This window comes from Pelophylax lessonae (genome assembly GCF_965119305.1).
Source record: "Pelophylax lessonae genome assembly, chromosome: 4".
NCBI classification, from domain to species: Eukaryota; Metazoa; Chordata; class Amphibia; order Anura; family Ranidae; genus Pelophylax; species Pelophylax lessonae.
The window spans coordinates 13,242,357-13,381,636 of record NC_138771.1 but is presented as its reverse complement, the minus strand read 5'-3'; the positions used below and the strand labels follow the sequence as shown (position 1 = coordinate 13,381,636).

Here is a 139,280-nt window from a genome sequence, read left to right as displayed (position 1 = left end):
CCTGATCATGGGAAATGTAGTTCCATAACATCTGGGGGTGCCGATGTTTCCCATCACTGTCATAGAACGTCACAATCCCACCACACAGTACAATAATGAAAAGCAGCAACAATATAACAGAGTAAGAAACGTCCAATCCAGGATCCTCATCTCTCACCTCTGCGATGCCTTTAATTCACACCGGAGAGGCGTGGCAATGCGCAATTCCCGCTCACTTTTTTTTCTCACGCGTTTAACCTATGGCCGCCCTAAGCGGAACAAACACCCCGAATCCGCCCCGGAACCTCTCAGACGCGGTTTTGTTTTCAGTGGAGGTTTCGGCAAACTTGTAGCATCTTCTGTACAGCGGCAAAAACACCTCCGCTACTACACCGGGGGAGGGGGGGGCAATAAAGTATAAAAGGCAAAACTTTTATGTAGATTTGGATGGAGTGGAGATGGATTAGAGCCCCTGTCAGTTATTGCTGCCCCATTAGGGAGATTCACCCTCTGTATTTCTCTCCATTTCTTTACTTTTATTGAAAGTGAAAAGAAAATCCCTCATGTTGGGAGGTCGCCAGAAGAGTAACAGAGGGGAAATCTTCCAATGGGGACGCTGGATCTGGTGATCTGGTGACCCTGGGGGGAGTCCTCAAGGAATACCTTTAATTTTTTGGGATTTGCTCTCACTTCCTGATTGGTTACAGGACAGGAAGTGAGGGGAAATCTTACAATGGGGGCACAGTGAGAGGAGATCTGATTGGGGTTCTCCCTGCTCTGTACAAAATCACAGAGAGAGAGAAAACGAATTTTTCATTCTATTTCTAATATAATAATCAGAGAGCAACACTGACATTCTTCTGTGATTTGATCCACAACTTAGGAAACGCACAGCTGTGACTGCAACCTAACTGTGACACATGGAGGGTGCATGGAAGGACAGACACATGGAGGGTGTAGGGGAGGGGGGGAGGGCAGACACATGGAGGGTGTAGGGGGGGACAGACACATGGAGGGTGTAGGGGGGGGGGGGAGGGGACAGGCACATGGATGGTGTAGGGGTGGTGAGGTTACAGACACATGGAGGGTGTAGGGGGGAGGGGACAGACACATGGAGGGTGTAGGGGACAGACACATGGAGGGTGTAGGGGGGAGGGGACAGACACATGGAGGGTGTAGGGGGGGGGAGGGGACAGACACATGGAGGGTGTAGGGGGGGGAGGAGACAGACACATGGAGGGTGTAGGGGGGGGGGGAGGGGACACATGGAGGGTGTAGGGGGGGGAGGGGACACATGGAGGGTGTAGGGGGAGGGGAGGGGACAGACACATGGAGGGTGTAGGGGGGGAGGGGACAGACACATGGAGGGTGTAGGGGGGGGGGGAGGGGACAGACACATGGAGGGTGTAGGGGGGGGGGGAGGGGACAGACACATGGAGGGTGTAGGGGGGGGAGGGGACAGACACATGGAGGGTGTAGTGTAGTGAAGTCTCCCCTCCCCCCCGGTACTCACAGTGATGGTGATTTCATGTTTCTTCAGCCGGGATTTCAGACTCTTCATGGCCGCTCCGCTCCTCTCACATCTCCTCCTCTCTCCTCTCGGTCTCTCCGTCTCTTTTCCTCTCACACTTTCTCTGTCTGCTCCCTCTGGTTGCCGTAAACCGCTCCTCTCCTTCCCTCCAATAGGATTTCTGGAATGACAAGGACTGACTGACTTCCGGCCAATCACAGCCATGGAAAAGTTTTGGGGGCGGAATTTCCTCTCAGAACTTTTTTTTCCCCCCTGGCTGAGGGACAGACACACCTTTCGGCGGGACGGTGACGTCACTCAGGTGTGAGGTGGGCGGGGCGGAGGGTGACACCGGGGTCCGGCTGCGGGTCACTGAGGTGGTTTAACCATTTCTCACCCGGGACATTTCTCTCCTACAGGTAACAATCAGGATTTTTTGCCAGAAAATTACTTAGAACCCCCAAATATAATATAATACATATATATATATCAGAGCCCCCAGAGAATAAAATGGCGGTCGTTGCAATTTGTTACGTGTCACGCGGTATTTGCACAGCAATTTTTGTAAAACGCTATTTTTTGCGGGGAAATAATACACTTTAATGAATTAAAAAAAAATCTTTACTGTAAAAAATAAAAATATGATTTTACCTGATAAATAAATACCAAATGTCGCGCTTTAACCTCTTCAGCCTCAAATAGAGATTTCTTTTGGTGGTATTTGATCACCTCTGCGATTTTTATTTTTTGCGCTATAAACAAAAAAAAGAGCGACAATTCTGAAAAAAAAAAAAAAAACAATATTTTTGGGGGGAAAAAATACACTTTAACCACTTTACCCCCAGCCCTATTTCGGACACTTTTTGTTCACGCGTTAAAACCAGTATTTTTTCCTAGAAAACTACTTAGAACCCCAAACATTATATATATTTTTTTTAGCAAAGACTCTGGAGAATAAAATGGCGGTCATTGCAATATTTGTTGTCACGCTGTATTTGCGCAGCGGTCTTTAAAACGCCATTTTTTTGGAAAAATTTAGAAAAATCACATTTCACTGCATTTAAAAAATACTAAACAGTAAAGTTAGCCCATTTTTTTTGTATATTGTGAAAGATGATGTCACGCCGAGTAAATAGATACCCAACATGTTACGGTTTAAAATTGCGCCCCCCCCCCCCCCCCGTGGGATGGCGACAAACTACGGTCAATAGAAATCTCAATAGGCGACTCTTTAAATTTATTTAACGGTTACCAGTTTAGAGTTAGAGTGTAGCTCTTTCTTTTTTTAATTATTGCCCACGCTCTGGCGATCGCGGCAATACCTCACATGTGTGGTTTGAACAGCGATTTAATTTGCGGCTCGACTTCTGTATACGTTTTTTATTGTGCGCGAGCTAACGGTGACGGGGGCGGCTACATTTTTTTTTTCCCATTTATTTTATTTATTTTTTTAACTATTACAGTTTAAAAAAAAAAAAAAAATCAGATCACTTTTATTGCTGTAACAAGCAATGTAAACATCCCTTGTGACACCAATATGTAGTGACAGGTACACTTTATGGAGGGATCGAGGGTCTAAAAGACCCCAAACCCCTCCACTACACTTCCATGTATGCAAAACGCCGAAAAAGGCGTTTTTTAATACAGCCATTTTTCAAATTTGCCGCCTTTTGCAGCAGAGTGACCCGGAAGTGACGTCATGGACGCCGCCTCCGGGTTACGTCATCGGAGACCCGATCGATGCCGTTTCCGGCTTTGATCGGGACTCCATCCAGCCGGCGGACGTGGCGGCTGGGTGCTCGGGGCTCCCAGTGGGACGGGAGCCCCGGTAAAAGCCACGGAAGGCGGCGGGAGGGGGGGGACGTCCCCTCCCGCTCACCCGGGTAACGATCGAGCAGCATCGGTCGGTACCGACGAAAAGCCAACCGTCGGCTCTAAACAACGGTACCGGGATGATGCCTCTAGCTAGAGACATCATCCCGGTACACTACCGCAAAGTTACCGCCGTCATATGACGTCCGCCCAGGGATAAGTGGTTAATTAATAAAAAAAAAAACAATACTGTAAAATATGAAATATGATGTTACCTGAGTTATCAAATGTCACACTTTAACCTCTTCAGCCCCAAGATTTTCCCCCTTAATTACCAGGTGTTTTTTTGCGATTCGGCACTGCGTTACTTTAACTGACGATTGCGCGGTCGTGCGACACTGCACCCAAATAATTGACGTCTTTTTTTCCCCACAAATAGAGCTTTCTTTTGGTGGTATTTGATCACCTGTGCGATTTTTATTTTTTGCGCTATAAATAAAAAAAGCGACAATTTTGAAAAAAAAAAACAATATTTTTCACATTCTGATATATAACATTCAATAAAAAAAAATGTGAAAAATCACATTTTTTTAACATTTTAGGCCAATTTGTTTTCTGCTACATATTTTTGGTAAAAAAAAAATCGCAATAAGCGTATTTTGATTGGTTTGCGCAAAAGTTATCGCGTTTACTAACTACGGGAAAGATTTATGTCATTTTTATTTATTTTATTTTTTTTACTAGTAATGGCGGCGATCTGCGATTTTTAGCGGGACTGCAACATTGCGGCGGACAGATTGGACCCCTAACTGACATTTTTGACACTTTTGGGGGGACCAGTGACATCACTACAGTAATCAGTGCTAAAAATATGCACTGTTTCTGTAATAATGACACTGGCAGGGAAGGTGTTAACCCTGTTGGTGATCAATGGGTTAATGTATGCCTCATGCTTACTGACGTGTGTGGGGGGAGGGGATTGAGTGACACAGACACAGATCGCAGGTTCAGCCATCCTCAATCCTGCCTGTCACAGAGGAGATCCGCCTGCTTTGTTTACACAAGTGAGCGGATTTCCTCACTCGATCCCCGACGATCGGGGAAGAGCGACGGTGATGACCTCCACTCCTCCCCTGGCCCAACTCCCTCTGTGGGTGATCAAGGAGTTAAATGTGACCCTAGGGGAGTGATTTTAACTGTCAGGGGGCGTGGCTTGTGAAGTCATCATAGAGACCTGTGTTCCTATATAGCAGGATCACATGAGCTCTGTGATCATTGCAGGGAGAAGGACGGACGGCTGTGTTTCATATCAGCGGTCTGTCCTTCTCTGTCACTGGGAAGAAATCGCCGGTGTCAGGCAGCTATCAGAGCCGCCTGACACCCGCACTGGCATTCCCGCTGACGAGCGGGGACGGGAGTGCACCGCCCCCTAGTGCCTCCCAGGCGAGCGCCTTACATGTACGGGACTTTGCCTGGGAGAGCGACCTGCCGCCGTACATCTGCCGCCACTGGTTGGAAAGTGGTTAAAGCACAAAAAATAAAAACCACAGAGGTGATCAAACCTCTGAACATGACTGTGCAATTGTCAGTTAAAACAACGCAGTGCCGTATTGCAAAAAAAGGGGGTCTAGTCAGGAAGAGGGGGTAAATCTTCCGGAGCGGAAGTGATAAAAAAAAAACCTGTGTTTTGGAAGCTGACACTTTATCTTTGTAGCTATTTTCTTCTCTTTCTCTAATCCCGGTGAATCCTATCTGTAGCCCAGAACATGAATCCCCCATACTTTGCTTTTAATGCTCAAAGGTAAAATGTCTTCCAATACGCGTTCTTAAATTTCCTGCTTTTATATCTGAGCGGTGTTCATATATCAGCTTTTAAAGGATCCTTCATAACACCGGCCACAGGGACAGAATATCAAATAGACCGACCATATATTTCCTTTCACAGTCTTCATAGTGCTCGGCGTATAATGTTACCCGCTACTTACATAACTCTTCTATATACTCCTAATACTCACATCGAGCGTATTTATTTCTTATCGTGAGAAGATCCCTTGGACCTACAAGACTGGAATGGCTTCTGGTAACTCAATCATGAATTAATCTACCCCCTTAGGGTATCTTAGGGTAATTTGTGGGAAGGGGAGGCTTCCCCCCCCCCCCCAATTTGACACCCTGATTTATAAAATACCAACTCTGCTGATCTATCATTGCTCGTCCACCAGGCTTTTTCTGGCACTTTTTGTTTATGAGTTTAAATCAGTATTTTTTGCTAGAAAATTACTCTTAACCCCCAAACATTATACATTTTTTTTTAGCAGATACCCTCAGAGCCGGTTCACACTGGGGCGACTTGTCAGGCGACTTGGTCACCTGACAAGTCGCCGTGGGTCGCCTGCCATAGATTAGCACAGGACCCGTTCTAATAGGAGCGACACAAGTCGCTCCGACTTAGAAAAAGGGTCCTGTACTACTTTGGGGCGACCTGCATTGACTTCAATGATATGAAGTCCGTGCATGTCGCTCCGAGGTCGCGGTGCGCGCTGCACACCGCGACTTCACAGGTCGCCCCAGCACGTCGGGTCATCTGTATGTGAACCGGCTCTCAGGAATAAAATGGCAATTGTTGCAATTTTTTATGTCACACTGTATTTGTGCGGCAGTGTTTCAAAAATGAATAAAAAAAAAAAAAAAAACACAATCTACTGTAAACCCTATTTTTTTGGGGGAAATTGTGAAAGAAGAAGTTACACCGAGTAAATAGTTATCCAACATGTCATGTTTTATTTTTGAGTTTAAGTCAGTATTTGTTTCTAGAAAATTAATCTAAACCCCCAAACATTATACATTTTTAGTTTTTTAGCAGAGACCCTCAGAAATAAAATGGCAATTGTTGCAATTTTTTATGTCACACTGTATTTGCGCAACAGTGTTTCAAAAATTAATTAAAAAAAAAACAATATACTGTAAACCCTATATTTTTTTTTTGGAAATTGTGAAAGAAGGTATTACGCTGAGTAAATAGATAACCAACATGTCATGCTTTATTTACGAGTTTAAGTCAGTATTTGTTTCTAGAAAATTAATCTAAACCCCCAAACATTATACATTTTTTGTTTTTTTAGCAGAGACCCTCAGGAATAAAATGGCAATTGTTGCAATTTTTTATGTCACACTGTATTTGCGCGGCAGTGTTTCAAAAAATTAATAAAAAAAAAAAAAACAATATACTGTAAACCCTATTTTTATTTTTTATTTTTTTAAATTGTGAAAGAAGATATTACGCCGAGTAAATAGTTACCCAACATGTCATTCTTTAATTACGAGTTTAAGTCAGTATTTTGTTCTAGAAAATTACTCTAAACCCCCAAACATTATACATTTTTTTTTTTTTTTTTTTTTTAAGCAGAGACCCTATGGCAGTGATGGTGAACCTTGGCACCCCAGATGTTTTGGAACTACATTTCCCATCATGCTCATGCACTCTGCAGTGTAGCTGAGCGTCATGGGAAATGTAGTTCCAAAACATCTGGGGTGCCAAGGTTTGCCCGCCCTGCTCTATGGAATAAAATGGCAATTGTTACAATTTTTTTTTTTTTTTTGTCACATGATATTTGCACAACACAATATACTGTAAACCCCATTTTGTTTTTTGGAAATTGCAAAAGAGGAAATTATGCTGAGTAAATAGATGCCCAACATGTCATGTTTTAAAATTTTGCACACTCGTGGAATGGGGACAAAACTATGGTAGTTAAAAATTTCCATAGGCAATGCTTTAAAAAATGTTAACGGTTACCAGTTTAGAGTTACAGAGGACGTCCTGTGATAGAATCTTTATTGCTCTCGCTCTAACGATCGCGGTGATACCTCACATGTGTCATTTAAAAACTGTAGGAAGCAGAAAAGTGGAACTTGCCTTTTTGGGTGAAGTTCTGCTTTAAGCTTCAAAGGCAGCCATACCAGAGTATATACATGCCATGGAAGCAATGCTTTGCACCAAGGCAGTGTGGCAATAGCGAATATTCATTCACTATTGTCTCAGAACTGGGTGGGCTCAGGGCGCAGTGCTTTGCGCCCCGAGCCCACCCATTTTTGAAGCCTATTAGAGCCTCTGGCTCTAATCACGTGCTTCAAAATAAAAAAACCCCCATTGTAATCCATGCGCCCGGCGCCCTGCATGTAGATTAGGGGGCCGGACGCATGGATGGGGGGGGGGGGGCGGCGCCCTTGCGCTCCCAATGGACGGGCCGGCACTGCTATGTAAGTGAATGAGGCCGTGCTACAACTGTGAGCCAAACGTTAGGCTTGTGGTTGCAGATCGGTATTCCCATTGACAGAGCCCATTCAGCTGTCAAAAAAAAAAAGGCATTTAGTAGGTGGCTACTGCCTCCTGATTGGCTGTCAGCTTCCCCCTTGCTGCTCTGTGAAAAGCGATCTGCCACAGATTGCTTTTCACAAATAAAGCAAATGTCAACAGGCGCTTTAACAGTTGTCACAAGAACAATGGGCCGGGGGGCCCACTGGAAAATTCCCCCTCTATTCCTGTTCTAGTGGCAACTCAAAATTATGGATTTACCCTCAATTTCATTATCAGCGATAATGCTGATCAGGACGATTAGAAACAGACATTTTGTTCATGATAAAACATAGCTTAACGTGTGAATGAACCTGCAATAAAAACCTGACAGTGGTTCTAACCCTGCACCAGTCTATTACAATCTAAAAAAAAATCAGTTTCTTCTTGTATGTAGTTGTAAAAAATCTGATGAACGATGAACAAGTACACTTATTATTATTATTATACAGGATTTATATAGCACCAACAGTTTGCACAGAGATTAACAAAATGAAGGCGGACATTACAGTTACAATACAATTTGGTACAGTAGGAATCAGAGGGCCCTGCTCGTTAGAGCTTACAATCTAAAAGAGAGGGTCAATTGATACAAAAGGTAATAGCTGTGGGGCATGAGCTGATGGGGAAAGTGAAACACTTAATCTCTTTAGGATCGAGTCTTGACTATGAAGGTCTAAAGGTCCCCATAGACAGCTTCAATTTAATCCGATTCCTGCTGGATCGTCAAACTGTGGGTGACCTTACCAGCGAGCAAGTTGTGTGGAAAATTATCTTCCAAGCAGTGGCTGCACCCTATCATATAATGCAATAGCCGGCAGTAGAAATTTCTCCATCCATGCTGTTAGTGAGGATGGGGGAATCCATTGAGAGTCCCCCTTATATCAGGTGTCCCCATCAGAGTGCCCCCCTTACAGCAGGTGTCCCCATCAGAGTACTCTCTTACATCTGGTGTCCCCTTCAGAGTGCCCCCCTTACAGCAGGTGTCCCCAACACAGTTCCCCCTTACATCAGATGTCCCCATCAAAGTGCCCTTCTTACATCAGGGGTCCCCATGAAAGTGCCCCTCTTACATCAGGTGTCCCCATCAGAGTGCCCTTCTTCTATCAGGTGTCCCCATCAGAGTGCCCCCTTACATCAGGTGTCCCCATCAGAGTGTCACCATCAAAGTGCTCCTCTTACATCGTGTTCCCATCAGAGTGTCCCCTTACATCTGGTGTCCCCATCAAAGTGCTCCTCTTACATTGTGTCCCCATCAGAGTGTCCCCTTACATCTGGTGTCCCCTTCAGAGTGCCCCTTACATCAGGTGTCCCCAAAACAGTTCCCTCTTACATCAGGTGTCCCCAACACAGTTCCCCTTACATCAGGTGTCCCCATCAGGTGTCCCCCATCAGAGTGCCCCCTTACATCAGGTGTTCCCATCAGAGTGTTCCCATCAAAGTGCCCCTTTTACATCAGGTGTCCCCATCAGAGTGCCCCCCTTACAGCAGGTGTCCCCATCAGAGTACTCTCTTACATCTGGTGTCCCCTTCAGAGTGCCCCCCTTACAGCAGGTGTCCCCAACACAGTTCCCCCTTACATCAGATGTCCCCACCAAAGTGCCCTTCTTACATCAGGGGTCCCCATGAAAGTGCCCCTCTTACATCAGGTGTCCCCATCAGAGTGCCCTTCTTATATCAGGTGTCCCCATCAGAGTGCCACTCTTACATCTGGTGTCCCCTTCAGAGTGCCCCCTTACATCAGGTGTCCCCATCAGAGTGTCACCATCAAAGTGCTCCTCTTACATCGTGTTCCCATCAGAGTGTCCCCTTACATCTGGTGTCCCCATCAAAGTGCTCCTCTTACATTGTGTCCCCATCAGAGTGTCCCCTTACATCTGGTGTCCCCTTTAGAGTGCCCCCTTACATCAGGTGTCCCCAAAACAGTTCCCCCTTACATCAGGTGTTCCCATCAGAGTGTTCCCATCAAAGTGCCCCTTTTACATCAGGTGTCCCCATCAGAGTGCCCCCCTACAAAAGGTGTCCCCATCAGAGTGCCCCCTTACATCAGGTGTCCCCATCAGCGTGCCACTCTTACATCTGGCGTCCCCTTCAGAGTGCCCCCTACATCAGGTGTCCCCATCAGAGTGCCCCTCTTACATCAGGTGTCCCCTTACATCAGGTGTCCCCATCAGAGTGCCCCCTCTTATATCAGGTGTCCCCTTCAGAGTGCCCCCCTTATATCAAGTGTCCCCAACACAGTTCCCCCTTACATCAGGTGTCCCCATCAGAGTGCCCCTCTTAAATAAGGTGTACCCATCAGAGTGCCCCTCTTAAATAAGGTGTACCCATCAGAGTACCCCTCCTATATCAGGTGTACCCATCAGAGTGCCCCCTTACATCAGGTGTCCCCATCAGAGTGCCCCCTTACATCAGGTGTTCCCATCAGAGAGTCCCCTTACATCATATGTTCCCATCAGAGTACACTTTTACATCTGGTGTCCCCTTCAGAGTGCCCCTTACATCAGGTGTCCCCAAAACAGTTCCCTCTTACATCAGGTGTCCCCAACACAGTTCCCCTTACATCAGGTGTCCCCATCAGAGTGCCCCATTACATCATGTGTCCCCATCAGAGTGCCCCCTTACATCAGGTGTTCCCACCAGAGTGCCCCCTTATATCAGGTGTGGTATGCCCATCAGAGTGCCCCCCCATTCCTTTTAGCGCCAGGCAGGCAGGGGGCCAGAGGCTGCAGGTCTGGATAGAGGAAGTTCCACCCCTCTCTGGTGATGTTGTGCGAGGGGCACACATGTGACATCATTGATTGTTAGGATGCAGACAGTCCTAGAAACCAATGACTGCAGAGGAGGAGGGGAACCTGTGCTGAGGACTGGCTGGCTGGTGGTCCAGTAACAGACCGCGGTCCACCATTTAGTGATACCTGGTATAGATTGTTCTACCCAATGGAGCCGGTCACATTGGAGTGTCTGTGGAGTAGAAAACGATGAACAATGAGGCAAGTCTGAGCAAATCTGAACATACAGCACACAAATATTTAACGAAGAATGTTTTTACTGATCTTTTCTGGGAAATAGATAAAAGAAGGTTGCACGTTATTGTTGTAGAGGCGGAGGGAGCGCGGCTGAACAGGAGCAGTAAGGTAACAAAAACACAAAGAAATGGAGCCCTCCGAAAACCACAACTATACCATGGAATGAATGGAATGTCTCTCATTGTCATGCTAATGAGGCTGAGTAACTTGGCTGGGTCACAAGAAGATAAAAGTTCCATTTGCTCTGTTCAGGGTGACCCATGTTGCCATTTAGGAAAAGCTAAACGTGTGATAAAACCTGGGAAACCACTAAGCCAGCCCATCATTTCCTTTAGTAATATTTACTAGAATGTTTTTGCTTTTTCATTTATCTGCCTATTGTGTAGTTTGTCTCAAGCATATGTTTTTTTTTTTTTATTTCAATAAATTTTTATTGGAGTTTTTTAAAAATAAGCGAAGGTAACAAATACCTAACAAAAGGACATCAATAACAGGATGTACATAACAGGTAAGAAAAAACGACTGTTGTAGAGAATGCAATAAACAAATAGTCTATAAACAACCAGATATGAGAAAACTTGTCCCCGAGATCTTTAATGTCTGCAGGCAGGAAAAGGTTCACAGCACCAGTATCATATATATATATATATATATAAAAGGGCAAGCGTATGTTTTTTTGTATTCCTTAAAGTGGAGTTCCACCCTAAATTTATACTTACCTCCATCTTCTCGCTCCGGGTCACCTGAAAAACAAATGGATAATCGCAATTTTTTTTTTTTTACTTACCTCGTATAGAAGAAAATATACTTACCTTACTTCCTTCTTCCTCCCTCTGCGGCCACGGCCCGTCGTCACTTCCTGGCTTTGCAATGATTCCTGGGAGCTGAACGTCATCGCTCCCAGGAATCAATGCGCCAACACCGGCCCCGACGTCAGTTCCGGGGCGCGCGCGTCATTCCCTTCTAAACAGCTTCTGGGCATGACCAGAAGCTGTGCAGGGATGACGCGCGCGCACCGGAAGTGACGGCGGGGCCGGTGCAGTGCTTCGTGGGACCGAAGAAGACGGAAGAGGACACAGAAGAGGATCGCGCTGGCTTCAAGCTGCCCACACCTGAGATGGCAGCGCTGGACAATACATTTTCAAGGTAAGTATTTCTTCTAAAAGGTAAGTGCAACCCGGGACAGATCAGAGGCTAGCCATTGTGAAATGCACTAACCCTGACTGTCCCGGGGGTATTTTTATTAAATAAAAGTATTCCCAGGGTGGAACTCCGCTTTAACCACTTCAATACCGTGCACTTTCAACCCCTTCCTGCCCAGGCCAATTTTCAGCTTTCACCGCTGTCACACTTTGAATGACAATTGAGCGGTCATGCAAAACTGTACCCATATGACATTTTTATCATTTTTTTCACACAAATAGAGATTTATTTTGGTATTATTTAATCACCTCTGGGTTTTTTATTTCTTACAAAAAAAAAAAAAAAAGAAAAAAGACAAGTTTTGAACTAAAAAAAAACATTTTTTCTATTTTCTGTGAGTAAATTTTGAAAATAAGTAATTTTTCTCCTTCACTGATGTGCGCTGATGAGGTGGCACTTATGGTCACTGTTGAGGTGGCACTGATGAGGAAGTACTAATATGCCGCACTGATGGGCACTAATAGGATGCACCGACAGACAGCACAGATCAGCAGGCACTGACTGGCAGCACTATGGGCACTGATTGGCACTGTTTTTTTACTTTACTGCAATTAAGGCACTGATGATCAGTGCCCTGATTACCTGTCCTAGTCTCCCTTTGAGGAGGAGCCGCTAATCGGCTCTCCTCGCCACACACTCTGTCAGTGTGAGGCGAGGAGAGCCGATAAACGGCACTTCCTCATTTACATGTGACCGGCTGCGATTAGACACAGCCGATCACATGGGTAAGGAGCCATGTCATTGGCTCTTTACCAAGATCGGAGTCATGCCCTGTCCTAGCAACACGGCGCGGCCAGGTTCGCCGCAGGCTGTTCTGGTGTGCCGTCATATGACGGCGTCCCAGAACGAGAGGTGCACCGCTCCGCCGTCTATTTGGCAAGTACAGAATCACAGTATATGTATAAAATAACATACAAAGTGGTTGGAGGGAAGCTTCAGAATGACAAATGTGTTTTTATTACAAATTATGTGAGCAGACTGCAGTTCTTCTTCAACCACTTGACCTCCAGAAGTATTTGCCTCCTTCGTGACCAGGCCATTTTTGCGATTCGGCACTGCATTACTTTAACTGGCAAATGCGCGGTCGTGCGACGCTGTACCCAAATAAAATTGATGTCCATTTTTTCCCACATACAGAGATTTCTTTTGGTGGTATTTGATCACCTGTGCGGGTTTTTTTTTTTTTTTTTGCGCTATAAACAAAAAAAAAAAATCGACAATTTAAAAAAATAAAAATATTTTTTATTTACTTTCTGCTATAAAACACATTCAATAAAAACAAATGTAAAAAAAATGAATTTTTGTAAAATCTTACCTGTAAAATTCCTTTCTCTGAGTCCTTCGACAGTCGCCGCCTCTCCATATTCGTCACTATGGGGTAATTGACCTTTGCTCCGTAGGAGTAGCTAGGCAGCAGAATATGTCAATATTAAAGCTTTTAGCATATCCCACCCCCAGGGGGTGATCCCCTCAGTCAATACCCTCCTACTTCCTGTATCCATACCTCAGTTTCAGTGGAATAGCAGTAGAGTATACAGCCAACCCCAAAAGAGGGGCGGGGGCGGCGACTGTCGGAGGACTCAGAGAAAGGAATTTTACAGGTAAGATTTTACAAAAATTCCGTTTTCTCTTACGTCCTCCGACAGTCGCCGCCTCTCCATATTCATCACTATGGGGACGTCCCAAAGCAGTGCATACATGAGGGGTGGGAAACGCAGGACCCACATCAGAGAAAGGAACCTTACCAAAGGAAGGAAACCAACTGGGCAGCATGAAAAAAACTTTGCTCAACAGGAGCAACAACCCAGGAAGAACAAATAACCTAGGGATAAAAACATCCCAAACAGCCAAGGGCCCAAAAATAAGGGACCCTAAGGTACTGCCGCACTAAGAACCTTCCGGCCAAAGGAAGCATCTGCCGATGCCTGAACATCCTGAATGGCGTGGGGAGCCCGCCCAAGCGATCAAGCCGCTGTACAGAGGACAGGGAGAGTCGCAGCCAGGACGCAGCAGAACTGCGGTGCGAAACCGCATGGCGTCCAGTGAGGTAGCCACCTCACCGCAGCATCCCTGCAGCGAACAGGGATGGGTCGTTCACACATGCCAGGAAAAAAACCTGACTGAACGCTCGATGGCAGGCTGGGAAGCCACTGACCCACAACCTGTGACCAGGGGGGCCAGCCCGAGACCCAGCCCGCACGATCCTCTTCATCAGAAGAACTAACTAAAGCTGAAGAAATAAACAGCTAAGTAAAGATAGAGAAAAAAACACTCAAATAAAACCAAAAAGAAGATAGAGGCTGAGACAAAAAGCCCCAGCACAGAAACAGCCTGCTACTCCTGATAGCTAGACAATGAAACTGAGGTATGGATACAGGAAGCAGGAGGGTATTGACTGAGGGGACCACCCCCTGGGGGTGGGATATGCTAAAAGCTTTAATATTGACATATTCTGTTGCCTAGCTACTCCTACGGAGCAAAGGTCAATTACCCCATAGTGACGAATATGGAGAGGCGGCGACTGTCGGAGGACGTAAGAGAAAATCTAATTTCTTCATCAATTTAGGTCAATATATATCCTGCTACATATTTTTTGGTAAAAAAAAAATCCCAATAGGCATATAGCCATCAGCAGTCATCACATGAAAAAAAATCTGAGTGGCATTTCCCTGCTGAACCAGCCGAGATTCGATCCATCTACAGTGCATCCGGAAAGTATTCACAGCGCTTCACTTTTTGCACATTTTGTTATGTTACAGCCTTTTTCCAAAATTAATTATTTTCCTCAAAATTCTACAAACAATACCCCATAATGACAACGTGAAAGAAGTTTGTTAAGTCTTTGAAAATGTATTAAAAATAAAAAACAAAAAACAATCCCATGTACATAAGTATTCACACCCTTTGCTCAGTACTTTGGTGAAACTCCTTTGGCACCAATTACAGCCTCCAGTCTTTCTGAGTATGATGCTACAAGCTTGGCACTCCTATTTTTGGGCAGTTTCTCCCATTCTTCTTTGCAGGACCTCCCAAGCTCCATCAGGTTGGATGGGGAGCGTCGGTGCTCAGCCATTTTCAGATCTCTCCAGAGATGTTCAAGTCTGGGCTCTGGCTGGGCCACTCAGGGACATTCACAGAGTTGTCCCGTAGCCACTCCTTTGTTATCTTGGCTGTGTGCTTAGGGTCATTGTCCTGTTGGAAGATGAAACCTTGCCCCAGTCTGAGGTCCAGAGCGCTCTGCAGCAGGTTTTCATCAAGGATGTCTCTGTACATTGCTGCATTCTTCTTTCCCTCAATCCTGACTAGTCTCCCAGTTCTTGCCACTGAAAAACATCCCCACAGTATGATGCTGCCACCACCATGCTTCACTGTAGGGATGGTATTGGCCGGGTGATGAGCATTGCCTGGTTTCCTCCAGACATGATGCTTACCATTAAGGCCAAAGAGTTCAAACTTTGTTTTATCAGATCGGAGAATTGTGTTTCTCATGGTCTGAGAGTCCTTCAGGTGCCTTTTGGCAAACTCCAGACGGGCTGTCATGTGCCTTTTACTGAGGAGTGGCTTCCGTCTGCCCACTCTACCATACAGGCCTGATTGGTGGAGTGCTGCAGAGATGGTTGTTCTTCTGGAAGGTTCTCCTCTCTCCACAGAGAAATGCTGGAGCTCTGTCAGAGTGACCATCGGGTTCTTGGTCACCTCTCTGTCTCAGTATGGCCGGGCGGCCCGCTCTAGAAAGAGTTCAGGTGGTTCCAAACTTCTTCCATTTATGGATGATGGAGGCCACTGTGCTCATTTGGACCTTCAATGCTGCAGGAATTTTTCTGTACCCTTCCCCAGATCTGTGCCTCCATACAATCCTGTCTCAGGGGTCTACAGACAATTCCTTCATGGCTTGATTTGTGCTCTGACATGCACTGTTACCTGTGGGACCTTATATAGACAGGTGTGTGCCTTTCCATGTCATGTCCAAACAACTGAATTTATCACAGGTGGACTCCAATCAAGTTGTAGAAACTTCTCAAGGATGATTAGTGGAAACAGGATGCACCTGAGCTCAATTTCGAGTGTGATGGCAAAGGCTGTGAATACTTATGTACATGGGAATTTTTTCATTTTTAAAAATAAATTTGTAAAGACAAACGTCTTTCACGTTGTCATTATGGGGTATTTTTTGTAGAATTTTGAGGAAAATAATGAATTTAATCCATTTTGGAATAAGGTTGTAACATAACAAAACGTGGAAAAAGTGAAGCGCTGTGAATACTTTCCGGATGCACTGTATGGTGAGTTTTATTTTCTTCACCTAAAGCTTCACTTTAGGCCAGTGATTTTTAACCTTGTTGGAGGTACTGAACCCCACCAGTTTCATATGCGCATTCACGAACCCTTCTTAAAGAGGTTGTAAACTCGTATAATGTTTTTTTTTTTTTTTTACACCCTGCAAAAGAAAGACATAATGAGCTAGTATGCATCGCATATTAGCTCATTATGCAATACTTACCTCAGAACGAGCCCCCGCCGTGCCGCTCACTTACCTCTATGACGGGCGACATGTCTAGTCGCCCGTCTTCCGGGATCGCGGCATCCGGCCATCTGATTGGCCGGAGCCGCGGTGATGTCACTCCCGCGCACGCGCACGGGAGCCGACAGTCACGGCACGGGGCTCTGAAGGAACGGCACGATCGGCCGTTCCTTCAGAGCGCATGCGCCAGTGACGTCACTGGCGACATGTAAGGTAAATATCTCCTAAACGGTACATGTTTAGGAGATATTTACAGTACCTATAGGTAAGCCTTATCATAGGCCCACCTATAGGTACAAGTTGTAGAGGAGGGTTTACTTCCTCTTTAATTGAAAAAATAAAATATGATTTTTTCAAATTCAAAACATAGGTATATATTTAGGTATATATTTATACATAGGTGCACAAAATGAACAAAACCATTAAAAAACAAAACCATAAAAAAAAAAAAAAAAAAAAAAAAAAAAAAAGGCTCCATAGCTCAGGGGTTAGAGCACTGGTCTTGTAAACCAGGGGTCGCGAGTTCAAATCTCGCTGGGGCCTCCCTGCAAGTGTTGGCGACTGTATCTCAAAAAACAAAACCATTAGGAACAAAACCATTAAAACATGGGGTGTCAGGAGGGCACACACTGGGGTGGGGGGGGTTGGGAGGGCATGCTATGGGGTATCAGGAGGGCACACACTGGGGTGGGGGGGTTGGGAGGGCATACCATGGGGTGTCAGGAGGGAACACACTGGTGGGAGGGCATTCCATGGGGTATCAGGACATACAATGGGGGGGGGGGGGTTTGGGAGGGCATACCATGGGGTATCAGGAGGGCACACACTGGGGGGGTTGGGAGGACATAGCATGAGGTGTCAAGAGGGAACACACTTTGTGGAGGTGTTTGGAGGGCATACCATGGGGTGTTAGGAGGGCACACATTGGGGGGAGATGTTGGGAGGGCATTCCATGGGGTATCAGGAGGGCACACACCAGGGGGTATTCACAATGCTTTATTGAGCTAAATGAAAAGGACATGCATTTCCATCTGTCAGCTAACAGCACCTCTATGCTAAGCTGCAGTAACTCAGCAGACGTAGCATAGAGGTCCTTGTCCACCATGTACAGCTAGTTGAGCCTACCTCCAGGAACATTCACTCGGCTCCCTCTGCTCAGCTGCTCACACTTCCCTCTTCCAGGCGGGCGCGATCTCCGTGGTCAGGTACATCCCCATCCCGCCCACTCATGCAGCAAGCAGCCTGCAGGAGATAGGCTGGAAACCTGCTGGGGGAGGTACAGGGGGCGGAGTGTCAAGTGTCTATGTGTAATGGCTGTGAGTTGTCCCGACCGAAGCTCTGATTTCCCGGGGTGCGCTCGGCCTCACAATCAGTAATATTTTCTCGGGGGGAGCAATTGCTCCTTTGTCCCCCCGCCGAACCCCGGAGACTGACTCACCGAACCCCTGGGGTTCGATCTAACCCAGGTTAAGAACCACTGCTTTAGGCTTTATGCATGCAAGGCATTGGAATTTCTCGTCTGAACACCTTTTACTTCTGGCAGGAAAAAGCTCTAAAATGCACCTAAAGCTGTATGTTAGCGTTTGAGCAATTATGGATTCCATTGGCCAAAATAATTATTTATTCTGGCCACTGGAATGAATAAACACTCAAGCGCTAAACGCGTGTAGCGTTCAGGCACATTTACATGCGCTTATGCAAGCCAAGCTTTTTTTTTTTTTTTATTGGTTGCCCAAATCCTCCTCTCCTGAATGCGATCTTGATGTTTTTTTTTTTCAGCCTGTAAATGCTCCTCTTCTAATATGCCTGTAAACGCCTAGGGGTGCATTGACATACAGGCTTGCAAAGAGGTGCTTTTACAGGCTGAAAAAAAAAGCCAAATGCCTGTGAAAGGCATTTAACCACTTAAGGACCGGAAGGTTTTACCCCCTTAATGAGCAGGCCATTTTTTGCAATACGGCACTACGTGAATTTAACTGGTAATTGCGCAGTCATGCAATGCTGTACCCAAACAAAATTTATGTAATTTTTTTCCCCACAAATAGAGCTTTCTTTTAATGGTATTTGATCACTACTGGGATTTTTATTTTTTGCGATATTAACGAAAAAATACTAAAAACTTTGAGGAAAAAATGAAATTTTCTACTTTTTCTTATAAAAAAAAAAACATTCAATAAACTCAATTTTTGTCATACATTTAGTCCAAAATGTATTTAGCTACATGTCTGATTAAAAAAAAAAAAAATCCTAATACGGTAAGCGTATATTTATTGGTTTGTGCAAAAGTTATAGCGTCTACAAACGATGGTGTATATACTGGAATTTACGCTTTTACTTTCTTACTGCCCATCTGATTTCTTGAAATGCTAAAATGGCAGGACAGTTCAACCCCCCCAAAATTATTCCTTTTTGGAAAGTAGAAACCCCAAGGAATTTCCTGAGAGGCATGTTGAGCCTATTATTTAAATGATTATAATTTTTTTTTTAACACAAAGTTGTCATTGAAATGATATATTGCTCATACATGCCATGGGTATATATGGAATTACACCCCAAAATACATCCTGCTTCTTCTCCTGAGTACAGGGATACCCCATGTGTGAGACTTTTTGGCAGTCTAGCCGCATACAGGACCCCGAAAACCAATCACCACCAAATTGTTGATTTCACTCCTCACTACCTATCACAGTTTCGGAGGCCATGAAATGCCAAGACAGCACAAACCCCCCCTCCCAAATTAACCTTTTTCAGAAAGTAGACACCCCAAGCTATTTGCAGAGAGGCATGTTGAGTGTTTTGCAGATCTCACTTTGGGTCACAAAGTTTTAAAAATTGGGAGAGAAAAAAAAATTCATTTTCCTTTACTTTCTTAATTTTCCAAAACAAATGAGAGCTGCAAAATAATCACCATGCCTCTCAGCAAATACATTGGGGTGTCTACTTTCCGAAAAGGGGTCATTTGGGGGGGGGGGGGTTTGTGCTATCTTGGCATTTCATGGCCTTCGAAACTGTGATAGGTAGTGAGGAGTGAAATCAACAATTTACACCCTTAAAAAGCCTGAAGGCGGTGATTGGTTTTCAGGGTCCTGTATGCGGCTAAACTGCCATAAAGTCTCACACATGTGGTATCTCTGTACTCAGGAGAAGCAGCAGAATGTATTTTGGGGTGTCATTTTACATATACCCATGTCATGTGTGAGCAATATATAATTTAGAGACTACTTTGTGTTAAAAAAAAAAAAAAAGTAATTTTCCCGAAATTTGTGGCAAAATATAAAATATTCCATGGATTTACCATGCCTCTCAGCAAATAGCATTGGGGTGTCTACTTTCCAAAAAGGGGTCATTTGGGGGGGGGGTGGGGTTATGCAATCTTGGTATTTCATGGCCTCCGAAACTATGATAGGTAGTGAGGAGTGAAATCAACAATTTACGCCCTTCGAAAGCCTGAAGGTGGTGATTGGTTTTCGGGGTCCTGTACGCGGCTAAACTGCCAAAAAGTCTCAAACATGGGGTATCCCTGTACTGAGGAGAAGCAGCAGAATGTATTTTGGGGTTTCATTTCACATAATCCCATGGCATGTGTGAGCAATATATCATTTAGTGACAACTTTGTGTGAAAAAGAAAATAATTTTCCCAAATTTGTGGCAAAATATAAAATGTTCCATGAACTCGCCATGCCTCTCAGCAAAGATCTTGGGGGTGTCTATTTCCAACAATGGGTCATTTAGGGGTTGTTTGAACTGTCCTGGCATTTTATGCCCAATATTGGAAGCTTATGCCACGTATCACCCACTCTTCTAACCACTTGAAGACCAAGCCTTTTCTGACACTTTTTATTTACATGAAAAAATTATTTTTTTTACTAGAAAATACTTTGAACCCCCAAACATTATATATATATATATATATATATATATATATATATTTTTAAAGAAGAGGCCCTACACTGTAAAATGGTGGGTGTTGCAGTTTTTTTGGTCACACAGTGTTTGCGCAAGGATTTTCCAAACGCAAATTTTTTGGGGAAAAAAAATCTTTTTGGAAATCTAATACATAAAAAAACCCACTATATATTGCCCAATTGTTTGGTAAAATATAAAAGATGATCTTATGCCGAGTACATAGATACCAAATATGACATGGTTTAAAATTGCACACGCCCGTGCAGCGGCGACAAACTACGTACATTTTTAAAAGCCTTTACAGCACATGTGTCAAACACGGGGCCCTCGCACCTCTCCTGCAGCTGCAACACCCCCTCCTCTCTACCTCCCCTGGTCTCAGCCTTCAGCATACTCCAGCCCTCCTCCAGACCCTGCACTTTCTTCTTCCCAGCTCCATACAAGGTAAAGGAGGTGTACTGTGATGTAAGGGAAGGTGAGGGACTTTTGTCCTCTGATAGAGGGGGGAGGCTGTTGACATGTGTTGTAAGGGGGAGTAGGGTGTTCTGGACATCTAGTCTTACAGACACAACCGGCCCTTTGAGGGCAACCATAATGCTGATGTTTTACAGATTACCACTTTAGATTTACAGAAGAGGTCTAGTGCTAGAATTACTGCCCTTGATCTGACGTTCGCGGCGATACCTCACAAGCATGGTGCAATTGCTGTCTACATATGACACAAAACCGATGCTTGCGTTCGCCTTTGCTCGTAAACAGGGGGAGATAGGGGTGCTTTAATTTTAAATGTATTTTTATTGTTATCACAGGGAATGTAAATATCCCCTATGATAGCAATAAGTAGTGACAGGTACTCTTTTTTTTTTTTTTTTTTTTTTTTTTTTTTTAAAATTGGAGTCTATTAGACTTTAGATCTCTCCTCTGCCCTTAAAGCATCTGACCACACCAAGATTGGTGTGATAAGATGCTTTCCCAATGGTGCTGTTTTTTTCCATGGGAAACGGAAGTCAGGAAATGCTCGTAGCTTCCACGTATCGTCTTTAGTCATAGAGATGATTGGAGCCACTCTGGTCTCCAATCAGCTCTATGGGCAGTTGATGGAACCACCGGAGAGCCAGAGGAGGGGGGTGGTGGGGGCGGGGGGAGTCCCCTCCCACTTGTAAAAACAGTCTAGCGGATAAGCCACTAGGATTGCTTTTTCATGAAAGCCAACCACCTGCTGTAAAAAGCGATACCAAGGTGATGCCTAAACCCGCAGGCATCATCCCAGGATGACCACTCAAAGTCCATCGGCGTACCAGTACGTTGCAGGTCCTTGTTGGGCATATATTGTAGGGTTCTTTTTTTTCATGCAGCCTGTGGGCTAAACAAAAAAAAAAAAAGAGAGCCTAAGAGATTCCTCCACTCACATGGATGAAGAAATCGCTGTCAGAAAGTAAGTGGTATGCCCACCATTGGACCTCCCAGCATCCACCCCCTTCTAATGATGGGCATACATGCAATGTTTTTTTTTTTTTTTGTTTAGCCCATGGGTTGAACACAAAAAAAAGAACATAACAGATTCCTCCATTCACATTGATCGATGTGGATGAAGAAATCTCTGCCAAGAAAAGGGTTAAAAAATATATGGCAAAGCATAGGGAAGATCTTCCCTCTGTTTCCACTCCATCCCCTATGCTTCGCTATATATGCTCTTTTTTTTTTAACTGCGGTGGTGAAATCACCTTCTACAGCGCTGCAATCACTGATTTATGTATATTCTGAGAGCAAACGCTGTTGCTGTCAGGATAAACAATTCAGTGCTGCAGCTGATGGGTGTACCTGCAAAATGGTTAACAATAAAACACAATAACAATAAAACATTACAGTAAAACAGTAGAATGATGGTATCTGCAAAACAAACTATGGTTAACAATGAAAAACAGTAACAATAAAATGACGAATATTTTGCGTTTTTATTTTTTGTAACTGTAAAAAAACTTTAAAATGTTCCAGGTTAGGGTCTCTCAAAAAGCGATAGCCATCTAACATCTTTCAAGACTCTGCGTGAAAGTGTGCCCTAGACTGTGCCGGGCTGTACCCTATAGTGAAAGTCTACTAGTGTGTGGTAGCGACGGAAGCAGTCCCCGATGCAGAGACCAGGTTGGCCAGGACAGGAGGGACAAAAATAGCGGGTGTCACGCTTATATCAGCATTTCCTACAGACACAATATCTTCTTTGGGATGCTCTTTGAGTAGGGGTACCAGGGAGCACATCTGGAAAATGCCTCTCATGCAGCCAGCTCACTGCATCTTAATTGGGAAATTTGGCCACAGCACCTTCTGGATACAGAAAGGCTGTGCTGATCTCTTCCTGGAATTTTAGGAAGGATCCACTTCATCCTGACGCTTTGTATAGCACATAAGCGTAAAGCAAAAACAATTGGAATAAGTATACAGACACTTTTTTGTACCAGCGTCTGGTCTTACGGCCAATTAAGTATGGCACCATCATCTGGTCGTTGAAGTCCACCCCTCCCATGTTAAGGTTGAATTTGTGAACACAGAGGGGCTTCTCAACAACACCAGTCGCCGTTGCAATTAGGACTGTCGTATCTCTGTGAATGGAGGACAGAATGAAAACATTCTGTGTGTCCCTCTACTTCACTGTGAGCAATTTATCAGACTTCAAGCAGGCTCTCTCCACCCCACCCCCCCCCCCCCCGTCTAAGTCGGGAATCTACAAGTCATTGTGGGGAAGCCCCGGCGATTAGGTCGCATGGTGCCACATGCACCAATTCCAGAATCAAAAAGGTGTCTAAAAAGTGGCACGCTCAAAAAACAGGTACACCCCCCCCCCCCCCCCCCAAGAATGCAAGATGTGGAAGCGAAAGGGGGGGAGAAAGCAAACAAGCAGAGCTTCCCCTTTTGGGTGGAGCTTCGCTTTAAACTCCCAGCATCCTAAACCTCTTAAAGGGATGGGAGGTGCCGGCTTGAAGAGGTTAACCCCTTCACGCTGACCATATGCAAATATGCAGCCTCGGCTTGAAGGGGTTTGTACCAGGGTGATGCCTGCAGCTGCCCTCCTCCTCCTCTCATGTTCCCCTGGGGGGGTCCAAGCAACCAGCCAGCAGGCCAGAGACCCCAACAAAGCCGAATTCGGCTTAGATCAGGGCTCGGATCTAGTAACCCAGAAGTTAAAGGCGCCAAGTTTTAAAAAAGACAGTATTCAAAACAGCCAAACTTGGCATTTTGAATGCTTTCAAGTGCAGAGGAGAAATTTGGTGTCTTATGGATCCAAGATTCCTCCATAAAGAGTACCTGTCACTGCCAATTACTATCACAAGGGATGTTTGGATTCCTTTTGAAAGCAATAAAAGTGACCAGAATTTTTTTTTTTTTCAAAAAGGACAGTGTAAAAAAAATAAGAAAAGAAAAAATGTAAACTGTCCCGTCTTCTCCATGCTTGCACGCAGAAGCAAACGCATACGCAAGTCACGACTGCAAATGTAAACAGTGTTCAAAGCACACATTGGAGGTATCGCCGCAATCGTTCGTTAGAGTAATCATTCTAGCCAAGATCTCCTCTGTAACTCTAAACCGGTAACCTGAAGAAATTTTTAAAATGTCGCCTATGGAGATTTTTTAGGTACCGTACTTTGTCGCCATTCCATGAGTGTGCGCAATTTGAAAGCGTGACATGTTGGGTATCTATTTACTCAGTGTGACATCTTTCGCATTACAGTGGGTACGGAAAGTATTCAGACCCCCTTAAATTTTTCACTCTTTGTTATATTGCAGCCATTTGCTAAAATCATTTAAGTTCATTCTTCTTCCTCATGAATGTACACATAGCACCCCATACTGACAGAAAAACACAGAATTGTTGACATTGTTGCAGATTTATTAAAAAAGAAAAACTGAAATATCACATGGTCCTAAGTATTCAGACCCTTTGCTGTGACACTCATATTTAACTCAGGTGCTTTCCATTTCTTCTGATCATCCTTGAGATGGTTCTACACCTTCATTTGAGTCCAGCTGTGTTTGATTATACTGATTGGACTTGATTAGGAAAGCCACACACCTGTCTATATAAGACCTTCCAGATCACAATGCATGTCAAAGCAAATGAGAATCATGAGGTCAAAGGAACTGCCTGAAGAGCTCAGAGACAGAATTGTGGCAAGGCACAGATCTGGCCAAGGTTACAAAAAGATTTCTGCTGCACTTAAGGTTCCTAAGAGCACAGTGGCCTCCATAATCCTCAAATGGAAGACGTTTGGGACGACCAGAACCCTTCCTAGAGCTGGCCGTCCGGCCAAACTGAGCTATCGGGGGAGAAGAGCCTTGGTGAGAGAGGTAAAGAAGAACCCAAAGATCACTGTGGCTGAGCTCCAGAGATGCAGTCAGGAGATGGGAGAAAGTTGTAGAAAGTCAACCATCACTGCAGCCCTCCACCAGTCGGGGCTTTATGGCAGAGTGGCCCGACGGAAGCCTCTCCTCAGTGTAAGACACATGAAAGCCCGCATGGAGTTTGCTAAAAAACACCTGAAGGACTCCAAGATGGTGAGAAATAAGATTCTCTGGTCTGATGAGACCAAAATAGAACTTTTTGGCCTTAATTCTAAGCGGTATGTGTGGAGAAAACCAGGCACTGCTCATCACCTGTCCAATACAGTCCCAACAGTGAAGCGTGGTGGTGGCAGCATCATGCTGTGGGGGTGTTTTTCAGCTGCAGGGACAGGACAACTGGTTGCAATCGAGGGAAAGATGAATGCTGTATTAGATCAAAAGGGGGCTTCTACTAAATACTGAGCAAAGGGTCTGAATACTTAGGACCATGTGATATTTCAGTTTTTCTTTTTTAATAAATCTGCAACAATGTCAACAATTCTGTGTTTTTCTGTCAGTATGGGGTGCTATGTGTACATTCATGAGGAAGAAGAATGAACCTAAATGATTTTAGCAAATGGCTGCAATATAACAAAGAGTGAAAAATTGAAGGGGATCTGAATACTTTCCGTACCCACTGTATACCCAAAAATAAATTGGGCTAACTTTACTGTTTTTTTTTTTTATATATGAAAGTGTATTTTTTTTCCAATTTGCATTTGAAAGACTGCTGCACAAATCCTGTGTGACATAAAATACTGCAACCACCACCGCCATTTTATTCTCTAGAGTCTCTGCTAAAAATGAAATATAATGTTTGGGGGTTCCAAGTAATTTTCCAGCAAAAAATAGATTTGAGCTTGTAGGCAACTGTCAGAAAAAGGCTTAGGCATGAAGGTGTTAAACATGTAATTCAATGTATGTTAGGTAAAACAAAAAAAAATCAGTTTCTACGCAAAGTTTGCGAGAAAGCGTGTATAGCCAGCCGTGTGCAGAGGGTTCATCCAGAATTTTTAACGTGGTCACACCCTTTAGCATCTGATGGGTTATATACTAGATATGTGTAAGCTATTGGGTTGTGAGCACAGAAATATCTTATTTCTTTTGCATAGTCCACGTCAGTGACCAGACCTGCACCTTTCCTACAACTTGTGCATGTCTGCCCCATATTCTCACTATATCCACTGGAGCATTTGCAGAGCAGAGTAGGGACTGGCCAAAGATGAATTACATTGACACAGCTGGCAGCCTTTGTATGTCAATGTATGTGAACATAAAATCCCTATTTTTACACAAAAGGTGTATAGCAGTGCAGAAGGTTCATCCAGAATATTTGGGTTAGAGACTGACAAGGATCGGGATTTGGATCTACCCTACCACCCTTGGAAGGAAGTGCACTGATTTGATGAAGTCATAGCCCATCTGGAGCATTCGGTTGTTTTTTTCCGTTAAAGTGGAACTTTACTCATAACAATTAAAAAAAATAGAATGTTTTGTCTTTAGCAAGGAACATACTTTCCACAATTATGCTACCAAAATTAGTGTGTGCTGTAAATTGCCTCTAGCTCTGTGACAGCCAATCACGGCAGTCACATGATCATGAACCCCCGCCCAGCCTCCTGGCATCATAAACTTCTTGCAAGGGCCGGGCTAGAGGTTAATATTTTTAGGGAAGAACTTATTCATAAGAAATAATGAAATGAGAAAAGATTTAGATATTGGTCTTTGAATTTGGGGATTTACCTCAAAATTTTGCTCCAAGCACATTTTTGGGGTGTATGACTTTTTGAAAGTGCTGGGTTACTTATAGTTACTGTGTTATTGCTTCTTGGCCTATTGGCTAAGATCAAGTGTAATATCAACATTAGCTGGGATGTTGAGAGCTACTTCAATCTACCCAAGCCTTTGTTCTTATGGGGTACCCTCTGCTCTGCCTTGTGGGATCATCGATTAAATTTGGCTTCACCTACTTTCTGATATTGGGCTGAAGCTGGGGTCTCCAAACTGCAGCCCTTTGCTTGCCTTCAGCTGGTCCTTGGGACAATATTCATCCCACTGATAGGATGCTGTCCACTGACACCAACAGGGCACAATTCCTCCCACTAACAATGGGGAGTCATTTCTCCCACTGACACTGACAATGGGGCACTATTCCTCCCCCTAGTATCAAAGATAGGGCACTGTTTACTCCCACTGCTGTCAGAAAATGTTTCTTTTTTTCCTCGCTGGTCAGTCTGAAGCCCCGTACACACGAGTCGAAATTCGGCTGGGAATTTTCGTCCAACGACCGATCTGCCGATTTTGAGCTTGTTAGTATGGTGCTTCCAAACAACCGACTCCGACTTTTCGGCCGAAAAAATCCTGGTGTGCAGGCTATATAATTTTTGTCGACCATCAAAACACGTCCGATTTTCGTCTCATTAGTACAGATTTTGATGGGGAAAAATCTTATGAGCATGACTAGGCATGCTCAGAGATGAAAGAACACATACAAAGAAATTCAACACATGACATCACTTCTGAAGTAGAATTCTGTCGTACGGGAAAATTCGTGTGCAGTCTAGAGCACATTCCAACCAACAGACACCACTCTGGACAAAAGACGAACGACCGGTCGGCGGAAATTCGTTGCGTGTGTACGAGGTTTGAAGGACAATAAACTGGCCCTTTGTTTATAAAGTTTGAAGACCCCTGATCTAGGAGGTTAGAGCTGGAGTCTGCAAACGTTCTAAGCAAAGGGCCAGTTTGCTGTCCTTCAGGCTTTAAGGGGGCTGCACTGTGGCCAGTGGAAGTAGAAAATGCCCCGGCATCTGTGCCCCCAACAATGGGAGGAATGGCACCCCACTGATCGCGTCAGCAGGGGGGACAGCACCCCACTGATCGCGTCAGCCGGGGGGACGGCACCCCACTGATCGCGTCAGCAAGGGGGGACGGCACCCCACTGATCGCGTCAGCAAGGGGGGACGGCACCCCACTGATCGCGTCAGCAAGGGGGGACGGCACCCCACTGATCGCGTCAGCAAGGGGGGACGGCACTCCACTGAGTCAGTAGGGGGGGAAGGGTTTCTAATTGTGTCAGTAGGGGGAATAGTAGAATAGTGCCCCATCATTGGCGTCAGCCGGTGGAATAGTGCCCCATCATTGGCGTCAGCCGGTGGAATAGTGCCCCATCATTGGCGTCAGCCGGTGGAATAGTGCCCCATCATTGGCGTCAGCCGGTGGAATAGTGCCCCATCATTGGCGTCAGCCGGTGGAATAGTGCGCCATCATTGGCGTCAGCCGGTGGAATAGTGCGCCATCATTGGCGTCAGCCGGTGGAATAGTGCCCCATCATTGGCGTCAGTCGGTAGAATAGTGCCCCATCATTGGCATCAGCCGGTGGAATAGTGCCCCAAGGCTCAGATAAAAGCAAGCAAAGGGCCACAGTTTGGTGACCGCTGGGTTAGAGCAACCTTACTATCCTGGTAATCTTTGTCAGCCTTACAATGCACAAGAAACAGAAGTCTCAGTTTAATGGAATGCAATCTACCGCACATTCCTGTCTGCAGTAGCACCCTCTGCTGGCTTTTATGAAGACAAAAAAAAACAAAAACACACACACAAGTCAAATTAGTAATGCACACCATGGCATTAACAGCACCTTTATTTTATAGAACATCTTTTGTACATTTAAAGCAAAACATAAAACAAGGTCATGCATTAAAAGACATTTCTGAACATCGAGGACCATGCTCAGCAAAAGTGCTGCTCAAATTTTTTAACGATAGAGAGAATTTCAAACCCCGTGGAATGGCCAACGTAGCAGAACTGCAGCCTGACAATCCAGGAGCAACTGCTTGTTAATCGGGGCGAACATTCTCCCCATCGTGTCACACACATTTCAGTATTAAATGTAGAAGCCACCAGAACACTCAAAAAACAGAGCTCTGTGCTCAACCACTGCTTTTATTTCATACTTACGTGGGTATGCTGTGAACGCCCCCCACCGTCCTGCCCAACAAATCAACACAGATATGCAGAACTAACATTTTAGGTCTCTTAAAAACAGCTACACGACAAATTTTTTTGAATGGACACCAGTTACAAGATTTTTGACACACCCAGATGCAGAAATGCTAACAGGACAAGCAGTTACTGTTATAAAACAAGAAAATAACAGGAAATGAGTCAAAAAGCACTTCTAGAAAAAGGCGGGTGCATAACACTGCCGGCCACCCCCATCTGCCAGCATTTACCTCCAAAGCCCTTCAGCTCAGAACGGGGAAAAAAATAAAAATAAAATATGTATAGAATTGTTATGTCCTCTTGACCGGGTTGGTGAATCAATGTCTACACAATAGGTCACAAACTGTTTTGCATGAGACATCGCTCGTGCTGACCCCGCGCTAAGCGAGGTGTGGCTCCAGCCACGCTCCTATGACGTGTTTTTCGCCCCACCCAATGGGGGTTTGGTCACAGAGGTGGGAGATATGAGCACAACAGACTTGTATTCACATCATCGGTCATGAAAGGGGTGTTGAAAATAATACATGAGACACAAAATTTAAGGGAAAACAATATTGAGGAAAAAAAATTAGTAAAAATAAAAACTGAATACAATTGGTGAAAATCATGAATAGAAAACATTTCCAAGGTATAAAAGAGTGAAATAAATATAGGAAAGTATATATAATTTTTTTTATAAAATTAAATAAAATTTTTTTTTTTTTCCCCCATTTTTCACACTTTATTTTCACTCTGATACCTTTGAATAAAATTGGTGAAAATCATGAAGAGAGGTATAAAAGAGTAAAAGAAAAAACAAAAAGTGGAAAAGTAATTTTTTTTATGTTTCTATAAATTTTAGTATAAAAATATACATTTTTATTTTTCCTCCCTTTTTTTCACTTTTTCCACACTTTTATATCTTGCAATTTTTTTCTCTTCATTCACGATTCACCAATTTTTTTTTTTTTTTTCCCACCTCTTTTATAAATAGTTTTTCACTTTAGTTTGTCCCTCCTCATTTTTAACACACCTTTCTGGTCAATACATATCACACACACATTTTCACTTCCCCCTTCACAGGGGATGATGCAAATACAAGTCTCTGTCCTGTTCACATCTCTCACCTCTGACCAAGCCTCGAGGGGTGGGGCAAAACACATCAGCAGGTGGCTGGAGCAGTGCTGGCTGAGGCCTCATAACTCGTTACCACCGGGTCGGTTTGAGCGGTATTCGCTGGAGTGGCCCCAGCTGAGGCCTCACATCTCATTATTACTGGGTCGGTTTTAGGGCTAGTCGCTTTAGCGGCCCCAGCTAAGGCCACACATCTCATTAGCACCGGGTTGGCTGGAGCGGTGCTGGCTGGGGCCTCGCATCTCGTTACCACCGGGTCGGTTTGAGCGGTATTCGCTGGAGTGGCTTCGGCTGAGGCCTCACATCTCATTATTACTGGGTCGGTTTTAGCGGGGTTTCGCTGGAGCGGCCCAGCTGAGGCCACACATCTCATTAGCACCGGGTAGGCTGGAGTGGTGCTGGCTGGGGCCTCGCATCTCCTTAGTGCCGGGTCAGTTTGAGTGGTATTTGCTGGAGCGGCGCTGGCTGAGGCCACTCATCTCGTTCTCATGAGGTTGGCTGGAGCAGTGCTGGCTGAGGCCTCACATCTCGTTAGCACAGGGTCAGTGAGTCGTATTCGCTGAAGCAGCACTGGCTGGGGCCTCACATCTCGTTAGCACCAGGTTGGTTTGAGCGGTATTCGCTGAAGGGGCGCTAGCTGAGGCCACACATCTCGTTAGCACCGGGTGAGTTTGAGTGGTATCCACTGGAGTGCCGCTGGCTGAGGCCTCACGTCATTAGCGCCAGGTTGGTTTGAGCGGTATTTGCTGGAGCGGCACTGGTTGAGGCCTCACAACTCGTTAGCGCCAGTCGGTTTGAGCAGTATTCGGTGGTGCACCGCTGGCTTAGGCATCACATCTCATTAGCACTTGGTCGGTTTGAGTGGTATTCGCTGGAGCGGTGCTGGCTGAGGCCACACATCTCATTAGCACCGGGTCGGTTTGAGTGGTATTCGATAGAGCGGTGCTGGCTGAGGCCACACATCTCATTAGCAGCGGGTTGTTTGAGCAGTATTCGCTAGAGCATTGCCGGCTGGGGCCTCACATCTCGTTAACAACGGGTCGGTTTGATGGGTATTCGCTGGAGCGGTGCTGGCTGGGGCCTCACATCTCTTTAGCACTGGGTCGCTTTGAGAGCTTTTTGCCGAAGCGGCGCTGGATGAGGCCACACATCTCATTCTCACCAGGTTGGCTGGAGCGGCGCTGGCTGAGGCCTCACATCTCATTAGCACCGGGTCGGTTTGAGCGGTAATTTGCTGGAGCGGCAAAGACTGAGGCCTCACATCTTATTAGCACTGGGTCGGTTTGAGCGGCGTCTCATGCAAAACAGTTCTGGATGAGTGAACCTGATGCCTGCTCCCTTTTTTTTTTTTGGGCACCGGCAGGGAGATAGTCAAGCCTCGGCTTTGAGTGGCACTTCAAGTTTCTTCATCCACACAATAGGTCGAGTGAAAAAAAAAAAACAAAAAAGTTTACACACCTACAGAGCGATCTTTTTTAAAATAAAAATTGCACTGAAGATAAAAATTAAGACATTGTGACGGGCTTCAAGTGAGGTTAGGGTGTACTTTTGGTCCCAGGGCCCAATACAAAATCCCACTAAAATTGTGAACAAACGAAGTTCGGAATACATTAACAAAATACAAGGCATCCGATAGGTCATTTTTTTTTTTTTTTTTTGTAAAGAAGTTCATGATGTTAACAGCAGCCTTGTTGTTCCAGAACACCTTAGGAAACATTTTCAGCGCAAGATCTTCCAGATGGGAGTGGCCCAATGCCAGGGCGTGAGAGTACATATCACGTGAACAAATACCAAGGCTGCAAACCACACAATCACCATGAAAGCAGTACTAGAAAGCTGGGGAGACTGTCTGATTTCAGTTTAGAAATAGTCTTCAGCCACGCACCCAATGCGTCTAGAATACTGGACAAAAGTTCAGATGTCTCCAGTCACTGATAAACATGGCTATCTCGGGTCTGAAGGCTGGGCCGGTGGTCTGAAGCCTCCCCCCTTACAATCCACAAGATCATTCACAATGAAGAAAACACGCATTCTTCTCATCTGCCAGTCACTTGCAAGGTCACACTAGAATGATGGCAAGCAAGCCTTGGACACTCGCTGCTACATCTTGAGCAGAAATGGTCGATATGGAGACTATACAGCCTTCCTGTGGTATTCAGGGGGTGCAACCTCATAGTCGCTGGCACTGAACAATGTGGAGGAATTTTTGGCCAAATACCTGGAAAGTATAAATAAGAAGAAGAAAAAAAAAGTTAAGTATTTCTGTAAACAGTTAACCATTTAAGCTTGGCAAGATTTTATCCCCCCCCCTTCATAACCAGGCCATTTTTTGCTATTCAGCACTGCGCTACTTTAACCACTTCAGCCCCTAAAGATTTACCCCCCCCCTCCCCCCGTCATGACCAGGCCATTTTATGCAATACGACTATCTAAAAATTGCGCAGTTGTGCGACGCTGTACCCAAATAAAAATGTTGTCCTTTTTTTAAACCCAGAAATAGAGCTTTCTTTTGATGGTATCCGATCACCTCTGCGTTTTTTTTTTTTGCTCTATAAACAAAAAAAAATACACCGTATATTTTTTACTTAGAGTCTACAAATTATGAGATATTTATGGAATTTTTTATTTTTACTAGTAATGGCAGCGATCTTTAGCGGGACTGCGGCAGACAAATCAGACACTTACAACACTTTTTTGGGAAACATTGACACTAATACAGTGCTAAAAATATACTGTCACTGTACTAACGACACTGGCTAGGAAGGGGTTAACATCAGGGGCGATCAAAGGGTTAAAAAGTTAGAAAGCACTCCCAGGGAACCCATGTGGGGGATGGTCTGACTGGGGGAAGGCAAAGATCAGTGTTCCTGCTTGGCAGAAACAAGATCTCCATCCTCCCCTGTCACAGAACTGTGGTCTGCCTCTCTCCCGAACGACTGCGGTGAACATAGGCCCGGCCAATCACAGTGGGCCGCACACGCCCCAGATCCATTGCACAAAGTCACGCACAGGTAGATGATTCCGCACAGGAGGGCTGCGGTCCAGAAGAGGTTAAAGTGATTGTAAATACAGAAGGAGTTTTCTATGCATGAAGGTAATAAAAGCTTCTGTGTGCAGCGGAACCCCCCCCCCCCCCCCCCCCCCAATACCTGAGCCCCCTCTTGATCCAGCGATGTCTACAAAAGCCTTGCCGCTCCAGGGACTCGCACTCCTGATTGGCTTTTGGCAGCAGCGGGAGCGATTGAATGGGCACACAGAACCGTGGCTTGGAAGCACGCCTGCTTAGGTGACCCCAGAACAAGCTGGAGGGGTCAAGTGCCTAACTCCCAGAAGAAAAGTACATACCAGGAAGTATGTGGCCAAAGGCCGTTGAAAGAAGACAGCTAAGGCCGACACCTGACCCTTGATAGCACTCGGCCAGTTTGTGCTCAGCTCCCCCTTGAAGGAAGGTCAAGATCCGAGCCACTGAAAAAGAGCAAGGATGAACCCCAAGAGACTCACACTACACAATGTACATCTTCCACGTACGATGGTAGATCTTCCTAGAAGTAGATTTCCTAGCTTTTAACAGTGTTGGAATCATCGACTCAGACAAACCTCTATCCATCAGCACCTGCCGTTCAACGGCCAAGCCGTCAAAGCCAGCGACTGTCAAGAGGATGGAAGATTGGTCCTTGGAAGCTTCCTCCCAGGGTGGATCTGCTGTCCCAAGGAACGTCAGCGACCAGCAGCACCAGATTGGCGTTCCAAGCCCGGCGAGGCCAGTCCGGGGCCACCAAGATGACCGGGGTCCCTTCTGCCTCGATCCTGAGTAGAAGTCTTGGCAGAAGCTTGAGAGGTGGGAAGGCGTAAATCAAGACGGTACTGACCCCACGGGGCCACCAGTGCATCTCTGGCATCCGCCAGCTTATCCCGTGACCGAGCCACAAACCTCTGCACCTTTCTAATGAGCAGAGATGCCAACAGATCCACCTTGGGGGATGCCCAACCAGAGCCACAACTGATGAAACACCTCGGATGAAGGGACCACTCCCCTTGGCCCAACGCCTGCCGACTGAGGTAATCCGCCTGCCAGTTTTCCACCCCCCCGGAATGTGTACGGCAGAGAGGGCTGTAACGAACTGTTCTGCCCACCTTAGAATGCAGAGTACCTCCAGAGCCGCCAGGAGATTGACATAAGCCACGGCTGTGGCATTGTTCGTTTGAATGCGAGCTGGACATCCTTGAAGACAATCCGTCCAATGTTCCAGGCACAGTATGATCGCTCAGAGTTCCAAGACATTGATCGGGTAGTCTAGAGGGATGAAAAAAACGTATGAGCCGATGAGGGGGGCCCACGCCTACGACAAGGGTCCTTGCCCTTAAGTAGCCTGCGGAAGAAAAGGTACTTTCCCCCCCTGTGAGACCTTTAATGGATGTCATCCAGGGTAGCACCAAACAGGCGATCTCCTTGAAAGGGAATATCAGTCAAAGCCTTTTTAGAAGTCTGGTCTGCAGATCAGCATTGGAGTCAAAAGACACGCCCCAAAGGATCACTGCCAAAAACAGAGCCAAGCCCCTAGGGGAGCCGCATCCAAGAGAGGCATTACAAATAAACTGAAGCCTAGCCCATTTCAGTCAGAGTCTGTGACACCAGGGCAATGGTGAATATCGGCCTCAGTGCCAAACCAGCCAGGGTGTACATATTGCGGGCCACAGCCTTCGCCTTCATGTCAGTCGGGTTCTTAAAGTACGGGGACTCCTATACCAGAATCATGGTTGCCTTGTTTAATCTGGAAACCGGAGGGTCCACCACCAGTGGAACAGTCCACTTCTTATAGGACTCATAGGGGTATCGCCTAGCAATTCGCTTAGGGACCCCAAGAGAACGCTTTGGTCGTCCCTACTCTTTAGTGACAATTCTGTCAAAATAGGAGGGGAAAGAAAACACCTTTGCCGCTCTGGACGGCTTGTGAGTGCCAAAGAGAACCTGCGCCTCCATCTTTAAGCCTCACGCACAGATACAATCAGTGCGTCCACCAGCGCCTTTTTGTGCGCGGTTGCAGAAGTTGAGAAGTCCTCCTCACTATCTGAGGATTCAGGGCGTGTAGGTCGAAGACCCAGCAGGGTGACCCACGTCCGCGGCGACTGAATCAGATTCAGGATCTGATGAGGCAGGAGAATGCGTGGGGCGCTTTTTGTCATCCTGTCGCCCAAAAGCAGCCTCCACCCGGGACACAAGGGATTCCAAGACCGCCGTCAGTGCATCGATGGGTGGTTGGGACCCGGAGGTGGGGAGATGTGCTCCAAAGACTCCATGAGTTGTGGGGTCCCCCTGATAAAGTGTAAAACACTGCTAAGGGAAAACCCCCACCGCTCTGGCAGCACCACCCGGTTGCCATTCACAAAGCACCAATTGATTCTCAGCAGAGAAGGGGAGAGGGTCGCTGGCGGCACCCCCCTCCCACCCATCTCCTGCATACCGCCCTGCCCCCACCCCAGGAGGTCGTGCACACCACCCATGCAGCCCCAGCAAAAGTGGAGGAAGTAAAATGGGGGGACAGATGAGGGGGTGCCTGATGGGAAGGAGGGGAACCCGGGGGTCTGACTGTCCCATGGAGGGGCCCACGCCCACCCCAAATCCCTCCGGGGGGAGGGGGGGACAGCAACTCACCATACCAGGAACCAGGTGGGCACCACTCCAGACAGAACCCCTCGCCATCTAAATGGGGGGCTGTCGGCCAGGAGGAACGCTGCGACTCAGGCCGAGACACGGTCGTATGTGACCTCGTAAGGCGTTTAACTCGCAGGCAGCCCCCGTCCAGTGGGGCTATGTCGCGGCCAACCTAGTGCGGATCTGAGGTCTGCGCGTGCTCGCTGGCCAGACAGGGATGACCACTGGGTCTAGATTATCCAGCCTGTCGCCCAGTCCGGCAGTCGATTATAGATCTCACAGGAAAAAACCAGGAGAAAAAAAAAAAATCTATCTAAAAAGAAAAAAATTGCCAGGACCAAAGATCCCAGCAAGGAACTAGGTCCTTACTCCTGACTGGGCAGAGAAAAACTGAGTACCTATAGCAGGGAGCGGGAGAATACCCCCTGGGACTGCCCATAGGCATAGCCAGACTTTTTCTGCCTAGTGTCCTACTCCTGTAGGTGGCAGTATAACCCAATGGTTACGATATGAAGATCAGGATCTGTGTCTGTCAATGAACGAAAGCGAAATATAGGTTTTGGGGGGGGGGGGGGATTTATGTAATCTTGGGGCCTAAAATTATAATTTTTTTAAACATGTGTGCAAAAAATAAATGCAAAAACGGCTCTGGCAGCAAAAGGGTTAAACAGGAAGCAAAATATTTAGTAAATAGTACAACTGATGTGTCAGTGTGATTGGTGGGGGGAGGGAACTAGCTGACCATTAACAAGGGGAAGAAGGGAAGCCAGAACTAGGCCATCTGCACTGAATATACCGAAGCTGCTTTCACACTTTAGCGTTTTGTAGCTTCAAGCTACAAAATGCTAAAGAGTGAATGCAGCCTAAAGTTGTGCGTTGCTCCTGTTGGCAGCCACAGTTATCGGAGGACAAATATCTCACTGGATCACAATTTTGTTGCCTTCAGGAACAACTTTCATAAAGCAATAGACTTCAAAGCAAAGTTTTGAAAATATAAAATCTTAATATCTGTACAGATAAAGGCAATGTTACCTTTAAGGAAAAAAAAATGCACATATTTTTGCAGGAAAAAATGCATTCGTCATTTTTTTTTTCCATAGGAGCCTGCAAAGCATTGCACCCGTAACCAGTGGATTGCGGGTGCAGTTTTAGGCTCCTGCACACTCTCCATCCAAATTTCTGCCCATACCACTCTATGTGGTTTCAGTTAGAAAGCTGGAGGAAGCGCACTTGTGCCACAGGGGCAGACGGGACTTATACTTTATTCATTCTCTGAATCTGATCTCTGAATGACGTGGGTGGAGCCTCTCACAGCCATGCCAATTATAAATTTGACAGCAGCTACAGGGGAGCAGAACCCCTGCCCAATGTCACAGGGTGAGGGGGCCTCAGAAGGTGGTGTGAGGGTGTTTAGGAACATGTTACACCCCAAATATGAACTTATTTAAATCAGGGCTCGACAAACTCCAGGCGCCAGGTCACATTGGTGCCTACAATTAGCGGCCTGTTGCCTGGGCTAGACTGCAGCAGGTGTTTTGTCCCCATACCCTCCCCCCTTGGGTGCACGGACTAAGATGCTGCGCTGGCCGATAATTGAGCTGGTGCAAGATGCATCGCTCGCTCTGTTGACACGGAGGGCATTGCCCTTACATTGCTCACACTGGCTGGGGAACTGGCACCCTCTTCTGGTGCCTGGAGCTGCTACAAGCAGTCCCTGACAGTGCTGAGGGCAACCCCTGCCTGCTCTCTCTGCCGGACAGCTGGTTGAAGCTGTTGCATGCTTGATTTGGCGCCCTTTTCATAGCAGTGAGTGGAAAGGGAGCGTGGGGCAGCTGGTTGAAACAGCTTTAGTTAAATTTACACAGCCCCTCCCCCACAAAGATGGAAACTGTTTTCCATTATTTTTATTTTCATTAAAATTAATTTGAATTTGTTTTCTCTCTCTTCAATTTTCCACTCTCTCCCTGCTATGCCACAGCCACACAGCCGAAGGCCTCTTTCACACAGGCTGTCGTATCAGGTCCGCTTGTCAGTTTTTCAGGTGGACCTGATCAGACTCTCCAGTCTCCTCTATGGAGCGGCGGATGTCAGGAGACAGGTCTGACTCCGCTGCCATCCGATCCTGTCCGCCAAAAACAGACGGATGGTGGTCCTATTTTCTATCCGTCCTGAAGGTCGGATCAGATGGAAACAGACAGGTGGTCCATTTCCATCCGATTGTCCCATAGAGGAGAGTGTGGGACTGTGTCAGCTCTGTATAGTGGGGTGGACACGGATAGGTCATCCCCCTGCTTTGCGGGGATTAGTGGAGAGATCCCCCACTGAGCAAGCAGATTCCGCTTAGCTAAGGCACCCGTGGGAAAGGGGCCTAAAGTGGCACGAGTCACTGGATCCCCTATCGGCCCCACCTTGCTGCCCTGTCCTTCCCTAGTGAGCCGCTGCCCATCACACAATTAAGCCTAGTACACACGGGCCAAATGCCGGGTGACTTCGACCTGTTCAATACAAACCGTCTGACAGCTGGTGTGTATGGCAGCCGGTCCGACAGAAGCCAGCCGAACATGCTGGGAAACCAGCAGCCAACTGGCTCCTGATCAACACTGACCAGAGTGTTCTGGTGGAGGGCCGTCCCCTTGTCAGAACACAATAGCTCAGCAGGGGAGATCGTTGTACTAACATTAGATTAGATTGGTAATACAGCAGCTCTGACCTGAGCCATCAGTTTTTCCTTCAACCTGCTGGGTTGAACGAAAAAAAAAAAAAGATGATAGTGTTTACTAGGCTTTACATGTATACGGTGGCCAGGAGACAGGCTGTGATGCTGCCTTTTTTGCCTTGGGCCTGTGTCCTAAGGGGGATGGTCCACATGCCTTCCGCTGTGTTTGGTTTGTGGCTGGGGGCTGGGGGCTGAAAGTGCTGTCCCTGCCATTCTTTTCACAGGGATGCACAAATCATATTACCCAACGTCCAGGACATGCAGTTCTGGACGCCAGGAAGGTGTTTTTGATATATGATATATTTGGTTCTGGTCATCTTTATGTGCAATTTTGAGTTTGGTTAAGTTTTTTTTGGTGAAAATAAAGCTTTGTTGGAAAAAAAAAAAATCTGGCTCCTAACTTTTTTGGCTGGCTCCTAGATTTCAAGCAAATTTGTCAAGGCCAGCTTTAAATATATAGCTGAGAAGGTCATCCCCTTGTATCCTAAGGCCTCATTCACAGTTGTGTATAGGGCTCTTTATGATTGGATGCGGGGGACCCAGCGGCACTTCCTGGTAATTAGCTGCGGGTGGAAGCCCCTATGAAAGCAATAGGAGGCCAACAGCTCCTGTAGCTAATCGTGGCCGCTCACATGTAACTGCAGAAGCAGTGCTTACCTGTTAATACTGTCTGCGTCCAGGGCTGGTATTTGCTGGTAATAACTCCATGAACAATTATATGCGAGCAGCCGCGATTAGCCACAGGAGCCGTCAGCTTCCATGTACTTTCATTGGGGCTTCTGACCATAGCTAAATCGTCCACTGAGTCTCACACATCTAAGCGCCAATGGTCTCATTCACAAGTATTATGGGGCCTTGTGATACAAATGAATACACCTCCTTTTCAGAATTAGGTTTACTACTACTGTACATGCACCCATTAAGGGTAATTAAAAACCAAATGAAGTTTTACTTATGCTAAATCTGAAAACCAACACCAAATAGTCTGGAAGCTTATTTCATGTCACAGATGGCACATTATACAGACAGTTCATGCACTGAACACGGTCATCTGTAAAAATTGTAAAAAAGGTACAAATCACAATAAATCACTCACTTCAGGAAGTCATGCAGGTAGTTCAGCAGAAGGGCCAGGCTCTTCTCATCCAATGGAGTATATGATAACATTGCTCCAATACGAACTATATGGACCAGAAGAAAAAGGTGAATGTAAGAGTAGAACAATACTAAAGGGTAATACATAGTACCATAAATGTGTACTGCTTACCAAAAAGGCGTAACAGGTGGGGAGCACCATAGACTTGGGACATAGGGGCATCAGGGTGATCTGCCAAGATATCTGCATACTGAGGACGCTCAAACTTGTACAGTAGCTGTGTGCCCAGCATAACATTAAAGTATTCTTTAATACCCGCTACAACTTCATTTACTGCATATTCTCTGCAAGAAGAACACAAGTCAATATACAAACAGGTATAAAAGGCAATAAAAAAGAAATTCTAATTATGAGATATATCTATAATATATATATATATATCCATCTCTCTCTCTATATATATATCTATATCTATCTATCTATCTATCTATCTCTATTTATCTATCTCTATTTATCTATCTCTATCTATCTATCTATCTCTATCTATCTATCTCTATCTCTATATCTATATCTATATCTATATCTATCTATCTATCTATATCTATATCTATATCTATCTATCTATATCTATATCTATATCTATCTATCTATCTATCTATCTATATATATATCTATATCTATATCTATATATATTTTATTTATATTCACAGGCTAACATCCCGTAAAATGCAGGACCAGCAGTCCTGCATTGTACAGGAGGATGGCGAGGGCCCACCTACAACCCGGAGCATTGGAAAGGAGAGCCAGATGCTGGAGGAGCAAGGAATTAAGTAATTACAGCTTGTTCATCGTTATCTAGGCTCTTCAAGTCTAGGGGACGATGAACAAGCTTTAATTACCTCATTCCTTGCTCGTCCAGCAGCTGGCGCTCTCTCCTTTCCAATGCTCTGGGTTGTAGGTGGGCCCCCACCATCCTCCTGTACAATGCAGGACTGCAGGTCATGCATTGTATGGGATGTTAGAAAGCCTGTGACCAGCAAGAAATTATGTATTACCGTTTATTCATCTACCCCTAGACTTAACAAGCAGTTACCCTTTGCAGTGTGGGAAGGTCCCACTGCTAGGGTAATTTGTTTATGCTGCCCACAGTGGGGAATTAAACCCCGTTGTTAAAGCAAACACATGCAAAGCAGCAAGATTGCTATAATGGTCACCCCGCCCCAGCAGAAAATACGCACCATTCCTTTGCTCCCCCCACAAGCAAACTTAATACCCAACATTAGAATTCAGAAAAGACTTCTTTTCCTCCCTCCCGCCAGCTAAAAAGATTATGGTGTGGGGTTGTTTTTCAGGGGTTGGGCTTGGCCCTGAGTTCCAGTGAAGTGAACTCTTAAAGTGTCAGCATACCAAGACATTTTGAACAATTTCATGCTCCCAACTTTGTGGGAACAGTTTGGGGATGGCTCCTTTCCTGTTCCAACATGACTGCACACCAGTGCACAAATCAAGGTCCCTAAAGACATGGATAAGCGAGTTTGGGTTGGAGGAATTGACTGGCCTGCACAGAGTCCTGACCTCAACCTGATAGAACACCTTTGGGATGGATTAGAGTGCAGACTGCGAGCCAGGCCTTCTCTTAATATCAGTGCCTGACCTCACAAATGCACTTCTGGAAGAATGGTCAAACATTCCCATAGACACACTCCTAAACCCTGTGGACAGCCTTCCCAGAAGAGTTGAAGCTGTTATAGCTGCAAAGGGTGGGCCAACTCAATAGTGCACAAAACAGGGTCCAACCCTGCACTCTGTATACAGCACAACCCTGCACCTTGCCGTCAGTAAATAGCATCCCTGAACTCTACACATAACGGATTCCTGGTATTTATTGCCCTATTAAGATCCTCCTACTGTTAGTGCAATTTGGCCACACCCACCGTTCAATGCGCTTCGTCCGTGGTCAAGTTCCTGCACTTAATTCTCTGAGAAAAAACCCCCCTGCATAAATTTATATAGTCTTACAGATATAACCCGCCCTTTGAGGACAACCATAATGCTGATGTGGCCCACAAGGAAATTGAGTTTGACACCCCTGCTCTAGGGTGTCTGCTTTCAGAAAATAATGTGTGAAGGTTTTGGGTCATCTTCAAGCCTAAAATTATTTTTTAAATGTGTGCAAAAAAATGCAAAAATGACTGCCAGCGAAAAGGCTAAATGGTTTAAAAAATAAAAACAAATACAAAAACCAAGTTACTTTGACCCCTACAAATGGAAACAAAGAAAGGGACGGCCAGCAAACAAGGCAAAAATGGATTTTTGTAAGAACTTACCGTAAAATCCTTTTCTCTTAAGCTCATTGACAGACGTAGTCTTCTTGATTCTCAAGAGCTGGGTTATGTTGTCTCCGCAGGAGTAGGACTAGGCAGAAAGACAAAACGTTCTGGCTCCACCTTAGGGGCAGTCCCTGAGGGTATATCCTCCCTCTCTCTGCTACAGGGAATCAGTTCTGTTTAAAGCAGTACAGAGAATTTAACCCAACCCAACTCAATGATAGAGGGGCGGGTACTACGTCTGTCAATGAGCTTAAGAGAAAAGGATTTTACGGTAAGTTCTTACAAAAATCCATTTTTCTCTATCGCTCATTGACAGACGTAGTCTTCTTGATTCTCAAGAGCTGGGACATCCAGAAGCAGTGCCACAAATGAGGGGTGGGATTGACAAAATCAAATCCAATCTAGAAGGCCCAACCGGTGCCAAACTAGAAGTTTTAAAGGCTCATTATAAACAAAGAATGAGACTAAAGAAAAAATTTTCCAACGGAAAAAAACCCTCGAGGTAGACCACTGGTCTCCTCAAATTGCGGCCTGCAAAACCTTGCGGCCAAACGAGGCATCAGACGATGCCATTACATCAACTTTATAATGTTTAGAGAAGGTATGCACCGACGACCAGGTAGCCGCCTTGCACACCTGGACCACTGACGCCTGATGGCGAAAGGCCCATGACGCACTAAGTGCCCGAGTGGAGTGCGCCTTAACAGGGAACGGGGGCTCCCGACCCTTAATAGAATAAGCCTGTACTACCGTCTGTCTGATCCATCTGGAAATGGTCGCGGCAGATGCAGGCAACCCCTTTTTGGGTCCATCTGGGATCACAAAAGTGAATCCGTCTTGCGAAACGAGTCTGTCGTTTTCAAGTATACCCTGATCGCCCGGACCACATCCAAGGAGTGTAAAGCAAACTCCCGAGGATGACTGGGCTTAGGACACAGGGAAGGTAATACAATTTCTTCATTCAGATGAAATTCTGAAACCACTTTTGGTAGGAAGGATGGATTCGGACGAAGAACCACCTTATCTCTATGAACCACCAGATATGGTGAACGACAAGATAATGCGGCCAGTTCTGACACCCTGCGTGCAGAAGTAATAGCCACCAAGAAGGCCACCTTCTGGGACAACGTGGGTAGAGGAATCTCCCTAATATCTTCAAAGGGAGGTTTCTGAAGAACCGACAACACTAAGTTAAGATCCCAGGGGGGTAACGGTGCGTGCACTGGCGGAGCCAGATGTCGCACCCCCTGGATGAAGTTCCGCACCAAGGAATGAGTAGCCAAAGGCTTCTGAAAGAAGATGGCTAATGCTGAGACCTGACCCTTGATAGTACTCAAGGCCAGTTTCTGCTCAACCCCTTGTTGCAGAAAAGCCAATATTCGACTAATCGAATAAGACCGAGGACGGAACCCCAAAGGTTCACACCATGCAATGTAGGACTTCCATGTGCGATGATAAATCTTTCTGGAAGTCGCTTTCCTTGCTTCAACTAGAGTAGGAATAACTGAAGCTGACAAACCTTTGTCCTTCAGCACCTGGGTCTCAATAGCCAGGCCGTTAAAGCCAGCGATTGTAAAGCAGGATGGAAGATCGGTCCCTGAGACAGTAGATCCTCCCTGAGAGGAAGTCTCCATGGGACGTCCGCCACCAGTCTGACCATGTCGGCGTACCAAGCTCGACGAGGCCAGTCCGGAGCTACCAGGATTACTGGGATTCCTTCCTCCTCTATCCTGCGAAGAAGTCTTGGCAGTAACGCGAGAGGAGGGAAGGCATATATTAGCTGGTATTGCCCCCACGGGGCGATCAGTGCGTCTGCGGTTTCTGCTAGAGGATCGCGGGAGCGAGCCACGAATCTCTGAACTTTCCTGTTGAATCGTGATGCCAACAGATCCACATCCGGGGTGCCCCACCGTAGGCACAACTGGTGAAAAACGTCTGGATGGAGGGACCATTCCCCCTGATCCAGGGTCTGACGGCTGAGATAATCTGCCTGCCAATTCTCCACCCCCGGAATGAACACCGCAGAGATTGCTGGAACAAATCGTTCCGCCCAGCGAAGAATGCAAGCCACTTCTTTGGCCGCTCGGACACTCTTGGTGCCCCCCTGGTGATTGACATAAGCCACGGCCGTGGCATTGTCCGACTGGATCCGAACCGGGCTGCCCTGGAGCTGCTCGGTCCAGTGAATCAGACAAAGTCTGATCGCTCTCAGTTCCAATACATTTATCGGTAACCTGGATTCTTCCGGGGACCAAAGTCCCTGGACAGATAACTGACCAAGAATTCCTCCCCATCCGGATAGACTGGCATCCGTGGTCACTATCGTCCAATATATTGGCAGAAATGACTTTCCCTGGCTGAGCATTGGAGACCGAAGCCACCAAACCAGAGACTCTCTGGTCTGTTTGCTCAATCGTATCTGATTGTCCAGGGATTCCGGATTCCGATTCCATCTGAGAAGAATCTCTTGCTGAAGAATTCGGGTATGGGACTGGGCAAATGGGACTGCTTCGAAGGAAGCCACCATCAACCCCAGAACCCTCATGCAAGTCCGAAGGGAAGACCAGCTGTTGGACAGTAACAACTGGACTGCTGATTGAATCTTTCGGAGTTTCCCTACCGGAAGGAAAACTCTTGTCCTGACTGTGTCTAGAATTAGACCCAGATATTCGAGCCTCTGGGTGGGAACCAGAAATGACTTTTGCTGGTTCACCAGCCACCCGAATTCCTGTAAAGAAATCATAGTAATTTCTATGTTTTGTAGCAGGGTCTGAGGAGACTCTGCATGAAGCAGAAGATCGTCTAGGTAACCTAGAATCGATATACCTCTTTGGCGCAGAAGTGCCAACATTGGGGCCAACACCTTTGTGAAGACCCGCGGAGCCGTGGCGAGACCGAAAGGTAACGCCACAAACTGATAGTGGTTCTCCTCTACGGAAAAGCGTAGAAAACGCTGATGTCCTGCGAAAATGGGAATGTGAAGATAGGCGTCCTAGATGTCTATGGACGCTAGGACATCCCCTGGATGCAGGAAGGCTGCTACCGTGCGAATGGACTCCATTCTGAATCTTCTTATGTTGACGAAAGAATTGAGTGCTCTTAAGTCCAGAATTGGACGCACTTTGCCCTCTTTCCTGGGTATTGTAAATAGGTTTGAATAAAACCCTTGAAACCGTTCTGTCCAAGGAACGTGGACTACCACTCCTTGTTGTAGTAGATCTGTGACTGCTCTCCGCAGATCTTCGAAACGATCTGAGGATAGTCGGATATTGGAAGGGAAGAATCGCGCCGGTGGGAGAGATCGAAACTCGATCTTGTACCCTGACCTTATGACTTCGCAAACCCATTTGTCCGGGATTCTGGAAAGCCATGGATCCGGGAACCGGCGAAGACGTCCCCCCACCCCAGTTATGGGTGGGGGCGCACCTTCAGGCTTTGGATGGTTTATCTTCAGGTCTGGAGGGGGCGGGCTTTTGCTTGCCCGACCAACGACCCCTGACGCCTCCTGCAGGAGCTTTGGAGGACTTAGTTTTTTTCACCCGCTGGACGAAAAAACCTCTTGTGAGCAGAAAAAGAAGGTCCTCGTCTTTGACGAGTTCCTCTACCTTTAAAATTTTGCGGTAAAAAGGTGCTTTTTCCACCGGTGAGATCCTTAATGATCTCATCTAAGTTGGCTCCAAATAGACGCTCTCCTGAAAAGGGGATATTAGCCAATGCTTTTTTGGAACCTTGGTCGGCTAACCAACCTTTTAGCCACAGTGTACGCCTGAGAACCACTGCTGAGACTGATGCTCGCGCCATTAATGGAGTGGCGTCTAACGCCGCATCACATACAAACTGTAACCCCTGTATCATTTGTTCCAACAAATCTGATACCGCCTGAGGGACTTCTTCTAAGTCCCGGCGTAACCACTTGGTCCATTCAGTTACAGCCTGCGAAACCAGACCAATAGCAATTATTGGTCTGAAAGCTGATCCAATCAAGGAAAACATGGTGCGAGACATAGCTTCTATCTTGCGATCCACTGGATCTTTAAAAGACGGAGCGTCTTCTAAAGGAATAACCGTGGCTTTATTCAATCTAGCAATAGGTGAATCCACCACAGGTGGTTCTGTCCATTTCTTAATAAGGGTTTCCTCAAACGGATAACGCCTGTCAATGCGTTTAGAAATATTAAAAGTGCGTTTTGGCAGACGCCATTCTTCTTCGATTGGATTGCCAAAACATTTCGGCAATGGAAAAACCTTCGCCACTTTGATGCGTTTTTTAGTCCCAAAAGGGATCTCAGTTTCAGCTATTTCTGATGGAATACCCTGTAACCTTAAGGTCTCTTGAACAGATACAATGAGTGCGTTTACCAACGCTTCCTCTCGGGCTATGGCGGATGCCGAAACATCTTCCTCACTGTCTGAAGAGACAGGACCCGAGACACCAATCCCAGATGAAGTACCTGCAACTGCAGAAATAGGCTCAGAGTCTGAATCCGAGGTTTCAGATAATAAGGGGTTTAGGCGGGGGTCGCTTTCTTGCGCCCTGTCCCTGACAAGCCACTTCCACCCGGGACACAAACGTTTCCATAATAGCTGACAATGATTCAATTGTCAATGGGGTGCTGGAGGATCCCGCAGACCCCTCGAGGGGATCCGGAGGAGATACATGAGTGGCAGGGTCCATGTTAATACAGGACACCTTTGCCAGCAAAAACAAAAAAACCTTTTCTTTTTTTTTTTTTTTTTTTGTGTGTCTCCCCCTAGCGCAATAGCGCCCCTCAGAGTACCTGCTTCTCGATCCCAGAGAGAGAGAGAGGGACCCCCAAGGCTCACCAACCGATGCAGTGCAGTTTCCAACCAACTGCAGTCAGCGTCTGTCTTACACAGACTGGAAGGAGCTGTTTGCTTTTTCCCGGGTAGAAGGCGTGGCTCCGCCCCCTGTGTACGCCTTCCGGCGTTCCCAGCCCTCCACGAGGTAGCTGGGCTCACAAAACATGGCCGCCCCCATAGAAGAGACATAAGACTCCAAAAACATGGCGGCCGGCGTGACCTGAGGACATACATGCATACGGTCTACGGCAAAATGGCGGCGGACCGCCGATATCGTCTTCCCAGCACATTCACCTGCACTCTGCTAAGAGGTGACATATGGATCTACAGAGATACACTGCACATAAGGTAGGATTATACCTCCTATGTCTGCTGTAATGTTACAGTCTGCTGGGTAGAGTGTTAGCTCTTGAACCAAGTCCACTTCCCACAAACACATGCTGTATTACAAGGGGGACTTGTAAGTATCAGATATATACTGACCATATATGGAGGGGCCCATAATATATACTGCCTCATAATGAGGAAAAAAGGGAACGTTTACTCACCATACCGAACCGACAGGCACCCTCTCTTCACAATACCCTCTCCACCGGGGTGGGGGTTTGTGGACGCCTCGACTCTCTGGTACCTGGCGTCCAAGCGAGACTTTTAACTCGCAAAGTCAGTCCCTTCACTGGGACTCCGTCGCGGCCGACCCAGCGCGGAGCTCTGGTCTGCACGCGCTCGTAGGCAGAAACCGGGGTGACCACTGGATCTCAACATCCAGCCCGTCGCCCGGCCCCGCATACTTACTTGAATATGTCGCGGCCGACCAAGCGCAATGCCATGGTCTGCGCGCGCTCGTAGGCCGGCTGGGGTGACCACAAGTGTCGCCCAGTCCGGCATTTTTGCTTGAAGATCTCACAGAAAAAACACTGGAGAAACTACCTAAAAAATGTCTTTTTCTTAAAGAAAAAAAGTCTTGCCAGGACCAAAAGATCCCAGCAAGGAACTTAGGTCCTTACTCCTGACTAGACAGAAAAAAACTGATTCCCTGTAGCAGAGAGAGGGAGGATATACCCTCAGGGACTGCCCCTAAGGTGGAGCCAGAACGTTTTGTCTTTCTGCCTAGTCCTACTCCTGCGGAGACAACATAACCCAGCTCTTGAGAATCAAGAAGACTACGTCTGTCAATGAGCGATAGAGAAATGTATTTTTATAGTGCTAAAGTACGTACTTGTTGTCGGTGTTCCCTCTAGATTTCTTGTAAGTAGCGTATTCTTCAAGGATAGTTTCCACACTCTTCTTGGCAGGCAGATTAAACAACTACAAGAATCAGAAAAACATATGTATAACATAGAATAGATATATAAATTATAGCCATTTAAGGAATGCGATGAACTTACAATTTAAAATATAGCTGTGAATACCATCAGCTTAGCTTGTTGTACACTTCATAGCAGCAGCCCCCCAACCTTTTTGGCACCAGGGACCAGTTTTGTGGCAGAATTTTTCCATAGATCAGTAGCACAGCATGCTTTATCACATGGCAATGTACAGCTGCTCAAATTGTATGTTTTGTACACAACAAACAAGACCGCTTGTATTTCTCAATGAACTTTGAGGGCGCTGATGAGCGCTCCGAGTTCACTGATTTTTCTTGTTCTCCAGTAACTGTCTGCCCATACGGGAGGTTTCCAGCAGACAGCTTTAGAGAAGTCTGAATGAGCCTGGCATTGCACCTGTGATCTGCTAATCATGGGTGCAATGCTCTGCAGGCTCCTAAGAAAAAAATAATAAACATTTCTTTTACCTGCAAAAAAATGTGCATTTATTAAGTGACCTTATCCTTCTCACTCAACTCCTTATCTCACTCCAATACCTGTTTCTGACGTGTGATGAGATCCCAGTCATCCACAAGCCAGGGTTTCAGTTCCTCAGGTATCTTCACTTTAACTTCAACTCTATTCATAAAAGTCTCCTCCTACAAAACAAAAACAAAACGTAAACAGAGAATAACATTTTGTAAGCAGTTTGATAGCCGGCAATGCAAAACACATCTTAACCACTTGCCTACTGGACACTTTTACCCCCTTCTCGCCCAGGCCAATTTTCAGCTCTGTCACAACTTGAATGACCATTTATACTGCTATACACAGTATTTACAAACATTGCACCATCTATTTTTGTTCTTAGGAATTACAAACTATTTGACCACTTCCAGCCCGGGCCAATTTGGACATTCCTCTCCTACATGAAAAAAAACATTTTGTTTGCTAGAAATCTACTTAGAATCTCAAATATATAATTTTTTTTATAAGCAGAGGCCCTAGAGCAGAGATCTTCAACCTATGGCCCCTCCAGCTGTTGCAGAACTACACGCCCCATGAGGCATTGTAAAACTCTGACATTCACGGACATGACTAGGCATGATGGGAATTGTAGTTCCTGAACTGGAGGGCCATAGTTTGAAGACCCCTGCCCTAGAGAATAAAATGGTGGGTTTTGCAATCTTTATGTCACACGGTATTTGCGCAGCGGTTTTTCAAACGCAATTTTTTGGGGGAAAAAATTGCTGATCCTCTGCCGCTCAGTCCTCTCTCTCCAGTCTCTGCTCACATTCTCATATAGCGTTCCCATGTTGCACATCACATGTGCCATCTGTCAGATAGTTGCTCCGCTCCGGTCCAGACCCCACCCACTTTCCTGCTGCACACCCGATTTGACGTCTGCGTATCGCATATGGCAGTGTGAACTGCCAGATGTGCGTTTGCGATGGGGGAACAGGCTGCGAATTCGCAGCCTTCCCGCATCGCACAAGTGTGACCCGTCACTTAAATAGTACAGACACAGTCACTTTCTATGCCCCTCCATGACAGCAAAAATAACAGTAAAAAAAAAAAACAAAAAAACAAAACAAAAACAAAATAACACATTGACCCAGATGACACCTAAAATATCACTCACTATGCACTCTATGCATGCTGGATTGGAGGGGGGCGACATCTGATGCGTTGCCATGGAAATGACACCGCTATACAGTAGGCATGCAACATCATTTCCCTTTACCCTATGTGCCCATAAACCGGAAGTGACGTTAGACCGGTACAATGTCTCTTCCGGAAATTAGTTATGCACTTTGAAAACACGCCCAGCAGCTGGGGACAAAGGACACGCCCAGCAGCTGTAAATGGCGGAGTGCGCTGTGGAATAAAGATCACGTGACCGGTACAATTTATATAAAAAATAAGGTACAAAGAAGGATTTTAAATGTGTTTTCACAATACAGATCGACTGCAATAGCTGATTACATGTCAGTAATAACTTACTGTTGTTACCTGTACTAATTCCTTAATGTGCACAAGGTTTGGCAGCAGAGAACTACTGTATACATTACACAAGCTCTATATTGTCTTGCTGTTTACACGGGTGAGGTTTGGGTTTTTTCTAATGCAAAACTTGAACATGGTGAACTACTAGACAGACACGATACCTACACTCTCAACGGTGGGATCCACTCGGGCCCGTTTCTTTCGTGGTGGCTGAGGAGCATCGCTGGTACTGGTGCCCTCTCCACTCCCAGGGGCTAATAAAAAACAAGAAAAATATTATGTGGAAAAAAAATAAAAAATTCTACACACACACGTAAACCAGTTGAAAAGGAAGCCTATCACTCCCTTTGAAAAACTACTACATAGATCTGAAACCACCTGATTTATCCTTCTATTATTCTGCTCTTACTAGTGACACAAATTATAAATATTTGGTGGCTCAACAGAAATGGTTATCACTCGACCTCCATATTACAGACCCGAAATGGTCAGAGTTTGAAGGGACATATAAATCCTCATCTTAAGGATAGGGTTATCCAACTTCAACTGTTCCAACACAGCCCCTACCCCCCGTACGTCTACAGAAAATGGGCGTGCGCCCAGACGCTTTTTAGAGGTTACGGAGAAATGGCTGACTTCCCCAGTCCAGTCATTCAGGCCTTTTGGTCAGAGGTCAACATATTCATCTCCTTGACCCTGGGTTTGCCGAATATTTCCCATCCTAAAAACTGTCTCCTCTATTTTTGGAGACCTGTCTCATAATAGGAGAATCTTATTGTGGATTATATACTTTTCTGCTAAAAAAGCCATCCTATTCACACGGAAGGGTGTCACCGTCCCTACTATATCCATGAGGCTACAATTCATTAACATTAGTCTCCCAGTTTATAAACTCATCTACGAGCTTCAGAAGAAGCCCCATTTGTTTGATGCTATGTGGGACCACTGGCTTTCTAACCCACTTACTCTTGCCTCTGTTACTCCAGACCAGGGGTGTCAAACTCAATTTAATAGTGGGCCGCATCAGCATTATGATTGCCCTCAAAAGGGCCAGTTGCATCTGTAAGACTAGATGTCCAGAGCATCCCCTTCCCTTACATAAGACGTCAAGAGCCTCTCCACCAACCCTTACATCACAGTGAACCCCCTCCCTTGTGCTGTTGCTGGGAAAAAGCTGGGGGCATTGCTGGAAAGCAGAAAGTACCGGGTCTGGAGGAGGACCAGAAGAGAGCTTGAGCTCTCCTGCAGCTGCAGGCAAGGTGTGAGGGCCACATTTAATGGCCCGATTCAGCCCGCAGGCCTTGTGTTTGACACGTGTGATCCAGACAGTCACTGAATGTAACTCCATACTTTGTATTAGGACCTACTGTTTGATCTGACACATGATATTTGGTGTATCATCTAAGTTACTATTCTGATATGTTTTGCAAAGCATTGGGAAACAGCTGAGAGTGTTTTTGTCTTGTTAAGTTTTATAGAAAAAAAAAAAAAAAAAAAAAACAGTAATACAAGTAATTAAAACTAAAACATATCTTCAAAAAAAAAAAAAAAAAGGAAGCCTACCTTTTTGCTTGTTTTTCTTGGTTTTCCTGAAGCATAAAGAAAAATAAATAAAATAATTAACAAACCTCCTTCTCAAGACACTGAAATTACCAATACCAAATCATCGAATCCATGTAGACGTTATGTAACTTTTTGGCCAGAATCCTCCACAATACGGCTGAAATGGATGCTTTCTTAAGTAATCTGCAGCAATGTAAGTTTTTGGTTTTCGGTTTTTTGCAATGATACATGGCACATAGTTAAAGATAGAGTTTCTCTACCTTTTTTCAGTCGAGGCACCCTTTAAAATCATGGCCAATCTTGAGGTGCCCCATTCTAAAATGTAAGAACTATTCTGATAGTTTTACATAATGCAGCAACATCAATAAACGTAGGACACCCAACGTTAGAGGCGATTTATTCTTCCAAAGCAAATACATTTATGTAAACTGGTACTGACTAGTATTCCAATGTTTTTCTCCCTCAGTTTTGAGACCCCAAAGCTGATGGAGAGGGGCAAGGGAGGGTCAAACAAGGATGATATGCAGGTAACTGACATCCTCCTTATCAACTGATGCTGCCATTGGTCGTTAGGAGGTTGGCAGCTAGAAGGTTGTAGAATAGTGTACAATGAAAACCTGTGGCTTTGTGTAGCTAAAAGGAAGGTTTCATCCACCCACCGGCTTGTATACAATTTTGAGGCAAATTGTAGGCATTTTGCCAAGGCACCCCTAAGGAAACCTTAAGGCACCCTGGTTGAAAAAGGCTGGTATAAGGTATAGTCACTGTTCATTTTATTAGCTTTAAATGACAAAATGGTCAAGCCGTTTACTTACACTTCCACATTCTTCTGCTGAAGTGCAGCTGACTTCTTTCCTGGAGCGGCTGCTCTCATCTTCCCCTCTGCATACTGATCCCTGAAATTTACACTAAAAACATTAGAACACCCAACCAGCCCCCACAAAAGGCATGCACACAAAATTCTAGCCCATGAATATCTGCAAATATATTTCTGGCCAATCACGTAATCTTTTCCTCACATGTAGGAGAACGCAGAAAAGCCCAGGCTGACCATTCGGGAAGGGGGGGGGGTTGATAGACCGTCACATTGTGCAGTTGATACCGTCTACCAGTCTCATCTCCAGATGAGCAACAAACTGTCTGCCAACATATTCCTCCCAAAATCTGTATGCTTGCCTAAGCCAAATGTATATGTTTATGAAACAGATTTATCTGTTAATGCGTAAATCTAACATTTCATATTCCTGATATGTGTCTGCTGTACCGTGTACTTGAATGAAGAAGTCTCCTGTTCTCTTTGTATTGCTTCCTGTGTGAAATCCTGGGTGTTCCTGCCAGTCCTTCTGCATTCCTATTACCTACGTTGGACGTGCGCCTGCTGCTAGGGGGCGAGCACGTGCCACAGGCGTCGTGCTCCCGCCCCCACTTGGCAGCAGGGACTCCGTTGCACGGGGGCCGGCGGCTCCGATTGCTCCCCACTGAGAGAGAAGAACGGTCTGTTGTTGTAAACACAGCTGACCGTTCTTCTCTCTGGAAGGATCACAGAGCAAATGTGATCCTTCTATATAGGATCACAGGTCTCTATGATCATTTCAAAAGCCCCGCCCCCATACAGTTAGAAACACTCCCCAAGGCTTACATTTAACCCCTTGATCACCCAAAGTGTTAACCCCTTCCCTGCCAGTGTCATTACAGTAACAGTGCATATTTTTAGCATTGATTACTGTAGGAATGTCACTGGTCCCCCCAAAAGTGTAAAAAAAATGTCAGGGGTCCAATCTGTCCGCCGCAATGTCGCAGTCCCACTAAAAATTGCAAACCACCGCCATTACTAGTAAAAAAAAATTACATAAATCTTTCCCCTAGTTTGTAGACGCAATAACTTTTGCGCAAACCAATCAAAATGAGCTTATTGCAATTTTTTTTTTTTTACCAAAAACATGTGGCAGGAAACAATTTGGCCTAAAATTATGAAAAAAATTAGATTTTGAATTGTTTTTGGAAAGGTTATATAGCAGAATGTGAAAAATATTGTTTTTTTTTCAGAATTGTCGCTTTTTTTGTTTATAGCGAAAAAAATAAAAATCGCACAGGTGATCAAATACCACCCAAAGAAAGCTCTATTTGTTGGGAAAAAAGGACATCAATTTTATTCGGGTACAGTGACACATGTTTGCGCAATTTTCCATTAAAATAACGCAGTGTCAAATCGCAATGGCCTGGTCATTAAGGGGGCAAATCCTTCCGGTCCAGAAGTGGTTAATATCTGACCAGAGTAAGCAGGAGAGCACACTGTGGTCAGTGCTCTAGAGCTGGGAACAACGCCTGCTCTCCACCAATGATCAGACTTGACTTTTCTACCCCCCCCCCCCCATTATATGACCTTTCACTGAAAAGCTTAGTGTGCTGCGGTTTCTCCTCCCCCAGCTCCTATGCAGCTGAGAACAAAGGGAATGTGATCACTTTTAAAAGGGGGGGGGGTATTTATAATGTTTATTATATCTAAACACAAATGTTTTGCCTTTCATTTCTATTTAAGGGCCCTTTCACACACATGGACCGTTCATTTCATCAGTTCAGTCAAGCCTCTCCTAAAGCCCATGCACAAAAAAAGCCAGCCTAAAATTTGCCAGGGCCCATGCTGAAAAACAAGATGTCTTCTGGGACCCTGTACTCTGATGAGACCAAGATAAATGTTTTTGGAACGGAGAGATTCAAAAAAACTGTATGGTGTTGCAAAGGTGAGGAGAACAAAGAAAAATGCATGGTGCCTACTGTGAAATATGGTGGTGGCAGTGTCCTTCTGTGGGGATGCATGAGTGCTGCTGGTGTTGGGGAGCTGTATTTTATGGATTGTATCATGAATTCCCAGATTTACTACTCTATACTGAAAGAGAAGATGCTACCATCACTCTTGGTCGTTGTACACTTCTCCAACATGACAATGATCCAAAGCACACTTCTAAGGTCACTGTTCCCTTTCTGAAGAACCGGGTGAAAGTGATTCAGTAGCCAAGAAGGTCTCCTGATCTGAACCCAATCGGGGGGAACACCTATGGGCAATTCTGAAGAGACAAGCATCACTCTCCATCCATCATCTAGGCTCTAAAAGGAGATTGTTCTTAAAGAATGGAAAAATATCAATGTTGCAATATGTCGCCAACTTGTTCATTCCATGCCTAGACTTGGTGCTGTCCTTACAAATCATGGAGGTCATACAAAATACTAGATGGAGGAGTTTTTGTTTTGGGGTGTGTTCATTTTTGCATCAACTAATTTGAGTAAAACTGAAGATTTTGTAATCCAAGTTATACCGCGTTTCTCCGAAAATAAAGACCTACCCTGAAAATAAAACCTGTTATTTCCGGGGAGGGCCGCTATACAAGCCCTACCCCGAAAATAAGCCCTAGTTTAGCGCTTGTAAAATCCTAGCATCCACTTTATCACTGTTTTATATAATGTTCAGTGTGTTTCTGTAATTCAATAGTGTGAAATACCTGCGGTACAGCGCCCTCCCCTCTGCAGTGTTCAGAGCGGGTCACGGAAGCACACATTCCTGTATCTCAGAGCTCTCCTCCCTCTGATGCCCGCTGTCGGTATCATGCACATTCCTGTATCTCAGCTCTCTCCTCCCTCTGCTGCCCACTGTCGGTATCGCGCACATTCCTGTATTTCAGCTCTCTCCTCCCTCTGCTGCCCGCTGTCGGTATTGCGCACATTCCAGTATCTCAGCTCTCTCCTCCCTCTGCTGCCCCCTCTCGGTATCGCGCACATTCCTGAATCTCAGCTCTCTCCTCCCTCTGCTGCCCACTGTCGGTATCGTGCACATTCCTGCATCTCAGCTCTCTCCTCCCTCTGCTGCCCGCAGTCGGTATCGCGCACATTCCTGAATCTCAGCTCTCTCCTCCCAGCTCTCTCCTCCCTCTGCTGCCCACTGTCGGTATCGTGCACATTCCTGCATCTCAGCTCTCTCCTCCCTCTGCTGCCCACTGTCAGTATCGTGCACATTCCTGAATCTCAGCTCTCTCCTCCCTCTGCTGCCCACTGTCGGTATCGTGCACATTCCTGCATCTCAGCTCTCTCCTCCCTCTGCTGCCCGCTGTCGGCATCACGCACATTCCTGCATCTCAGCTCTCTCCTCCCTCTGCTGCCCGCTGTCGGTATCGCGCACATTCCTATATCTCAGCTCTCTCCTTCCTCTGCCGGTATCGCGCACATTCCTGTATCTCAGCGCTCGCCTCCCTCTGATGCCCACTGTCGGTATCATGCACATTCCTGTATCTCAGCGCTCGCCTCCCTCTGCTGCCCGCTGTCGGTATCATGCACATTCCTGTATCTCAGCTCTCTCCTCCCTCTGCTGCCCGCTGTCGGTATCATGCACATTCCTGTATCTCTGCTCTCTCCTCCCTCTGCTGCCCGCTGTCTGTATCATGCACATTCCTGTATCTCAGCGCTCTCCTCCCTCTGCTGCCCGCTGTCGGTATCATGCACATTCCTGTATCTCAGCTCTCTCCTCCCTCTGATGCCCACTGTCGGTATCGCGCACATTCCTGTATCTCAGCTCTCTCCTCCCTCTGCTGCCCGCTGTCGGTATCACGCACATTCCTATATTTCAGCTCTCTCCTTCCTCTGCCGGTATCGCGCACATTCCTGTATCTCAGCGCTCGCCTCCCTCTGCTGCCCGCTGTCGGTATCATGCACATTCCTGTATCTCAGCTCTCTCCTCCCTCTGATGCCCACTGTCGGTAACATGCACATTCCTGTATCTTAGCGCTCTCCTCCCTCTGATGCCCACTTCGGTATCATGCACATTCCTGTATCTCAGCTCTCTCCTCCCTCTGATGCCCGCTGTCGGTATCATGCACATTCCTGTATCTCAGCGCTCTCCTCGCTCTGATGCCCGCTGTTGGTATCATGCACATTCCTGTATCTCAGCGCTCGCCTCCCTCTGCTGCCCGCTGTCGGTATCATGCACATTCCTGTATCTCAGCGCTCGCCTCCCTCTGCTGCCCGCTGTTGGTATCATGCACATTCCTGTATCTCAGCTCTCTCTTCCCTCTGATGCCCACTGTCGGTATCGCGCACATTCCTGTATCTCAGCTCTCTCCTCCCTCTGCTGCCCGCTGTCGGTATCACGCACATTCCTATATTTCAGCTCTCTCCTTCCTCTGCCGGTATCGCGCACATTCCTGTATCTCAGCGCTCGCCTCCCTCTGCTGCCCGCTGTCGGTATCATGCACATTCCTGTATCTCAGCTCTCTCCTCCCTCTGATGCCCACTGTCGGTAACATGCACATTCCTGTATCTTAGCGCTCTCCTCCCTCTGATGCCCACTTCGGTATCATGCACATTCCTGTATCTCAGCTCTCTCCTCCCTCTGATGCCCGCTGTCGGTATCATGCACATTCCTGTATCTCAGCGCTCTCCTCCCTCTGATGCCCGCTGTTGGTATCATGCACATTCCTGTATCTCAGCGCTCGCCTCCCTCTGCTGCCCGCTGTCGGTATCATGCACATTCCTGTATCTCAGCGCTCGCCTCCCTCTGCTGCCCGCTGTTGGTATCATGCACATTCCTGTATCTCAGCTCTCTCTTCCCTCTGCTGCCCGCTGTCGGTATCATGCACATTCCTGTATCCCAGCGCTCTCCTCCCTCTGCTGCCCGCTGTCGGTATCGCGCACATTCCTGTATCTCAGCGCTCGCCTCCCTCTGATGCCCGCTGTCGGTATCATGCACATTCCTGTATCTCAGCGCTCTCCTCCCTCTGATGCCCGCTGTCGGTATCATGCACATTCCTGTATCTCAGCTCTCTCCTCCCTCTGATGCCCGCTGTCGGTATCATGCACATTCCTGTATCTCAGCGCTCGCCTCCCTCTGCTGCCCGCTGTTGGTATCATGCACATCCCTGTATCTCAGCTCTCTCTTCCCTCTGCTGCCCGCTGTCGGTATCATGCACATTCCTGTATCCCAGCGCTCTCCTCCCTCTGCTGCCCGCTGTCGGTATCGCGCACATTCCTGTATCTCAGCGCTCGCCTCCCTCTGATGCCCGCTGTCGGTATCATGCACATTCCTGTATCTCAGCTCTCTCCTCCCTCTGCTGCCCGCTGTCGGTATCATGCACATTCCTGTATCTCAGCGCTCTCCTCCCTCTGATGCCCGCTGTCAGTATCGCACACATTAATGTAGCTTGGCTCTCTGCTCCCTCTCCGTGACCCCCCAGCTGTCAGCGGGGGAGAAGAGAAGGAGAGCAAAGCGGGAGATCAGCTGAGTGCCGAGCGGCGCTGTACCAAAGGTATTTCAAACAATTATATTACAAAAACACACACTGGACATTACTTAAACAGAGTAAGAGTGGACTCTAGGATTTTACAACCACTTTTACTAGGTTCACACAGGGGATTCCTGACAGGCAGGGGGGGGGGGGGCAGTTTTGTCAAAGTTTAGGAAATTGTTCTTGTGTTCATTGGGATATTACTCTTCAAAAGGGGTGTACTCATTTATGCTAAATGTCCACGTCCACCCCCTATGTATACTTACTGATTGGCCTTCTGAAGTTCTTTTTGTTTTTGCAGGTTAGTGTCCACGTATTTGAGTACTCTACTTTCTGGTACCCACTCATCCCAGCTGAAAAAAAAAAAACAAACAAACAAAAATCAACCAATGCAATAAACAGTTTACTGAACAAAGATTTGGAAAAAAAAAATAAAAACTAGAGTGTCAGAACAGAAGACCATATAACCCTTAGCAACTGAATAGATGTCAGTATCCACCATTTAGACAAAGTTTAAAAGAAAAAATCCTCACAACTTAATACAAAGCGGTGTCATTTTTTGATATTCAGCACTGCGCTACTGTAATTGGCAATTGCGCAGTCCTGCAACATTGTATCCAATATATTTTTTATTTTTCATACACTTTTGGTGGTATTTGACAACCACTAGGTGTGTATAGATATATATTATATATATATATATATATATATATATATATATATAAAAAATTTAGTACGAAAAAAAAAAGACCAAAAAACGTAGAATACATATCCAATAAAATGAATTTTCTACATAAATGGAAGGCCAAAATGTATTCTGCTACATGCCTTTGGTAAAAAAAAAAAAATATATATATATATATATATATATATATATATATATATATATATATATATATATATAATATCCTAATAGGTGTATATAACATAGTTTGTGCAGAAGCTATAGCACCTACAAACTATAGTATATATAGTGTAGTGGAATTTACACAGCTATAGACTTAATGGCGGTAATCAGCGATTTATAGCGTGGCTAAAAATCTGGCGCTAGCTTACACTGACGTCGATAGTGACAACAATAAAGTGGTCGGTAATATTATACACTCACTATACTAATGACACCGGCTGGGAAGTAGTTAACATCTAGTCGCAATCAAGGGGTTAACTGTGTGCCTAAAAATGTGTAATGTGTGTAATATATGCAGCTTTTTCTAATCGATCTGGCTGTTTTTCACCCTGCTTTTCAAGGAGAACAGCCAGATCGCTGTTCCTACGCATGTTTGTAAACACAGAACTCTGTGATTGGACACAGCCGATTGGCAGCTGATTTCAGCCAATGATTCAGCCAAACTTGTGTTGTGTCCAATCACAGTACGGGTCAGCAGGGGGCGTGCACCTGAAAGAAAGGGCCAATATACAGGTATGCGATTGTGGCTACACCTGCCGCCCACTTGCAGTATATTTACGGTGAGCGGTCGGAAAGGTGGGTAAAGAGTTCTCAAGCACATCTCTCCCATGTAAGGAGTAAGTATCTCCAATGGTTTAGAGAGGTTGGATTTATCCTTCATTTTATGGATAGTGTAGGACCCACTGACAATGGGGTACTTTGACGGTGGTGGGCTTGAGCACGATATGGCCATATGGTGGGACTAAATCCCCATTTTTACTTATTTGATCAGGTCTTAGTGGCCTTGTTGTATTTGATTGATATTTATTTTGCATGTGTGCGCTATCCTCTGTAGTTCTATATGTATATTGCTTTGCATAGCAGCACCATCTTTAGAAATGCATGTTCAGGATGTGCCCCTCCAATCCTTTGTTTGTTAAAGAGTTCCAGGTATCAGTATGTTATTCATAGTTCTCGTTGGTCCGATGTAAGTATATACCATACCTGGCCACTGGAAACCACTGAAGTGGACACCACTACCCCAGTGATGTCCACTTATGGCGCTTTTCCACTGCATGGTACGGATTGGTTTGGAGCTTTTCCACTGCATTGTACGTGTTAGAACGGTTCGGTACGGCTTGGTACAGCGGCGCTTTTCCACTACAGGGTACGGCTCGCTTAAACAGTACCACCTCAGTTGGGGTTCCAAGCAGGCCGTACTGATACCATATCCCACAATCCTTTGCATGCAGCATTGATTTCTTGTCACTACTAGCCACTGATTGGTCAGAGAATCGTTGTAATCCCACCCACTTACTACTTAGTGGAAGAGCAAACCGAGCCGAGTAGAGCCTATACAGTGCTGAAAGGTGCCGACTCGTACCACGCAGTGGAAAAGCAAACTGAGCCGAGCCAAGCAGTGCCGAGTGGAGCCGAGCCGGTACTTGCAGTGGAAAAGTGCCATTACTTCCAGGTCCCATGCCGAGCAACTACGCTCTTGCATTGTGAACACAGGAGGTCAGCTGCTCGGCACTGGCTCCATTCAGAGAATGCTTTGCACTTTCTGAATGAATGGCGCAGGGGGGGTGACATGCTCTTCACTTCAGTGAATCAGAACGCTCTGAATTCATTCAGAAAACGCAAAGCATTCTATGAACGGCGCCCATGCGGAGAGGCCGACCTTATTATGCATCAGGCCAGTCAGTGTAGGACCTGGAAGTGGAGATCACTGGAGTAGCGGGGTCTACTTCAGAGATGAGCCAGCTATGAAGCACTTGTTGGGAAAAGGATGTTTTACAGAAAAGGTCAAGACGCAAACAAGTTAAAAATTAAAAAAAAGGTTGAAATTAGAGAGGTCTCAAGGTAATAATTTAATTAGGATATCAGTTTAACTTACTTTTTATTCCACCCGCTGTAGTGAATGAAGTACTTCACCTGCTTGTCTTTAACTGCAACTTTCACAGCCTGAAGAGAGAAAATATTTAATCTACAACTAAATATTAGAGGAAATTACATTCACATAAGAAAAAAAAAAAAAAAAACTGTGACAACAGGGATGATTTACCATAGGTAACTAGGCAGTTCACTTTGCAAGGGAATTTTCCCCAGAGCTTAGTTATGACAAGAATACCCAATCATATGCAAGGAGATAAACAGCAGTTTTGCTTGTCCATGATAGGATGATGGAAGTCAGCAGAGCTTTACACTCCATTCGCCAAACTGTGGGGAAAGTTCCCTTGCAAGATGCAACTACCCTTGGAAAGTGAACAGCCCTTTGTCTTTAGTATATCAACCCCAAAGGGAAAACACAACAACTTGGCATTGGGTTAATAGTGGACTCCTGTGCATTGCAACATCGCAATCTTCTGTTAGAATGCCAGGACAGCAATGTCAGATTCTCCTGGGGTAGCGTCATCTGTGTCATAAGGGGGCGTGGCCTCCCGGTGACATCGGGAGGCCACGGCCACAATTGCTATATAACAAGCTGCAGAGACCGGCATAATCGCCGGAGACATCGTCGGAGGAGGACCGGAGGAAGAAGAAGACCAGAAGAGCGGACAGCAAAAGAGCAGAAGATTGGACAGCAAGAAGAGCGGACAGCAAAAGAGCAGAAGACAAGAAGACTGGAGAGGGAGAAGACCGGAGCGGAGAAGACTGGATGAAGATTTTTAATAAACTTTCCAAAACGTCTCCTGTCGTTATTTACCTACACTGCCTTTTATGGGGTGAATGGGTAGGGGTACAGTGTACCCCATACCCATTCACATAGGGAGGGGGTCCGGGATATGGGGGGCCCCCTTGTTAAAGGGGGCTTCCAGATTCCGATAAGCCCCCTGCCCGCAGACCCCCACAACCACCGGCCAGGGTTGTGGGGATGAGGCCCTTGTCCTCATCAACATGGGGGCAAGGTGCTTTGAGGTGGGGGGTGCAGAGCTCCCCCTGCCCCAAAGCACCAACACCCCCCCCATGTTGAGGGCATGTGGCCTGGTATGGTCCAGGGGGGGGGTGGGGCCGCTCGCTCGTCCCCTCCCCTTTCCTGGCCTGCCGGGCTGCATGCTCGGATAAGGGTCTGGTATGGATTTTGGGGGGGACCCCACGCCGTTTTTTCGGCGTGGGGCTACCCTCAAATTCCATGCCGGACCCGAAGGGCCTGGTTTGGAACCTGGGGGGGGGACCCCCACGCAGTTTTTTCCCATTTTTTGCGTGGAGTTCCCCCTCAAGATTCTCACAGCGCACGTCGCAACGTGGTGCAACTTCCATTCAAATCAATAGGCTCCCATTGATTTTGAATGGAGGCAGAAAAAACGCTGCTAAAAGCAAACGTGGCCAAATGTGCAATAACGCCAATGGAAAAAGCTACTGAAAGCACGTTTAACAGCTGCTTTTTCCCGGCGTCAGAACTAGCCTTGCAGCACGTTTTTTCTAACGTCCCGTGTACATGGAGCCTAAGGAGGTTTGTTATTTTAATTTTTTTTAAATGATACTTTGCAATCACTTTATATAGGCTTTAGGAACAATTCCTAAGAACAAGTAAAATTATTTATGGAAATGCTAATGCTATCCAGGAAATAAACTAAAATTAGAATGCCTAAATTGCCTTTTAAAAGGGAGACCGTCAAGATGGATATAAATAAAAGCCCATTTACATGAGCACTTACATGTTCATTATTTTTTATATTGTGTAAAAATGTATACGATTCTCAATGGCACCTCAAGGCACTAAAGGAACGTACATAAAAGTTACAGCACACTAAAAAGCAGGGTAATGCACTACCGTGTTGCTAAAAGCAGTACATGCTCATCTTTTTATCTGTGCTGGTGGCATATTTAAATTAATGGGCTGCCATAGTGCAACATACCAGAAGGGAAAACTGTAAATGGTTCCGAATACAAATTATGTCAAGCTTATGTCTTACAACTAGATAAAAAAAAAAAAAATTTATATATATATATATATATATATATATATATATATATATATATATATATATATATATATATATATATTAATAATAATAAGTAATGTTTATGCATTACTTTTATTGACTTTTGAGCTAATCTCTTAGTTGAAACCACAAGCCTGAGCCCATCTCAATCAATAGTGGTTTGAACCTGCCATAAAGTTGCCATAATACCGTGTTTCCCCAAAAATAAGCCCTAGCATATTATTCGGGGAGAGCTGCAATATAAGCCCCTCCCCAAAAATAAGCCCTAGTAAAAATAAGATTTTTGTACGATCTTACCGTAAAATCTTTTTCTCTGATGTCCATCGACAGACGCAGCCTCATCTGCATGAGCTGAGTGGGTTTATGCTCCTCCCATCAGGAGTAGTCTAGGCAGAAAAATTTGAATACACACGCCCAGGGGGCTGTCCCTCCAGGCATAAACCCCCACTGCACAACCCAGCACATCAGTTTAGTTTAAAAGCAGTGAAGACAACAGAACCAACCCCAAACCGAAGGGTGGGTGCTGCGTCTGTCGATGGACATCGGAGAAAAATATTTTACGGTAAGATCTTACAAAAATCGTATTTTCTCTATTGTCCATTGACAGACGCAGCCTCATCTCCATGAGCTGAGTGGGACGTCCCAAAGCCGTATAGGCATGAGGGGTGGGAAAACGCAACCAGACAGGAACGTCAACTCCAAAAGGCTGAATGTAGCCAACCGGGCAACATGGAGCTCAACCAAACAGGAGCTCATCCAAATAAAAGCCCCCGAAGAGAAGTACAACAAACATTCCCTTATGAAACAGCAGCCTGCAAAACCTTGCGGCCAAAAGAAGCATCTGAAGAAGCCAACAAATCCACCTTGTAAAATTTGGTAAAGGTGTGCACAGACGACCAAGTCGCTGCCTTACAAACTTGTACAACAGAGGCCTGATGGCAAAAAGCCAAAGAGGCACTTAGCGCTCTAGTAGAATGCGCCTTCACAGGGAAAGGAGGAACCTGACCTTGATCGAATAAGCCTGAACAACCATCTGCCTGATCCATCTCGAAATGGTCGCAGCAGACAGAGCCAAACCTTTGCAAATACCGTCCAGAAGGACAAAGTCAGACTTCCTGAAGGACTCAGTAACCGCCAGATAAACCCTCATCTCCTGAACCACATCCAGAGAGTGCAAAGCAACTTCCTTGTGATGTTTAGGCTTAGGACATAAGGAAGGCAACACAATGTCTTCATTCAAGTGAAAATCCGACACCTCCTTTGGAAGAAAGGACGGATAAGGTCGGAGGACCACTTTATCCCTGTGGACCACCAAATAAGGCAGACAGGACAACGCCGCCAACTCAGACTCTGCGGGCAGAAGTGATAGCCACTAGGAAGGCAACCTTCTGCGACAAAGAATGCAGAGAAATCTCCCTAATATTCCCAAAAGGAGGCTTTTGAATAACAGACAAAACCAGATTAAGATCCCACTGTGGTAACGGGGATCTCCTCGGAGGGGCCAGATGACGCATCCCCTGAACGAAGGTTCCAAACAAACTGAGTAGCCAACGGACGTTGGAAGTAAATAGCCAAGGCCAAAACCTGGCCCTTGATCGTACCCAACGCCAAACGCTGCTCAACCCCCTTTTGTAAAAAGGCCAAAACCCTAGCTATAGAAAACCAGTGAGGGCGCAGATGCAGGGATTCACACCAAGAATGTACGATTTCTACGTATAATGATAGATCTTCCTAGATGTCGACTTCCTGGCCTTCAAAAGGGTAGGAATCACCAAATTAGAAAGGCCGCTATCCCTCAACACCTTGCTTTCAACAGCCAAGCCGTTAAAGCCAGCGACTGTAAAGCAGGATGGAAGATCGGTCCTTGAGATAGTAGATCTTTCCGCAAAAGGAAGACGCCATGGAGGATCCACGTCCATTTTTACCAGCTCTGCGTACCAAGACCGACGAGGCCAGTCTGGTGCCACCAGAATGACCAGGATGCCTTCCATCACCACCTGGCGAAGAAACCTTGGCAGGAGAATGAGTGGAGGGAGGGCATAGATCAGGTGATACTGACTCCAAGGAGCCACCAGAGCGTCGGTGTTGGCCAGAGGATCCCAAGACCTGGCCACAAACTTCTGAACTTTCCTGTTAGGGGAGACGCAAACAGATCCACGCCCGGGGGGCCCCCACCGGACACACAGGAGATGGAACACCTCCGGATGCAGGGACCACTCCCCCTGACGACTCAGGTAATCCGCTTGCCAATTCTCCACACTCGGGATGTGGACTGCGGAAAGAGCCGAACATTGTGTTCTGCCCATACCAGAATCACGGCCACCAACTTGGCCGCCAGGGCACTCCTGGTGCCCCCTTGATGATTGATGTAAGCCACGGCCGTGGCATTGTTCCACCTGGACCCAAACCGGAGAGCCGCGTAGCAGACTCGTCCAGTGAAGCAGGTAGAGCTTGATCGCTCTCAGCTCCAGAACATTGATCGGGAAGGAAGACTCTTCCGACGCCCAAGTCCGCTGAGCACAGAACTTCCCCAGCACTTCACCCCAGCACAGCCTGATAGGCTGGCATCCGTGGTGACCACCGTCCAAAACACCGGCAGGAAGGACTTGTTATGGCACAGGACAGGTGACTGGATCCACCGAGAGAGACGACTGAGTTGGCTTAACCAAATCTTCTGGTCCAATGACTGAGGATCTCTGTTCTATTGTGACAATCTCTTTCTGCAGCTGTCTCGTGTGAGACTGAGCAAACGGGACTGCTTCGAAGGTCGAGACCATCAGACCTAGGGCCCTCATGCAAGCCCGCAAGGAGGACTGATCGGCCTCCATCAGCAATTGGGCCGCCCTTTGCAACTTCTGAAGCTTATCCAAGGAAGGAAGTCCCTCGCCAGAGCAAAGTCAGGGATCAGCCTCAGATAGGTGACACGCACAGACTGAGTCAGGGCAGATTTGGCGACATTGATCATCCACCCGAAGTCCTGAAGGGTCCGAATTGTGATGGAGATGTTTTCCAGCAGATCCGAATGGGAAACTGCTCACAACAGGAGATCGTCCAGATACCCCACAATGGAGATACTTTGTCGACGCAACAAGGCCAGCACAGGGGATAGGACCTTGGTTAAAAACTCTGGGAGCCGAGGCGAGACCAAAAGGTAACGCCACAAATTGAAAGTGCTCCTCTGCCACCGCAAAGCAGTGGAATCGCTGATGTCCCTCGAATATGGGGACATGGAAATATGCATCTTTGAGATCGATGGACGCCATAAATTCCCCCTGATTCAAAGATGCCACAACGACCAAATGGACTCCATTTTGAATTTCTGCACCAGCACAAAGCGGTTCAGAGCCTGGAGGTCCAGGATTGGACACACCTTGCCCTCCTTTCCAGGCACGGTGAACAGGTTTGAATAGAAATCTGGAGAGCGTTCCTGCTGGGGAACTGGCATGATCAATCCTTGAGCCATGAGATCTCGCACAGCCTCCTGCAGATCCTTCAAACGCTCCGGAGACAGGTGACGATTTGACTGAAAAAAACGGTCCCCTGGCCAGGACCAGAATTCGATCTTGTACCCAGAACAAACCAGTTTGCAAACCCATTTGTCCTGAATGAAGGAAGTCCAGGGTTCTGGAAAGAAGCGCAGACACCCCCCCCCCCACCCCTAAGACGGGTGAGGGCGCCCCTTCATGCTGAAGAGGACTTGTCTGCAGCACTGGACTGACCAGCCTTGGACTTGCCCCAGGGTTTCTTAGCACCTCCAGAAGTTCTGAACGGCTTACCTTTTTCTTGCGCCCCGGAGGCACGAAAAAAACATTTTTGAGCAGAAAAGGAGGGACCCCGCTTTGGACGGGGTATCTTACCCTTGGAGGATTGTGACAGAAGAGTACTCTTCCCGCCAGTCAGGCCCTTGATCAACTCATCCAATGAGTCAACAAACAACCTGTCTCCCAGAAAGGGGAGATCAGCTAAGGCTTCTGAAGCTTGGTTAGCCGACCAGCTCTTCAACCAGACCATGAGTCTTAAAACAATGCCCACGGCCGAGAGCCGCATCACACAGGAACACCAGAGCCTGGATCACCTGGTCCAACAGTTCCAGCTGTTCCAGAGGAACAGTCTTGGGATCCAAAGACTCCCGCAAACCCCTAATCTATTCCGTCACCGTCTGTGAGACTACCAAAGACAAAAAAAAAACGTTTCAAAATGGAACCCGCCAGCGCGTGAAGATGGCGGAAAAAGGGATTCCACCAGTCTGTCCACTGGATCTGTAAAGACTGGGAAATCCTCCACAGGCACAAGAGTAGATTTGTTTAATCTGGAAACAGGATGGTCCACTGTAGGTGGCACCTTCCAACGGTTGGAGACCTTTTCAGCAAAAGGATACCGCCGTTTAAAGCATTTTGGCACCACTAACACGTGCTTAACGTGCCGCCACAATATCGTGAAAAAAGTGTCGTGACAAGGGAAAACCCTGTCAGCTTTTAGAGACTTCTGGGAGCCAAAAGCCACCCGTGGCCCTGCCGATGTGGGCTCATCAGCCAATTTTACATTATCCCGCACTGAAATAATCAGGGCTTCCACCAAAGCGCATTCCCGTGCTGCAGCTGAAGACAGGTCCTCTTCACCATCTGACAGAGGACGGTGACCCCTCAGGAAGGGGAGCATCCAGGGCAACCACATCAGCATCTGAATCAGAGGACACCTCCACAGATGGTGAAGGCAGCGGCCGTTTTCAGCTATAAACCTTTTTCATGACTAAATCAACTTAAGTCGCCAGGCTTTCCAGGGCAGCGGAAATCACGGCCAGCGACTGCGATCCGGACTGTCCGAGAGTCGCACAGAGTGAGTCTGGGGGTGAGATTCCACTTTTGGGACTCCATAGTGCAATTCGCAAAAAAACGGAGTACTGTAGCTTTAAGAACGCCGATCGCAGCGCTCAGCAGGGAGCCCCTTTAAACCAAACTGATAGCAGAAAGTGCAAGGATATGCCCGCAGGAACCCTCAATACTTTAACCACTTGCCGACCGCCGCACGACTATCTACGGCGGCGGTCAGCCCCTCACAGGCAAAGTGACGTAGGTCTACGTCGCTCGCCTGTGAGGGTTTAGGGAGCGAGCGCGCGCCGCCGGAGGCGCGCTCCCGCTCCCGCGTGGTCACGGACCTCCCCGCGCGTGTGACCGGCGGACCCGATCGCCGCCGGCCACTCTGCGATCGGCGGGGGAGAGGGAGAAAGTCAGGCAGCTTGTGTAAACAAGCTGCCTGTCATTCTCCTCTCTGTATGAGAGCTGATCACATGGATCTACTATGTAGATCCATTGATCACTCTGCATACAGTTGAAGCCACAGCCAATCACAGTTAGAATCACGCCCCTAGGGACACACACAGCCCCTCCCTCTCAAATAAAGTTAACCCCTTCACTACCAGTGTATTTTTACAGTAACAGTGCATATATATAGCACTGATTACTGTAGAAATGTCACTGGTAACCCCAAAAGTGTCAAAAATGTCAGTCAAGGGTCCGATCTTTCCGCCGCAATGTCGCAGTACCGCAAAAAAAAAAATCGCAGATCGCCGCCATTACGCGTTAAAAAAAAAAACAACAAAAATGACAAAAATCTTTCCCTTTGTTAGTAAACGCAATAACTTTTGCGCAAACCAATCAAAATACGCTTTTTGCGATTTTTTTTACCAAACATAGGTAGCATAAAACAAATTGGCCGAAAATATTAAAAAATTTTGATTTTTACATTTTTTTTGGGGGGAATTTCATATAAAAAAAAGGGAAAAATATTGCTATTTTTGCAAAATTTACGCTCTTTTTTTGTTTATAGCGCGTGATCAAAAAATCGCACAGGTGATCAAATACCGCCAAAAGAAAGCTCTGTTTGTGGGAAAAAAAGGACGCCAAATTCGTTTAGGTACAGCGTCGCACGACCGCGCAATTGTCCGTTAAAGTCACGCAGTGCCGAATCGCAAAATACCCTCTGGTCGTTTAGCAGCCAAATCCTCCGGGGCTTAAGTGGTTAACACCTCAGACACAGCCTCCTGAATCTTCCACAGCACGGAGAGAAAAGCAGGAAGTGATCTCGGCTCAGCAGCAGGAAATGACCACACAGGAAGTGATGTCGCCTGATAGGAATACACTGTCAAGTATAGCACCAGGGCTACACAAAGATGGATGCCCATACAAAACAATAGGAAGCTGCAGGGAAAATAGCTGCCCCATACAAACCTATGGGGAAAAAATTACATTGCCCACACCTAAGACGGCAGTGCCCACGGCGCACCATGTGGCTTGGGACCGACACATGAAGGCCTCAGGAACCACAACAGGGACCAGCTAGCCCAAGGTGCCATGCCACCCCCCCCCCCCTTCCCGAGCACCAGAGCACTCCAGACACACAGCCTCTGCAGGGACAGGGAAGGACACAGGCCAGGCACCAGACAGACCAGGGGGATCTCTTGGGAGGCACAATCCCATTATCCCCAGGGGAAGGCCCACATCCCCACAAGGCCAGCAGGGGCAAGGGGGGCACAGTTACTCACCATACCATGGACCGGGTGGGGTCCGCTCCGGACAGACTGCCTCCCACCCGAAGTGGGAGTCCTGCCAGCCAAGGGGTACGCTGCGACTCAGGGCGTTTCGGGTTGTTGCATCCCGGCGAGGCATCCCCTCGCAGGCTCGCCCCCCTCTGGACAAGGGGGCACCGTCGTGGCGAGGCCTAGGTCGGAACTATAGTGGTTAGGCCTAGGTCGGAACTATAACCTGCTCACGCTCGGTAGGCCAGACTGGGGGGACCATAAGGATCTAGATTATCCAGTACGAAGCCCCCGCCGGCATCGTTGCTTGTAGGTCGCCAGGAAAATTCTTCCCTGAACACTAGCTAGCAAGTGAGTAAAGAGAAATAAAAGAAAATATTCTGAAAAGAATAAAAAGGAGCCCCAGCAGGAAACCTAGGTCCTACTCCTTCTCTAGGCAGAAAACAAACTGATGTGCTAGGTTGTGCAGTGGGGGTTTATGCCTGGAGGGACAGCCCCCTGGGCGTGTGTATTCAAATTTCCCTGCCTAGACTACTCCTGATGGGAGAAGCATAAACCCACTCAGCTCATGGAGATGAGGCGGCGTCTGTCGATAGGCGATAGAGAAAATATATATTTATTCAGTTTTGTAAAAAGATTATATAATGTCCAGTGTGTCTTCTTTTGTAACTTTATTGCCGAATTTACCTTATTTATAGCGCCGCTGGGCGCACACGTGACCCGCCGGAAATCACCTTTCCTCCCAGGTGGTGTCAGTGGCCCCTCCCTCTGCAATGCTCAGAACAGGCCTGATGTTGTCAGCGGGGGATCTAAGCCCTTCCCCTTATCAGTGCTCGGAGCAGGGAAGAAGAGCTCCGGCTGGTCATGTGAGCGCCCAGCTGCACTGTAAATGAGGTATTTTCCACAATAAAGTTACAAAAGGAGACACACTGCATATCATATATTCTTTTTATAAAGTTACTTAAGGAGACACACTGGACATTCTATAAATCTTTTTACAAAACGGTTTACATCTTTGTACAATGACATTAAATAAGGTTTAATCAAAAAGAGGGAGGGCATAAAAAGTTCCTCATCCATATAGAACACAGATCAAACAAAAACAAAAAAGGGAGGGGGGAGGGAAATGGGGCAGAATGTCGGAGTTTACTGGTACCAAAAGGAGGACTATACACATAGTAAAATATCAAAATGTATTGCACAAGGTCTTTAAAAAAACTTTTTTGTTTAAAACCAAGAAACTAGTGGATTTTTATAAACAACTGCAATTATAGCTGCAAGTGGTTGTATGGCACTGGTAGTATTTTAAGTGAAAATAAAGGGATTACTGCAGTGGTTAATACTTTGCGAATGGAAAAACTGGATTTTTGACTACCAGTAAAAATGGATTTTTGTAAGATCTTACCGTAAAATTCTTTTCTCTTAAGCTCATTGACAGACGTAGTCCTCTTGATTAATATCAAATTGGGTTATGCTGCCCTCTACAGGAGTAGGACTAGGCAGAAAGAAAAACTTTCTGGCCACACCTTAGGGGCAGTCCCAGAGGGTATATCCTCTCTCTCTCTGCTACAGGAAGTCAGTTATGTCACAAAGCAGTGTTCGAGAATTTAACCCAACCCAACTCAATGATAGAGGGGCGGGTACTGCGTCTGTCAATGAGCTTAAGAGAAAAGGATTTTACGGTAAGATCTTACAAAAATCCATTTTTCTCTGTCGCTCATTGACAGACGCAGTCCTCTTGATTAATATCAAATTGGGACGTCCCAAAGCAGTGCCACAAATGAGGGGTGGGATAACAGAAATCAAAATTCAAATCCAGAAGGCCCAACCGGTGCCGACTAGAAGTCTTAAGGGCTCATCAAACCACAGGATGAGACTCAACTGAAAACCCAACAGAAGAAAACCCTCGAGGTAGACCAACAGTCTCCTCAAATTGCGGCCTGCAAAACCTTGCGGCCAAAAGAGGCATCCGACGATGCCAACACATCAACTTTATAAAATTTTGTAAAGGTATGAACCGACGACCAGGTAGCCGCCTTGCAAACCTGGACCACTGACGCCTGATGGCGGAAAGCCCAGGAAGCACTGAGCGCCCGAGTGGAGTGCGCCTTAACAGGGAACGGAGGATTCCGACCCCTAATAAAATAAGCCTGTACCACCGTCTGTCTGATCCATTTGGAGATAGTCACGGCAGATGCAGGCAACCCCTTTTTGGGGCCATCCGTGATCACAAAAAGTGAATCCGTTTTACGAAACGAGTCCGTAGTCTTCAGGTATACCGATTGCCCGAACCACATCCAAGGAATGTAACGCACACTCCCGAGGATGACTGGGCTTAGGACACAAGGAATGTAGCACAATATCTTCATTCAGATGAAACTCTGAAACCACCTTAGGAAGGAAGGATGGATTCGGACGAAGAACTACCTTATCCCTATGAACCACCAGATATGGAGGACAGGATAATGCGGCCAGTTCTGACACCCTGCGTGCAGAAGTAATGGCCACCAAGAAGGCCACCTTCTGGGATAATGTAAGCAAGGGAATCTCCCTGATATTTTCAAAGGGAGGTTTCTGAAGAACCGACAACACCAAATTAAGATCCCAGGGCGGTAAGGGCGCGCGCGCACTGGCGGAGCCAAGTGCCGCACCCCCTGGATGAAATTCCGCACCAAGGAATGGGTAGCCAAAGGTTTCTGAAAGAAAATTGCTAACGCTGAAACCTGACCCTTGACAGTACTCAAGGCCAGCTTCTGCTCAACCCCCTGTTGTAGAAAAGCCAAGATTCGGGTCACCGAATAGGCACGTGGAGGAAATCCAAGGGATTCACACCACGCAATATAAGACCTCCATGTGCGATGATAGACTTTTCTGGAAGTCGCTTTCCTTGCTTTAATTAAAGTAGGAATAACTGAAGTTGACAATCCCTTGTCCTTCAGCACCTGAGTCTCAATAGCCAGGCCGTTAAAGCCAGCGATTGTAAAGCAAGATGGAAGATCGGTCCCTGAGACCGCAGATCCTCCCTGAGAGGAAGTCTCCCAGGAGCGTCCGCGACCAGCCTGACCAAGTCGGCGTACCCGGGTTGACGAGGTCATTCCGGAGCTACCGGGATAACTGGAATTCCCTCCACCTCTATCCTGCGCAGAAGTTTCGGCAGCAACTTGAGAGGAGGAAAGACATACAGTAGCTGATACTGTCCCCACGGGGCGACCAGCGCGTCTGCTGCGTCCGCTCGATCTCGGGAGCGGGCTACAAACCTCTGCACCTTCCTGTTGAGCCGAGCTGCCAACAGATCCACCTCCAGGGTGCCCCAATGAAGGCACAGCTGGTGAAAAAGCTCTGGATGAAGAATGCTGGCCACTTCTATGGCCGCCAGGACACTCTTGGTGTCCCCTTGGTGATTGACATGAGCCACGGCTGTGGCCTTGTCTGACTGGATCCAAACCGGGCTGCCCTGAAGCTGCTCGGTCCAGTAAATGAGACAAAGTCTGATCGCTCTCAGTTCCAATACATTTGTCTGTAACCTGGATTCTATCGGAAGAAATGATTTCCCCTAGTTGAGCATCGGAGCCCGAAGCCACCAGACCAGAGACTCCCTGGTCCGCTCGCTCAACCGGATCCCATTGTCCAGAGAATCGGGATTCCGATTCCATTAGAAAAGAATCTCCTTTTGGAGAGTTCGGGCATGAGACTGGGCATACGGTACTGCTTCTAAGAAGGCCACCATCAGTCCCAGGATCCTCATGCAAGTCTGAAGGGAAGACCAGTTGACGGATAGTAACATCCGAATCGTTCACTGAATCTTCCAGCTCCTGGTGGGAACTAGGAATGATCCTTGGGAAATGTGAAGAAAACGTTCTGCTCAAGGAACGGGAACTACCGCTCCCTGTTGCATCAAGTCCATTACTGCCCCCCGCAAAGCTTTTAAGAGATCCGGGGATAGTCGAAGGTTTGAAGGGAAGAATCGCACCGGTGGAAGTGATCGAAACTTGATCTTGTATCCCGACCGTATGACCTCGCGAACCCCTTTGTTCAGGATTCTGGAAAGCCATGGATCCGGAAACCGGTGAAGACGTCCCCCACCCCAGAGATGGGTGGGGGTGCACCTTCAGGCTGTATTGGTCTTATCTTCAGGTTTGGCTGAGCCGGACCCTTGTTTACCCGACCAGCGCCCTTTGAAACCCCCTGCAGGGGTTTTGGGGGGCTTTGCCTTATCGCCCGACCCAGCAGAACGAACAAACTTTTTATGAACGGAAAAGGAAGGTCCTCGCCTGTTACGAGGTCCTTTACCCTTAGCAGTCTGTGGTAAAAAAGTGCTCTTGCCCCCAGTGAGATCCTTTATAATCTCATCCAAGGTGGCCCCAAACAGGCGATCCCCTTGAAAAGGGAGATTTGCCAAAGCTTTTTTGGAACCTTGATCCGCCGACCAGCACTTTAACCACAACACGCGTCTGAGGACCACTGCTGAAACAGATGCACGCCCTAGCAAGGAAGTGGCGTCCAGGGCGGGGTCACAGATGAACTGTCAAAGTTTGTGAGACTAAACCAATGGCCACAACTGGCCTAACTGTTGACCCTATCAGGGAAAAAATGGAGCGGGATTCCGCTTCCACTTTTCGATCCACCGGATCCCTAAAGGACGGAGCGTCCTCCAACGGGATAACAGTGGCTTTGTTTAGTCTGGAAATCGGGGGGTCCACCACTGGTGGTACCGTCCATCTTTTAAGGAGGGATTCCTCAAACGGATAGCGCCTAGCAATGCGTTTGGAAATAGCAGGGGTTCGTTTCGGACAATCCCATTCTTCTTTAATAAGATTACCAAAACATATGGGCAAGGGAAAAACCTTCGCCATTTTGGTAGGCTTGCTGGTACCAAAGGGAATTTCAGCTACCTCTGTCGGTGTAACCTCAAGGCTTAAGGTTTCCTGGACAGACATGACCAGTGCGTCCACCAACGCTTCTTCTTGCGCTATGGCGGAGGCAGAAACGTCCTCCTCACTATCTGAGGAGACCGTACCTGAGATAGCAGCCCCAGAAGAGGGGCCTGCAGCTGCAGTGACAAGCTCAGAATCCGTATCTGAAGTGTCAGATGAAATAGGGGTAGGCGGGGGTCGCTTTCTTGCCCCCCGTCCCTGACAGGCTACCTCCACCCGGGATACCAAAGACTCCAAAACTGCTGATAATGCATCAATCACAAGTGGGGCACTGGAGGGTCCTGCGGCCACCTCGAGGGGATCAGGTGGGGATACATGTGTGGCAGGGTCCATGATTAATCCCAGACACTTGCCGGCAAACAAAAAATAATTGTAAAGAAAAAAAACTTTTTTTTTTTTTTTTTTTTTTACCTTTTGTAATCCCCCAGCGCAACAGCGCCCCTCAGTGTTACCTGCTTTGGACCCCACAGAGAGAGAAACAGACCCCAAGGCTCACCACCTGATGCACAGAAGTTTCTATCAACCTGCTCTCAGCGCTGTCTGTTACAGACAGGAAGTCCTTTGGATCCTTTTCCCGAGTCAAAGGAGGCGGCTCCGCCCCTTTACACGCCTTCCGGCGCCTCCCATGCTACTCCTTGAGGTAGCTGGTCACTTCCAAAATGGCCGCCCCCATTGCTGGAGACACGAGGCCCTGTGGAAAGATGGCAGCGGCCTGCGGAAGGTAGTTTATCGGCCTGTGCGGCCTGCAGGAGGTGTGCGGCCTGCGGGAGGATGGCGGTAGTCCAGGCACAGGCATCGGCCTGTATTGCAACCTTATGTATAAGGTAGGATGCTATCACCTTCTTACATTGCCAGCCACTGACTTCAGTCATGGTCCCTTATAGTGCCCCTCATACAGTGACTCCGATAGTCAGCTCCCAAACCAAGCCTTCTGGTTTTTATTCACTAAATCACCCTCTAGAGGGGGATCTGTGACACCTGTTATAGGATAGAGGGGGGATCCAGGATCATGAGGGTCCGATCATCCCAGGGAGGGGCCCGCGTCCACCCACAAACCCATCAGGGGGAGAGGGGGAACATATTACTCACCATACCAGAACAGGCGGGCGCCAACTCCTGACAGAACCCCTCTCTAAACTGGTCGTCGGCGTCCCGGCGAGACGTTTAACTCGCAGGGTCAGTCCCCGTCCAGTGGGACTATGTCGCTGCCGACCCAGCGCGGAGCTAGGGCCTGCACGCGCTCGTAGGCTGACTGGGGTGACCACTGGATCTCAACATCCAGCCCGTCGCCCAGTTTCAGCATACTTGCTTGAAGATCTCACAGGAAAAACTTGAGAAAAAAAGCTGCCTAAAAAAAAATTTCTAAAAACATCTTGCCAGGACCAAAGATCCCAGCAAGGAACTTAGGTCCTTACTCCTGACTAGACAGAAAAAAACTGACTTCCTGTAGCAGAGAGAGAGAGAGAGGATATACCCTCTGGGACTGCCCCTAAGGTGTGGCCAGAACGTTTTTCTTTCTGCCTAGTCCTACTCCTGTAGAGGGCAGCATAACCCAATTTGATATTAATCAAGAGGACTGCGTCTGTCAATGAGCGACAGAGAAAATCCTTTTCTCTTAAGTTTATTGGCAGACGCAGTTCCTAATGCATATCAGTAGGGTTATACTGCCCCCTACAGGAGTAAGACACTAGACAGAGAAAAAAGTTCTGGCTATGCCTATGGGCAGTCCCGGAGGGTACATCCCCTCTCTTTCTGCATAGGATGTCAGTTTTGTATCAAAGCAGTGTCAGAGAAGTGATACCAACCCAACTCAAAAAAGAGGGGCGGGAACTGCGTCTGTCAATTAACTTAAGAGAAAAGGATTTTACTGGAAGTCAAAAAATCCAGTTTTCTCTATCGTTCATTGACGGACGCAGTTCCTTAAGCTTATCAGTAGGGATGTCCCAAAGCAGTGCCATAAAATGAGGGGTGGGAACAGCAGAAAAGAACAAGTCCCCAAGGCTAAACATAGCCAACCAGGCAACATAGGACTCATCAGAACAGTAAGATGAAGCCCACCTGAAACAGTAAACAGCCCCAAGGAAGGCCAAAAAGCCCTCCAAACCCCTGACTAGACAGATTATATCGGACATCCTTTGCCGAAGAGAGAGGGTGAACCCTCCGGGACTGCCCATAGACGTAGCCAGAACTTTTTTTCTGTCTAGTGTCCTACTCCTGTAGGGGGCAGTATAATGCTACTGATATGGATCAAGAACTGTGTCCGTCAATGAACGATAGAGAAAACGAATTTACCAACACAGGGGATGTTCATGTAAATATGAAAAGTTATGGGCCCCATGGTTGGATGTCCCTGGACTTGCACATGTTGCTTTAATATGTCTGTGGACGAGCTAACAGGCTGAATGTAATGGTTTTGGGTTCAATGGCATGTACACTGGACCAGGGTGGTACTGGTTCGGACTGCTTTTACATATTCACTGGAAGGTACTGCCTGGTTATGTTGTACTGGCATAAAGTTAATAAAGTTTTCTCTGGATTTAAAAAAAAAAAAAATATATTATATATATATATATTTTTTTTTTTTTAACCATAAACAAAAACAGGTTATACTCAGCCTAGAGCCTCCTCTTCTCAGGTCCCCCGATGGAGCTTCTGACCCCTCCCTCCTGCCGAGTGCCCCCAAAGCAAGCCCCCCAAAGCAAGCCACTTACTACAGCTCGCTCCTGAGCCGCTGTGTGTGTTCACTCACACACGGAGCACGGCTCGGCCTACCCCCAACTCTCTTCTCATTGGCTCACTGGGTGTGATTGAGAGTTAACAGGAGCCAATGGCTCCCGCTGCCATCTCAGACAATGAGGAAAAGAGGAAAAGACCCAGGTGAGCCACCACTCTCATGCACATCCCTGGATCGAGATAAGGTTAAATATTGGGGAGGGAAGAATGTTTTATTTCCTGCACAGCATGTATGAAGGTAAAAAACCTTGAGCCTTTACAACCACTTTAACATTTCCTTCTCCGATTACTCATTTAGATTTGCATGCACTATGTCACATGTCCACGTCCTTTTGTGATTTGATTTACCTAAAGGTTGGGTTGAATAGACATTAGGTCATGGTCAAGCACGCTACTGTCTAACTCAGCCTTTTTCAACCAGGGTGCCCAGGCACTCTGGGTTGCCTTGGCAAAATGCCTAAAATCAAAAATTGTATACAGGCCGGCAGGTGGGCAAAGCCTTTTAGTTACACAAAGCCACGGGTTTTCATTATGCACCATAACGACATTCTAGACCAGTGATGGTGAACCTTGGCACCCCAGATGTTTTGGAACTATACTTCCCATGATGCTCATGCACTCTGCAGCGTAGTTGAGCATCATGGGAAATGTAGTTCCTTAACATCTGGGGAGCCAAGGTTCGTCATCACTGTTCTAGATAATGGCATCCTAACAACCAATAACATCATCAGTTATGAAGGAGAATGTCTGTAGCCTCCACAGCATCCTTGTTTGACCCTTCTCTGCCTTTCTCCATCAGCACTGGGGTGACATTAGCTGACTGATGGAGAGAAATTGAGGGAGAAGAGAAACATTGGAATACTAATCAGTACCAGTGTGCAAAAGTGTATTTGCTTTGGAAGAATAAACCTCCTCTAAGGTTGGGTGTCCTGCTTGTGGATGTTGCTGCATTGTATAAAACTATTAGAACAGTTTTTACATTTTAGAATGGGGTGCCTCAAGACTGTCCAAATTTTAAAAGGGTGCCTTGACTAAAAAAAAAAAAAAAAATTGAGAAACACTGGTCTAACTCCTCACAATTCAACTGCAGCAACACAACCAGGAAACAGCCTGAAAACAGGAAGGACAACATATGCAACTTACCTTTGCTTCATAGAGGAGTGGCCCATGAAAACACAACACACGTTCACCTGCAAGATGAATACTTGGAATCAGCAACAGGTCTAGGTGTGTATAGTCACAGCACATCATGCAGAAATAAGACTGATTTATACAAAAACTGAAAAAACCCCAATGATTGCCAACAACTAACACTATCCTAATATGCATAGCTTGTCACTAGCTGGTCTGGGGCATTACCAAGTACATATAATACCAAATACCACAACTTTAGACACCCCAATAGGTCAAGTCGTAAAAGGACAATCTTGTATTTACATTAAAGCCCAACTCCGGGAAATTGGAAAAAACTCTTCCAGTGGTGCTAGGCCTGCAGTGCAAGGGTGAACAGCCCATTCAGTCAAAGGGAGAGGAGAAGGACTAACTTATCTGATCCTCTAACCCGCACCCACCCCCCAGTGGATGGTGCTCCCACATAGTGGACTGTACCTCTGCATCCTCACACACAATACAGGGCTATAGACCCTGCATTGATCTGGACATCAGGAGCATAGAGGAGAAGATGCTGCAGTAACTGGTCTGGCAGCTAGAAGCAGCAGAGAATTCTTCATTAAAGGATAAGTTCACCTTTTCATAAAAAATAAAAAACATGCACATTTTATTTGCAGGTGGGAAAAAAAAAAAAAAAAAGTGCATTGTTTTTCTAGGGAGCCTGCATTTTTTTTTTCTAGGGAACCTGCAGACTCTCAAGATAGCTGCCTGTACCTTGTACAGGCAGGAAGAACCAATGAACTACAAAGTTGCTCACCAGCGCCCCCTTACAGTTCATTCAGAACTAGAAGACATCAGCTGCATTGGATGACCGTAGTTGTTCATTCAATCACAGGGATTTGTGAATGAATGACATGGCCATGTGGGCAGAGCGCATTCTTTAGAAAAAGTGACAGTGGGCGGGGGAATCTTCTCTGGGTTGGGGGAAAATGGCAAAATTAGTGTCAGGAGCTGGAACATGTTACATGTTCCAAATGGCGAACTTATCCTTTAACCAGACCTAAACGAGCAATCACCCCTGCAGTGCAGGTACAGCCCCCACTGCAAGGGATCATTTTTAAGTTTCCCGAAGCTGGGCTTTTAGGTGCACCAAAAGCAATCAACTACCACACTGCAAAAAATACTCACCTTTCTGGCAGGCAGTGTCCTAAAAGTTGGTAGTATTGTGGCTCTCCAATGGTTGTGTTGAATACCTGGTCACTCGTTATGTGCTGTGTTTCCTCTGACAGGCCCATAGGTCACTACTGTGTCCTATAGGGTCATAGAACCAGCAGCAGGAACAAGGTACCCAACAAACTTGAAAGGACCCAACACCAGCAGCTACCGGAGAGCTGCAATACAGTAAACAGTAAAGCAGGCCACAGATAGATCAAAAACGCAGCCAGTTCAGCAAGGCCTCAACAAATTTCGACCCACCTATGGGCAGGCTGGTTGTACAGAAGTCGATCTCTCGAACAAATTTCTGTAAAACCAGCCTGTTGGAATACTTTCGCTCGACCAGAGTCGCCGAGGAGTATATTCTCACAGCGGGGACGTTTTCCCCTGTCCGCACACGATAGCTCCTTGGGAGGTATTCCCTCATCTACCTCAAATGTGTGTTTGGGGGAATCAATTCGCTGGTTAAACAAAAAGAAAACTAATCTTGTATGGCCTGCCTTAGGACATCATACACACGGAAAGAGGTGAGGGAGGGGGTGTCTGCTCTATTGCATTTGCAGGAATGGGCAGAGCCAACACCATAACAGGTTAAAAGAAGCATGCGAGTAAAGCCAGTTCACTGAAAATATGAGTTAATGATATGGCTGATCTTCACAACCCAAAAAACACTTGTTGCCACGACTGGAATATTTTTTAAAAATCGTATTAAACATGCCACTCATTCCAACTACATAAAGTACACCTAAAAATGGTTGTACAAAATAAGTATGCCCAAAACCCCCCACCAAAAAAAAAAAAAAAACATACAGATATAGATAGATATATACACTGCTCAAAAAATTTAAACGGAACACTTTTTAATCAAAGTACAGCATCAAGTCAAGTAAACTCCGGGGATATTGATCTGGTCAGTTAAGTAGCAGAGGGGATTGGTAATCAATTTTAGCTGCTTTGGTGTTAATGAAATTTAACAACAGGTGCACTAGATGGGAAACAATGAGACAACCCCAAAAACTAAGGAATGGTTTTACAGGTGGAGGCCATTGACATTTTTTCTACTCATCTTTTCTGACTGTTTTTCACTAGTTTTGCATTTGGCTTGGGGTCAGTGTCCACTACTGGTAGCATGAGGAGATACCTGGACCCTATAGAACAGCCTTTCTCAAACTCTCCAACACAGAGGAACCCTTGAAATAAATTTCTAATCTCAGGGAACCCCTACTAAAAAATAAAAATCTACAACTCATGACAGTGTGAGTCAGTGGGAATAATGCTCTCTACTCTTCACTGGGAAGAATTACCCCCTTACAAATAGCTAAAAGGAACAATGATGTCACTGGGAACTTGAAGAGGCAGAAATTGTCGATTTCTCAAGGAACCCTTTGCAACCTCAGGAGGAACCCTGGTTGAGAAACCCTGCTATAGAGGTTGCACGGGCAGTTTAACTCATCCAGGATGGCACATCAATACGTCCCATTGGCAGAAGGTTTGCTGTGTCTCCCAGCACAGTCTCAGGAGCATGGAGGAGATTCCAGGAGACCGGCAGTTACCCTAGGAGAGCTGGACAGGGCTGAAGAAGGTCCTTAACCCATCAGCAGGACCGGTATCTGCTCCTTTGTGCAAGGAGGAACCGGAAGAGCACTGCCAGAGCCCTACAAAATGACCAACAGGCCACTGGTGTGAACATCTCTGACCAAACAATCAAATAGATTTCATGAGGGTGTCCTGAGGGCCCGACGTCCTCTAGTGGGCCCTGTGCTCACGGCTAAGCACTGTGGAACTTGATTGGCATTTACCATTGAACACCAGAAATTGGCAGGTCCGCCACTGGCACCCTGTGCTTTTCACAGATGAGAGCAGGTTCACCCTGAGCACATGTGACAGACATGAAAGGGTCCGGAGAAGCTGTGGAGAACGTTATGCTGCCTGTAACATCGTTCAGCATGACTGGTTTGGTGGTGGGTCAGTCATGGTCTGGGGAGGCATATCCATGGAGGCTGCCTCCAAAGCCCTAACACAGGCCTGTTAAAGTGGTTGTAAACTTCTGAAATGAAAAATGAACAAAGCATATCCTTCTATAGTGTGCAGTTGCCTTGATCTAAAGCAGCTTGTGTGATTTATGTCTGCTCTCTCATTCTTTTCCTATCTGCACGACTCGCCTCCGACAGTTTCTGCCGACACCAAGCAATCTTGGGAGATGCTCCCACCCCTCACCTCTTCCTGCACACAGAGCAGGTGATTGACAGCCTTAGCTGTGCATGTTTTCCTAGGAGACTGACAATTCAGGTTTTAGATGATACTCTGGAGCTCAGAAATGCTGTGTAAATTCTGTACTTTGAACAGCTCTAGAGAGAGAACGCTGTAGATAAACATGGTACAACTTTTGTAGGATTTGTTTCATCTCTGTATTTCCTGAGGCCAGTAACTTCACTGGGTATAGTTAAGGGTTTACAACCTTTTTAAGGTGTTAAGGCCCTTTAAAAAACAAAGTGACATGCATACCAGTTGGCTCTGATTCAGCAGGAAATTTGTTCCATGATCAGAACAGACAGCTTGCAAAAAAAAAAAATACCCTAAAGGTGGATGTACTTGGCCTACAACTGCCTGCCCACTCCTGGTGATTTTCCTTTAACAGCTGACAGATTCATCTCCAGCCATTTGCTTGCCTTTATCCGGCCCTTGGGGTATTGTTCCTCCTACTGATGCAATTCCTTCAATGACACCAATAATGGGGCACTATTCCTCCACTGACACCAGAGATGGGACACTATCCTCCCAATGACTCCAGAGATGGGACACTATCCTCCCAATGACTCCAGAGATGGGACACTATTCTCCCAATGACACCAGAGATGGGACACTATCCTCCCAATGACTCCAGAGATGGGACACTATCCTCCCAATGACACCAGAGATGGGACACTATCCTCCCAATGACACCAGAGATGGGACACTATCCTCCCAATGACTCCAGAGATGGGACACTATCCTCCCAATGACACCAGAGATGGGACACTATCCTCCCAATGACTCCAGAGATGGGACACTATCCTCCCAATGACTCCAGAGATGGGACACTATCCTCCCAATGACACCAGAGATGGGACACTATCCTCCCAATGACTCCAGAGATGGGACACTATCCTCCCAATGACACCAGAGATGGGACACTATCCTCCCAATGACTCCAGAGATGGGACACTATCCTCCCAATGACACCAGAGATGGGACACTATCCTCCCAATGACTCCAGAGATGGGACACTATCCTCCCAATGACTCCAGAGATGGGACACTATCCTCCCAATGACACCAGAGATGGGACACTATCCTCCCAATGACACCAGAGATGGGACACTATCCTCCCAATGACACCAGAGATGGGGCACTATCCTCCCAATGACACCAGAGATGGGGCACTATCCTCCCAATGACACCAGAGATGGGGCACTATCCTCCCAATGACACCAGAGATGGGGCACTATTCCTCCCACTGACACCAGAGATGGGGCACTATCCTCCCAATGACACCAGAGATGGGGCACTATCCTCCCAATGACACCAGAGATGGGGCACTATCCTCCCAATGACACCAGAGATGGGGCACTATTCTCCCAATGACACCAGAGATGGGGCACTATCCTCCCAATGACACCAGAGATGGGGCACTATTCCTCCCACTGACACCAGAGATGGGGCACTATTCCTCCCACTGACACCAGAGATGGGGTACTATTCCCGCCAATGACACCAGAGATGGGGCATGAATCCGCCAATGACACCAGAGATGGGGCACTATTCCCGCCAATGACACCAGAGATGGGGCATGAATCCGCCAATGACACCAGAGATAGGGCACAATTCCGTTTACTCCCACAGGACGTCAGGACATTTTCTATTCGCCCTCCCCTCCTAAAGTCTGAAGGACAGTAAACTGGCCCTTTGTTTAGAAAGTTTGGACACCCCTGATCTAGAACTTTTTTTCTTTATTGTAGTCATATACACACACTGCTGGCTACTAAGGCACCAGCTAAAAAATTTGCTTCATCAACTACTTAGCCATAAGCATCAGTACTGTGTTACTGGCTATTAGCGCTCAATAAGAGGAACTCCTTTTCTTGGTCTCCATGTGATCTAGAAGCAATGAACACACACAGCTGCTTTCATAAGTTGAGTTCATTGAAAGACTGCGACTTTCTATACTGCCATAGTGCGAACCAGAGAATATGAAGACGACCCATACCATAGGCTCAATAACACCCAGGGCATGTTCTCACCAGAACACATGCCTCAAAATGCACATTGATCTACATTTTCAGACCACCTCATGTAGATGATCTAAATGTCAAAATGAATATATATATATATATTTTTTTTTTTTTTTTAAATTGCACCTGGACGGTGGGAACAGTTCCTACTGAAAACAATGAACTCTGTTCTGTTCACACATTTTGCACGGACACCAAAATGCATGACCACATAACTGGTGAGAACAAGCCCTACAAGCACACTCCCAACCCAACCACGCAACTAAATTAGGATACACCTCAGTACCATGGCAATGAAAATTCCAGCCCAGCAATAGAGGTACTCACCCAGAGTAAAGGGCTATTCTACCTGCTATGCCAAGAGTCATAAAAGCATAGGCAACACCAAGATTGCCCCAGGTGCATTATTAATAACATGGTTAAAATAAATAACTGCAAGTAAAAAGAGGAACATCTAAACCAGGTATATTAAAAAAGAATAGCGCGCAAATGCAAAAGAAATAACTACCAAATCTCAAACTCTCAAAATCCTCAAACTACGGCCCTCCAGATGTTGAGCTACACTTTCCATGAGGCATTGTAATAACTGGAAGGCCAAAGTTGAAGATCAATGATCTAAACTACTACAGGTTAAAGACGCAATATCTACACAAAGCAATTATTTTATAATAAACAATTGTGCTATTTTTACCATTGTGAATTGTCAGTTTGTCTAAATGGACAAGGTGGAGATTGACAAGGTGGGGCTGTGAGGTCATAATCACAGTTGCATTGCATTCATTAAAAAAAAAAAAAATGCAGTGTTTTCTGAATGGCGCCCGTGCCAAGGGAGAAAACTTCTGTTTTCACTGAGCAGCAGGGCGGCCGCTCAGCATTGGACCCAGAAGCTAACAGAGATCACTATACAGGGCAGCCGCTCAGCATTGGACCCAGAAGCTAACAGAGATCATGTATACAGGAAGGAGAGTGTAGGGTTAAAAGGGGGGATCCATTATGTACAGGAAGGGGGGGCAAGGTGTACAGTTTTTTTTTTTTGGGGGGGGGGGGGGTGCAAGTAGCTGGTCTTGCCTAGGGTGCAAAGTACTAGTTTAGAACCGGCCCTGACTACACCTGTGGCCAAAAGTTTTGAGAATGACACAAATATTTAATTTTCTCAAAGTCCGCTGCCTCAGTTTTTATGATGGCAGTTTGCATATTCTCCAGAATGTTATGAAGAGCGATCAGATGAATTGCAATTAGTTGCAAAGTCCCTCTTTGCCATGAAAATGAACTTAATCCCATAAAAAACTATTTTCACTGCATTTGTGAAAGCGGCTTCAGGGCGCCCAAGAAAGTCCAAAAAGCGCCAGGACCGTCTCCTATAGTGGATTCAGCTGTGGGATCGGGGCACCACCAGTGCAGAGCTTGCTCAGGAATGGCAGCAGGCAGGTGTGAGTAGATCGGCACACACAGTGAGGAGAAGACTTTTGGAGGATGGCCTGGTGTCAGGAAAGCCAACAAAGAAGCCTCTTCTCTCCAGGAAAAACATCAGGGACAGACTGATATTCTGTAAACGGTACAGGGATTGGACTGCTGAGGACTGGGGGAAAGTCTCTCTCACTATTAATCTCCTTTCCCATTATTTGGGGCATCCGAAAAAAAACCTTGTCTGGAGAAGAAAAGGTGAGCGCTACAATCAGTCCTGTGTCATGCACCCTGGGACCATTCATGTGTGGGGTTGCTTCTCAGCCAAGGGAGTGGGCTCACTAACAATTTTGCCTAAGAACAAAGAATGGTACAAAAACATCCTCCGAGACCAACTTCTCCCAACCATCCAAGGACAGTTTGGTGAGGAACAATGCCTTTTCCAGCATGATGGAGCACCTTGCCATAAGGCAAAAGTGATAAGTGGCTTGGTGATCAAAATATCGAAATTTTGGGTCCATGGCCAGGAAACTCCCCAGACCTTAATCCCATTGAGAACTTGTAGCCAATCTTTAAGAGGCGGGTGAACAAAATAAAAATCCCACAAATTGACAAAACTCCAAGCATTGCAAGAATGGGTTACCATCAGTCAGGATGTGGCCCAAAAGTTGATGGACAGCATGCCAGGGGGAATTGCAGGTCTTGAAAAAGAAAGGTCAACACTGCAAATATTGACACTTTGCATATACTTCATGTCATTGTAAATAAAAGCCTTTGACACTTATGAAATGCTTGTAATTATATTTCAGTATCCCATAGTAACATCCGACAAAAAAGATCGAATAACACTGAAGTAGAGCTACACGATTCTGGCCAAAATGAGAATCACGATTTTTTAGCTTGGAATAAAGATCACGATTCTCTCACGATTCTCTGTGTAACAAAAAAAATTGGGATAACTTTACTGTTACGTTTTTTTTTTTATTCATTAAAGTTTATTAATTGCGTTTGAAAGACTGCTGCACAAATACAGTGTGACATAAAATATTACAACAATCGCCATTTTATTCTGTAGGGTCTCTGCTAAAAAAATATATAAAATGTTTGGGGGTTCTAAGTACTTTTCTAGCAAAAAAAAAAAATGATTTTAAACTTGCAAGCAACAAGTGTCATAAAAAGGTCCAGTCTTTAAGAGGTTAAACTTCCTTTCTCCCTGGCAGAGGAAAGGAAAAGATACAATGTAATCATTTTTGTTTATAGTTACTGGGAGACTAATGCTGATAGGCGTTTGTGGGAGGAAAGATACAATGTAATCATTTTGTTTATAGTTACTGGGAGTTTTCCACAGCTGTTTTCTCTGCTCCCTCAGCTATGCAAAGAATCGAGAATATGTCAGGTTTAGATCGTCAGGGGGGGTGAATCGAGATCGCGATTTTCATACGATTAATCGTGCAGCTCTACACTGAAGCAGCACTTTGTGGAAATTAATATATGTGTCATTCTCAAAACTTTTGGCCACCGCTGTAGTAACAATGTCTATGTACAGTGATTGCAAGCTACCATAGGGATGAGCCATGTATGACGCATGCTTACTTACATTGGTCCAAACTAAACCAATATAACTATGCAAAAATACCCAAACTTCATTTTTAAACTGTCACTAAACCCTCATCATTAAACATTATCAATAAATGGTGTATTACATGCTGCTCATACTGAAGCAGTTTTGGCAGCTAGTGAATATGCTCAGTTTCCAGTGTATGGTCTACCCCGAGCATTTCCTCCCTATCACATCGGAGCAGCCCATGTGACTATAGAGTCACACATGTGGGCGTATAAAGTAGAAAAAAAAAAAAAACAGCTCACTCCCTCCCTCCTCCTCCATGCCCACTAACCAGCTAAACACAATTAGGAGCGGGATATTACATGTAGATTAATGGAGGTCATGTGACTATAGAGTCACACATGTGGGCGTATAAAGTGGTATTAAAAAAAAAAAAAAAAAAAGACAGCTCCCTCCCTCCACCTCCATGCCTACTAACCAGCTAAGCACAATTGGGGGCGGGATATTACATTTAGATTAATGGAGGCTTCACCTCCCTCTTACTCCAACACACAGGCTGGAGGGGTGTGACACAGCCTGTGACTGGCAGAAATCCGCCCACACCATGTTATTTCCAAATATTACGATTTAATTCCAAATATATCATTTATATGACAATATATAACAGTTTATTAACTATATTTTTTACTCTGTATTCCAAAGGCTGTTTTTTTTTTAACATGTGACCAGCAGAAGAGGACTAGAAGCCCCTCCTGCTTATGTTTCCCTGCAGACAGGCTGGGAGAGAGCTGTGTCATGTGACAGCTGGATAGCCACTAGGAAAAAATGGACTTCGATTTTTTTTTTCAAATTAAAATAATTACAGTGCTGCCATCTATATACAGGAATGAAAGGGACAATGTAAATTACAGTGTGTGTGTGTGTGTGTGTGTGTGTGTGTGTTTAGTATCACTTTAAGTGGGATTTTCTATGCAATACAAACATTACTATATTTGCATTATTACAAAATATTTGCAGAAAAACAACTTTCAAAGCCAGAGCCGTTCACTCAGAAGTCCACTCTCAACTCTTATTTTTTAATAACTGGGACATCACACAACCACAATTCACTCAACAGTTTTCTGTCTACAGCCTTGCCAACATTAGCTGCTCTCTGGTTGGTTGAACCAGGCAATGTACCAAAGAGAAACCAGCAGCAGTTCTTAGAACCTGTACACACCAATGTGAGCATACAGTACTTAGAACTGTTTTAGCAAGAACCCATGATTAGAGATGCACCGACATTTTGGCAGCTGAAACATATCGGCCGAAAATGGTGTCTGACAATTTGTCAATAGAGGAATTGTGGATAATGGCGCCACAAATGCAAGCAATTATGCCGCGATCTTACCATGCTTATGGTTCGTTTTTCTACATAAACTACATAAAAAACGTAACACGGGTGGGTTATTGATGCATTCTTGCTGCATTTTTAATGCATTTCAACAGGCAGATGCATTTTGGTGCAGACTTTTTACGCAGTTCTGGACCAGAACGTTTTACCCCCTACTGACCAGGCCATTTTTTGCAATACAGCACTGCGTCCCTATAACTGACAATTGCGACGTTGTACCCAAAAATGTAGGTCTTTTTTTCCCCACAAATATACAGCTTTCTTTTGGGGGCATTTGATCACCTCTGCAGTTTTTATTTTTTGTGCTATAAAACAAAAAAAGTGACAAAAAAAAAAAAACAATATAAAAACACATTAAAAAAAAAAAAAAAAAAAAATGTAAGAATCAATTTTCAACAATTTAGGCCAATATGTATTCTGCTACATATTTTTGGTAAAAATAAAATACCAATAAGTGTATAATTAATGGTCTGCGCAAAAGTTATCACATCTACAAACTATGCAATATTTTTATGGAATTTTTATTTATTTTTTTCACTAGCAAGCGATTTTTAGCTGGACTGTAATATTGTGGCAGACAAATTGGGCATCTGACACCTTTTGGGGACCAGTGACACGAATACAGTGATCAGTGCTAAAAAAAAAAAAAAAAAAAAAATGCAGTCACTGCACTAATGACACCAAAGGATTAAGTCTGTCCCTAGGGGGTGCTTACTAACAGGGGGGGGGGGGGACAAGATCTCCATCCTGTCCCCTTGCAAAATGGCAATCAGCCTTGTTTACATAAGATTGCTGTTCTGCCTCTCCCGGGAATGATCGTGGGTGGCCATCGGCCCGCCAGATCTGTTGATTGACATTCCTGGTAGCCGATCGATGTGATGGAGCCATCTAGTGGCTATTGAACGAAACGACGTACAGGTACGTCGTTTCGCGCAATAGCCCCACATTGCCATTCTGCCTCTCCCGGGAATGATCGTGGGTGGCCATCGGCCCGCCAGATCTGTTGATTGACATCCCTGGTAGCCGACTGATGCGATGGAGCCATCTAGTGGCTATTGAACGAAGCGACGTACAGGTACGTCATTTCACGCAATAGCACCACATTGCCGTTCTGCCTCTCCCGGGAATGATCGTGGGTGGCCATCGGCCCGCCAGATCTGTTGATTGACATCCCTGGTAGCCGACTGATGCGATGGAGCCATCTAGTGGCTATTGAACGAAGCGACGTACAGGTACGTCATTTCACGCAATAGCACCACATTGCCGTTCTGCCTCTCCCGGGAATGATCGTGGGTGGCCATCGACCCGCCAGATCGGTTGATTGACATCCCTGGTAGCCGATCGGCGCGATGGAGCCATCTAGTGGCTATTGAACGAAACAACGTACAGGTACGTCATTTCGCGCAATTGCACCACATTGCCGTTCTGCCTCTCCCGGGAATGATCGTGGGTGGCCATCGGCCCGCCAGATCGGCTGATTGAAATCCCTGGTAGCCGATCAGCGCGATGGAGCCATCTAGTGGCTATTGAACGAAACGACGTACAGGTACATTGTTTCATGCAATAGCACCACATTGCCGCAGTAAAAACACAACAGCCAGTTGGCAAGTGGTTAAACGACTAAAAATGCAGCAAGCAGGATTTTTAACACCACCACTGAAGTGCAAGGGACCAGTGTGAGGACATGCATAGAATTTAAAAGGAATGCATTTTTCTGAGTTTTTCTTACGCTAAAGGCGCCGATAATGGCTGACAAAAAATATTCATTTAAATTGATGTTATTTAACAAATCAAATACAATTATATATAAAAATTATATATTTTTTTTTTTTTTTTTTTTAAACGGTCTTTCAGTTTTGGCCAAGTGCATCCTGAATGTTCAGTTTCGGCACCAAAATTTCCATTCGGTGCACCTCTAACCATGATTGGATAAATAAAGCCAATAATGAAAATTTAGTAATGACTGGACTCTGGATTGTTTATAAGAAGGCCTCATTCACACAGACTGATTTGGTTCGGCAGCTGATTCTTGTGGCTGGAATCACAGGAGGTTCCAGACAACTGCAGCCAGAAAACCTGTACAAAGAAATGATGGGATGACCGGTGCTGCAGCTGTCATTGTTCGCATACAATCGCACTGCCAGTAATTAACCTGCAGTTTGCATCCAGGGAAAATCATCCGTTTCCAACCACATGGCTGGCTGGTTGATTACATATGATCACATATGATCAGCACATATGATCAGCAACATGCAGCTGAGGTTCCTATCAGTCTACCGTTGCTTTGGCTGCTCGCAGCCTTTGTTCGGGTTTCCCAGCCGCAGCTGTATAGACACACCTAAGATTCCAGCCGAAACAATGATCAGATTCTTGGTGCAGGAATCTGCTGCTGGACCAAAATGAGTCAATGTCAATGAGGCCTTTGGTGGAATCTGTTGGGTCTGACTCTCTGGACTTACATCTTAGGCTGCATTCACATGTCAGCGTATTGATCGCGGGCAGAATCACCGCGATTCCGCCCGCGATCCGGAAATCATTGCAAATCGCGGGACGCCTGTGCGTTGCCCGTGATTTGCAATAGCACCCCAAAAAGTTTCCGCCTGCCGAATCGCAGTAACATCGCGCAAAAAAAAAATTGCGGGACGCATTACGTTACAAAGAAGCTCTTGTACTTTTTTGGGTGTAATACGTCCCGCGATTTTTTTTTTTGCGATCAATACGCTGACATGTGAATGCAGCCTTAGGGACTCCAGCTGTAAGATATCCTCACCATGGTTCCTGGCTCTGCTCACAGTGTAATCTAAAATTTTATCCCACTCCTCCAGTTACATCCTCCATTATTAAAACATAAAAACTCCCTTTCAACTGCCATAGAAGGTGTACAGACCTGAAACTCAACTGCAGAGATCTCACCATCAGAGTCCCTGGAAGACATAAGAAAAATCTACATGATTTACCTCTCCAACCTTAACCAATAACTAAAATATTACTTCAGGGTGGACAGATCAGATATTTATATTCTCATCTGTCAGAACCAAGGCAGTAAGAACCAAAACAGCTGAAGGTTGTGCATTTTCCCACTCCGGGCATTACTAATGAAAGGCAAACTTCACAACCTGAAATCTCTAATCATTGCATCAGATGGAGTTTTCAGGGGAGGTGAAGCTCAGCCATTAGGTTTGACTGGAAGCCTAAGACCAAGGCTGATGCCACACTTGCAATCTGGTTTCTGGCACCAACTCACCAGGGGGCAGGATCACGATGCAGAACAGGGCTAAAAATACTGGCCTGACTGCACAGGTCACTCCCTTGCTGGCTGGACGAGCAAGGCTGTATTCTTTTGCTGGTGTGCCATATACGGCAAAATTCCTCTCGGCAAGGAGCGAGAGCAAGAGGTAGTTGGGAAATTTCTCTGCTCTGCATAGCAAAATCTTTGAGGGATGTGGAGTTGCTGCCAGGGAGAAATCCACAAGCATGATCAGCCTATAGCAGTGATGACGAACCTTGGCGCCCCAGATGATGCTCATGCCACTCTGCAGTGTAGTTGAGCATCATGGGAATTGTAGTTCCAAAACATCTGGGGTGCCAAGGTTGGCCATCATTGGCCTATAGCAGTGATGGGGAACCTTGGCACCCCAGATGTTTTGGAACTTTTGGAACTACATTTCCCATGATGCTCATGCACTCTGCAGTGTAGTTGAGCATCATGGGAAATGTAGTTCCAAAACATCTGGGGTGCCAAGGTTGGCCATCACTGGCCTATAGCAAGGGCAAAACAACAATACAGAGCCTTCAGCTGATTGACGTTGTTACTACCTCCCAGAATTAAATAGGTCTATTAAATACATATATTAAAAAAAAACAGATTCCACCCAACACTGAGTTTCCAATGATAGAGTTAAGTTAAATAGGTTTTTCCTCTTTGCTCACCCCAACTCACGTTGAGAAGCAGTTTTAAAAGGGCAATCAAAAATCTCTGATGCTTTTAGAAGAACTCTTTGTTCTTCATACCTCACAGCCTGCCTTTAATACCTTGCTGGTTTCTACAACAAAATCATATATCATGCAGACACTCAGTGGAAAGCAAGGGTTTCTGAGGACAGCCAAAGCTACCCCTAGAAATAATAGCCTTGTAGCTGCAAAGCTGCTCCAATGAAGCTGAATTCCAGGAATTTAGCAACTTTGCAAAAAGTGCAGGCACACTGAGTTAAGTCCAATTAGGTGCATGTCACAACTAGGACTTCACTTTTACTTATATGTGATTGCACTTCCGGAGGGTGAGGCTGAGAGAGAGAGAGAGAGAGAGAAGAGTGAGGCTGAGAGAGAGAAGAGTGAGGCTGAGAGAGAAAAGAGTGAGGCTGAGAGAGAAAAGAGTGAGGCTGAGAGAGAAAAGAGTGAGGCTGAGAGAGAAAAGAGTGAGGCTGAGAGAGAAAAGAGTGAGGCTGAGAGAGAAAAGAGTGAGGCTGAGAGAGAAAAGAGTGAGGCTGAGAGAGAAAAGAGTGAGGCTGAGAGAGAAAAGAGTGAGGCTGAGAGAGAAAAGAGTGAGGCTGAGAGAGAAAAGAGTGAGGCTGAGAGAGAAAAGAGTGAGGCTGAGAGAGAAAAGAGTGAGGCTGAGAGAGAAAAGAGTGAGGCTGAGAGAGAAAAGAGTGAGGCTGAGAGAGAAAAGAGTGAGGCTGAGAGAGAAAAGAGTGAGGCTGAGAGAGAAAAGAGTGAGGCTGAGAGAGAGAAGAGTGAGGCTGAGAGAGAGAAGAGTGAGGCTGAGAGAGAGAAGAGTGAGGCTGAGAGAGAGAAGAGTGAGGCTGAGAGAGAGAAGAGTGAGGCTGAGAGAGAGAGAAGAGTGAGGCTGAGAGAGAGAGAAGAGTGAGGCTGAGAGAGAGAGAAGAGTGAGGCTGAGAGAGAGAGAAGAGTGAGGCTGAGAGAGAGAAGAGTGAGGCTGAGAGAGAGAAGAGTGGGGCTGAGAGAGAGAGAGAAGAGTGGGGCTGAGAGAGAGAGAGAGGAGTGGGGCTGAGAGAGAGAGAGGAGTGGGGCTGAGAGAGAGAGAGGAGTGGGGCTGAGAGAGAGAGAGAGGAGTGGGGCTGAGAGAGAGAGAGGAGTGGGGCTGAGAGAGAGAGAGGAGTGGGGCTGAGAGAGAGAGAGAGAGGAGTGGGGCTGAGAGAGAGAGAGGAGTGGGGCTGAGAGAGAGAGAGAGAGAGAGGAGTGGGGCTGAGAGAGAGAGAGGAGTGGGGCTGAGAGAGAGAGAGGAGTGGGGCTGAGAGAGAGAGAGGAGTGGGGCTGTGAGAGAGGAGTGAGGCACACAGATCTGCTTTGTCCACCCCTCCTTCATGCTGCCCATTCACAGAAGCCTTTGTATTTTGTGAATGAGTTCACATATTACAAAGGCTTCTGTGAATGAGCAGGAGAGTTCACATAAAACAAAGGCTTCTGTGAATGGGCAGAAGGAGAGTTTACATTATACAAAGGTTTCTGTAATGAGACACAAGGAGAGGAGGGCCAGGCATAGAAGCTCCAGTGACTCTGCTCTTGAAGTAACTAAGACCCACATTGAGCAACCTCCAAGCTCTGGAATTTTCTTCCTGGAACGCAATAAACCTGTTAGATATGACTATAGAGATAAGTCTAGTGGGGGCAGGCACCTGGTTAGACTTAACTCATGGTATGCCAGCAGTTTTTACAAAGTAGCTGAATTCCTGGAATTGGCAAGGTTTCCAAGTGGGACACCCCTGCTAAATAGCAAGATTCCAACTTAGTGTCTAAAACATAACACCTCCAAACAAAGTAGTCATGTTCTGATCATAGCTGTTCCACACAGTGGAGCTTCACTTTCAACATACAAGTCTGAAATTTTTAGGCGTTCGTGCTGCTTTAAATACCTTCATGCTGGGGCTGTTTCCATCATACCTATTTTCCCTTCTCTCTTCCAAGCTGTACAATACAGAATCCACAAGTTGCTTCAGGCTGGTTTTAAAGCTGTAGATGTAGCTGTCCCAACAGTCCTCGCGGCTACTGACATGCCAGGTTTTCAGGTCAAAACATACCTAAACATATTACTAAATCACACACACAGCATCATAATTAGTTAAAAGCAGATCAATGGCAAAAAAGTAAAGAAGAAAAAACAAAAGTGGGGGGGGGGGAGAAATGCACTGGCAAGTCATTCGCTCTGAGAGACTGATGTGGACAGCCCATATGGACTATCAAATTCATACAGAACCCAAAAATATTACTATAATAAAGTTTATTGATCGGCCTTACTCTTCACCAATATTTTCCGCTTTCCTATTTTATTGTCATCTTAGTAGTCTGCTTTAAAGTTGCTGTAAACTTCAGAAATGAGCAAAACATCCTTGCCTTGATCCAAAGCTCCTAATGTGATTTCTTTCTGCTTCTGACAGTCTATGTAGCCTCCAGACAATCCTGGGAGATGGCCCAGCACCCCCATCCCCTCCCCCAAGCACACAGATGGTGACTGACAGCCTCAGCTATGCACATGCCTCTGCGAGACTATACAGATGTGTCTATTCCCCTCCGCCCAGGTCTCAGATTACACTCAGCTCCCTGCTGTGCAGTGTGGGACATCAGATCCCCCCCCCCCACACACACACACCTTCTGGAGTTAAGAGGTATATGGGTTTATGTTTTTTTTTTGTTTGTTTTTTAAATTCATACTTACCTAGGTCTGATTGGTTTGATGATGCATCTGTCCCTCGGCGCCTCCAACACTGAGAGCCAAGCGATCGAACACCGCTGATCACTCGGTTCTCAGTTCTGTGAGCAGAGAGCTGCTGACTGTCAGTCACCGGCTCACTGCTGTGCCCCCTCCCCGCTCACTGGAGCGCTGGGCTGTGGAGGGGGCCGGAGAGGGCGGGTCAGGCTCTCAGCGGCTCGCTGAGAAGTTGAGCCGGGTGTTGGTTTAGGGATCTAGTGGCGCTTTACCACTGCATGGAACCGAACGGTTCGGCTCGCTTTTGCACTTTTCCACTGCATGGTACGGTGTTGGAACGGTTCGGTACGGCGGCGCTTTTCCACTGCATGGAACCGATCGGTACGGCTCGCTTAAACAGTACCACCTCGGTTGTGGTTCCAAGAGGGCAGTACCGGTACCATATCCCACAATCCTTTGCATGCAGCCTTGACTGTTTGTCACTACTAGCTACTGATAGGTCAGAGAATCGTTGTTATCCCACCCATGTACTACTTTAGTGGAAAAGCAAACCGTACCGAACCGTTCCAACACGGTACCATGCAGTGGAAAACTAAACCGAGCCAAGCAGGACCAAGCGGGGCCGAGTGGAGCCGAGCTGGTACTTGCAGTGGAAAAGTGCCATAGGTGGAGCCCGACTTCGTGGTCATGTTGACATTGAGCCTGGACGGACTCTGATGTAAGCAGAAAGCAGACATCAGCCTGCAGTCTGCTAAAACTGGTCACAGGAGTTCAAAACAAACTGCCCTCCTGTGATCAATAGGAGAATTACAGCCAAACAATCTTTCCCCGTAATTCTTTAAAGGGATTATAAAGCCTAGAATTTTTTTCTAGGCTTACGTCATCACGCCCCACGCTCTACGCCCAACCCGGAGGCGCTGCAGGTGTCCCCTGGGTCCGGATATCGCTGACTCTCGCAGTCAGACACGAATTCGTTTGGAGCACATCAGTCCCTCCTCGCCCAGGCATTGGAACAACCTATCCTTTGAGCAATATTCACCATGGTTTTATTCTTTTTATCTTGTGAGTACCCAGTATGGTAGATGTTAAATAAATTACAGAGTCTACTGCACTTAGAGTGGCGCTTTTCTTCTTTTCTAGTGTGTGTTTTAGGAGACTGTAAAGAAGAGAAGACTGCAAATAAACAAGGTACAACTTATGTAGAAGGATTTGTTTCATCCCTGTGTATCACCTGAGGCCAGTCACTTCACTGGGTATATGGAAGGGTGTACAACCACTTTAAAAACTTACCATGCACAGAGATGTGACCAACTGGAGCATTGTTTCCAACACTGGAACTTCAGAAGCACTCAAAAGGCCATATTACTGTGCTGCCTTTTCCCCTAGAAAAGGTAAAGGTCCTTTTACTGCACATGCACCTCCCCCATTACATCTTGGTGGTGTCCGATTCAGAAAAGCATGGGCCCCTGTGATCCCCACCCCCGCCACATACTAGTTATTGTACAAATGATTATATCCTTTTCTTATGGTCACTGCACCAAATTTAAAAATCCCAATCTCAATTCAACCCCCCCCCCCCACACACACACACACACACACACGATCTTAATCTGGCATTTACACAATTCATGTAACAAGTGCAGAGCAGTTACCCAACAGCTGTCAAAAAATAAAAAATTAAGAGCAGCGGGCAATGTTTATCAACAACATTGCTCAGTGCTGAAAGAGATAAAAAGAAGCATTGTATCTTTCTGTTCATTTACAGATCAAAAGGGATGAACTTCGGTCTGTATATGAGGACAGTTTAACCACTTAAAGACAAAGCCTTTTTCTGACACTTGTTGCTTACAAGTCAAAAACCAGTACTTTTTTGCTAGAAAATTACTTGGAACCCCCAAACATTATATATATATTTTTTTAGCAGAGACCCTAGACCAGGGTTCGACAAACCCCAGGTTGTATTGGTGACTAGAATTAGCGGCCTGGCACCTGGGCCACACTGCGGCAGATGTCCTCTCATCATGCAGCCCCCTGTCTGTGGGTGTGTGGACTAAGGTGCCGTGCCGGCCGGTAATTGAGGCCACGGCTTTGCGGCCTGCTGGAGCGAGATGCTTACATTGGGGAACCTGCGCCCTCTTTTGGTGGCTTCACCAAGTAGTCAGTGGCAGCGCTGAGGGTTTCCTGTGCCTGCCCTCACTGCCACTTTCCAAAGAGAAGCGGTTGAAGGTGTTGCGGGCTTGATCTGGCGCCATGTCCTTACCAGTGAGTGGACAGGGAGTGTGGGACAGCTGGTTGGAATGGCCTCAGTTCCATTTACAACCCCACAAAGATGGAAACAGTTTATAGATTATTTATTTTTTTCATGAAAAATGTTTTTATTATTTTTCATTCTCTCCCCGAAAGCTGAAGACCCCTTTCACACAGGCTGTCGGATTAGGTCCATCTGTCAGTTTTTTAGGCGGACCTGATCGGACCCTTCAGTGTCCTCTATGGAGTGGCGGATATCCGCTGACAACCGCCGCCATAAACAGACGGATGGTGGTCCTATTTTCCATCCGTCTGGGGGATCGAATCAGACGGCATCGGATAGAAATGGACAGGCAGTCCATTCCCAACTGACTGCCCCATAGAGGAGAGCGGGGGACTGTGTCCATGTTCGCTCTGCATAATGGAGTGGACAAGACCCGTCATCAATCTGCTCAGCTGGAATCGGTGGAGAAATCCCCGCTGAGCAAGCAGATTCCACTTAGCAGAGATGCCCGTATGAAAGGGGCCTAAAGTGGCATGAGTTACTGGATTCCCCATCGCCCCCACCTTGCTGCACTGTCCTTCCCTAGTGAGCCACTGCCCATCACACCAAGCCAAGTACACACCGGCCAAACGCCGGGCAACATCAGCCGGTTCAATAAAAACTGGCCGCCATTCGGCCCGTGTGTATGGCAGCCGGTGCAACAGAAGCCGGCCATTCGGCATCCGTTGGAAAAAAAAATGTCTCCTAACTTTTTTAGCTGGCTCCTAGATGCCAAGCAGATTTGTCAAGCCCTGCGTTAGACCTAGAGAATAAAATGGCGATCGTTGCAATATTTTATGTCACACTATTTGTGCAGCAGTTGAACGCAATTTTTGGGGAAAAAAATACACGTCAATAAATTTAAAAAAATAAATTAAACAGTAAAGTAATCCTAATTTTTTTGTAAAATGTGAAAGATGATGTTATGCTGAGAATCGTGATCTTTATTTAAAAAACCAATCAGCTTCCAGGTTTTTATTGTCAAAGCTTAATTTGAACAAGCAGAAGTTAGAAGCCGATTGGTTAATAAGCATAGCTGCACCAGACTGAGTAGTCCAGTTTTAGTAAATCTCCCCCGTTGAAAGCATTAAAACAAACTCACATTATTTTTTCTATACACTGGCACATAACGGGGTTGAAGGAAAATCAACAGATGTGCACTAAAACAATTACACATTTCTGTGTGCTTCTACTGCGTGGGGGACCAGCCTTTCTTTTTCAAAATGTACATTAAAATGCAGGACAACGCATGGAAAAAACACACTAAAGACATGCAGAGATGTGACTGAGGCCTTCAAGTGAATACATTACAGACACTATATTCTTTTTTCCCCTCTGCCCTGACCTAAGCAGACTCCTCCCCCTTTCACAAATGCATACTTACCTAGATCTGACACCTGCAGCCTCGGTCGATTGTTTACATCATGGCTGCACCTGCGCATTACAGCCCCAGAGACTTCTATGAAGCTAACCCCCCCCCCCCCCCCCCACCATCTCTGGCCCTGGAAATTGGCTCTAAGTGCGGGTTTCTGCACAGATGTCTATTGAATTCACCAACTGAAGTCTCCACAAGTAGTGCAGAAACTACTTTTTGGAATCATTGCGGCGTCGTACCGATTTGGACGATGCCATTGCCGGCACTAGGCTCCAATGTAAACGTGGGCATATGGGCAGGCACGGGAAGGATGTAAGCAATCCAAGGTCATCAGATCAAGCTGAAGATGGGCATACACACCTCAAATTTTTTTTTTTAAATTCCCGCTGAATTGGCAGAAATTTGAGCTGCCGATGGCCCTGTCAGTGCTGCCCGGCTCAACAAAAGACCATCTAACCGCTTCCCGCCGCCGCCCCCAGCCCTTTAAGCTTTGGAGCTTCCTAATCCCGGGAGGCGGAGGCGGGCATTCGGGTCTTGTGACTGCTGTGATTGGCTGAACAGTGACTGCAAGCTATCAAATACAGTCATTTATTTGGGTATTCAGACAGCTGGGGGTGCTTATTGCCTATATACAGATCTCTCCATCTACACTGCTAAGCCTTGGCAGCTGGGGGTGCCGATTGCCTGAATTCAATGGCCAACAGGGGAGATCCCTCCATCCATGTTGCCTAGACCAGTGTTTCTCAACTCCGGTCCTCAGGGCACACTAACAGGCCAGGTTTGCAAGAAAACTGAAATCCATCACAGGTGATATCATTTGCTGCTCAGTGATTGCAGTATTCTAGTCTGCATCTCCCCAAGGTAATACTTAAAATCTGGCCTGTTAGTGTGCCTTGAGGACCGGAGTTGAGAAACACTGGCCTAGACTTGGCAGCTGGGGATGCCGATTGTCTGATATCAATGGCCAGCAGGGGAGATCCCTTCATCCACACTGTTTAGCCTTGGCAGCTGGGGGTGCCAATTGCCTAAATACAAATCGCCAGAAGGGGAAAGCTCTCCATCTACACTGCTGAGCCTTGGCAGCTGGGGGTTGCCAATTGCCTGAAAACAATGGCCAGCGGGGGAGATCCCTTCATCCATGTTGCCTAGACTTGGCAGCTGGGGGTGCAGATTGCCTGAATACAATAGCCAGCAGGGGAGATCCCTTCATCCACGTTGCCTAGACTTGGCAGCTGGGGGTGCAGATTGCCTGAATTCAATGGCCAGCAGGGGAGATCCCTCCATCCACACTGTTTAGCCTTGGCAGCTGGGGGTGCCGATTGCCTAAATACAATAGCCAGCAGGGGAGATCCCTCCATCCACATTGCCTAGACTTGGCAGCTGGGGTGCCGATTGCCTGAAAACAATAGCCAGCAGGGGAGATCCCTCCATCCACACTGTTTAGACTTGGCAGCTGGGGTGCCGATTGCCTGAAAACAATAGCCAGCAGGGGAGATCCCTCCATCCACACTGTTTAGCCTTGGCAGCTGGGGTGCAGATTGCCTGAATACAATAGCCAGCAGGGGAGATCCCTCCATCCACATTGCCTAGACTTGGCAGCTGGGGTGCCGATTGCCTGAAAACAATAGCCAGCAGGGGAGATCCCTCCATCCACACTGTTTAGACTTGGCAGCTGGGGTGCCGATTGCCTGAAAACAATAGCCAGCAGGGGAGATCCCTCCATCCACACTGTTTAGCCTTGGCAGCTGGGGTGCAGATTGCCTGAATACAATAGCCAGCAGGGGAGATCCCTCCATCCACATTGCCTAGACTTGGCAGCAGGGGGTGCTGATTGCCTGAATACAATGGCCAGCAGGGGAGATACTTCCATCAATACTCTTTAGCCTTGGCTGCTGGGGGTGTTGATTGCCTGAATACAATAGCCAGCAGGTGAAATCCCTCCATCCACATTGCCTAGACTTGGCAGCAGGGGGTGCTGATTGCCTGAATACAATAGCCAGCAAGGGAGCTCTCCCCATTCAGGTTGCCTAGCCTTGGTTTGAGGAAATCTATTGATTATCTCTCATTTAGCTGTGGTTTAAGCAAAAGAAATGTGTGTGTGCACGGCTAGACTATAGGATGCATCTGTGGCGGGGGAGGGTACACTGCACAGGATAAGGGGGCTTTAACTTGAAGCATGTATTGACAAACCGTAAAGGAGCTTTAAAACAAGCCCTTACTGACCTCTGTGGCTTGCAGGCACTTTGGAGCGATTCACCCTCAAATTTCACAAGAGAAGGACTGAATTAGTCCTAGTTTTCACAGAAGCTCAGAAGCCTGGAAGGCTGCCAAGTCATCCCTGGGAGTAGGGAGCATGTTACTGGTCCCCCACAGCATCCATGGTCCACAACTGCATGCTCGCCTCATGTACAATGCAGGGTTAATGTGAAAGCCCACAGCTTGAGAACAGTGCTGGAGCCTGCAAGGGCTGGAAATAGGGTAACACCCATCATGCCTTCACCTATTGACCAGCATTTAGGCCCCTTTCACACTTATGCGTGGCAATTTTACCGCGATTTTGCGGTACGATTTTTGCCGCGATTTTGAAAGCAATGGCAAGGTTATATGCCTCAAAACGCATTAAAATCGTGGCAAAGTAGTGCAGGAACTACTTTGAAGTCGGTGCGACTTCAAAACGCACTGATATGAATGGGGCTCATTGAAAATAATGGAAAACGACTTTGTCATGCGATTTTGCGGTCCAAAATCGCGGGACAAGTCGCACTAGTGTGAATGGGGCCTTAGTGTTTCAGGCCTCACTGCAGGAGTAGATTTTCTCATTCCTGGAGTTCAGCTTTAACACAATTTGCTTCTGCTGTAAACTCTGCAGCTCCTGGGGTCAGTGAGCTTGTTTTAGGCTACATTCACATAGGCGTGTTGCTACGAGGCGAATGGCAGTGCCAGGGAATTTACTCATTCCTGCTGCTGTATTTGACCAGTGTGAGTAGTTAGTTGCAGCCGGGCCTATACATGTCAATGGCACATTGTTGGCTGCCACAGCTTCTCACCCAGCCAGTGCCCCACTTGTCCTTTTCTTTTCCTAACTTTATTTGAGGTGTCATGTACCATTCACGTTACTGAAGTGCCCTCCGCTATGCTGCATTGTACCACAGCTCACCCCATATCACTTACCCAGACTTCTGCTTCCCTGGTGCTCCCCTATGCTCTAGCAGTGGACTGTCCCTAAGGGTCCTCACGTCCAATCCAAGGCTTTGAGCTCTGCATTGCACTTGATGTCAGAGAGGGCATCCGACCGCTGGAGCAGAGGGGAGAAGAGGCTGCGGTCCACCAATGCGGAGGGAGCCTGTGAGAGCAGAGGTTCGGGTAAGTAACACAGCAGTGTGTGTGCAAGGGAGGATTTTCTTTATTTCCCCAGAGTTCAACTATAATACCCTTGTTATAGATGTGGTCCATTTACATCGCTCTCGAAGTATGACTGAAAATCTCCCACAGATGGTGTTCCCCACCCACCCTCATCTGGCCTTGTTGCTAGGACGTTGCTACGATGCTCTCAGCCATTACTGCTCACCCCCACCATCACAGGAGCAAACTCTCCAATTCAAACCCTGCACATGCGTGCTCGCTGTAGCTCAGAGTTGCAGTGATGGAGGAGACGCGTGCATGGGCGGCAACATGAACTGGAAAGAGAAAGCTCTCTGGTGATGGGCGGGGCAAGCAGTAATGGCTGGGAGAGTCATACCAACAAGGCAGGACGGAGGGCATCGCCATCTCTGGGAATTTTTCACCAAGGCTTCGGGATGTACACCTATAGGAAGGCCATCACTTTATTTTTATTTTTTTTAAGGGTCTCTTACCTGCTAAGGCAGATTTTTTATGTAAAGATGAACTAACCCTTTAAAACTTAGGTAAAGTATATAGATGCGCGTCCCCACCAGCACAAGAGCGTGCGCTCTCAGATTCAAGTGCCATGTTCAGTGAGCCATTTACCCTGTTTCCCCAGTCCTGAGCTCATCACCATGGCAACAGGGGAGAGAATGCAATGGCAGAAGCAGACATCAATGGCTGAAGCGTCATAGCAACGTCCTAGCAACAAGATGGGAGAATGCCAGATGTGGGATTGGCAACGGGACAGAATGCAGGTGTAGTGTCTGAGTCGGAGGGAGTGCGCTCATGTGATGGTGGAAGCAGACATCAACGGCTGGAGCGTCACAGCAACGTCCTAGCAACAAGATGGGGCATTGCCAGATATGAGATTTCTTGGGGAAACACCCTCTCAGATTCAAACGCCACAAATGGGCAGTGCAGTATCTACCCAGTTGCTGAACTCAGCACCATGGCAACAGAGGAAAGAATGCATGTGTAGGGTCTGAATTGGAGGGAGTGCACTCTTGTGATGGCGGAGGCAGACATCATAGGCTGGAGCGCCATAGCAACGTCCTAGCAACAGGATGAGGGAATGCTAAGATATGGGATTTGTTTGGGAAACACCCTCTCAGATTCAAATGCCACACATGGGCAGTGCAGGGTCTACCCAGTTGCTGAACTCAGCACCATGGCAACAGGGAAGAGAATGCATGTGTAGTGTCTGAATCTGAGGGAGTGCGCTCTTGTAATGGCGGAGGCAGACATCAATGGCTGGAGCATCATAGCAATGTCCTAGCAACAAAGAGAGGAATTTCGGCTATGGGCAGGACTCTGGAGCTCCATCCATTATTGTCGCCTCTGCCATCACAAGAGTGCACTCTCTCTGGTTCAAAGACTGTAAATGCACTCTCTCCCGTTTCTATGGCAATGACAACAGGGTATATCGTATACCACGCATGTGTAGTGTTTGAATCCTGGAGAGTGCACCCTTCTGATGACGGAGGCGAGCATCAACAGCTAGAGATCCAGGAGACTGGCTGAAAAACGACACTATAATAGGGCAGATGGGGCGCCATGCACACGCAGCGCCTGAATTCAAGAGTGTCCAGAGGTGATCATCAATGGCTGAAGCTACAGAAGCCTACCCAAAAAATCCCCATTGTCTGCGTTCCCCCATCCTGTTGCTAGGACGTTGCTATAATGCTCCAGCTATTGATGCTTCCCTCCGCCATCGCAAGAGCGCACTCTCTCAGATTCATACACCACACACACGGGTCACACCGTCTATCCCATTGCCACGCAGATGAGCTCACCACCATGGCAACAGGAGAGAGAATGCATGTGTAGTGTCTGAATCTGAAGGAGTGCGCTCTTGTGACGGAGGAGGCAGACATCATTGGCTGGAGCGTCACAGCAACGTCCTAGCAACAGGATGGGGAAATGCCAGCTATAGGAGTTTTTTTTTTGGGCAACACATGGGCAGTGCAGGGTCTACCCAGTTGCTGAACTCAGCACCATGGCAACAGGGGAGAGAACGCATGTGTAGTGTCTGTATCAGAGAGGGAGCTCTTGTGATGGAGGCGGCAGACACCAATGGCTGGAGCATCATAGCAACGTCCTAGCAACAGGATGGGGGAAATGCCAGATATGGGAGTTTTTTTCCACGCAGACTTCTTGAGCTCCAGGTACTGATGCTTGTCTCCGCCATCACACGCGCACGCTCTCTTCAATACAAACATAACAAATGCACCCTCCCCCTCTGCTGCCATGGCGCTGCGCTCATTGTCAGGACAACAGGGTAGACAGCGCACTATGCATACGAGTAACAAACCCAAGTCAGACTGTAGTTATGTGATGGCAGAGGCGAGCATCAATAGCTGGAGCTCCAAGCCTGCCCGAAAAACTCCCATAGCCGGTGTTCCCCCTGCGCTGTTACTGTGGAGATCCAACCACTGAGCGCGATCATAAAGCGCGTGCTTTCTTTGGATTCAAAGCACAGGGCATGCACCCTCTCCCGTTACTGCGGAATTGAGCTCAACGCCATGACAACATGGTTGCATGTGTGGCATGTGAATCAGAGAGAACGTGCTCTTACGGTGGCGGAGACGAGAATCAAAAGGTTAGGATTTCCGGGAGCCTGCCCAAAAAGAGAAACTGCCCTCCATAGCCTGCATTCCTTCCTCCTGCCGCGGTGCGCTCTCTGCAATTCAAACCATGCATGTGCAATAAACCATCTACCCCTGTTGCCATGGTGCTGAGCTCAGTACCATGGCAACGGAGGGAGAATGCGCATGTGCAGGGTTTGTTATCTTATGATGGCGTAGGCGAGAATCGCTCCAGAAAACCGGCAAAAAAAAACTAACCGGCGTTCCCGCTTTCGGTTGCTAAGAGGCGCCAGTCCCTATGGCTCTCAGATTCAACCGCCACCCCCCCTTTTGCCATGGCGCTGAGCTCAACACCAAGATAATGCACCACGCTCGTGCAGCATTGGAATCAGCAAAAGGGCACTCTGATGGCGGAGGCGAGAATCAAAGGTTTGGTGCTCTGGAAAACCTTCCTTAGCCTGCATTCCCTCCTCCTGCCGCTAAGATGCTCCAGCTGCTGTGGTGCGCTCTCTGCGATTCAAACAGAACACATGCGCAGTACACCATCTACCCCCGTTGTCACGGTGCTGAGCTCAGTACCATGGCAACGGGGGGAGAGTGCGCATGCCCAAGGTTTGTTATCTTATGATGGCGGAGGTGAGAATCGCTCCAAAAGCCCGCCCCAAAAAAAAGAAAGAAACCTTTGTAACCAGCGTTCCCTCCTCCGGTTGCTAGGAGGCGCCATTGCGCGGTCTCTCCCTCAGATTCAAATACCACACATGAGCACCCCCATCTCTCTCAAGATTCAAAATGCCACACGTGCGCACCCTTCCCCTGTTGCCACGGCGCTGAGCTCAGTACCATGGCAATGAGGGGAGAGTGCGCATGCGCTGGGTTTGTTATCCGAAGATGGCGAAGGTGAGAATTGTTCCAGAAACCCGCCCAAAAAAAAAAAAAAAAACCCTTTGTAACTGGCATTCCATCCTCCGGTTGCTAGGAGACACCATCGCGCGGTCTCTTCCCTCAGATTCAAACGCCACACATGCTCAGTGCGCACCCTCCTATCACTCTCAGATTCAAATTGCCACACGTACGCACGCCTCCCCGTTACCACGGCGATGAGCTCAGTACCATGACAACGGGGGAGAGTGCGCATGCGTTGGGTTTGGTATCTTATGATGGCGGGGGCGAGAATCGCTCCAAAAAAAGAAACCTTTGTAACTGGCATTCCCTCCTCCGGTTGCTAGAAGGCGCCAGTCGCTATCGCGCGGTCTCTCTCAGGTTCAAACACCACACGTGCGCACCCCCCTGTTGCCAAGGCACTGAGCTCAGTACCATGGCAACGTGGGGAGAGTGTGCATGCGCTGGGTTTGTAATCCTATGATGGCGGAGGTGAGAATCGCTCCAGAAGCCCGCCCAAAAAAACCCTTTATAACTGGCATTCCCTCCCTCCTCCGGTTGCTAGGAGGCGCCATCGCGCGGTCTCTCCCTCAGATTCAAACGCCACACACCCTCCTGTCACTCTCTCAGATTCAAACTGCCACACATGCGCACTACTCCCCCCGTTACCACGGCGCTGAGTTCAATACCATGGCAACGGGGGAGAGTGCGCATGCGCAAGGTTTGTTATCCTATGATGGTGGAGGTGAGAATTGTTCCAAAAACCCTCCCAAAAAAAAAAAGAAACCTTGCTAACCGGCGTTCCCTCCTTTGGCCGCTAGAAGGCGCCAGTCGCTATTGCGCCGTCTCTCAGATTCAAACGCCACACGTGCGCACCCCCTGTTGCCAAGGCACTGAGCTCAGTTCCACGGCAATGGGGGGAGAGTGTGCATGCGCTGGGTTTGTAATCCTATGATGGCGGAGGTGAGAATCGCTCCAGAAGCCCTTCCAAAAAAAAAAAAAAAAAAAAAAACACCTTTATAACTGGCATTCCCTCCTCCGGTTGCTAGGAGACGCCATTGCGTGGTCTCTCCCTCAGAGAGGAACGCCACACATGCTCAGTGCGCACCCTCCTGTCACTCTCTCAGATTCAAATTGCCACACGTGCACACCCCTCCCCTGTCATCCACGGCGCTGAGCTCAGTACCATGACAACGGGGGTGGAGTGCGCATGCGCTGGGTTTGTAATCCTATGATGACAAAGGTGAGAATCGCTCCAAAAGCACGCCCCAACAAAAAAAAAAACCTTTGCAACTGGCACTCCCTCCTCCGGTTGCTAGGAGACGCCATCGCGCAGTCTCTCCCTCAGAGAGGGATGCCACACATGCGCACCACCATCTCTCTCTCAAATTCAAAATGCCACACGTGCGCACCCCTCCCCCGTTGACACGGCCTAAGCTCAGTACCATGACAGGGGGGAGGGGGGAGAGTGCGCATGCGCAAGGTTTGTTATCCTGGAGGTGAGAATCGCTCCAAAAGCACAACCAAAAAAAACCTTTGTAACCAGCATTCCCTCCCTCCTTCTCCGGTTGCTAGTAATCTCTCCCTCAGATTCAAACGCCACACATGTGCAGTGCGCACCCTCCTGTCACTCTCTCAGATTCAAATTGCAGCACATGGTTGCTAGAAAGCGCCAGTCGCTATCGCGCGGTGTCTCAGGTTCAAACGCCACACGTGCGCACGCCCCTCCCCCCCCCCCCGTTACCACGGCGCTGAGCTCAGTACCACGGCAACGTGGGGAGAGTGTGCATGCGCTGGGTTTGTTATCCTATGATAGCGGAGGTGAGAATCGTTCCAGAGGCCCGCCCAAAAAAAAAAAACCCTTTATAACTGATATTCCCTCCTCCGGTTGCTAGGAGGCGCCATCGCGCGGTCTCTCCCTCAGACTCAAACACCACACATGCACAGTGCGCACCCTCCTGTCACTCTCTTAGATTCAAATTGCCACACATGCGCAGCCCTCCCCCATCACCACGGCGCTGAGTTCAGTACCATGACAACGGGGGTGGAGTGCGCATGCGCAGGGTTTGTTATCTTATGATGGCGGAGGCGAGAATCGCTCCAAAAAAAGAAACCTTAGTAACCAGCGGTCCCTCCTCCGGTTGCTAGGAGGTGCCAGTTGCTATCGCGCGGTCTCCCTCTCAGATTGCGCACCTCTTCCCCTGTCACCACGGCGCTGAGTTCAGTACCATGACAACGGGGGTGGAGTGTGCATGCGCTGGGTTTGTTATCTTATGATGGCGGAGGCGAGAATCGCTCCAAAAAAAGAAACCTTAGTAACCGCCGGTTGCTAGGAGGCGCCAGTCGCTATCGCGCGATTTCCCTCTCAGATTTGAACGCCACACATGCGCACCCCCCTGTTGCCATGGCGCTGAGCTCAGTACTATAGCTACGGCGGGGGATGAGGAATGTGCAGTGCTTGTATCTGAGGGCTGCAGGTCCATAGCAACGTCCTAGCAACGTGGATGGGAGAGATGAGTGAGTATTGTTCATAGCTGCACAGTCTGTTCTCATGAGGTAAATGTGGAATAACCCTTTAGATAAAGCCCGCCCCCCGCCACTGTGAATGGATGAGGAGCCCCGGCCTGAGAGAATGGGGGAAGCTCGGCCATTCCTATACACACCGAGGCCCGCAGCCGTTCGCTTACCCTCCTGGAACTTAGGCCTTGGGTCCTGCTTCGGCGCCATTTATAACATACGCGGCCACCGGGAACGGCTCCGCCGCATCTACACACCGCGCGGGCCCGCACGTCACGGCGCCCTCCGCGCACGCGCAGAGCGCACCTCTACTTCCCCCCTCCCCTCACCTCTCTGAGCATGCGCAGAACCTCCGAGCGGCTTCCGGGGAAAGGGGGGAGTGTCTGATAGGGGAGGTGTTCCCGCCACCTTACCGCTCCCTGAGCATGCGCGTGATATCCGAGAGGGTGTGTCTGATAGAGGACCGCCTTCTCATCACTTTGAGCCTGCGCAGAAAATCACAGAGCTCTGGGCTTCTGGGTAATGGGGGAGTGTGTGATTGAGGAGGTGTTCCCGCCCACCCTCAACTCTCTGAGCATGCGCAAGAACATCCTAGCGTTTCTGGGGAAGGGGGAGTGTCTGATAGAGGAGGCGTTTCAGCCGCCTTACCTTTCTCGGGTATTCCCGCCTTGTAAACTCTTTGGGCATGCGCAGGAAATGCCAGCGCTTCTGGGGAAGGGGGAGTGTCTGATAGAGGAGATATTACCGCCCCTTACCTCTCAGAGCACCCTCATGCTCCGCCCCTTCCTGTCTACTGAGCGGCATTCTGGATACAATGTATCTTTGTTGGATTCTTTGTATCAAAATAAATCCGTTCATCATTTAAAATGTAACAAAAGTTCTGTATGTGTCTCCGGGCAGAAATAACGTCACTGATAGGACAGATGGAGATCAGTTATAAGCAGGAATGTATTACTATAATATACTACAGATATAATGTTATAAATAATACAGATCAACCAATAACATCAATAAATAATACAGAGCTATAATAATACAGATCAATCAATATTACAGATGTATAAATAATACAGAACATTCAATAAAACATCTATAAATAATACAGATCGATCAATAATACAGATCTATAAATAATACAGATCGATCAATAATACAGATCTATAAATGATACAGATCGATCAATAAAACAGATCTATAAATATCACATCGGTAATACATATCTATAAATAATACAGATCATTCAATAAAACAGATCTATAATTAATACATATCAATCAATAATACAGATCTATAAATAATACAGATCATTCAATAAAACAGATCTATAAATAATACAAATCGATCAATAATACAGATCTATAAATGATACAGATCGATCAATAAAACAGATCTATAAATATCACATATTGATCGGTAATACATATCTATAAATAATACAGATCATTCAATAAAACAGATCTATAAATAATACAAATTGATCAATAATACAGATCTATAAATAATACACATAGATCAATAAAACAGATCTATAAATATCACATATTGATCAGTAATACATATCTATAATTAATACAGATCATTCAATAAAACAGATCTATAAATATAGATCTATAAATAATACAAATCGATCAATAATACAGATCTATAAATAATACATATCAATCAATAAAACAGATCTATAAATATAGATCCATGAATAATACAAATCGATCAATAATACAGATCTATAAATAATATAGATCATTCAATAAAACCGATTTATAAATAATACAAATCGATCAATAATACAGATCTATAAATATCACATATCGATCAATAATACAGAGCTATAAATAATACAGATTGATCAATAAAATAGATCTATAAATGATATAGATCGATCCATAACACAGATCTATAAATAATACAGATCGATCAATGAAACAGATCTATAAATAAAGATCTTTAAATACAACATATCGATCAATAATACAGATCTATAATTAATACAGATCAATCAATAAAATAGATCTATAAATAATATAGATCGATCCATAACACAGATCTATAAATAATACAGATCAATCAATAATACAGAGCTATAAATAATACAAATTGATTAATACAAATCTATAAATAATACAGATCGATCAATAAAACAGATCTATAAAAAATACAATTCAATCAATAAAACAGATCTATAAATAATACAGATCAGTCAATAAAACAGATCTATAAATAATATTGATCATTCAATATTACAGATCTATAAATAACACAGATCGATCAATAAAATAGCTCTATAAAGAATACAAATATACAAACAATACAGATCTATAAATAATACACATCGATCAATAGAACTATTATAAATAGCACCGAGTGATCTGATAGATAGATTATGGAATATCTGGATGTGATTTATAAAAAAAAACTGTTCGCCCAACGTGGGGCTCGAACCCACGACCCTGAGATTAAGAGTCTCATGCTCTACCGACTGAGCTAGCCGGGCGCTTATGCAATAGCAAAAAAGTTTTCCTTCTCTCAACTATTCTAATTGCTGTAACTACACGCTGACCAGGCTTTTTCTGGCACTTTTTGTATACAAGTGAAAATCAGTATTTTTTGCTAGAAAATTACATAGAACCCCCAAACATTCTACATTTTTTCTTTAGCAGAGACCCTAGATAATAAAATGGTGATCATTGCAATTTTTTATGTCACATGGTATTTGCGCAATGGTTTTGCAAACTCAGTTTGTTTGGGAAAAAATACAATTGGATGAATCAACAACAAAACCCACTATATAATACCTCATTGTTTTTTGTAAAATATGAAAGATGATGTTATGCTGAGTAGATAGATACCTAAAATGTTATGATTTAAAATTGCGCACGCTCGAGGAATGGCGCCAAACTTTGGTACTTGAAAATCTCCATAGGTGACACTTTAAACATTTTTACAGGTTACCAGTTTAGCGTTACAGAGGACGTCCAGTGCTAGAATGACTGGTCTCGCTCTGATGTTTGCAGTGATATCTCACGTGTGGTGCGAATACGGTTTAAATATGCATGCCGACTTACGTATGCGTATGTTTTATTTTTTCAAAATTGTCGCTCTTTTTTTGTTTATAGCGCAAAAAGTAAAAATCGCACAGGTGATCAAATACCATAAAAAAAAAGCTCTGTTTGTGGGAAAAAAAGAACGTAAATTTCGTTTGGGTACGGCGTTGCATGACCGCGCAATTGTCCGTTAAAGTCACACAGCGCCGAATCGCAAAAAGTGGCCCAGACGTAAGACAGCAAAATCCTCCGGTGGTAAAGTGGTTAATAATCAGGCCATTTTTTGCGATTCAGAACTGCGTTACTTTACCAGACAATTGCGCCGCTGTACCTAAATAAAATTGATGTCCTTTTTTTTCTACAAACAGAGCTTTCTTTTTGGTGGTATTTGATCACCTGTGCGATTTTTATTTTTTGCGCTATAAACAAAAAAAAAGAGTGACAATTCTGAAAAAAAAACTATAATATTTTTTACTTTCTGCTATAAAACATCCAATAAAAAAGATGTAAAAATCTAATTTTTCATCCTTTTTTATTCTGCTACATATTTTTGTTAAAAAAAAATCCCAATAGGTGTATATTGAATGGTTTGTGGAAAAGTTATCGCTTCTACAAACTAGGGGAAAGATTTATTTATTTATTTACTTTATACTAGTAATGGCGGCAATCAGCGATTTTTAGTGGGACTGCGACATTGCGGCGGACAGATCGGACCCCTAACTGACATTTTTGACATTTTTGGCGGGACCAGTGACATTACTACAGTAATCAGTGCTACAAATATGCACTGTCACTGTAATAATGACACTGGCAGGGAAGGGGTTAACCCAGGCGGCGATCAAAGGGATAAATGTGAGCCTAGGGGGTGTTTTCTAAGACCCCTTTCACACGGGCGGTGCGCCCAGCGGGCTCCGTTTTGCTCAGCGGGGATGGGTCTGCCGATTCCCGCTAAGCAGGTGGATGACAGCTCCATATCCGCTCTGTGTGCGGAGATGGAGCTGTCAGGTCCCCGCTGTCCTCTATGGGAGATCGGATGAAAACGGACCGCCTGTTCATTTTCCTCCAATCCTATCCTCCAGAGGTATGGAAAATAGGGTTTCCATCTGTCTGGATTTCACGGACAGGATTGGAACGGTTAGCAGCGGGTGTCAGCGGAGATGTCTCTGCTGACATCCGCTGCTCCATAGGCCTGCATGGAGGATCCGATCCGCCTGAAAAACTGACTGGCAGACCGGATCAGAAAGGGCCTAACTGCAAGTGGGATGGGCTTGTGAAATCAACATAGAGACCTGTGATCCTAAATAGGAGGATCACAGGCGCTCTGTATTGATAGGTGAGAGAATAATGGTCTGATGTGTTTGCAACAGCAGACCGCCGTTCTCTCTTCACGGGGAGCAATCGCAGGTGCCCGGCGGCAATCACAGCCGCCGGCCCCGCGGATCAGCTTCCTTGCTGGTGAGTGGGCTCTAGCGGCGCGTGCCCCCCAGGATTGCTCCTACGAACCGCCGTACAAGTAGGGCGATTCGTGGGAATCTGCCGACCTACCACCGTATAACTGCGGCGGCTGGTCGGCAAGTGGTTAACAAAATCAGCACTGCCAGCCAGAGCCATGATAGAGCGCCCCCTACCTGTGAGTTGTGATACCACCCATGGTGCCAGAGAGACAGGCACAGTGCATTGTAGTCTATCCACAGAGACGCACATGGGGGGTTGAAGCCTTGAAGGCACTGGCAGCCTCACGAGAGGCTGCCAGCTCAGCTGCCTCTCTCTGCCTGTCACTGCCGCCGCCCGCCTCACAGGCAGGGGGGCAATTGCCCCCTGGGCCGCTTTGATGCCCTGTAAAAAAGGCTGCACTGCTTCTGCCACAGACATGCCTAAATGATTCCTGGTGAAGAGAGGTAAAAAGTCCCCACAGCTGACCTACTGAGTGCAGAATGAAGACAAGGGCAGAGCGCAGGCCTCCCCCCCAGCATGGATGGTGTAAACTGTGTCTGAGCCAGTTCCATGCCCCACTGGAGATTCTCCCCCGGTCAGCCCCAACCAAGCTGTCCCAGCTCCCCCCAACTGCCCCCTACTGGCCTGGTTGGGAACCCGGATTCGGCCGGTGAGTAGAGAGTACCTGGAGCGGAGCTTCATCCTGGAATGGGGGTCAGGAGGAGGCCCGGGAAGAGGGAGGGTGGGAGGGGGGCCAAGTCGCTGCACCATGGGCCTCTGGGATTGTACTTGCCCCCTGGGCTGAAAGTTGCCAGTCAGCCCCTGCTCACAGCCACTCAAGTCTCACTCTCCAGGCTACTACTGGGTGGGGAGCGGGGGAAGATCATTCCCCCGGGGAAGGTAAGGAGATAAGCAGGCAGGCGGCTGGCCGGGACTTGAGGCAAGGCAGAAGAACATGCGAGCGGGATGGTCATGCACCCGAAATTGGAGAAATGGTCTCCCTGCTCTGACCAGCACATGATCACCAGAGAGGGGCACGGATAATGGAAAAAATACACTCCCTAAGCTGGTAGGAGCAGCGGAGCACCTTGTAATTCAGAATTTTTATTTTTTAATTCTGCACTGACTGTCTTTGAAATTGCCCGGGCCCCTGTTCAAATCCAATCCGGGGAAAAAACTGGGACAGACTTGGTCTGGGGACAGTGTCCCCAATCCAAGGACAAAGCCAGGGACAGACTTGGTCCAGGGACAGTGTCCCCAATCCAAGGACAAAAACAGGGAGAGACTTGGTCTGGGGACAGTCTCCCCAATCCAAGGACAAAACCAGGGACAGACTTGGTCCAGGGACAGTCTCCCCAATCCAAGGACAAAACCAGGGACAGACTTGGTCCAGGGACAGTGTCCCCAATCCAAGGAAAAAAACAGGGAGAGACTTGGTCTGGGGACAGTGTCCCCAATCCAAGGACAAAACCAGAGACAGACTTGGTTCAGGGTCAGTCTCCCCAATCCAAGGACAAAACCAGGGACAGACTTGGTCCGAGGACAGTCTCCCCAATCCAAGGACAAAACCAGGGACAGACTTGGTCCAGGGACAGTGCCATCAATCCGGGGACTGTCCCTGGAAACCTGGGACGTCTGGTCACCCTACCCCTGATTTCATCTGGTTTTCCTATTATCGCACGTTCTTCTCATCTGGTTTTGAATAGACGTTCATTTGGACTTGTCGGCTTCCCTTACTGTAATGTGTTTGGAAAGGACGGCTCCAGCTGCTTTAGATACATTTTTTTTTTTTCATTGTTTTAACCAACTCAGGATGTTTTCTTTTTGCCCAAATTGCCTCCAGATAAATGTAATCCTTCATCCTGACACCCGGGATCTGTATCTCTGGCAGCCAGATTATATGTGGAGGTGAGGCAGCGGGAATGTAGAACGTTTCTGTATGCTCCACTCTGCAGGGCGCTCATATAGTCTTATGTGTGTCCAGGAAAAGTGTATCTAAGTAAATGGAGATCATGGGGTTTCTACAGGTGATTGGTGGAGTGCAGTGTTAAATGAAGCGACTAAAATATTTTCATTGACTAAATTAACACTAGCCGACTAAAATGAGACTAAAACTAAAACAATTCATATGATTGAAATACGACTGAAACTAAAATTGCATTTTAACCACTTCTAGACCGGAAAGGATTTGCCCCTCCTTAATGACCAGGCCATTTTTTTTGCAATTCGGCACTGTGTTATTTTAACAGAAAATTGCGCGGTCGTGCGACGCTGTACCCAAATAAAATTGATGTCCTTTTTCCCCACAAACAGAGCTTTCTTTTAGTGGTATTTGATCACCTGTGCGATTTTTATTTTTTGCGATATAAACAAAAAAATAGCGACAATTCTGAAAAAAAAAAAAAACAATATTTTTTACATTCTGCTATATAACATTAACCACTTTAGCCCCGCTCACATGGAGGCTACTGCGGCAAAGTGCCGTGATCCCGTCCAGCGACGTAGACCTACGTCGCTGGACTCCGCCTCTTGTGGGCGGCGCTCGCGCGCCGCCGGAGGCTCGCTCCCGCTGTGTTCATTCACAGCGGGAGTCGGGCCAGGGGAGGAGCAGCGGCGATCGCCGCTGCTCTGCCCCGATCGTCGGGGATCGAGTCTGGAGATCCGCCCGCTGTGTGTAAACACAGCGGGCGGATCTCCATAGTGACAGGGACTGACAGATCGGAGTGTTCAGCATAGCTGGACATCCGATCTGTCCTTCTGTCACACAGTCACCTCCCCCCCCCACACGTCAGTAAGCACCAGGCATACATTAACCCCTCCCTCTCCAATAAAATTAACCCCTTCCCTGCCAGTGTCATTTTTACAGTAACAGTGCATATGTATATCACTGATTACTGTAGAAATGTCACTGGTACCCACAAAAGTGTCAAAAATGTCAGTCAAGGGTCCGATCTGTCCGCCGCAATGTCGCAGTCCCGCAAAAAAAATCGCAGATCACCGCCATTACGCGTTAAAAAAAACACCAAAAATGACAGAAATCTTTCCCTTAGTTAGTAAACGCAATAACTTTTGCGCAAACCAATCAAAATACGCTTATTGCGGTTTTTTTTTACTAAACATAGGTAGCATAAAACAAATTGGCCAAAAATTTTAAAAAAATTTGATTTTTACATTTTTTTGGGGGGGAATTTCATATAAAAAAATGTGAAAAATATTGTTATTTTTTCAAAATAAACGCTCTTTTTTTGTTTATAGCGCAAAAAGTAAAAATCGCACAGGTGATCAAATACCACCAAAAGAAAGCTCTGTTTGTGGGAAAAAAAGGACGTAAATTTTGTTTGGGTACGGCATCGCCCGACCGCGCAATTGTCAGTTAAAATCGCACAGCGCCGAATCGCAAAAAGTGGCCTGGACGGAAGACAGCAAAATCCTCCGGTGGTAAAGTGGTTAAAAATCAAATTTTTTCATCATTTTAGGCCAATTTGTATTCTGATACATATTTTTGGTAAAAAAAAAAAAAAAAAAGAACACAATAAGCGTATTTATTATATCGCGCCTACAAACTTTTATTTTTATTTTATTTATTTATTTATTTTTTTACTAGTAATGGCGGCGATCTGCGATTTTTAGCGGGACTGCGACATTGCGGCGGACAGATCGGACCCCTAACTGACATTTTTGACAATTTTGGGTTAATGTGGTTAATCATAAGACTATAAAATACGACTAAAACTAAAATGACATTTTAGTCAAAAGACTATGACTAAAACTAAATCGAAAATTGACATCAAAATTACCACTACTCTGCTGGCCATTTTTTTAAAATTGGCAACACAATTCCATCCAGAATAATAGCACAATAAATAAAGCAGTTTGTATTTTTAGGGTTTTTAAGGTGCTATTACAAAAATTCTTTGAAGAAAATATTTAAAACTCCAAAAAGTTTTTATTATTTATTCAACATATTAAAATTCATCATATAAAATATTCTCATGCATATGTCAATAAACCAAACTTTCTCCACATGTTTCGTTAGAAAATCATAGCTTCTTCAGGAGATTTTGTCTGGATATTATCCGCATAAGCTAGTAATAGACAAATAATATTATTATTTATTACACAACAATCATAATGTCCATATAACAAACAACCACAAATATATATCACAGCTTGTATTACACAACAAAACTATTATGCTTACATTTATTGGGTTTACATAGGAAATACATAAGCACAATTGTTTTGTCATGCGGAGCTGCCTGCCCCGTGCATCGGAGTCCTTGCTGCCGAGTGGGGCAGGAGCGTGCCACCGGCGGCATGTGCTCGCCCCCTAGCTGCAGGCGTGTGTCCGACGTAGGTCTATGTCGTTTCGCGCAGGAGGGACACCCTGCCGCAGTAAGAAGGCGGCGGTTGGGAACCGGTTAACCACTTCATCCCCGGAAGGTTTTACCCCCTTCGTGACCAGGCCATTTTTTGTGATACGGCACTGCGATACTTTTCAGCCTTTTGTATTTGATGGTCGGCTTTGGCTCACCTAGAAGAACGGGGGCCTTCTGGCTAGGCAGACCATTGGAAAACCTTTGTCCCTGTCAGGAGCCGTGCGCCCAGGGGAATCAGGGTAGAGGTCCTACACCTTCGGGGGGGTGTACAAAGCACACCCCTAAGTGCACTTTTTTGTGTGTGTTCATATGCACCTTTTTTTGTGTTCACTTTGGTTTCAGGATTTGCACCACCGTGGATAAAAAAAAAAACAAACAAAAAAAAAAATGTTACTTTGACAATTGTGCAGTTGTGCGAAGCTGTACCAAAATAAAGTGTATGTCCCTTTTTTCCCACAAATAGAGCTTTCCTTTGGTGGTATTTGATCACCTCTGTGATTTATTTTTTATTTTTTACACTATAAACAAAAAAAAAAAAAGGCTGACAATTTTGAAAAAAAAAAAACAAACAATATTTTTTACTTTCTGCTATAAAACATAACAAATAAAAAAATGTAAAAAATCGAATTTCTTCATCATGAAAAAGAAGTTGGAGGAACACTGAGTCACATAATACCACCAATCATTGCCACATCCCTGAATATAACTGGAAGAAAAAAAAGGAGAAATTAGGCAGGAAACACGTCCAAAATGTAATCAAGCCCTAGGCTAGAGAAATACACGGACTGCGTCCCGCCATGAGCATGGGACTTTGAAGGCATAGATTGAAGGTGGCAGTAAATCGTTCAATGAGGACACAAAGTCCCATGCTCATGGCAGGACGCAGGCCGTGTATTTCTCTAGCCTAGGGCTTGACTACATATTGGTCGTGTTTCCTGCCTAATTTCTCCTTTTTTTTCTTCAAATTTCTTCATCAATTTAGACCAATATGTATTCTGCTACATACTTTTGGTAAAACAAAATTCCAGTAGGCGTATATTGATTGGCAGAGTTGTATAAAGTACTCGAACCCCATACTTGAGTAAAAGTACAAGTGCTCGATCAAAAAGTGACTTGAGTAGAAGTACTAAAGTATTCAACATTTTTTGTACTTAAGTATTGCAAGTAGTTTTTTTTTAAATTTTGCTACTCAAGTACTGAAAGTAAAAGTACCAGTAGTTTTGAAAAAAAAATTGCTACTCAAGTACTGAAAGTAAAAATTACAAGTACTGTGTTATGTAGTTATTAACCACTTAACGACCAGCCACGTAGATCTACGTCGGCTGACTTTGAGTGGTTATACCGGGATGATGCCTCTAGCTAGAGGCATCATCCCGGTACCGTTGTTTGAAGCCAACGGTCGGCTTTCCGTCGGTAATGACCGATGCGGCTCGGGAGCCGCTCGATCGTTACCGGGGGGGCGGTAGGGGATGTCCCCCCCCTCCCGCTGCCTTCCGTGGCTTTGCTCGGGGCTCCCATCCCACCAGGAGCCCCGAGCACCCAGCTGGCACGTCCGCCGGCTCGATGGAGTCCCGATGAATGCCGGAAATGGCATTGATCGGGTCTCCGATGACGTAACCCGGAGGCGGCGTCCATGACGTCACTTCCGGGTTACTGTGCTGCAAAAGGCGGCAGATTTAAAAAACGGCTGTATGCAAAAACGTCGTTTTCGGCGTTTTGCATACAGCGAAGTGTAGTGGAGGGGTTTGGGGTCTTTTAGACCCTCGATCCCTCCATAAAGTGTACCTGTCACTACATATTGGTGTCACAAGGGATGTTTACATTGCTTGTGACAGCAATAAAAGTGATCAATTTTTTTTTTAAAAAAAACCTGTAATAAAGTTAAAAAAAAAGAAAAAATAAATAGGAAAAAAAAAAAAAAAATTTAGCCGCCCCCGTCACCGTTAGCTCGTGCACAAATAAAAACGTATACGCAAGTCAAGCAGCGAAAGAAAACGCTGTTCAAACCACACATGTGAGGTATCGCCGCGATCGCCAGAGCGTGGGCAATCATTTAAAAAAAAGAGCTACACTCTAACTCTAAACTGGTAACCGTTAAATAAATTTAAAGCGTTGCAGATTGAGATCTCTATTGACCGTAGTTTGTCGCCATCCCACGGGGGGGGGCGCAATTTTAAACCGTAACATGTTGGGTATCTATTTACTCGGCGTGACATCATCTTTCACAATATACAAAAAAAAATGGGCTAACTTTACTGTTTAGTATTTTTTAAATGCAGGGAAATGTGATTTTTCAATTTTTTTCCAAAAAAATGGCGTTTTAAAGACCGCTGTGCAAATACCGCGTGACAAAAAATTTTGCAATGACCGACATTTTATTCTCCAGAGTCTTTGCTAAAAAAATATATATATATATAATGATTGGGGGTTCTAAGTAGTTTTCTAGGAAAAAATACTGGTTTTAACTTGTAAACAAAAAGTGTCCGAAATAGGGCTGGGGGTAAAGTGGTTAAAGAAAAGTCAAAAGTTTGAACATCATATTGTTTTTTATTATTTCAAATGCAGCTTTTATTTATACATACAGTAGCATTTATTTCCGTATGCGCTGATAATACACATGTTTTGAGCTTCATGAAACCTGCCATCTACTGTTCTGGCAGTGGTAATTTTTATAATAGTAACGAGTAACTATGCAGCACAAAAAAAAAATATCGGAGTAGAAGTATGGAAATCATTGAAAAAATGTAGTGAAGTAAAAGTGGAAGTAGGAGAAAAAAATTCTACTCTAGGAAAGTACAGATACCGCCTTTCGGTACTTAAGTACAGTAGTGAAGTAGTTCTACTTAGTTACTATACATCTCTGTTGATTGGTTTGTGCAAAAGTTATTGCGTCTACAAACTATAGGATATTTTTTTTTTTTTACTAGTAATGGTGGCGATCAGCGACTTATAGTGGGACTGCAAAATTTTGGCGGTCAGTCGGGACACTAACTGACACTTTTTGGGAACCAGTGACACTAATACAGTGATCAGTGCTAAAAATATGCACGGTCACTGTACTAATGACACTGGCTGGGAAGACATTTTTATTAGGGCTGGGTTAATAGTGTGCCTAGCTGGTGTTTTAATAAACTGTAGGGGAGGTGCTTTTACTAGGGAAGACATGGATTTATGTCCCTGCTTTGCAGAAACACAGGATCCATGCCTTCCTTACTGACTCCCTAAAAATAAGCACTGTCACTGTACTAATGACATTGGCTGAGAAGGGGTTATTATCAGGGAAGGGTTAATAGTGTGCCTAGCTGTTATTTTACTAAACTGTAGGGGAGGTGCTTTTACTAGGGGAAGGCATGGATCCATGTCGCTGCTTTGCAGAAACACAGAATCCATGCCTTCCTTTCTGACAGTATGGTGATCTGCCTTGTTTACATAGGCAGACTTCCGTTCTGCCTGTGTAATGAACAATCAGCGGGTGCCAGCAGACACTGAGTCCACAGTACCTGCTGATTGGCTCCCGCTGTAAATAATCACAGCAGGAGTGGGTGATGGAAAAAAATGAAATTTTTTTTGTTTTCTTGCTTTTTAGTGTAGTTGTGAGGTGTGAGGTCTTTTTGACCCCAGATCTCACATTAAAGAGGACCTGTCATGCTTATTTCTATTACAAGGGATGTTTACATTCCTTGTAATAGGAATAAAAATAATGAATAACATTTTTTTTTTTTAAATGGACGGTGTAAAAAAAAAAAAAAAAAGATAAAATGAACAAGTAAAAAAAAAATGAAAGCGCCCTGTCCCCGTTAGCTCGCGCACAGAAGCGAACGCATACGCAAGTTGCGCCCACATATGTAAACTGTGTTCAAACTGCACATGTGAGGTATCGCCGTTATTGTTAGAGTGAGAGCAATAATTCTAGCCCTAGACCTCTTCTGTAACTCTAAGCTGGCAACCTGTGGACATTTTTAAAGTGTAGCCTATAGAGATTTTTAAATATCAATGTTTGTCGCCATTCAACGAGCGTGAGCAATCTTTTAAGCATGACATGTTGGGTAGCTATTTACTCGGCGTAACATTATCTTTCACATTATAGAAAAAAATTGGGCTAACATTACTGTTTTCCTATTTTTTATTTTTAAAAAAGTCTATTCTTTCCCCAAAAAATTGCGTTTGTAAGACCGCTGCGCAAATACGCTGTGATAAAAAATATTGCAATGATCTCAATTTTATTCTCTGGGGTCTCTGCTAAAGAAACATATACTGTATATATATATATATATATATATATATATATATATATTGTGACAGGAAGTCGGGTAAATCTGTGGATGTAGTCAGGAGATGCGTTTCCACCTGGTTTAGAAAATTCACCAATTACTATAGGGTGTCGGCTGCAGAGGTAGCCAGAACTGTCTAAGGACGTTGAACAGACTTCAGCTATTCAGACTGAGCCAATTAAGGCCTCTATAATTTGTCCAGAGGAAGTCTATTGATTGCTGCCTCCTAAAGCTGTGGGAGTAGAGGAGGACAGTCAGATGGGTCCCTCCTGACGCTGTGTGAGCATGGGAGAGGAAATGCCTCCTGAAGCGATGTGCGCTGAGGAGGGTAAAAGTGTGAAGACTACTCAAGGTGAGGTCTTGGATTGTTTCTATGTGAAAAGAAATCAATGGACATTTCCTGTGTGAAGGGAAAATGAATTAAGACTGAAGACTACTCAAGGTGAGGTCTGGGATTGTTTCTATGTGAAAAGAAATAAATGAACTATTTCTATGTGAAGAGAAAAGGGACATTTGCTGGGTGAAGAGAAAAACAAAGGAATGTGTTCTATGTGAAGAGAAAAGGGACATGTTCAATGGACATTTGTTGTGTGAAGGAAAAACATGGACTATTGAGTGTCTGCTGTAGGATCAGCAAAGATTGCCCAACAGTAGGTTGGAGATAGACTCCTTAGGTAGGTTCCTGTGTGTGAGAAGGTAGCCGCCCACAGTGACAAGGATTTATTTTGTGTTTTATTTTTTATTTTGATGTTTTGAGGCTTGCACTTGTGTGAAGAAAATTGCAAGAATAAACCAAACTGTTGTTTGCAACCACTTCTCGGCTATCTCCCTGTGTAACAAACCCCCCCTAAGGGGTCATCCATACCCGCCACCGAGCTAATCCCCACAATATCTATAATGTTTGGGGGTTCTGAGTGATTTTCTAGCAAAAAAGTTTTTTTAACTTGTAAACAAGGGCTGGTCCCTAGAGTGGTTGTAAGCCAACCTTTATAACTTGTACCTATAGGTAAGCCATTAATAAGGCTTACCTATAGGTACTGTAAATATCTCCTAAACTTGCACCGTTTAGGAGATATTTACATTGCATGCAGCCGATGACGTAATCAGTGCATGCGTTCTTTAGAAATGGCTGCCTGTGCCATTTCTTCAGAGCCTTGTACCGTGACCAGCGGCTCCCCCACGCATGCGCGGGAGTGATGTCTCACGCAGCTTCGGCCAGTAATACAGCCAGAGTCTGCCGACCCGGAAAAAAGAAGGGCAAAGATGGATGCGGCCATCAGTGGGGACAACGCGGGCTTAGTTTCCGGGTAAGTGTCACATAATGTGCTAGTATGCAATGCATACTAGCACATTATGCATTTACTTTGCAGGGAAGAAAGAAAATGAAAAAAAAAACAAAACACAGAAGAGTTTACTTCCTCTTTAAGTTCTGCTACATCTTGGGAGAGGATCAGACGCGAACAGAGGACTCCTTAGGTGGGTAATTGTTCCATTGTGTTTTTGGAGAGGATGCCAGTGTTGTAATCTTTGCTTCTTGGCTCAAGTACAAGGTCCCAATATTCCTTGAGCTGCTGTTGCAACCAACATTCTATATATGATGTAATAGTCTGGGCAATATTTGCCTCTTGCGGTACACTAATGTCCTACCCTTGTGGCATCAGTCTTCAAATCCTAAGGGTCCTTAGTTTGGTTGCTGTGAGAGGTTGAAAAATAGCAAAGAAGCCTTTGAAATTTAGGCAAAAACCCCAGTGGCGGCTGGTGCTCCATTAGTCGGGGGGGGGGGGGGGGCAGCGGGCAGCAGACGGACCCCCCCGGAACCCCCTCCAATCACTCCAGTGGCAGATTTACCTTCCTCCGCGGGGCTGACAGGCGGCGGCTTCCCCCTCAGTCCCCATGTTCCCTCTCGGCGGCTGTCTCCTCCCTCCTTGGCCAACAGGATGAGAATCAGTGTGACAATAGTGAATATTCAATCGCTATTGTAACACAACTGGCTGGGCTCGGTTCGCAGTGCTCCGCACCCCAAGCCCATCCTTTTTTTAAGCCTATTAGAGCCTCTGGCTCTAATCACGTGCTTCAAAAAAAAAAAAAAATCCCCCATTGGAATCCATGCGTCTGGCGCCCTGCATGTAGATTAGGGGGCTGGACTCATGGATGGGGGGGCGGCACCCCTGCACCCCTAATGGACGGGCCGCCACTGGTAAACCCTATACGATAGGGATTATTGCCTCTCCAATTGGATCCAACATTCCATATATGAATATTATCCAAACAAAATCCTCCTGAAGAAGCTGGACAAACAGCGAAACATGTCGAGGAATTGTTTGTGGTAATCTTTCAAAAAGATGGATAATTGTTTTTATACCTTTTGTCTAAAAAAAAAAATGGGAGGAATTTTATTATTATGGTCTATTTTTGGATTGTTGGCACCTTAAAAGCCCTAAAAACTCCTGGAATAATTTTCCTCTTTAAGTGGTTAAGCCAAAGATGATTTAAAGAGTCATTGAAATCATTTGATAACGATTTTTCTTTTGTTTGTTCACTTTGCCACATTTAAAATGAAGAAAAAAAAATCTAAAGTTTTCGATTCGACCAATTCAAAATGTATCGATTCAAACGTTTCGAATGAAACAAATTGGTAAATTTAAAGAAAATTTGAAAAAGATGTAGAACGAATTCCGAATATGAATCGATGGAATCAACCGAATTTAACTAAACTAAATAACTAGATTGGCAAATCTAAATGAAACTAAACTAAATTTTTCGTCATGCACATGTCTAATCAGGATGTGGCCCAGAAGATGATTGGCAGCATTCCAAGGGGAATTGCAGAGGGCTTGGAAAAGAAAGGTCAACACTGCAAATATTGACTCTTTGTATAAACTTCATGTAATTGTCAATAAAAGCCATTGACACTTCTGAAATGCTTGTAATTATACTTCAGTATTCCATAGTAACATCTGACAAAAATATCTAAAAACACTGAGGCAGCACACTTTGTAAAATTAATATTTGTGCCATTCTCAAAACTTTTGGCCACGGCTGTACACCTAACACTCCCCTCCCGCCAGACTGACAATGCTGCTGTCCATGCTGCTGCTGTGCCCCCTGTGCTCCTTCCTCCAGAGTGGGGGGGGTGCTCTAAAACAGGAGGTGTGTTACTGACCCGATCACCAGATGAAAAAAAAGAGGGGAAAACGCCTAAAAAAGAAAACTAATGCAGCCGTCACAGCTAATGAACGGTAAGCTACAAAATAAAATATTTTTACTTTTGGCTTTTATTTGGATTCTCAAATAAATAATTTGGATCCTGATACTTCAAGGATGAAAATAACTGTAGGATACAGACATTCAAATGCATCAGAATCTGGAATGTTTACAAATGGTAAATAGAGTTGCCGTCCATCCCACAGTCACCAAGGATAAGGATGTTCAGTCCTGGAATCCCGGTGAGCGGTCAGCCATGTGACAACCTTCTAATAAAGAATGTGTCACTGACCCCCGGAGAGACGGTAAACCAAATGTGTCACTGACCCCCGGAGAGACGGTAAACCAGAGGAGACAAAGGAGAATGACCTCTACACCCGAAATGTCAGAGGATCAGAGGGGACCCTGGATGTTACTTTGGGATCCCGGTACAAGAACACATCAGTTAAAGATAAATGCATTCAATCTGGGAATAATAAAACCTTTTTTGGGGTCATCTGTGGTCCTGACACACAAGTTTAACCATTTCTGGACCGGAAGATTTTCCCCCTTAATGACCAGGCAATTTTTTTGCGATTCGGCACTGCATTATTTTAACGGACAATTGCGCGGTCATGCGACGCTGTACCCAAACGAAATTTACGTCCTTTTTTTCCCACAAACAGAGCTTTCTTTTGGTGGTATTTGATCACCTCTGCGCTTTTCATTTTTTGCGATATTAATAAAAAAATGCGACAATTTTGAAAAAATAACAATATTTTTCTAATTTGACAGTTAAATATCCAATATATTCAATTTTTGTCATATATTTAGGCCAAAATGTATTTAGCTACATGTCTTTGACAAAAAAAATTCTCAATGAGCATATTTTTAACCGCTTTAAGACCGGAAGCTTTTACCCCCTTCCTGACCAGGCCATATTTTGCGATTCGGCACTGTGTTACTTTAACGGACAATTGCGCGGTCGTGCGATGCTGTACCCAAATTAAATTTATGTCCTTTTTTCCCCACAAATAGAGCTTTCTTTTGGTGGTATTTGATCACCTGTGCAATTTTTACTTTTTGCGCTATATACAAAAAAAGACCGACAATTTTGAAAAAATAACAATATTTTTCACATTTTTTTTTATATGAAATCCCCCCAAAAAAATGTAAAAATCAAAATTTTTTAACTTTTTTTGCCAATTTGTTTTCTGCTACCTATGTTTGGTAAAAAAAATCGCAATAAGCGTATTTTGATTGGTTTGCGCAAAAGTTATCGCAGCTACTAACTACGGGAAATTTATGTCATTTTTATTATTTTTTTTTTTTAACTAGTAATTGCGGCGATCTGCGATTTTTTTTTGCAGGAGTGCGACGGACAGATCGGACACTTGACTGACATTTCTGACACTTTTGGGGGTACCAGTGACATTACTACAGTAATCAGTGCTATAAATATGCACTGTTACTGTAAAAATGACACTGGCAGGGAAGGGGTTAATTTTTATTGGTGATCAAGGGGTTAATGTATGCCTGGTGCTTACTGACGTGTGTGGGGGGAGGGGGTTGTGTGACACAGACACAGATCGCAGGTTGAGCTATGCTGAATCCTGTGATCTGTCCCTGTCTGTCACATAGGAGATCCGCCTGCTTTGTTTACACAAGCGGGCGGATCTCCACACTCGATCCCCGACGATCGGGGAAGAGCAGCGGTGATCACCATCTCTCCTCCCCTGGCCCGACTCCCGCTGTAACTGAATACAGCGGGAGCGAGCCTCCGGCGGCGCGTGCCTGCCGCCCACAAGGGGAGGAGTCCAGCGACGTAGGTCTACGTCGCTGGACGATAACGAGCCACATTGCCGCAGTAGCAGCAATGTGAGCGGTCGTAAAGTGGTTAACCATTTCTGGACGGGAAGATTTTCCCCCTTAATGACCAGGCCATTTTTTTGCGATTCGGCACTGCGTTATTTTAACGGACAATTGCGCGGTCGTGCGACGCTGTACCCAAATAAAATTGATGTCTTTTTTTTCCCACAAATAGAGCTTTCTTTTGGTGGTATTTGATCACCTCTGCGATTTTTATCTTTTGCACTATAAACAAAAAAGAGCGACAATTAAAAAAAAAAAAAAAATTTTCACATTCTGCTTTATAACATTCCCGAAAAAAATAAAATGTTTTCATCACTTTAGGCCAATTTGTATTCTACTACATATTTTTGGTAAACAAAATCCCAACAAGAGTATATTGATTGGTTTGCGCAAAAGTTATCGCTTCTACAAACTAGGGGAAAGACTTATGTAATTTTTATTTATTTATTTTCTTTTACTAGTAATGGCGGCGATCTGCGATTTTTAGTGGGACTGCGACATTGCGGCGGACAGATCGGACCCCTAACTGACATTTTTGACACTTTTGGGGGGACCGGTGACATTACTACAGTAATCAGTGCTAAAGATATGCACTGTTACTGAAATAATGACACTGGCAGGGAAGGGGTTAACACAGTGGGTGATCAACAGGTTAAGTGTGAACCTAGGGGGTGTTTTCTAACTGTGGGGGGGGGAGGGCTTGTGAAATCAATATAGAGACCTGTCTTCCTAAATAGGAGGATCACAGGAGCTCTGCATTGATTCCAAAGAGAACAACGGTTTGATGTGTTTACAACAGCAGACCGCCGTTCTCTCTTCACGGGGAGCGATCGTGGGTGCCCGGCCGGCACCCACTACTTATCTTATAGCAGCTGCTATCACTACCCCGTACCCACGTTTATTTATTAACCCCATCCCCTCCCAAATACGACACCCATAGGCGCGAGGGATATACACCTATTGGAGTATATATTCTTATCAATGAGAGCTGATAACACAGAAGCCGGTTATCAAAAAAAGAGGAAACCGGCTTCTGTTAAAGGGATATTGGTCCCAACATTGCCAACCAGTGCTGCTAATCAGTGCCCACCAGTGCCACCTATCAGTGCCCATCAGTACTGCTAATCAGTGCCCACCAGTGCCACCTATCAGTGCCCATCAGTGCTGCCAATCAGTGCCCATCACTGCCTCATCTTCAGCGTCACTTATCAGTGCTGCCTTTTAGTGCCGCCTACCAGTGCCTATCAATGTTCATCAGTGCCACCTATCAGTGCCCATCAGTGCCTCATCATCGGTGTCACTTATTAGTGCTGCCTTTTAGTGCCGCCTACCAGTGCCTATCAATGCCCATCAGGGCCACCTATCAGTGTCCATCAGTGCCACCTATCAGTGCCCTTCAGTTCCACATATCAGTGCCCAATGCCCATCAGTGCTACCTATCAGTGCCCATCAGTGCCACCTATCAGTACAGCTTCATCAGTGCCTCCTTATCAGTGCCCATCAGCGCCACCTCATCAGTGCCCATCAGTGCCACCTATTAGTGCCCACCAGTGTCACCTCATCAGTGCCCATCAGTGCCACCTATCAGTACCCACCAGTGTCACCTCATCAGTGCCCATGAGCGAAGGAAAACAATTACCTGTTTGCTAAATTTTGTAACAAACTTATGAAAAAAATGTTTTTTTTTTTATTTCTGGCTTTTTTCATTTTATTTAGCAAAAAAAAAAACACCCAGCGGTGATTAAATACCATCAAAAGAAAGCTCAATTTGTGTTAAAAAAAAAATGATAAAAATGTCATATGGGTACAGTGTTGCAGGACCGCGCAATTTTCATTCAAAGTGTGAGAGCGCTGAAAGCTGAGAATTGGCCTGGGCAGGAAGGGGGTGAAAGTGCCCGGTTGGTAAGTTAAGGTTAAGGACTAGAAACTCTGAGTCCCTTAGAAAAGTAGCATAAAATGTCGTAGGCTGCATTCCAGAGTAACTCCAACTCCCCTGTAGACACTGATCCCAGCTCTACTGACTGCAGGAAATACCAGCCCACCTGGCTGCTCCGAGGATCTCCCAGGGCAAGGGAAATGAAAAATGAAGCATAATGCGGTCTTCCCGAAATGCTGACTACATGTGGTAGTCTTCCCCCTTGTAGGTCCCTGACCTTTCTGATGTACTCCTTGCTTCCGCTGCCTCTTAGGTTAGATTCCTTTCAAACCGCCCTGCTGTCGGGATCCTCCCAAGCCAGCCCCGAGCTCTATTTGTGTGGAAAAAAAATGATAAAAATGTCATATGGGTACAGTGTTGCATGACCGCGCAATTGTCATTCAAAGTGTGAGAGCGCTGAAAGCTGTAAATTGGCCTGGACAGGAAGGGGGTGAAAGTGCCCCCCCCCCCCAGAAAAAACACAATACGTAGCCCAATTTTCTTGTAAAGATGATTTTACGTCAAGTAAATAGATACCAAACATGTCACGCATTAAATTGCGCACGCCCATGGAACGGCAACAAACAACGTAAATTTTACTATCCATAGGCGACGCTTTAAAAGCGTTTACAGGTTACCGCTTTATATTTACACAGGAGGTCTAGTGCTAGAATCACTGGCCATGATCTGACTTTCACAGCGATACCTCACATGTGCGGGACTAACGCCCGTATTCGCCTTTGCGTGGGGGGGGGGGACTTTTTTTTAACCACTTGCCGATCGCCCACCATATATATACTGCGGCAGGCTGGCTCGGCTGTGCGAATTGCCATACCTGTAGTGCGATCCATGGGAGCGCTCCTGAGGGCGAGCGCGCGCCGCCGGCGGAGCGCTCCCGCCCCCCACTAGGCAGCAGGGATGCTGATGCACGGGACCGGCAGCACCGATTGCTGCCGGGCACCCGCAATTGCTCCCCGCTGAGAGAGAAGGACGGTCAGCTGTTGTAAATACAGCTGACCGTTGTTCTCTCTGAACTGATCATAGAGCTCCTGTGATCCTTCTATATAGGATCACAGGTCTCTATGGTCATTTCACAAGCCCATCCCCCATACAGTTAGAAAACACTCCCCTAGGTTTACAGTTAACCCTTTGATCACCCCTAGGTTAACCCCTTCCCTGTCAGTGTCATTATTACAGTAACAGTGCATATTTATGGCTTTATTAGTGTGATAATGTCACTGGTCCCCCCAAAATTGTCAAAAATGTCAGTTAGGAGTCCAATCTGTCCACCGCAATGTCGCAGTACCGCTAAAAATCGCAGCTCGCCGCCATGTCCGGACAGCCGTCAGATGTGCCGGCTGCTTGCTCCGATCTCCTGATGGGATGGGAAAGCTCAAAGGAGCTGCGTAATTACAGCTCACTTTCCCTGAAGAAGCCCTAATGGGCGAAACATGTTGGTAGTGTCCACCCTTGTACCGCTGTGAAAATAACGACAACAAAACTATGTTAATAGCTCACTTATTTTAATATTGAACTTTTAATACTGTAATTTAAGAAATTGTGAACTTTTTATAAATTAAGTAAATTACTGTTTATTTCAAGCACCTTAAAAGTCCCATTCATCCTTTTCCAAACTAGCTGCTTTATTTACTTACTGAGTATGCAACTTCTTTATCTTTTTAATCCTTGCCTATGTTCTAGTAAGCTTGTGGCAGGACTACTGTCCCAGGTTTCCTGTTTCAGGGTGGCTCCTTTCTCCTACAGCATCCTATGAAGCCACCCTTGAATGCAGGGACTAGAGTTGTGTCTCCCTACACCTGGATTCACTAAATGGGGGACCGCAATAGGGACCCAAGCCGAGTGACCATCCTGTTTTGTCTGTCATCAGGCTGTGGACAGCATTTCCACATCTCATACTGCCGCCCGTAGTGCAAATTGATGAGTATGTCTCCTCAAGGGAATATCCCTCGTGTGGTTGTGGTGTGCTCAATGACATCAGACATCAGCCCACTCCATCTCACACACGGCAGGCTGGATCTTTTAGGGCGGTGGCCGTTGCAGACACAGGAGTGACAGGAGGAGTGAGGACAGACAGCGGGTGTTTGGTGGCCCGGTCCTCATAGCATTTCAGGTGTCCAACACACACCTGAAAAAAATACTGGCCTCCAACCTCCCCTTATAGCCGGTCCAACACACACCTGAAAATATACCGGCCTCCAAAATCCCCTCAAAACCAGTCTGATGCACACTTAAAAAAAATATCGGCCTCCAACCTCCCCTCATAGCCAGTCCAACACTCACTTGAAAAAAATACCCGCCTCCAAACTCTCATCTAACTACACCAGGGTTCACTAAATGGGGGACCGTGATCTGGACCAAGTGACAGTCCTGTCCGGTCTGCGGCCGTGCCACTTATCTGCCTGAATGCTCTCTCTCTTTCTGCATTCCCACCGGGCCGCTGCTATCATTCTCACAGCGGGAAAGGGGAGAGGTGCTGCATATGGGTACAGAGGGCGTGATTCGGTAATCACCTGCTTGTTATGCAATAAGGTGGGCAGCTCCTGCCCTCTGTCCTGAAATACAGCACCTCCAATGCCCACCTGCTGTGAGGATGATATCGGTGGTTTGGTGGGAGACCAGAGAGAGAACACCCAGCTGCCTCTGCCCTGGTAGGACTGTAATGGGGAGACTGAATGATGAAAGGGGGATTGTAATTTAAAGGAGGAGAGGGGGGCTATGACTGTAAGGGGCACTGTGATGTGTAATGGGGCACAATGATGTGTAAAAGGGGCAATGTAATATGTGAAGAGGACACTGTTGGACTGCTTTAAATCGGGGGACTGTGATGTGAAGGGGGATCTGTGCACGTCCGGCCCTAACATGGGTCCTGCTGGGTCCATTGGACCCAGGCGGCACTTTGCGAGGGACGGCAAATTGACACCCAAGATTTTTTTTTCCAGCAGTTTTGTGTGTCATCAGTTTGCGATGCATTACGGGGTGGTATTTACCCATCTCATACTGCCGCCCGTACTGCAAACTAATGAGTATGAGGAGGCGGAGTGTCTCCTCCGGAGAACGTCCCTCGCGTGATCGTGGTGTGCTCAATGACGTCAGACATTAGCGCACTCCATCTGATGCAGGGCCAGCTGGATCTTCTAGGGCGGTGGCTGTGGCAGACACAGGAGTGACAGGAGGACTGAAGACAGAACAGTGGGTGTTTGGTGGACCGGTCCTCATAGAATTGCAGGTGTCCAACACACACCAGAAAAAAATACCGGCCTCCAACCTCCCCTCATAGCCGGTCCAACACTCACCTAAAAGAAAATACCGGCCTCCAAACTCTCCTCTCACTACACTAGGGTTCACTAAATGGGGGACCGCGAACCGGACCCAAACCGAGTGACAGTCCTCCCTGGACCGCGGCTGTGCCACTTATCAGCCTGAATGTTCTCTCTTTCTGTTCTTACGCTGGGCCGCTGCTATCATCCTCACAGCGGGCAGGGCGGCAGGTGCTGCATATAGGGACAGAGGGTGGGCAGCTCCTGCCCTCTGTCCCGAGATACAGCACGTCCAATGCCCACCTGCTGTGAGGATGATAGCGGGGGTCGGGTGGGAGACCAGAGTCAGAACACCCAGCTGCCCTGGTAGGACTGTAATGGGAAGGCTGAAGGATGAAAGGGGGATTGTAATTTAAAGGAGGAGAGGGGGCTATGACTGTGGGGCACTGTGATGTGTAAAAGGGACACTGTGATATGTGAAGGGGAACTGAAGACACTGTTGGACTGCTTTAAATAGGGAGACTGTGATGTGAAGGAGGGTCTGTGCAGGGCTGTGCCTACCATGGGTCCTGCTGGGTCCATTGGACCCAGGTGGCACTTTGGGGTGGGGGGAGGGGCATGTATACAGTATAGCTATGCTAGGCTTTTAATGAAGACTACCATAGGAGAAGGAAGCTGGACACAGGAGGGGGGGGGGGACTGTCAGTGGAGCTGGAAGTGCCCTGGGGTCTCATTTCACAGTCTACAATGATCATAGTACAGGCAACCACACTAAGTCTACATTTCCACTAGTGCGACTTGTCATGCGTCTTTGGACAAAGTCGCATGACAAGTCACAGTCCATTGATTTTAATGACACCCATTCCCATCTATGCAACTTTGAAACTCAGCGACTTTGAAAAGGTACCTGCACTACTTTGATGCAACTTTTGATGCAACTTTGATCCAGAGAGTGTAAAGTTGGATCAAAGTTGCACTCTAAATTGCAATAGTGGAAATGTAGACTAAAGCTCAGTTTCCACTAGTGTGACTTGTTATGCGACTTTGGACACACAAAGGCGCATGACAAGTCACTGCCTATTGATTTCAACGGCATCCGTTCCCATCTATGCAACTTTGAAAATCAGCGATTTTGAAAAGGTACTGCACTACTTTAATGCATCTTTTGATGTAACTTTGATCCAGACAGTGTAAAGTTGGATCAAAGTCGCATCAATGTCGCACTCTAAATCGCACAACTTTGGTCGCAATAGTAGAAATGTAGACTAAAGCTCAGTTTCCAATAGTGTGACTTGTCATGCGACGTTGGACACACAAAGTCGCATGACAAGTCACAGCTCATTGATTTCAATGGCACCCGTTCCCATCTATGCGACTTTTAAAATCAGTGACTTTGAAAAGGTACCTGCACTACTTTGATGCAACTTTTGATGTGACTTTGATCCAGAGAGTGAAAAGTTGGATCAAAGCTGCAATCAAAGTGCCATCAAAGTCGCACTCTAGCCTAGTGCCTACGTTCCCACTAGTCCCACTTTACACTCTCTGGACCAAAGTTGCATCGAAGTAGAGCAGATTTTCAAAGTGGCATAGATAGAAACGGGTGCCATTGAAATCAATGGGCTGTGACTTGTCATGTGACTTTATGTGTCCAAAGTCGCATGAAAAGTCGCACCAGTGGAATCGGAGCCTTAAACTAATTGCTCACATGTAATGAGCAATAGAAATGGATCCGTATCCTGCTAAAATGTAAAAAAAATTCCTTTGTAACTTATTTCTTTCATATATTGTGCCGGTCACGTGACACCCCCCCCCCCCCCCGTCTCTCTCTCAGGGGAAGCTGCTAGTCTAAACAAGGCAATGAAGACAGAAATCATGTACTGTGAAGGATAGGAGGGATGGGAGGGATGGGAAGGATAGGAGGGATAGGAGGGATGGGAAGGATGGAAAGGATAGGAGGGATGGGAGGGATAGGAGGGATGGGAGGGATGGGAAGGATAGGAGGGATAGGAGGGATGGGAAGGATGGAAAGGATAGGAGGGATGGGAAGGATAGGAAGGTTTGGAGGGATGGGAGGGATAGGAGGGATGGGAGGGATGGGAGGGATAGGAGGGATAGGAGGGATGGGAGGGATGGGAAGGATAGGAAGGTTTGGAGGGATAGGAGGGATGGGAGGGATGGGAGGGATAGGAGGGATGGGAGGGATGGGAAGGATAGGATGGATGGAAGGGATGGGAGGGAAGGAAAGGAAAGGATAGGAGGGATGGGAAGGGTATGAGGGATAGGAGGGATGGGAAGGATAGGAGGGATGGGTAGGATAGGAGGGATGAGAGGGATGGGAGGGATGGGAAGGATAGGATGGATGGAAGGTATGGGAGGGAAGGAAAGGATAGGAGGGATGGGAAGGATAGGAGGGATGGGAAGGATAGGAGTGATGGGAGGGATGGGAGGAATGGGGGGGGGGGGGCTGGGCAGATCTAGGCATGCCTGTTTATGGAAAACCGACAACCTTTTCAGGAACTGAAAAACAGCTTATCAAATTCAGATAACAGGAAATAGAGTTGTCGGTGAAGAACAGGAGGAAGCGGATTGTCCAATTTAGATAAGACTTTCTAAGCTGCGCAAGCAGGAAGTCAGAAAATGAATAATATCAAAGATAAAGATATTTAACATACTATTTATAGGAAAATTTTAATTTTTGACTGGAGTTTCCCTTTATGGTGAAAAACCTTGAGACTTTACAACTCCTTTAGGCCTCTTGCACACTGCAGCTTAAAAAAGCTGAGTACAGATTTTTTTTTTTTTTTTCTGAGCTAAAATACAGCCCATTCATTGTAATGTGCCTATGAATACAGGCACGTAAATGATCGCCGTGCATTCTTTAGTAAGAACAAAATAGAAAATTCTGCATTTTTGAACAGTAATTTACGCCTAATGCCCGCAAATGCGCACGATTGCGAACAAATGAACGCATACGAACATACTGTTGATCTGAAAAATGCTAATTTGCATATTTTACAAGAACACGAGAATACATTTGTGCCAAAAGACACAAATTGGTGCGAATGACGTGAATTGACACGAATTTGAGCGAACGCATATGCGCAAAAATGCAGGTAAGTGCGCGGATTTCAATAAGACAAATACGCCTGAAATTTACGGCTGAAAAAGGAGAAGCTCAAACAGGAGTATCGTGTGTAAGAGGCCTTAACCACTTTAAGACCGCTCACTGTGCTGCTACTTCGGCACTGCGGCTCCCCTGGGTCCAGCGACGTAGACCTACGTTGCTGGACTCCGAGTGGTGCGCGCCGTCGGTGGCTCACTCCCGCTGTGTTTAGACACAGCGGGAGTCGGGCCAGGGGAGGAGAGGCGGTGATCGCCGCCTCTCTTCCCCGATTGTTGGGGAAAGTGTGAGAAGATCCGCCCGCTTGTGTAAAAAAAGCAGGCGGATCTTCTATGTGACAGACAGGGAGAGATCACAGGATTCAGCATAGCTGAACCTGCGATCTTTGTCTGTGTCACAGAACCCCCCTCCCCCCACACACCTCAGTAAGCATGAGGCATACATTTAACCCCTTGATCACCAACAGTGTTAACCCCTTCCCTGCCAGTGTCATTATTACAGTAACAGTGCATATTTATAGCACTGATTACTGTGGTAATGTCACTGGTCCCCCCAAAAGTGTAAAAAATCTCAGTTAGGGGTCCGATCTGTCCGCTGCAATGTCACAGTCCAACAAAAAAACGCAGATCACCGCCATTACTAGTAAAAAAAAAAACAATAAAAATGACATAAATCTTTCCCGTAGTTAGTAAACACTATATATTTTGCGCAAACCAATCAAAATACGCTTATTGCGATTTTTTTTTTACCAAAAACATGTAGCAGAAAACATATTGGCCTAAAAAGTTTAATTTTGATTTTAATTTTTTTTTTTTGGGAATGTTATATATCAGAATGTGAAAGATATTGTTTTTTATTTCAAAATTGTCGCTCTTTTTTTAAAAAATTAAAAATCGCACAGGTGATCAAATACCACCAAAAGAAAGTTCTAATTGTGGGGAAAAAAAAGAACGTTTTTATTTGGGTACAGCGTCTAACGACTGCGCAATTGTCCATTAAAATGACGCAGTGCCTAATCGCAAAATATGGCCTGGTCAGGAAGGGGGTAAAATCTTCCGGTCTTAAAGTGGATAAAAATACACTCATTGACAATTTTTTTTATCAAAGACATGTAGCGAAATACATTTTGGCCTAAATGTATGCCAAAAATTTAATATATTGGATATTTTTTAACAGTCAAAGTAGAAAATGTCAATTTTTCGCAACCTTTTCACTCTTTTTTTATTAATATCGCAAAAAATAAAAAGTGCAGAGGTGATAAAATACCACCAAATGAAAGCTCTGTTTGTGGGGAAAAAAAGGACGTAAATTTAGTTTGGGTACAGCATTGCATGACCGCGCAATTGTCAGTTAAAACGTGGCCCGGTCATTGAGCAGCCACATCTTCCGGGGCTAAAGTGGTTAATGATAATTTATACATTTCTGTCAGAAGATACATTGTATCTCTTTTTCCTCACAGGGAAGGAAATGTATCTTTTTCTCTGGATAGAGGAGATATAGTATCTGTGTAAATAAAAGAGTCTGCTAAAATAACAAAACAAATAAAGATAAAATAGATGAGAGATTGATGTAGATTAGTGTCAGTGTCCTTTTTAGGCACTGCCTCCATTCACAGAACACCTTGTATTTTTTTAATAATGAATGCAGGGTGGTCTCTGATTGGACAGGGTGGCGATTGTGGCCCTTTGTCTTTACCTCGTTCAATCAGAGAATGCCTTGTATTCATTAAAACAATACATGCTGTTCTATAGATGGCAGTGTTGCCAAACAAGTGACTTTCTGCGGTCAGTGAGCTCAGGGGAAGCTACCCTACACAGTATCTGGAATATAACAGCTATCACTGTAGTAGCACTGGCTAGTTGCTACTACAGTGATTGTCAGCTTCCCTAGTGCCTCTCAGGTATGATTTCGCTTGATTTATTCTCCCTGGAGAAGAGACGCCTGAGAGGGGACATGATAGCAATTTATAAATACCTCAATGGTGATCTCAGTATAGAAAAAAAGCTATTCAGTCGCAAGGATTGCATGAGGACTCGAGGGCATACAATGCGATTAGAGGAGAAGCGTTTTAACCCCCGGCAACGCAGGGGGTTCTTTACTGTTAGGGCTACAGGATTGTGGAATTCTCTACCACAAGAGGTGGTTTCTGCGGGAAGTATGGTTGCTTTCAAAAGACTCTTGGACGTACATCTCAAGGATCAGAACATTCAGGGGTATGAGAGATGATTACGGCCACACACCTACACAGGTTGAACTGGATGGACTATTGTCTTTATTCAACCTCAACTACTATGTAACTTTGTAACTATCTAATAGTAGGTTGAGAAGTTCTGGTCTGGAGTGTTTCCCAACCTGGGTGCCATTTGGCTTTTCCCAAAGAGCGTCACTAGCATGAGACCCAGTTTGCCCCAAATAAGAGATGGATGACTCTGATATGAAGATTTTACTTACATAGCACTGTCAAATTATGCATCACTTTACATACAGTATCTCACAAAAGTGAGTACACCCCTCACATTTTTTGTAAATATTTTATTCTATCTTTTCATGTGACAACACTGAAGAAATGACACTTTGCTACAATGTAAAGTAGTGAGTGACAACAAAAAAAGAGGGGCGCACCGACCTCGTGCATTACCACTAAAAAGGTTTATTACAATCCAAAGACAACATACAGTATATTATACTCACAAACGAGTGATGATATCGCACATAAAACACAATGAAACCGGTCGTCTCCAAAATCACCAGGGAACCCCTGTACTGGATAACGTGCTAGTGTCAGCAACTTTCTGGCTGGGCAGACGCATTTCGAGGGAGGACCCTCTTCCTCAGAGCCAAAACGTGCTACTCAGTATGCTACATTGTAAGCTCTTTGAAGGCAGGAACTGCACGTTTTGGCTCTGAGGAAGAGGGTCCTCCCTCGAAACGCATCAGCCCAGCCAGACAGTTGCTGACACTAGCACGTTATCCAGTACAGGGGTTCCCTGGTTATTTTGGAGATGACCGTTCCAATGTGTTTTATGTGCGATATCATCACTCTTTTGTGAGTATAATGTATGTAATCTTTGGATTGTAATAAACCTTTTTAGTGATAATGCACGAGGTCGGTGCGCCCCTTTTTGTTGTTGTCTCTCAGTGTATTTTGGATACCAATGGTCCTGAGGAGGCAGCAAGACCTAAAGTGGTGCATACAAAGACCATATAAGAACACTTATCCTTTGTTACATACCACCCGAGCACAGGAGAATTTTTGTTTGTAAAGTAGTGAGCGTACAGCTTGTATAACAGTGTAAATTTGCTGTCCCCTCAAAATAACTCAACACACAGGCATTAATGTCTAAACCGCTGGCAACAAAAGTGAGTACACCCCTAAGTCTCTCTGAGAATCTGAAGAAAAAAAGAATTGTTGCTCTACATAAAGATGGCCTAGGCTATAAGAAGATTGCCAAGACCCTGAAACTGAGCTGCAGCCTGGTGGCCAAGACCATACAGCGGTTTAACAGGACAGGTTCCACTCAGAACAGGCCTCACCATGGTTGACCGAAAAAGTTAAGTGCACATGCTCAGCGTCATGTCCAGAGGTTGTCTTTGGGAAACAGACGTATGAGTGCTGCCAGCATTGAGGCAGAGGCTGAAGGGGTGGTGGTGGTGGTGGGGGGGGGGGTCAACCTTTCAGTGCTCCGACCATACGCTGCACACTGCATCAAATTGGTCTGCATTGCTGCCTCTTCTAAAGTTGATGCACAAGAAAGCCAGCAAACAGTTTGCTGAAGACAAGCAGACTAAGGACATGGATTACTGGAACCATGTCCTGTGGTCTGATGAGACCAAGATAAACGTATTTGGTTCAGATGGTGTCAAGCCTGTGTGGCAACCAGGTGAGGAGTACAAAGACAAGTGTTTCTTGCCTACAGTCATGCATGGTGGTGGGAGTGTCATGGTCTGGGGCTGCATGAGTGCTGCCGGCACTGGGGGGCTACAGTTCATTGAGGGAACCATGAATTCAAACATGTACTTACATGTAACATAATGAAGCAGAGCATGATCCCCTCCCTTCAGAGACTGGGCCACAGGGCAGTATTCCAACATGATAACGACACCCCAAACACCTCCAAGACGGCCACTGCCTTGCTAAGGGGCATCCTCAAATGGAAGGTGGAGGAGTGCAAGGTCTCTAAAATCCACCAGCTCTGTGATGTCATCATGGAGTAGTAGAAGAGGACTCCAGTGGCAACCTGTGAAGCTCTGGTGAACTCCATAGTTACATAGTTACATAGTTAGTGAGGTTGAAAAAAGACACAAGTCCATCCAGCTCAACCCACGATGCGCGTGTGTTCGCCTTCAACCGTACATCGTGTACCCCTGTATGTTGTGGTCTTTAAGGTGTACATCTAATAGTTTTTTGAAACTATCTATGCTCCCCGCTGATACGACTGCTTGTGGAAGAGAATTCCACATCCTTACCGCTCTTACAGTGAAGAACCCCTTACGCACTTTAAGGTTAAACCGCCTTTCCTTAAGTTTTAGTGAGTGGCCACGTGTCTTATTGTATTCCCTTTCTCTGAATAGTTTGTTCCTTATGCTAGGGTCGCCAGTACAGTATTTGTACATTGATATCATATCCCCCCTCAATCGTCTCTTCTCCAGAGAGAATAGGTTCAGTGCTTGTAGTCTTTCCTCATAGCCGATGTCCTCCATTCCCCTAATTATTTTTGTTGCCCTCCTCTGGACTTTCTCCAGTTCCAGCACATCCTTCCTGCGGACCGGTGCCCAGAACTGGACAGCATACTCCAGATGTGGCCGGACCAGAGTCTTGTAGAGCGGGAGAATAATCTCTTTATTTCTGGAGTGAATCCCCCTTTTTATACATCCCAGTATTCTGTTGGCTTTGCTTGCGGCGGCTTGGCATTGCATGCCACTGCCAAGCCTGTTGTCTACCAGTACCCCCAAGTCCTTTTCCATCCTAGACTCACCCAGAGGTTCACCCCCTAGTGAATAGCTTGCTTTCTGGTTTCTGGCACCCAAGTGCATTACTTTACATTTTTCTACATTAAACCTCATCTGCCATGTGGTTGCCCACCCCGTTATTTTGTTCAGGTCTGCTTGCAAGATTTCCACATCCTGCATAGAAGATATTGGCATGCCTAATTTAGTATCATCTGCAAATACTGAGATTGTACTAGATATCCCCTCCTCTAGATCATTTATGAATAAATTAAACAGGATTGGTCCCAGGACAGAACCCTGGGGGACCCCACTTTCCACACCCGCCCAATCCGAGTACTCCCCATTAATCACCACCCTCTGGACTCTCCCCTGGAGCCAGGTCTCTATCCAGGTACTCACCTTATGATCCATACCTACCTTCCTTAGTTTGTACAGTAAGCGTTTGTGAGGAACGGTGTCAAAGGCCTTTGCGAAGTCCAGATACACCACATCCACAGGCTTACCTTTATCTAGGTGGCAGCTCACTTCATCGTAGAAGGTTAACAGATTGGTTTGGCACGAACGATTTTTCATGAATCCATGCTG

The 139,280-nt window shown here is 46.0% G+C and overlaps 2 protein-coding genes and 1 long non-coding RNA gene across 7 annotated transcripts in view; 1 reads left to right on the top strand and 2 right to left on the bottom strand.

The window, feature by feature from the left end:
* UACA (uveal autoantigen with coiled-coil domains and ankyrin repeats) overlaps positions 1-1,640 on the bottom strand; it is a 195,450-nt gene extending 193,810 nt beyond the window's left edge. For both annotated transcript variants that reach the window (XM_082252996.1, XM_082252998.1), the window contains exon 1: positions 1,493-1,640. In XM_082252996.1, coding sequence (XP_082109122.1) covers positions 1,493-1,540 — 48 coding nt within the window. In that variant the 5' untranslated portion in view covers positions 1,541-1,640. The remainder of the gene's footprint in view (positions 1-1,492) is intronic.
* Positions 1,641-30,030: 28,390 nt separating this feature from the next.
* Positions 30,031-30,761, top strand: LOC309552000. The gene is made up of 3 exons (XR_014225121.1): positions 30,031-30,141; positions 30,301-30,472; positions 30,534-30,761. It is a non-coding gene; the product is annotated as an uncharacterized lncRNA (long non-coding RNA).
* Positions 30,762-31,287: 526 nt separating this feature from the next.
* On the bottom strand, positions 31,288-107,585 carry MORF4L1 (mortality factor 4 like 1). 4 transcript variants are annotated; one of them, XM_082253037.1, is made up of 13 exons: positions 107,422-107,555; positions 90,448-90,484; positions 77,748-77,794; positions 60,353-60,420; positions 57,836-57,922; positions 52,116-52,196; positions 51,301-51,326; positions 49,903-49,991; positions 48,288-48,389; positions 47,643-47,731; positions 39,444-39,616; positions 39,273-39,357; positions 31,288-32,025 (listed from the first exon to the last, which is right to left on the bottom strand). In XM_082253037.1, exons 6-13 carry the CDS (start codon positions 52,172-52,174, stop codon positions 31,941-31,943), a joined length of 708 nt encoding a protein of 235 aa, XP_082109163.1. In that variant the 5' UTR covers positions 52,175-52,196; positions 57,836-57,922; positions 60,353-60,420; positions 77,748-77,794; positions 90,448-90,484; positions 107,422-107,555; the 3' UTR covers positions 31,288-31,940. The 4 variants fall into 4 exon arrangements, with proteins under 4 accessions (XP_082109163.1, XP_082109164.1, XP_082109161.1 ...); XM_082253038.1 differs by lacking the exon at positions 107,422-107,555 and adding an exon at positions 93,431-93,478; XM_082253035.1 differs by lacking the exon at positions 90,448-90,484 and having other exon boundaries at positions 52,116-52,208; positions 107,422-107,585.
* Positions 107,586-139,280: the final 31,695 nt, after the last annotated feature.

Coding starts and splice junctions, on each gene's coding strand:
- MORF4L1 (XM_082253035.1), bottom strand. CDS start 107,461: ATGGCGCCGAAGCAGGACCCAAGGCCTAAGTTCCAGGAGG. Junction 52,209..57,835: donor GAACTTCAGAAGGCCAATCA/GTAAGTATACAT, acceptor TAATGTTTTTAG/TGTAAATTTCAGGGATCAGT. Junction 39,358..39,443: donor CCACCTGTTACGCCTTTTTG/GTAAGCAGTACA, acceptor TGGTCCATATAG/TTCGTATTGGAGCAATGTTA.